Below are 144,179 nucleotides of genomic sequence, written 5' to 3' on the forward strand. Positions count from 1 at the left end.
ATTGTTTCATGAAAGTCAAGAGATGAAATTCAAGTTATTTTCTTCTTTTTTCTAGACTATTCTTTTAGCTAACCGAGTATTTATTAAACAGCTCTAAACAAGTTACAGTTTTGTCTCATCATAGAATATCCTATTTGTGGTGTGTATTATTAGATATGTGCAGCTTGTTTACATTTCACAAAAAAGTCATGTACATGTAGCCTGTATTTTTTGTTGTTGACATACTTGTTTTTTTATAGATATTAAGAGTGTAAAAAAAAGTTGACTGTTTTACCTCTATCTTTGACATTTTTAACCTATAATTTTTAATCATGTCAATATCATGGAATTTACTACGACTTTCAAACAAGTGAGAGGTTAGGCTAACTATATTACCGCCTTTACTCCAACATTTCCTAAAAATAAAAATACTTCTGCCAAGTCATTTATACCACAGTTGGTTGTTGTCCCATTCATTTGATGTGTTAGAACTTTTGATTTTGTCATTTGAAAAGTGACTTTTCGTTTTGAATTTTATTGAAGTTTTTCGTTATTTTACTCTATTTTTGTATGTAAAAACAATTGTCGCTAATGCACTAATGTTACAAGTTTACTAGTAGTTCCTAAGTTAATAGTCCAATGGTCTTACATTGATTTACTCTAGATTTATTCTGTGCAAATAATGAGAAGACAGATGGTGTGCTTATTTCATTAAGTATGAACATGTCGTCTCTCGGTTCAAGAGCAAAACCAAATATAGCACCTAAATAATTACCATTTTTAGAAAAAAAACTTAAACGCAATAAATAATGTTTGCCCTTTTAAAAACCTTGTCATGCTTTGTTATTTAGATTCTTTTACAGATATTAGCAACAGAACATCGGATTCTGAATAAATCTGTCCCATCCTAGAATGTTCCACCTCGCTACCATAAAAACATTGTACACAAACTTGAATGACCCTTTTTAACTGATTAATGAATCTCACTGTGTACATAAAATAGCAATAACATACTTGGATCCATATAAACCTTTTAGTCAGTCATGCAAAGGATGGGTATATAATCTTGTAAATACATACAATTCACATTAAAGTGTACTATGTATAATCATTAAACTGTTTAGGAGCACGCTCTTGTGAATTACCGATTGTTTATTTATTAATTATATGACTAAGTAAAGAAACAATATACATTGTAGCTAGCAATGTCCATGCAATAGCATGGATTTCATAGTACGACCAGTACATGTAGACTGTAGCTAAGTACAATGTTAGTATTTTATTGGTATACGACAGATTTTATAATTAAAATTGCAAACCAATAATATAACAATTTGGAGATCTTAAAATTCATTAAAGACCTTTTAAATAAAGCACGTATGTTTACATTGTTATATTTGGAGTAAAGGTATAAGAAAATCGGAATACTTCCTGGAAGCGAAAAGGAAGAAGGATATTGTTTTAGCCAGAAATTAATTTCAGATCTGGAATTAGATTTCCGGTCAAGGATACCCAATCAATATTTTCTTTCATTAAAGCAATCAATCTTTGTTGAGATCGTTCTTGGAGTAGATTATACTAATTGTAACCGATGATTGCTTATTTTGTACTATCAAATTGGTAAGCGAACCTTTGTCTTTTTGTAAACGTAATAAAAAAAACAACTGTTTTTGTCTATGTTTTTATCAATCACTTAATTTTAAACGCATAGTCGGAAATAAAACATCACTTCGAATTATATGCGTCCAAAGCGCTTTTCTGGATTTTCTTTCATCAGGAAAGCTGAAAGCCGAGGAAGTTTGACAACCAAAATAGTAACAAAAATATCCAAATACAACTATGGTTAACTATGCCTGATGGAGTTTAAACCGTAGTTTGTCTACGTTCTCTTAATCAAACATATAGTATCTGATATTCGTCAGTAAAACACATTGCTAATATCTTGTTTTAAATTATTTAAGGTTATTTATTCGTGTTCACAATATTGACCATAATATAAAAAAGAAGATGTGGTATGATTGCCAATGAGACAACTGTCCACAAGAGACCAAAATGACACAGACATTAACGACTATAGGTCATCGTACGGCCTTCAACAATGAGCAAAGGCCATACTGCATAGTTAGCTATAAAAGGCCCCGATAATACAATGTAAAACAATTCAAACGAGAAAACTAACGGCCTTATCTATATAAAAAAATAACGGAAAACAAATATGTAACATATAAACAAACGACAACCACTAAATTACAGACTCCTGAATTTGGACAGGTACATACATAAATTATGTGGCGAGGTTAAACATGTTAGCGGGATAAGTTTTGTTTTGAAGTTGATGGCCAAATTCATTCGGTTGACTTGCTAACAAAGGTAAGCTACTTGGACTTTTCATTCCATCAAGCGGAATGCTTTAAAATGTTTCGGTTTTTTTAATTGCATTAAATACGTCTGCAGCAAAATTTAGGCGAAATGAGAGTCAGTCAATTTGGTGCTTTGCGTTAACAGTGCCTTGTACACTTTTTGGTTCGTAGGTGATACAGATATTGTGTAGGGCAAGCAAAATATCCTGTCGAATATATATTATTTTTCTGTGAATGTCGATTACAATACCAAGCATCCGAATTCAACCACTTTCAAAAGATACATTATGATGGTTAAAATGGTTAAGTTGTTTTTTGCCTTATGAAATGCATGAATTATTTGCAACTAGTCATTAACATCAATAATCTACAACAATCAATCTGAAATTTCAAAAAAAAAGAGAATCAAAGAACTTATAAGAGAGAAAAATAAATATGCAAATAGTGTTGATTTCATCACCAGATGCATTCATATACATATTTATATTGCAGTGGACTAGGAACCTTCGTCTGTGCACATTACGCAGCTGGATATCTAGAAGAACTTCTTGTTTCTTGTTGAAGCTTGTAGACGACAGAACACGTGCTTGGAGGAAGGACACATCAATATCAGGGCTCTCGGTCATAAACTTTACTCAGTATTCCGAGTACAAAAAAAGTGCTGGAAACACAAAATCCAGTATTTTGATTGGTTGATTCTTGAGACTGAGTACAAACATCGTGCTCGAAAGTTTTATGACCGCAAGGCCAGGACAATAACATGCTTGTTACAACTGCATTGTTGGCGGCGGTGTTTTCCGTGACTTGCGGTATCCTGCATAAACCATGATAACGGGATGACACCCTGACCATAATATTATCATTGCCTCATTTTGATTATCACTTGTTATATGATAGATCAGTCAATCAATTTGACAATGCAAGATATAACCGCGCACGAATTATCAATGGTATTCGGGTTTTTAAACCATCGAGCATCACTGAGGAGACTAATTATCGCCAAACATAATGCATAAGATAACTAAGACAAACCATTATACAAATTATTTCAAAAACGATTAATGTTTAAAGCATTAAAATATTGAATATACAAGAGATACTCAGATAATTTAGCAAAAAGTAAAATAACTAAATAACGAACTCCGAGGAAAATTCGTTACGGAAAGTCCGAAATCAAATGGCAAAATCAAAAGCTCAAAAGAATCAAACGAATATATAAAAACTGTTATATTCAAAACATGTTTATAATGTGGGCCATTTATTCACTTTACACAAATTGTAATACGATAAAACTCCTTTTTGTATTCTTTGCAGGAATGAATTGGTCGAGTTAACACACGGAATATATGTATATTAAGAAATGCTATCAGAGTTGTCACTTTACTTCAAGAAAATCTAATCTGCGTAAAAAAGAAAATGGTTAATAAAAGACTTCCAAAGCCAAATGTCATGACATTTATGTCAGTTTACACGCAAAAGACGTCAATTGTATATCGTAAAATGAAGCGAATTATTATGAATAAAAATGTCTCTTTCGTCATATCGTGTTCTTGGTGGTATTTATGATTTCAACAATCTATTCCTTGAAGCATTAGTTTTGTGACATGGGAAGATATGGCTGAGGACTAATTACATAGTATTATTACACAATTAGGGACTGTAGACTGATACAGACACCGTTAAAATTACATTAACTCAACAAAACACGGACACATATATCTGTAATTGAATATCATGGAATGCATAAATGCATTTTTGTTCTTCTAAGAGATTGTTTAATTTGATTGATTCTGGTAAAGAAGATAATTATACGGTTGTATGAATGTTGAATGTCGGCAATATATACCTTTAAGGGCATTATAGACAGACAAGGGGTAATGAAAATGTTGAAAGAAAAAAAATACCATGTTATAAGTTGTTAACATTTTATTATTGATAACGTAATAACAGCAATCATCAGCAGTAGTATAGAACAAAAGTGCAGATAAACCGTCGCATTGTAATGTTTGTCTACCGTGCGAAAAGAGAACATTACTGTCATTAATAAACATTTAGCCTGGTAAGAACGAATATTACTGTATATATTGTCTAAGTATTACAGATCGTTACAAACAGTTTGATATAATACCGTATCATATTGAGATGCAAAGTTCAGATTTTATTTTCTTCTACTTTATGGAAACTTGTTCATTCGATTTTATGTTAGACGTGTGATCGGATTGCTTAATAACATTGATGTCGAGTTTAATACCCAATGCACCGATTATCGAATCATCCTTTTGGATAACCTTGGTCAAGCGTTCTGGTGTACTATAAATCTATTAGATTAAAAAAATGTTTAAACTGAAGAAGAAAAGAAATTGCTAAAACTGCCACTTAATGTTAACCATATTCATGATTTTTACATCAATGTTTGATAATAATAAAAGCTCACATTTAGTATTGGAAGTTACGATGTCTTTAAAATCTTCAGATGCTGCGTTCGTATTTTATATTTCATTAAAAAAAATATAGCAGTAACTTACAAACAATGTCCGCATCCAAGGCCATTCATCGTCATGTGTTTCAACTCGGTACACTCTAAGGATGGGGATCCACAGTGGTGTTCAATCACTGCGCAATATATGAGGGAGGGTTTCAAGCTATAACTATCTTTCTGTTCTCTGTTGCTTTTCCTTTGTCTGTATAGCTGGTTGTCTATGTCGGCCTTTGTCTCATACTACAGACAACATTCACCATACAGCCTATGCAGGTAAGCCTCTGAAGCCAACCTTAACAAAAAAGCTTTACGTCAGCCATTTTCTACCTCTGAACGAAATAAACATTCCATCATACTTTGTCCTCTTTCCGTCAGATTTATAATTACCAATTTCTTACTGGCTGAAGAAACCAGAAAATCAGTTCGGGTCTTATGCTAGATTTTACTATATTAGGACACTGCAGCTGCTTCTGTCCTAGATCTACTCCTAGCTGTCCAACGCGTGGATGGTTTTAAACTTTATGATGTGCTTTGTTCACTTTACTCACATACGTTTTTTTTCATAAAATGCCCTGTATTAATTCAGGAAAATTATAGTTCGTTTCTCTGTGTGTTACGTTTCGGTGTTGTGTCTCTGTTGTGTCTTAGTTTTTAACCCGGATTTTTTTTCCTCTATAGATTTATGAATTTTGAACAGCGTACTGTTACCTTATTTTTCAATTTTTGATACTATGCTTTATTGCTTTACTTTTCAAGAACTACACTTTTTTTTTTTCCAACTTTAAATATTTTATTTCACTACTGGTTGTGAACAATGTCCCTTAGCGCTACAACAATGACGCTAAGGTTCCTCCCTGTGTTGTTAATTTGCTTATTAAACCAGGGGATTTGATTAGCAAAATATATCTTATATTTATATCATGTGTTAGTTGCATTTTACAAAGTATTTATACGAGCACACACGAGCGTACTGTTGCCTTTATTTAACCCCCTCCTTCTCACACTGGATATCAATAGATTAGTATTTATGTGTTTTGCTTCTTTTCTCTATCACCTTAGCACGGAGAACTTGTTTGTATAGCTAGTAACATAAACCTGTGCAGATGTGTAGGTGTTGGTAACACATCATACACTTAACTTAGAAAGAACTGTATTTGGAATTGAAGATATCACCATATATCCGACCATGCAAGGAACTATTGTTAAACTTCCCATATTGACCAGGTTTTTAGCGTCCTGGAACACTCAACCAAATAGGCTTTATTGCAGTATAGCTTTCTTTAGTCGAGTTGTTTGCCTTTCCTTGCCCTATTTATTTAGAGTTATAACTTATTACATGATGTGAAATAACAAGTAGATTGTGTATGTACACAAAAGGTACTGTTCGGATTAGGTTTCTTACGTCTAAAGGATAATAATGTAAATTATCATGTCGTCCCATTAATCTTAACTTAAAGGATAACCATCTAACAACTTTACTACATACGTTCGTCAACAAGTAAACAGTTTTTATATATGTATAACACCATAATTTGAGTTGCTTTATATTTTCCATTTTGGTAAGAGACTTTCTGTTTTGAATTTCCTTGGAGATTGATATTTTTGATATTTTACTTAATATATACTTCGTCTCAAATTTAGCCCAAAATAGTTAGATCTTCAATTTTAGCAATTTTCTGTTATTCCCTCAGTGTATTTTAAATCTCTGCTTCTTTAATACTATTCGAATGAATGGTTAAGTAACACCAACGAAATCAGACTCTCTTCAAACTCATTTCAATCAAACAAAATATAATGGTACATTGCAGTGTGATTACTAAATTTGTAAGCTTCTTTTTCATCCTTTTTTTTCCTTCTGTGTTTCGGATATACAAACAAGTGTTTTTCTATTTCTAGCAATTGTAAACCTCAGTTTTACTAAACACTTCATGTTTCCAATTATGATATAAAAGAAATTGAAATAAGTTTTCCGTCGACTTTGCTCTTGTATCACTTGTATCAAACAAAATAATTTAATAAAAAAAAATGCGATTTTATAATCATATAGACATTTTACTGAATGCAGGAGTCCTCTATGGGAAATTAAGTTGAGCAATAAAGTAGATAATATTTTTATAGGTCTCAAATGAACATTTTGTTTTCTTGTAATTTCATTTATAACAAAAAAATTGGTAATAAATTATAATTATGACAGCTATGTTTACATGTTAACACACGAAAGCCGTTATTCACCTTTTAGTAAAATGAGACATGCGATTTATGCTACAATATACTATTTGATGTAACATTTGTTTTTTAAGTGTCACAGTTAAATGGTAAATGATCTAGTTCATTATTCATTTTCAACTTGAAAACTGTCATATAAACTGTTTCGTTGATTATTAATCATTATAAAACAATGTAAATTGAAAAATGAACTTTTTACATAGTTAGTTATAGAATTTCGAAAAATAATCAATGAATGTACAGCGTGGAATTTAAACATTTAAAAGTAACTTCGTCTATGTCCTACTTTAAACTGAATTTCAGGAGCGTATTTTGTTTTGATGCGAAGCAGGCTGCTAGACTTTATTGGTTAAACCAAGTAAACAAATGAACATCTATACTACCAAATCTAAAGGCCGGTTTTTTCTGTTTACATAATAAACGTATAACCGAAGAAAGCTACAAGTCAAACTTATATAAGGGTATATATACTTAATAGGGTATTCGACCTGTTTACTGTTTATAAAGCTTTTTTGTAATTTTATATTAATATGGAACTTGTCTATATACCAGCTTTGATTATTTGGAATATCTTCTAATTTTCACTTACTATATTTGAATAAACTTCAAGATTTACCTGTATTATTAAAACCGTTTTTTTTTCAAAAGTGATAATTTTCGAAGGGTTAAATATTTCGCAGTGGTGTCTTGCCATGACTTTGTTTGGACTTGTTTCTTTGCTTTTTTGGCCTTAAATGTTAGTCTCTAATATTTTATTAAATGTGCATTACATTCAGATATCGCAGATCAAATTTATTCGTTCACAGTGTATCAGTTTACGTTTTTTTTTTTAAGTTAAGCCTGCCAGTTGGTATTTTATCGCATGTTTTTCTATGTTGTGATGTTATGCTATTTTTTCAGAAAAAGTGAGAAGGTTTGGTACCATTAAAACGTTTAATCCCGCTGCAAATGTTTTTACCTGTCCTAAGTCAGGAATTTGATGTACAGTAGTTGTCGTTTGTTTATGTAATGTATACGTGTTTCTCGTTTTTCGTCGTTTTTTTATATAGATTCAACCGTTGGTTTTCCCGTTTGCATGGTTTTATACTAGTCATTTTGGGGCCCTCTATAGCTTGTTGTTCGGTGTCAACCAAGGCTCCATTATATGTCACATAAAAAGTAAAAACACAAAAATTCTGAACTCCGAGGAAAATTCAAAAAGGAAAATCAAAAATCAAAAGGCAAAATCACAAGTCCAAACACATCAAACGAATGGATAACAACTGTCATATTCCTGACTTGCAATTGGTACAGGCATTTTCTAATGTAGAAAATGGTGGATTGAACCTGGTTTTATAGCTAGCTAAACCTCTCACTTGTATGACAGTCGCATCAAATTCCATTACATTGTCAACGATGTATGAACAAAACAAACATACTCAAAGAGTAAAAATGTCAAAAAAGGGGTACAGCAGTCAATATTGTGTTATCATCTTAATATCACTATAAAAACAACAAATGTAACGAAGAATCACAAAAAGGCATACATCAAATTTAACATACTCATTTTGCTTTTCTTGTACCACTTAATTTATGTATTAAAAGTCTACCCGTAAAGGAAAGAAGGTTTTCATTGCTGGTGTAAAAATGCTTGCTGGTGTAAAAATGCGCGTTTGAAATTCGTACAGGTAGACATAAAAATAATTTTGTCGGTCAAAGTATGGAGGCATACATACTTGGATCACTATAAAAACAACAAATGTAACGAAGAAGCACAAAAAGGCATACATCAAATTTAATATACTCATTTTGCTTTTCTTATACTTCTTAATTAATCTATATAAAGTCTACCCGTAAAGGATAGAAGGTTTTATTGCTGGTGTAAAATTGCGCGTTTGAAATTCGCACAGGTAGACATAAAAATAATTTTGTCGTTCAAAGTATGAAGACATACATACATGCATAGTCACGTAAAGTTGATATAACCAACAACAGACTCAACAGTAAATGTAATAATAATAAATAAATAATGTGTGGTTCAAAGTATGACGGGATACATACGTACAGTATCACGTCAAATGTATAACATAAAAAACAGACTTAACAGAAAAAGTATTATAGTTGAATAAAATAATTTTGTCATTCATAGTATGTCAAGATCCATAAGTAAGAGTAATTTAAGTAAATGAAATAATTTTGTCGTTCAAAGTATGATGTTTTTATATTACCACAGAGTCAATTCAAAAGAATATCTCAAACATTGACTTAACAGTACAAGTAATATTAATAAAGACTAATAAAATAATTCTATAACCCGTTATTAAGATGATAACCAACGTCAGTAGGCAAAATCTATACTTCAAGACCATTTTGTATTATTTGTGAAGTTGATACGGAATATTTATCAACGAGCTCTGGTATCTTCCGATAAACTTATTTAGAAAAAGGACGAGACGTTCTTTGACATACCCCTGGTTCATCAACTTTCTGCTCAGACACTGGTGACGTTTTACAAAGTCTGAATAGGAGCTGCAAGCTCTTGAATACCTAATCAGTTGGGAAATGTATATTCCATATGCAGGTGAAGTTGGTATATTACTACTAAGGTGGGGGAAATTGATAATTTCAAAATTAAAGTCGTCTCGTTTGTCATAGATTCTGGTACTGAGATGACTGTGTATGTCAAATTCGAGGTATAAGTCTAAAAATGAGGCGGAGGAAGCCGTGTCTGTGGTCTCTTTAATTTCTTGTTCTGGTGGGTATATTAATGGAACCCAATCAGAAAAATTCGGATTGTTAATGGAAAGAACATCATCAATATATCTGAAAGTGAAATTAAATAACCTGGCTTCTTTGATCTTCTTGTTTTTAACAAGTGTCTGAAGGAACTCCGATTCATATGAAAATAAGAACAGATCGGCAAGGTGAGGCGCACAGTTCGTTCCCATAGGAATGCCGTTACATATTACCTTATCTGTACTTTCCCCATCTGTCAGATGATTTCTCTATTCCAGGCAATTTTGATTTCCAGATAATTAATAATACTAGTAATTGACAAGTTCCAGGTCAACGGCTTCAAACAGAAAGATTTTTAAAGCAGACAAAACTGTGCAATCAGTAGGACTTTATCAGATGACAATACCGATACTAAAAATCCAAGCTGAAATAAGGCTTACAAATAATTAGACACTTTAATTCAGTCACGGACCCGCGATATTGCAGGTGCGTTCTAGGATTATACAAATAAACATCAGTACAAGGTTGACTATAGATTATTGATTAAGTGATGAATACTTTATGTTAATCAAGAAATAGTACATGCATATTCAGGACAAAACATATTACATGTAAAATGAAGATTATCTTTTATACATAAAACTGACGAATCTGTAACCCTCGAGTTTATTGATAGGTTCAGGTTGTTTTACTGTGTATATAATGTTTTGTTGACGTCGAAAATAAATATGAAAGCTCATACGGTAATACTCTATTACACTAACTCTTAAATATCTTTTACTTCGCTACACATACCGATAAGAATAACTAACCTGGAGTGGTGCCAAAACACATGACATGCTGTACAAAGTGTGAGCTAACTACCACAGGACTGTTCTTGGGGTCAAATTGAAAAAAAAACATATTCAAATGTAAATTCAAAGGTGAAAAGGAAAAGTATTTCATGAGTATCACAAATTGGTCATTTGTTTAACGAAAAAACTATTTTAAACATGTGTAACTAAGAACTTCCTGGAAAATGAAGATATTAATCTATATTGGACCCGCTTTGGATGTAATACAAGTGTAAACATCTCCAGTAAGGGTATCTATAATTAGGTCAATTGATGAGGATAATAAAAATGTAATACTGATGTTTGATTGGTTAACATTTAAGTTAACAAAGTAATACTATCCGGTCATTACAGATGAGGACGACTTTGACAATGAATCAGCTTTTAATTTTATTTATGAGAGAAACGACCAGCACTGTTAAAAGGTAACAAAATATCATGACCTCTCTTTGTATACTTTAAAGATAGCTTATACTCATAAAGGCGACAAAGAAGTTTTTTAATAAAAGTTGAATTTACAAAGATACATTATTCTTCAAGTTAGACATAAGCAATCCGGAAACTAATAATAGAAAACAATTTAAATGTACCGCAAGATACTAGTTTTATAGTAAAAGGACAATTAAAACCATTTTCTCTTCCGCAAAAGAGAACTATAGACATTTTTGATTTGATCGTCAATATGCATTCGCAATGTTTAATATTATTAACTAACTGTACTAGAATAAAAACGTGTGTCAAGAACAATGTTTGAGTACATGATCATTTCTTGCATTATCAGAATAATAGTAAAAGAATCGACTGTAAGATCGCCTGAGATCTCCCTAGTTTAGATTGGGTTCGTGTTGTTTATTCTTTAGTTTTCTATGTTGTGTCATGTGTACTATTGTATGTCTGTTTGTCCTTTTCATTTTTAGCCATGATGTTGTCAGTTTATTTTCGATTTATGAGTTTGCTGTCTCTCTGGTATCTTTCGTCCCTCTTTTAAGTGGATACATTGGTAAAAAGACAGTTTGCTAATCTACCTCATCAACATTTTGATGAACTCTTGGTCTGTTTATTTTTCGCCACTTCATATAGGTAATGCGCACGATAGACAATTTGAATTTTGTTAGATCACTACAACTTACATACATTACAGATATATAAAAAAAATTGTGTCTGCATACACTCAAATAAACGATGGTGACCAATAACTAAAAATCTGTGCGACTGATATCTATTCAATTAGTTTGTTCTTTTGAACTCAACATGAGACTGTTAGAGGTAACTGAATAACAATAACATAACAAAACGAAAATGCGAACTGTATATCAGTATTATCATATGTCCTTTTGATTTTGAAATACTTCTTTAAAAAGGCATCATCGAAACTAAGTTCTTAAGTTTGGACAGACAATCTGTCTTTTTTCAATGCTAAAGATAAAACCAGATCATGTATGTTTGAGCCTTCCTTGTTTAAAATGGCTTTATTTTTTCAATATGAGTACTGAGAAGATAGTTAACAACGAGGTTATAAAACACATATTCACATAAATTGTAACTTAGTACATTAGAAAGCATTTGTTTATAGTATCCTTAGTATACCAAAGGTAGAAAGAAACATAATTATACTTGTACCTGACGTGTACTCAAAACGTTTGACACAAAAATTCAAAGCTTCCTTTGTTTGTTTTAGTATTTTCGTCAACACGTCTTCGGATATTCACATAGCAGCACTTTTATTATTTTATGTAAATGCAAATCTAATATATGTTGTAGTAATTAGAATTAATTTTACTGATTACATTTGATAACGTAGAATTACAGGAAATTAAGCATTTAATTTACTAGTATATTTATTGATAAATATTTTGTTCTTATGCCATGGTACGATACATATCTTTGTTCTGGTAATACGTATATCATTAAGAGAGTATATTATATCATAATGACTATTCAGCCACGGTTCTCGTTTGAATTATATTGAATGTTGTCAAGTCAGGGTTACATTAAGCTTACTATACAGAAGGGATTTGCTCATTTGTGAAAGTCATCCGATGATCTATTTGTGTTTAACGTATTAACGTTGTTGATTCAAATTTTAAAAGCTGTTGCTGTCTTGACTTTTATAAGCCAAAACAAATATCTAAGATCATTTCAAAAACGACAGTTCAGTTGAATTTTGATCAACTTACGTCATTATCAATAAGCTTTGAAATGTTCTTAGTATGTAATTTTTTTAATGAATTGTATGATGCCAGTTTTACAATGTTCTATTGAAGAATGCCTTATAATACATATTTCAGTTTCTTGCCTTTTAATCTCAACAAAACCGAATCAATGTATAAAAGAATATCACACCAAACAAGAATTGATTTTATGTCTCGACAGATTTTTTCAGCATCTGATATGACGTAAGGGTTACGGTATGCTCATTTATTTGGATGCCTTTACATGTGTTTGACATTGCTCCTTTAATCCTGTCTGAAATTAGAACGATGTAATTTGTAAAACTTCCGAAGACATGCTCAAGATTTATCTCATTTCAATACCAACCAAATATCAAATGTATATACGTTTTGCGTAGCATTTGAATTCGTTGGTAACCTCGTGATCTTTGATCACGATTAGATTCCAGTAGACGAATGCGATTTCAATAAATGTTTTCGCTTGTCATTCATTTGAGCACTGACAAATTAAAAACACACATCAGCTTTCATCACAGAGAGACAAACCTAGTGAGTACGCACAACCATGTCTTTATAGAATCTGGTGTTTAATAAATATCTCGAGAAAATAAACGAAGTAATTTTTTTGAAAAGCTAAATAATAGTCATTCATAATATAAATAAAAACGTCAACGCGATATCTTATGATGCCAAATCGTTCGGTTTATGCATTAAATAATTTTTTTGTCATTCTAACACACGAATTTATAAAAGTACGATCAGACTGATTTGTCAGTGTACTGTATGCTATTTTTATTTTCAAAATAACTTCCATGAATATCAACTTATCATGTTTGGCTACCTGACAGCGAGTCAGAAAACATCGACAATATTTCAACAACAAAAACGACAAAAAATGATGTCATGTTATTGATGCCTCTCTTTATAAGAATAAGCTAGTTTACCAGTACAAATTATTGATATTCTAATCAAAGATTGAAATATTTTATAGATTAACCTCATCAGAAGGTTTCTATTGAGCTTTATAATGCTGGTGTCAGACATGCGAGTGTAAAGAGCAACGAGAGAAAATATGTCAATTAAGATATCTAATTTTGAGACATCGATACATAGATATATTTTCAGGGTTGATACTAGACACCATCCCAATCAAATTAACTCAGAATAAGTAGGACATTTTTCACTAATTGTAGTTCTCCAATAATTTAAAGGCGTTTAGGATCTGTCGAAGAGAGTGAAATTTGATTAAATCACTTTTCATCACAATATAACGCAAATAATTTCGTGAGTTTGTCATTCATTATGAGGAGACGATGAAATTGTGTTGCTTAATAGAAATAATATATGTATTGAGCTCAAATCTATGTTATTCAAAACCTCCTTTAGTTTTTTCGCTCTCTAATTGATGTCATAATAATGTGGTTGCTTACACGATGGAAAAGAGTGGCTCGATTATGACAATCGCGATATCATGTGCGATGAAAAGTCTTGTTTTCCTGTTCAATTCCATCACAATAATACAACAGGAATCAATTCTGGTTTTCGTATTTTGAAATCCCACGATTATTCTAAAATACTAATCGAAATTTTAACTGTCGCTTCTGCTGAAAACTAGTTGCATGTAGGTATTTTATCAATTATATTTTCCTAATTTCGGAAAGACGGTGATTTTGTTTTACGTTTTAATAACTGAGAAAACATTCCAATGAATAAGTAAGTCCATTACTTAAAGTAAGTTACACTGATCTTAATATTAAAAAGAAGTAATTATAAAAAAGGAACTATTATAATAAGATGTAATGATGTCATAAACCTGTAAGAAGTAGATATTGAATTCTTTAACTTTAATAAATCTGAACAAATATAATGCTAACACTGTGGCGTTGTCTTTTACATATCGATTTTACGTCAAGATCGATGTCTTACGAAATGATGTAATCAATCAAAGTATTGGCAATATCATGTCATCATAGTGTTTATACTGTATGCCTAGTCTATGCTCTGATGTTGGCATTGTTCACATCGTGATGTTGACAATGTCGTGACAACTTCATGTGTATATCATATACAGAGCCTACCACTCATCTTTACATTATTCACATCGTCGACATGGCAATGTTATAAGAATAAGATGATGTGGTATTATTGTCAATGTTTACCACTAGGGACCCAATGGTGTAAAAGTTAATATCTGTAATAGGTTACCGTACTGTATTCAATGATATATAGTACATACTTTTTGTCTATAACTTATTGTTCAAATGTTCGACTTCGCAAAGTGCACAATACTTTTATAACATCGGGTTTTTTTTTTATTATAGACCGAGTCTTAATCATCGTGTTGAACTTGTAGCATGGAAAGTACACTTTGTTCAGGTGGAACATTTCTAACATGTTTGCACGGTAAAGAATTGAAAGAGAGGATCAGACCATCATTAACAATATTTGATGATATATGAATAAGGTGTCCAAACCAGACTTCTGAATTGTAAAAGAGGGACGAAAGATACCAAAGTGACAGTCAAACTCATAAATCTATAATAAACTATCAACGCCATGGCTAAAAATGAAAAAGACAAACAGACAAACAATAGTACACATGACACAACATAGAACATCTTCTGAATTGTGAGATAGACTATCACATTATATAATTATGTAAATGAAAAAATAATGATCGAGATACTGATGAACAAAAAGTAAAATAACAAAAACACCAAACTACTAGAAAATCAAAAACGGAAAATCCCTAATCAAGTGTCACAATCAAAAGCTGAAACACATCAAACGAATGTATAACAATTGTCATATACATGACTTGGTTCAGGCATTTTCATATGTAGAAAAATGTGTATGAAACCTGGTTTTATTCATTTTAGTTTGGATCAACGATATATTTGGTTTACAGTTTGATTCAGAAGAAACATCGACAAAGCAAGATAATTCAATTAATTATCTTATTACCACCACAATTTAATTTTAATCAGTATTGTAAGTTTCATTGTTATTAATAAATGTTATACATGTTATATAAGTCTTACAAATCTAATCTTGAATTATATCCTAATTCTTCTTATTCTTGGGAAATCGTTTTAGAAATTCAAATGTGATGTCACTTTGTGCGTTGAACTGGCTTTGGCTATCTCGGCTGTGTATTTTTATGTGCTGGTATTTAGGTTGTTTTGTGTAATGTATCCTTTTTTATTCTGGAGTTAGTCCCCACTTCGGTTTCATCATGCATATCTATTATACAGTCGTTTATAAAGTTTACTGTTTGCGAAAGCATGAATTATTCTAAATAATAAGGATGTTTTATCCCAGGCAGAAAATCCTAACCGTATTGGTCACAACTTTTTGGAACTTTTGGTCCTCAGTGCTCTTCAACCTTTTACTTGTTTTAGATTTTGAACTTTCTTCATCTGAGCGTCACTGGTTATTCCTGTGTGGACGAAACTCACGTCTGGTGTATAAAATTATAAACCTGGTAACTTTTGTTATCTATTATTCGTGTGTTTCTCTGTCTTATATTTTCTCCCATTTACTCGTATTGTAGTCCTGTCATGTTCTGTTGTCATTTTAATGTTATATTTAACATTGTAATTAAATCGGGTGTTTTGGCATGCCACAAAACCAGGTTCAACACCCCATTTTTTTTTTAAATGTCCTGTACAAAGTCAGAAAAATGGCCCTTGTTATTTTTAGTTCGTTTCCGTGTGTGTTACAATTTATTGTTGTGTCGTAGTTCTCTTATATTTGATGCGTTTCCATCAGTTTGTAACCCGAATTTTATATTTCGTAATCGATTAATGAATTTTGAACAGTGGTATACTACTGTTGCCTTTATTTATAAATGGCTAAACCTTTCACGTGTATGACAGTCGCAAAAAATACATCATATTGACATATTATATTATTATATATTATATAAACAAACAGACATAATAGAGGTAAACATGTCAATAAAAAGAGGTGCAGCAGTCATCATTAGTTGTAAACCTAGTCACTATAAAAACAAACATATATGAAAATAAAGGCAACAGAAGTATACCACTGTTCAAAATTCATAAATCGATAGAGAAAAAAACAAATCCGGATTACAAACTAAAACTGATGGAAACGTATCAAATATAAGAGAACTACGACACAACACCGAAACGTAACACACACAGAAACGAACTATAACTACGAAACACAAAAAGGTATTACTTTTTGTGTTATGAGCGATAATTCACTGTAAATATTAAATAACAAAAATATAAATATCCAAAGCAAATTCAAAACTGTAAGTCCATCTTTCAAAACGGGAAGTCCCTAAGAAAAGGTAAATTCAAAAGCTCAGACACATCAAACGAATTAAAACCAACTTTCATATTACTGACTTGGCAGAGACAGTTACTGGTTCTAGCTACAATGTTGACACCATATCGTTATTTAATTTTACTTATCGCAATGCCGACATTTTCTGATTACCTTTGTTCTCTGGGCATGGATGGTCATTCGTTGCATAGTGTCGACTGATATGCTAAACTCTGTCTTTGTAAATATGACCCATTCAACTTGTTTATGAGAAAGTTATTGTCTGGTCTATGTACAAATGAAAATATCAAATTCTGTTTTATTTTGAAAAATATGTTTGACGATCTAACATGTTGTGTAGAATTCTGAGATACCAATTCACCAGTGTATATCATAAAGCAATAGACACGTTCGGGGGATAAAAACCGGAATCTTGATAGCTAAGCATATCGATTGTACAAGAGCTTACAATTTGTCTGATTCAATCATCAAATTAATTACATATAAAAACGAAAATTACATTTTCCTCAAGAGATTTGTATCTTCTACCTTAAAAAAAGTGTTCGCTAAAACTACAAATGAACAGGGATTAATTACTAATACATGACGTAAAGTTCGGTTAATTGAATGTAAAAAAATATATATTTGTTTTGCTTGAAATGATGACAGATGACAGACGACAACAGATCATAACGAAAAAACCAAACATATGCATTTGTAAGTTTTCGCTCATTAGCAAAGTGGCCTTGAAGAGACAGTTTTTGTTTTAAATTACATGCGACTATGTTGTGCGAAAGGTAACTTACATATAGGTTGTTTACATCAAAAATGTACATTCTTTTCTGGAGTTAAATATAAAATTAAAAATTGAAATTGGGAATGTGTCAAAGAGAAAACAACCCGACCATAGAAAAAAGCAACAGCAGAAGGTCACCAACAGGTCTTCAATGTAGCGGGAAATTCCCGCATCCGGAGGCGTCCTTCAGCTGGCCCCTAAACAAATATATACTAGTTTAGTGATAATGAACGCCATACTTATGAATTTTCAAATTGAACACAAGAAACTAAAATTAAAATAATACAAGACTAACAAAGGCCAGGGGCTCCTGACTTGGGACAGGCGCAAAAATACGGCGGGGTTAAACATGTTTGTGAGATTTCAACCCTCCCCCTATACCTCTAGCCAATGTAGAAAAGTAAACGCATAACAATACGCACATTAAAACTCAGTTCAAGAGAAGTCCGAGTCTGATGTCAGAAGATGAAACCAAAGAAAATAAACAAAATGACAATAATACATTAATAATAACAGACTACTAGCAGTTAACTGACATGCCAGCTCCAGACCTCAATTAAACTGACCGAAAGATTATGATTTCATCATATGAACATCAGGCACAATCCTTCCCGTTAGGGGTTTAGTATCATACCATCCTAACATATATGAGAAGAACATAACCCGGGTCATGCCAACAACTGTTTTTTTAATAAATGTGTTTAGTTCCGATGCAAAAACCCTATAAGTGAATCAGTATTAACGCCAAAATATGCAATCTTTAATGACCTAACAACAGTATCGTAACTATATCCCTTCTTAATAAGTCTATTCAAAGGTTTTGTTAGTTTCTGAGGTGAATACTGACACATTTGTGCTTTATAAAGAATATTTCCATAAAAAATTTGATGTGAAAGAAGTCTGCATGTTGAGCTATATTTACAAATGTTGTCCCTATACCGATAATAAAATTAAGTAAATGTTTTGACTAGTTTGTGATATCGAAAACCCTGGTGTAATAATTTTTCAGTTATACTTAAATTTCTATCGTTAAAATCTAAAATATTGTTACATACACGAGCGAATCGTACAAGTTGAGATGTATAAACACCGTAAGATGGTGACAAGGGAACGTCACCATCTAAAAATGGATAATTAACGATAGGAAATGAAAAATCATCTCTTTTATCGTAAATTTTAGTATTCAGCTTTCCGTTAGTGATATAGATATCAAGATCGAGGAAAGGGCAGTGGTCATTGTTAGTATTAGCTTTATTTAAAGTAAGTTCAGCAGGATACATTTCTTTAGTATACATACTGAAGTCGTCATTATTGAGAGCCAAAATATCATCCAAATATCTAAACGTATTATTAAATTTGTTTATCAGATGTTGTCTCGATGGGTCTTTGCTTATTTTTGTCATAAATTGTAACTCAAAGCAATATAAAAACAGGTCCGCAATAAGTGGTGCACAGTTAGTCCCCATTGGAATTCTGATAACCTGACGATATACGGAATCCCCAAAGCGAACAAAAATGTTATCTGGTAAAACATTCAAGGGCATATATAGTATCAAAGCATGTCCAATTGACATATTGTTTGTTTATTGAAACTAAAAACTTTTAATTGTATCAAGTGTGCTGGTAAGAAGAATAGACAATAAACTATATTGTTTCAGGTTGTTCATTTTGTGGAGTTTTTGTCTACAGGTTTCTCGACGTTGCACATCCATTGTTCTTTTTTCCTTCGTTTTACACCGACGTACGTACATATGAATTGGTGTTCGTGGTATTAACATATTGGTGGATAATAACCCATTTGGGATATACTACCAGAAAAAGAAAATGTTTTTGTTGGAATCAAATCAAAATTTTACAAAGTGCAAATGCAAATTTTTCGGAATACCTGGCTGTTTGTGAGTTTTATTCTTGTGAAGATGTTATTTGCCAATGAGTGAAGCAACTTATTTTTTTTCCCGATTTCATACCATTACAACCGTACAACGAACTAGGTGCCGTCATGAAGTTTTAAAAATAATTCATATACATGTATGCTCCTAAAGTCAATGCATTTTATGAATCATTACCAAAATTATTTGATAGCTTTTTTTCATTCTTCATGAGAAATTATGTATGATGTCTGTCTCGTACGATTTAATGAACACGTCTGCATGAATTTTACAACAGAGAACACAGTTAGTTGCTAAAGTAGTGAAATTTTAGCGGGATTAATTCGTTTAGCTCGGGTTTAAATTTTCTGTTGTAAACTGCTGATGTTCCTTATCTCGTTTTTGTTTACCAAACTTTTGTCGGGTCCATCCTCAACTAGTGCGTTTGTCATCTGATACATGTATCTTACAACTCTTTCATTTTGTATGTACATTTTAAAATAGTTTGTTCTTTTTGTATGTACATTATATAAATAACACATAGCTGAGAGGATGATAGAGCAGATGGTTATCCCGAGAAAACGCGGCGAAAGTTTAATGGCATTTCAAATATAAAACAAAATATCAAATTGCTAGCAATGCGGACACAGTCATACGTCTGTATAACATTGCATTTACATTGGATATTATTAACTGTGCAATTAAATGGCTGTGTTGTGTCATGTATAAACGAGCAAATCTATCGTATCATGTGTCTAGGAATGGATGAAAGTTTAATGGCATTTCAAATATAAAACAAAATATCAAATTGCTAGCAATGCGGACACAGTCATACGTCTGTATTATATTGCATTCACATGTGATATTATGAACTGTGCAATTAAATGGCTGTGTTGTGTCATGTATAAACGAGCAAATCTACCGTATCATGTGTCTAGGAATGGCAGTATCAAAGGAACAACCATTTCATTACTCCCTGGCGTATATTAAAAAAAGATTTAATTTACAACCGTCTACCATTCTAGGAATAAACTCAATCTCTAAAGACAATAAATTGTTTAATTGTAATGAAAACTAAAACTATTGCTGTCAGACTTTGCTTAACAATGTTTTATGTGATTAAAGCGATAGATATTTATGTGCTGTCGATTTATTTAATAAAATTGCTCAGTTCCTTCACTTTATTCTTTTTGTAATCCAATCAAAGTTTTGTTTATAAACTTCGCAACTTTATTGTCTGTTTCAAGGCACAAATTTGTGACAAAAAAGTTTACACAGAGACAATTTGTATGTCAGTTTATTTAGGCTTTAAGCTTGTTATTCCTAATTCAAATCACACCAGAGTAAGATAAACCATTTCCGGCACTTTTTTGTCTTTAATTCTAGGAAAAAAATATTAAATTTGATTATTGCTCTTCGCATTCTTTAATATATTCTTATAATACATCATTGGTAAAATAAATTATGACTCAATAATATATTTCATTATTTTCATCATTTGTTTGACACAATCGACTACTTACTGTTTAACACTATGAAAAGTCTGAGTTATGGAATAAAACGTAAAGCCAAGTTAATTTTGTCCTCAAAAAATATAATTAAGTTAAACTTTTTGACCTTATAAAACTAGAGTTATGTTATATATTTCCAATATCAAATTAAGAATAATAAATTTTCTATATGACTTAACTTAAATCAAAAGGGCTTGAATCATTCCATTATTTTCTTCTGCTTGGCAGCAATTACCAAACCAATACCTATATCAGACGAAACCAGAGGTTGCTTTATCCCTCTTATAGAATGTTCATTTATAGCTGCTACAATTAGAATAAAACACTTTTTACGTACAAACTAGATTGATTTCAAGTAAGCTGCCATGACATATTCAAGCAGGACAATTTATGAATATGAAGACACATTGAAGGTATGTCTATATATATAACGAATCAAGACTTTGCAGGCGATCAGCCCATTGCATATTAGAACGAAATTCAAAACAGCGTGGCTGTGGCTATTGGTTGACAGATTAAATTCATTCATTGACTGGGACAATTTACGTGAACGTTTGTCTGTAACGATCACTGTTCACGACGTACCTACGATAGACATTTAAACTGTGGGGTCACCAGAGGTTTCTAAACGCCTTTAATTATAAAATAATTCGAAAAATTAATCAGGAATAATCGTGTTATTACTGATTAATTTTTCGAATTACTTTATTTAGGTGTTGAGAACCTTTGGTGACCCCATAGTTTAAGAGTCTTTTAAAAGTGCAAAGTGAGCAGAGGTCGTTACATACAAACGTTCACCTAAATTGTCCTAGTCAATGAATGAATTTACTGTGTCAATCAATGGCCACAGCCACACTATTTTGAATTTCATTCTATATGTCACGCGCATTGATAGACTTGAATCAGCGTTTGCTATTTCATGCTGACAGTGGTATCAAATTAAAGCATGTAATGCATGAAGGTAGTGATTGATATTCAATGTTAATATAGTTGCTTATGTAAGTACCATGTAAACCTTGACTTTTGCTTAAGAGAGTATAATGATTTATCAAGGAATTGAAATATATACTTTTTTGTACACGTAGTATATGTAGTCAGTTTAGATATATCAGATGTAAATGTAACGTATTGGAATTCAAAAAATGTGATGTAGAATACAATCATCTACATCCATTTATAGCTAAAGTTTACCCTTGAAATCTTTCTTTTTTTTTTATCTAAATAGACTTATGATAAGTAATGGTAAATATCACATTGTGCAATCAAAAAGGCTACCATGTTCGGGTGTTCAACTTCAAATTAGCAATTTTTCGTTTGTCACTAGACTTTAATATTCCGTTGGTTTTCTTCATTGTAATTCTGAACATGTTTGTTCTTGGCATTCATTACACACTGTTTTTGGGGTGTTTTGTTATGTGTATGACAGACGTTGTTGCATTAAATCTTCTGGACAGAAAAGCCAACCTTACAAAAAAGAGTGAAGGAGTTGTCCAAATGATGTAAGCTACTATTATGTGTGTCAACTAGGATCAAAGACGGTGGTTAGTTGACGAAAAACCATAATTAAACCCTGAACATGTCCATATACCTGGCCTAAATTACATTAGCGTAGAACTACGTCATATCTCATTTGCTTTAATTTTTGTTTAATGAACTGGTTTTTTTATCGGGTAGATATTTATTTCTGTCTTTAATATGCATTCACAACTTTGAACATTTGTTAATTTGCTGTCTTGTTAACATAAGCTCTACATCTTTTTGACTTTTATTCGTAGTCATCAAATAACATAGCTGCATATAACTGCACGCTACACAAGTAGTTGAGTAATGCGGCTATACTTGATAAACTATTTTTGAACCTATTAACACAAAAAGTTCAGTAACCCATATAATAATGGTGTTGTTATCATTGGGATCAAACATTAAGCTATCGAAACACACTGTTTTTATTCATATTACCATTAATAATTAACGTTTGCCATGCTGTAATGAAAATGTAGCTCATTGGTACTGTAAAATAGTTTTATTCGTGTCTTAAGGTATGAATATTATTTTGTACATATTCTTGTTTTCATTAATTCATAAGATCATGCACGGTACATACCATAAGTCTTCAATTGGTGTTTATACTTAATACGCATATCGTTCTTTGGAGGCCAAGTATTATTTATTGTTGGAAAAATACAAAGCACCTAACCCGAAAATGACTTCACTATCGTTTTCAATAGATATAGGAAGATCAGTGTTGTGTGAGTGCCGATGAGACAACTCTCCATACAAATAACAATTTATAAAAGTAAACCATAATAGGTCAACGTACAGCCTTCAACGCGGAACCTTGGCTCACACCAAACAGAAGGGAGAGGTCCGTTTGCGCCAAAAATGCGTCCTTTTGCGCCACAACTTTTTTTCTCAAATGCTACGTTTGCGCCACATGTTTTAAAATTAGATGGTATCATTTGCGCCAAAAATAAAACATACGATTGCGCCAATTTAAAGAAAAAAATACTTCCTTACTCTTTTATTCGGACTTGGAACCGGCAGTGTAACACGGCACATGTTTCCTTTTCTGAAACATATATTTTTCTTACTGCTGCTGCATGGGTACTTCCCAATTTAATGTATGTAGTAGCTTTTAACTTCTTTTTATTGTCCAAAAACACAAACATTAAAGGATGAAATCCATAAAATAGTTAATATTAGTTCATAATAATAAAAAAGTCCATACGCATCAACATATGTGGCTAAAACATAAAGAGCAAACACTTCTATTTTCTATATTGGCATATCTTTGTTAATCAAAGCAATACGTTTTATTCTCTCTCTGTACATTGACTATCTCGTGCTGCTTAAGTCATTTAATTCTCTTCAGAAACTCGTCTTTATGGTGAAATATCTCCTAACATGTGATATCTTTTGAGGCAAAAATAAGAATAAAGATATAGTAATCATTAATATTTATGATAGATATATGTACAGGTAAATTGGCGCAAATGAGTTCCGAATATTGGCGCAATTGATACATTTTAAAAATAAAATTTGGCGCAAATGATACCCATTAAAAACAGTAATTGGCGCAAAAGGACTGCTGCCAAACAGAAAGCTATAAAGGGCCCCAAAATTGCTAGTGTAAAACCCTTCAAACGGGAAATTTGGTGTCATTACTGAAGCTATTTTTACTCATTCTTTCTAACTTTTCGTAGTTTTCTTATTCCAGTCAAAATGTGCTTCCTTCAAGCTTGCTATCTTCTCATTAAAGTTTCTTATTTATTTCAATGATTATTCAATATCGTCTACTAAAACTATTTCTTAAGAACGTCTGATTTGATATGTTGTAATTGACAATCAAATTGGCTTCAAACAAAAACGGAAAAATAAAATGAGCATCGAAGGTCATGATACCAAATTGTAACGACCGAAACCAAATGAAAAGAACAGACACATCTACAAAGTAATTAAAATACGAAACGATTCAAGAAAAACAACAATAGTCAAATGTTGATCAAATGTGACAAACTGCTCTTTCAGTAAATTCATTCTTAGAATACCTACATAGATATACAACAATGTATATGGTAATGTCCTTTAAAGCACATATACACCATATTAGCTAAATTAACTCAATGTTCGTGTTCAAGGTTAAATCGCTAAAGGCCATTCGAACAAATTACTGTAGATGTGGTTCAAGGTTTTTATGTCCATGTTAGCTATATTTTCTTAATCTATTAATGGTTCCCATATACATTGTAAATGTTACATTATATTTCCTTAAAAGCTGTTACACATTTTCGTTGTCTAAATGCATATCCATATTTAAAAGAAAAGTGGCGTTAAAAGCATAGCAGGGAGGAAATATCCAACAGAAAAAGTTATTGACCGAATAATTACCTAATGTACAATAAATCAGCTTAAGATAATGGACAAACATTTTGTTACCCTGAGGTAGACATTGGAAATTTCCTTATTATCAAATAAGTATTAAATTAGAAATATTAAATTCCTTTTATTATTTGCCCAACCTAGGGGCACCTTGTTTTTCGGTTTTTCGTCCGTTCGTTCGTTTGTACGTCCGCATACCTAGCTTCAGGTTACAGTTTTGTGCTATGGTGATTTTTGATGACATTGACGTTCAATCAACTTGAAACTTAGTATAAATGTTCCCTATGATATGATCGTACTAACTGTAATGTCACAGTCCACTCAACATAAAATTGATGATGCAAATTGGGCATGATCCTGTTTATAATCTTGTTCCGGTCAAATCTTCTGATTCACGGAGGATAGTTAAGTGCCTGCTAGTAGTCATCTCGCTTTCGTTTGAGTTGAAATAAAGATGTGTCTGACAAACTGAATTTGCATAATAACGGTCGTACATGTACACCACAGCTACCTATCATTGCTATATCCTAAAAAAAAATTATTACAGGAAATAAACGTTCGGTCAATTTAATATAATTTTCCCAAACAGTTAAGGCAGCAACCATTTGATTTTCTGGGGGGGGGGGGGGGGGGGGCTATGTTTTTTTTTCTGTACAAACTTTTATTTTTGCCTTCGGCGAAGAACAATCTATTTTTTCAGCGACGAACCGAAAACAAATTTTTTCTTTCAATTTTAGCATTACATATAGTGGCAGCTGAGGGTGAAACAAACATTTTTTTTTTCTCAGGGTCCAAAACAAATTATTTTGTTCACCAAAAACTGGAAAAAAACTTTTTTTTCCAAAAAAAAACATAGCCCCCCCCCCCCCCCCCCGAAAATCAAATGGTTGCTGCCTAAGAGAAAGGGTTCTTTACTTTGCCGAGAACGTTCAGCACTTCCTCAGCACTTGAAGTTGAGATCTCACTATGTTGTTGTTATTGTTGTTGTTGTTGTTGTAGGTAGGCCGTGTTGACCAATACTACAAATGTGCACAATGTCTTCTCCATATATTGTCTATGTTCTGGTTCCTATAACAATTATATTGCTAAATGTGTTCTTTAAATCCAAGACACAAAGTTAATTTAACCACCACTTAATTTAAAAACGCAACAAAAATCTCGTGATATCTATATGAAATGCTTCAAATAGTATTGATACATAGATGTCTTATATATATGAGCACCTTAATTAACTAAACTAGACTTCACATCTTCCTATATCTGTTAAATCTAAAATTTTAGACTAAATAACGTCAATAGTAGTTTTCATTTTACCATATTATGAAGAGAATACGCAAATAGTTTTATCGCTATTTTGTGCATTTTTCCTTTGATCTTTTTTTGTGATAATTTTTCATATCATGCTACTCGCTTGAGATGGAAAATTATCGTTAGAAACTAAGAAGGCACGTGGCGTTGCTAAGGAAATTGACATGAAATTGACATCTTCGTCATAGGTAAAATAGCAATAAACAGATTATCAATCATTGGTCATCTCAACTCGATTGCATTTCTCTCTTTCGCCTTTTCGGCTCAAGCGAGAAAATCAGTTTCGTTGAGATGATCAACGATAATTTATAAATATCATACAACTTGATTTTAAATGCACCGACATATAAATGCAAATATACGTCATGTAGGACTGGCCATTTCTTGTCTTCCAACATACTATAGACATGTTAAACATCAAAACAGTTTGCGTCTACTGTAAAACATAATATTTTATTTCATATCCACATACGAATCATATCAATATATTGGAATAAAAACTTTGTTGATTATATTTGTTAAGAGAGAACATACTTGGCTCGTATACCTACAGGATTTCTATCAACTGAAGGTTTAATGAAACAGCAACACGAAATGACCCTGACTGTTATGTCCTAGAGTCTTGTCGACAGTTTGGATGATTAGAAGATTTACAACTACTAGAATTGACCCTTTTATGTCCTAGAACTTTGTCGACAGTTTCGGTCATTATGAAAATAGTACTGAAGAGTTACGTGTACTTTTTCTGTGTCTGCTTTATCAAGTTATGTTGTTAGCTACATCTGTACGGTGAAGAAGTTCTGTCCAAGAATCGTACATTAAAAATACGACAAGTAGATCAACTGGCATGGAGATATGAGATATCTTTTTAAGGGGTACGAATTTTAATTCGGAGAAAATATAGAACCTTATATATAATTTTTTTAAAGTTTAAATCCCATGGTGTTTGATATGAAAACAATTCTGTAAGATTTATATGAAACTTTTTGGTGTTCGTTCGTTTGTTGGTCTTCAGCAAACTACATTGTTACGTAAATCAAAATATTATTGTTCTTCAAAATTCGAATTTAAACTTTTACAACCTTTGTTGGATATATTTCGTGTATGCTGGTACTATTTTTTTTAAATATAAAATATACGATATGCACTTATCTACAGAGCCCCTTTATTTGTATGCAGGCGGTTAATTCACCTGGTCCAGTTTGAAAAGTCGGGTACTTTAAAACTGATGCACACAACTTTGAAACTGGTGCTCATGACTTTTAAAAAGGTGCGCACTTCTTTCAAATTGGTTCGCATAAGTTTGCAAGTCTTGAGACCACTTTTAAAGTTTGTCCTATTGTCATTTTGAGGATAAAATGTCACTTTTCAATGAAAACAATTTCCTTCTTGAAATTTGCATTCATTAATTATAGAAATAATTATCGTTAAAAAAAAGAGGGACGAAGGATACCAGAGGGACCAACCTCTGGTATCCTTAATAGAGCCAACAGTTTAGTTGTGATTTTTAAAACTCGAAAGCCATTAGGAAACTAGAAAATCCTTTGGTAACAAAAAGGGGAGGATTGAACAAGTATAGCACGTCACATTTATCATCAATAGGCAAGTAGTTAATTTGATGTATGCCATTATCTTTTTTTAAGATGGTACTCTTTAGTGAGGGAATTAGGTTTGTTAAATTTATTCACAGCTTCTGAATTTTACACACTCAGGTAAATTGTATATGGAGACGGCTTGTTAAACCAATACTGAAATATATCACGTCATAGAACATTCATGCAAAATTTCGAAGAGAAGCGTGAACATTTCACGAATTCACAGTGTTCGAGTTTTATGTTTCGAATTTGTTACATGGGACAACGCTAAGTATCATATGTTCTAGATGGGTTGTACAACAAATTCATCTAACGTATTCGAATTTTCCTGGGAATTTATGTTTAACATTTGTCATTAAGGGGCGCTTTATAGCTGACTATGTAGTATGTGTTTAGCTCATTGTTGAAGGCCATACGATGTTATTTTAACGTTCTGTGTAATGTACTCTCTGTTGCTGAGCTGTCTCCTTGTCAATCATACCACATCTTACTATTATATACAATGTGTCTCAAACTTCTTTTTTTTGTCCTATTGAATACTGACTGACCTTTGTGGTTACCCAGCATAAAAGTAATGAATTCTTATTTTTCTCCCATTTTATAATCTTTTTTATTAATCGAACCTTCATTTATTGCTGTTTCCAATAATATGTATTGGGTTAGGAATTTTCATGTTTTAATGAACTCATCTAGCGAGTAAATATCCATTTTGCATATTCCATAGTGAAACATGTATCACGTCAAGTTTATTTCACAATTACATTAGCAGAACCACGGATTGAATTAAGTGATTGTACAGAAATGTTCGCGCAGGATCTAATCAGTTGATAGTATACACCTCTGATCAGCCAATTAAAGCTTTGTAAAGTTGTAAATTAATTCTATTACTTTCATGTCCTCTGGGGCTTTTTTTCTAATTGAAAAGGCTTGAGAATAATTAATCATTCTTGTAATTTTACCGAGACTCAACTCTTACATTAGTTAATTTGGTTATTTATTCAAAAGCACCATTTGTGTTGCTGTTCCCATTCACTATCAAATTTATATTACACGTTATAATTTGCATGTGTACATATTTTTCCAGTAAAACAATTTATATATGGTATAATGTTATAAGATATGAAATAAGCCATGTAAAACATACAAAGTGAATTAACTTAGGAATAAACTATTTTTCCCACTTATTGCCGCTAAATACACACATCCTTCACAGCTAACTTGGCATTAAATTCTGGCAACTTCAGTTTGATATGGCATCGTATATGTTTGTAAGAAGCTGTAACGTGCCGGGTGGACAGAGAAATAGTAGTGTTAATATCTCTATTTTCGGTTCCGTCTGACCGTCAATAAAATTTTGTGAATATGAATCCTACATGTATACACAGCTACTTTCTACTTTTGGATAGGTACTATTTCTGTATTTTGTAGTACTGGAAATCTACTTTTAATATTCAGTACTATTTTGTTACTCTAGAATTATTGTAATATTTAGGTACCTGTATTTTACAGTACTTTATTTGTACTTGAAATTTAGGTACTACAGATTATTGGTTACTACCTTTACATTTTTACCATTTTGATTTTTTTTCTATTTCAAATCTCTAAAAGTTTTGATTTTCAAACATGGACTATTGTATTATTTCTGTACCAAAATATTTTGTACAAATCAAGTACTGTAAAATACAATTTCCTAAATACTACAATAGTTTTAAAGTAAAGAAATAGTACTAAATATTAAAAGTTAATTTCCAGTACTGCATTTTTTAGTACAGAAATAGTACCTATACAAAAGTAGAAGTGTATGGGACTATATTTTTTTCAAACTCGGTAGTATTGTTTGGTTTGTCATTATACGTAAAGAGGTTTATCATGCACATACAAATATTCTTTAATTCCTTTTTGATTTAACAATGTTTACAAAAGTAATTTTTGATCTATTTGAGCAATTTGTCATTGTGTCTGTTTCAATGGGACTTGATTTTCGATTGCTCCCTTGGAATGTGTTCTCTTATTTTCCTATGGTATTTTTAAATCAGAGAAATTGTGGCAATAGACCACTTTCGAGTTCATCCGTCACCGGAAAAAACTCGTCAATTATACGCGCCTTTATCACCGTCATTTTTGCGTTTAGGGGCGTCGTCACTTCCTTCCAATGTTGAGCGAGTGGTTGGAAAACTATAATTCTATATTGTACGAATTATTCGGCAAATTGAATTCTCAAAATTGACAATCAACACTGCTATCATTAGGGAATAGTCAGTAAGTACCTACAGAGCAACCATTATTTCTAGTTTATCCTGCACAAAGACGATCACTAAGACGCTTGATGAACGTAAATAGTGCAGGGATACAGGCGAGCCCCTCTATCTGGTAAGTGACGTCATAAAGGCGTGCATAATTGACGAGTTTTTGCCGGTGACGGATGAACTCGAAAGTGGTCTATTCTCCAAATATAGAGTCTATGAAAGATAACTCGGAAATTTTGTGAGATAACTTTGTTTAGTTAATATCTAAATTAAGATTGAACACAGTGGTAGTAAAAAAGGGAAGAAAAAAGTTCGATCTTCAGTTTTCCTTTTTTGTTCTTTATTTGTTGGTTGTCTTGATTTACACACCGTTTAAGTCGCATTTGCATGTTCATATGTATAATCCATTTTACTTCAATACTTTAAATACATAATTACTCACAATTTGAATATAGAAGGATATCGGATAATTTTCTCTCCTAAAAATGCACGAATGCCTAAACTGTCAATCGTTTCACTGGAGAAACTATAATTATTATACCTTTTTTATGACCCTTTTGGTCGTTCGTATTTTCAGATTGACACATTTCTACATACTTTTACATAACTCGAGTCAGTCTAACAAAACTACTTAAGACTAAGATTGATCGTAAGTCAAGAAAAATTCAGTTTACTTACGATCAATCTAAGCTTTAAGTGCTAAGTTTATTTGTGAAATCGACTCCTGTCTTTGAAATATTTGGGTTTCAAGTCAGTTGTGTATAATAAATATAAAATATTATCATGAAAAAGGATGGCAAGGCAAAACATCTGGTTTCCGTCAATATAATTTCAATGAGTATGTGGCACATTGCCGATACGCATATTTAAATAAGCACGATCAATGCAAAGCTATATGACAATATCAATAAATCGTTCATGAATACATACTTTCAAAAAATGACCAATTGAATTGATATATTGAGTCTATGCTATGAATTATTATTGTCAACTGCATAAGAGAAAAAAATACAGGCAACTGTAGAACAAAACCAGTCTAAGACATGAACTATCAGTCCTGTATGTTGTAGTATAAACCATACCTTCTTCTCCAATCTGGGCATGTCGGCTTTAAGTGTTGCTATTTTAAACTTGCTATTCAAACTTTATATTATTTTCTAGATGCATTGTATTGTCTAATAATATGTCAAAGACTGCTATATTATGAGTGATCACGGAACGTTTATTTGCAATTCTGCATATTATTTAAACTAGTCTTATAAGCAGAATTTGTTTGTTAGCTTTTTGGTCATGAATGTTTGTCTCTAATATTTTATTAACTTTGCATTTGTATTCAGATATCGCAGATCAAATTTATTCGTTCATTGTGTAATCATACGTTTTTTTGATTGAGTTAAGTCTGTCAATCGATATTTTATCGTATGTTTTTCTATGTTGTGATGTTATGCTATTGTTTCAGAAAAAGGGAGAAGGTTTGGATCCATTAAAACGTTTAATCCCGCTGCAAATGTTTGCACCTGTCCTAAGTCAGGAATCGGATGTACAGTAGTTGTCGTTTGTTTATGTAATATATACGTGTTTCTCGTTTCTCGTTTTGTTTATATAGAATAGAGCGTTGGTTTACCCGTTTGAATAGTTTTACACTAGTAATTTTGGGGCCCTTTATAGCTTGTTGTTCGGTGTGAGCCAAGGCTCCGTGTTGAAGGCCGTACTTTAATCTATAATGGTTTTACTTTTTAAATTGTTATTTGGATGGAGAGTTGTCTCATTGACACTCACACCACATCTTCCTATATCTATTATAAGCAGTTTGTTTTGCCATAGATACAAATATAAGAGACTTAATCCCAATCTGACGTTGCACAGCAGTCAACCACTCTACTGGATGCCTGGCATTTGTAACTGGTATATTTTGTGACTTTTGTGAAAAAATGCAAGTCGTATATAATTAAATATTTTAATATTCTTAAAAGATGGTATAATTACTTTTGTAACTTTATATTATATCAGTTTATTTTATGTAACAATTCAACAATACTCAAATATAGATTTGTTTCATTTTCCCAGAATGATGAGAATATATAACTCGGACTAACAATAAAATACAAAATGTATTGAAATTCTATAGATTGTATTTTAATATGGATTTTGATAAACGATGTTTTGATTGTGAACAAACTTTAAGCATTATTACACTGAGTGTTAATTGAAATACCAAACATAAGGTACTAGAAACCTTTTTTGTCTCTTTCCTTTTAAAAAAAATACAAAAATGTTCCTTCAATACATTCTTTAAGAATTTGGATACATGCAGTCTAGCGACGACTTTTTCAGTCTAAAAAATATAACATTAAAAAAATGGATCAATAGTTACAGTTAGCAGGTCTTGGTGACATCAAACTATGATCAGTTTATTAATTATGCTATTTTGTACACAAAATGAGGCTCCATTTGTTGTGGAAGGATGAATTGCCTGATTCCATATATCCATGAATAGATATTTGACAAAGTGCACCAAAGTTATACTATTAAACAAACATCAAAAATAGAATTACCACCAAACATGTGAAATACATGTAGCTACATCGGAATTAATATGTGGAAGATTTCACTTGTTATGAACAAAATATATATATAAATTTTAAGCAAATTCTTTCCTGAGTTTTCGTAGATGTATTATGTACTGAAGTCAGTGATGTCTATTGAAATATACTAAAGCTTTCCGTTAGAAAAGGAATTACTGGTTATAATTTAAAGTACAAATACGTGTAAATATTAACATTTACTAATGTCATTATTTGTATTTTTGACAACTTCATCATAGCTAGGAGGTGGTGCATCAGGTAAATTACTGTTGGACTGAGGTATAGGTTGCCCGTCTGGTTCTATAGGAATGTTTTGTAAACTTATTGTCTCTGCTGTAATAAATGAAAAGTTATGTTTCAGAAAATAACACACATTCATATAACAAAGTCTGTTTTTTCAACGGCAGACGACTATTGGCAGAGTTTTCAGTTTAATCTTACACCTTTTGGGAATTATTTGATACGATGAAAGAAAATATTCAGAATTTGGTAGCTCTACGGGGGAAAAGGTGATATTTATAAATATATATGCTTGTGTTCTCATGCTCAAGCTTTTTCAGCAATCCTTTTTTTTTTCTTTGACCGTGATCTTCGAATGCATCTTCGAGTTATATTGAGAAGAACATGGTTATGTTAATGTTGAATGTTGATTTTCGTGCCAAATTTGTTTTCAATAATTGCAATGCCCATGTTTTATCTACCGAGAAACAGTCTCTATGATTTTTGGTCCTGGAGAACCGTGTAATCATTCCAAACATTCACGTTAGATTATCCATACATCGATGGTTTACTAATTAAGTGTGTGTGTGGGGGGGGGGGGGGGAGAGAGGGGGTCACTGGTGGATTGTGGAGCTGAGACTAGTTATAATTTAATACATATCGAACACTTGAGTCCTAGCAGGGTTTGCGCTGGGGTTAATGTTTCTGATCTTCTGTTTTATATATTAATATTATATATAAGAACTGTAACTGAAAGTTGTTCGTTTTATGTCATGGTTCTTTTGTCATAATGTTTTGTCTGATTTTGTTCGGGTTTTTTTAATTGTGTCTTCTCTACCTTTATATTTCTCCTTGTAAAAATAATTTCTGGCAAATTGAAATGCAATTATTTAGATAGTGCTTATCGAATTTAAATGACGCTTCTTCAGGATGCTGGTATTTTTAAAAAATAAGAAAAACATAATACATTGAAATCCTACGGATTTTAGTATTTCATATGTATTTTTCAAGCAAATTGAGACTGAGGATTACTGCATGTGGTCATGTCCATGGCAACATCAAACATTCGGAGTTTAGTATGACATCCATTTTCTCTGAACTAGTATACATTTTTTGTTTAGAGGCCAGCTTAAGCTTAGAGAGAAAAGTGTTCTTTGATACTTAATTATACGCCAGTTTACTCACCACTTGAGTTATCACTTAGTTGTGTTTCGTCTACATTTAAGCGAACAGAATGTTCCGAGTCTCTCCGTACTTCTGGATCACGTCTCTGCCTTGAGTTATTTCCCTTTATTTTGTCTATAACACTCATGAGCATAGAACGACATTGCTCCCGTGCACGTTGGTTACTGAGTATACAGAACACAACAATCACAACAATTGCCACTGGACTAATATCTTCTATTACACTAAGTATTTGGTCCCAAATTTCTCCAACTATAATCAAATATAAACATTCAATTCTAACAGCCAAAAAAAAAACTACATAAATAAGAACACTTAATTTTGAGGTACTGTAACAGTTTGAGAACTCGACAAATATTGATGACGTAAAAAAAAGAGTACATCACACCTTTAAGATTAATGGATGCCCATTAGTTTGTCTGAGAACCATGCGGAATTCGAGAATGTAATATTGTCTGGCTATTGCTAAGTCAGCTTTATATTTACTTCGTGTTTCATATTTTGTACCCAATTATAATCTTTTATGTTGCATTTTGTAGGAAAATATTCGGTTTCATTTGACATGATTCTTTCCCCGTTACAAAGCCAAAATGTTAATTTCTATCATGCAGACATGTCTATGTATTTTAAAATGACAAATTTTAAGTTGTAATAAAAAGTATCCAAACGTGTTCTAACAACATGAAAAAATAGTGAAATGAAATCGTTAAAGGTTTAACAAATAACATCAATCTTTACCTACTTAATATTTTCTATCCGCATGTTAACAAGCTACATACTAGCTAGAGCTTCACAAGAAACCTACTGGCAGTTTTGAAATACAATGAAAATAACACACAAAAGCAATTGAATGTACTAAGACGCTTTTCCAGATAGCGCAATATGACATATGCAAAAACTTGTGCAGTTTGCAATACTTCATAAAAGTTGTTCTCAATACCACGTGTACAACTGAGTTACAATTATTGTAGTGGTAAAACTGGGGGAATTGTTTTGTAATTTGAAGTGGTTTAATATAACTAGTACAAGAGTTTTTTTATATATAATTCCACTAACATTTGAAGTTAAAAAACTTTCACTAACTGTCAAAAGTTGGTTCTTTGAGTGAAACAAGTACACTGACCCTATGACCATAAATATATAAAGTTTCTTGATTATATTTTAATATACAGTTAGTAATATCAATACAATATGTCTTGTGTATATTATTGGTCCAATTCATTTTTAATCTCACTGTGAGAGTATATATAAACATACCTTTTTGATCTACAAACGTTTGTGATGTTATTTTCAATTTCAGATTCCACGTGGACACTTGGTAATTCTTTGATACGACAAGCTTAAACATCATATCCTTAGCTTTATTAACACATTTGCTTTCAATTCCCATATCTGAACTATCGTAAACCTGTATACATAATATAACATATTTTAAAATATTACATTGAATTTGAACAAGACAATATGTCACATTGGACACCATGTCCCACCCGCACTATCATCATTTCATGTTCAGTGATATACATGTATGTAAAAAATAGGATCATAAATTTTCAAAAGTTCTCATCATACTGAATCTGTTTCTCTACCAAACGCAAAATAAGAAGGCAAAAAATAATTGGCATTGGGTCGAATAAGTTTTCCGGGTTTTCATATCGATATTTAAAAGGTAATTCAACATTAAGAAGCAAGCTTCTGTTATTTTAATCATTTCGATAAAGCAGATGTTTCTATCTATTCTGTTGCAGTCGTATACATGTAGCATAGGGTTATTTGAATACTTATACAGTGAGTTCTAAAGCGGTGGAGGATATTTTAACGCATTGATATGACATTTTAGCGGATTGATATGACATTTTAGAGAACAAAATCTGACGTTTAAATAGCGCAATAGAATAACCAATTTTAATGAAAGCTTTTAAACTCATTTGTTTTATTACAGGACTATCAGTTCTAAACAATGTATATTCCTTCATTTTACGTATAGATGTGTCCAAACAAGTAGTTAGAAATTGTTTTGTGTATTTAAGAGTTTAAAAATTTCACAAAAATTTCGCAAAAAAGGATAATATTTATGACGTAATCTCTTCGTTTCACTTTTTTTTTAAAACATGTATACTTACCCATTTCTCGGTACCATTAGAAACAACTAATTCTACATCGAATGATGGTAAGTCATATTGTTCAGTCTCAAAACAAACTTTATAATTAGTAGACCATTGTCCGTTGTCGCCACCAGTAAAGTTAAAAGTACATATTTTGGGATCTGTTTTTCCTAACCAAGTTAGGGTATATTCTTTATCCAATGGTATTCTTCTTGCGTATTCATCACAATTGTAAGAATTAAATGATACTAAAGTAAAGACAAAATAAAGAAATTAATGAAATAAGGAATGAAAGCGTTTTATTTTACAGACCTTCAGCTTGATGTCGTACAAATGTACGTAAAGTGTGAATATGATAAGCAAATAAAGCATTTAAAATTCGACCTAGTTTTTAACTTGTAAGTTTATAAATTACTTAAGAATTGGCTATCTCTTGTTTGTTCGCTGATCGGGTTGGGTCGTGTGATCTTCATGGAAGATATTAATTCATATAGCACCGTGTCTTTTTCATAAATATATACATGTTCATCCATTTTTATCTCCGTGATACAGCCTTTTGCGTTGATGCGACCTACCGCCATTATTAAAGAATGAATCGATAATTGTCCGTATACCCCCATTGTTGCTTTGATCTACCTTCTCAAAAAAATTGCCATATTGAATCACAATAATTCTAGTTCATTGTTAATACATTGAACAATATAAAGAAGAGAAGTATGACAAAAGTAGAAGTGTCATATCAAAAAGTTTTCCGAAAACAACTCGGCTACTGCAAAACAAATGTCTTACAAAGCCATGTTATATTTAAGATATTTGAATGACATGGAAATCTGCAACTGCATGGCATTTCAATATTTTTAAGAAAAATATAAGAAGAGCATCCCAAATCAAAAGGTACTCTAAACGGTTGAAAAAAATGACAAAGCTATACCGACATAATCTTATATACAGATTGATTCTACGTTGTTAAAGATGTCCTTCAATCCATACATCAACATAATTATCATATAAAAAGCAATGTTTTATCGAATTGCGTCTTGTGCAACAATGTGCATTTGAAGCTGATATTGTATTCATTTCTGAAACAAGGTCAGTTATGCCAAACAAAACAAATTAGTGAAGATTTTACATTTAGTTTAAAAAAAATAAATCAAAACAATAAATTCCCTGTTATCCAAGACGCCAATAGTAACTGTACTTACGATCGACTGTATAACAAGTGACTGTTCTACTTAATATCAGGCATATTGTCACAGTAAGTATATCCACGTATATTGTCATCTTCATGGTGGTTATTTTATTTAAACATCAGCTATGCACTAAAACAAAGAGGTGTTTGTGATCAGTTGGATCCATACATGTAACACTTTGTCTTTAATTCGATCTCATAATTATCGCATTACATTTAAACCACAGTGACTGTTCCAATCTCTCCAAAACTGTGAACGATGTCATTGTCCAATTTTAGTTACGATTGTTCTGTATTAGTTTTGAATATGAAATAGAAGATGTTGCATGATTGGCAGTGAAAAAATTCCCCACAAGGAGACCAATTGACATAGAAATTAACAAACCACAGGTCACATTACGGCCTTCAACAATGAACAAAGCCCGCACGACATAGTCAGCTTTAAAAAGCCCCGGAATGGACTGTTTCGTTGAACTGTTTTCATTTAGATTGTCCTGTTTCTTATTGAAGAATCACTTAAGATCTCTTAGTTTGTCCCTAATAATCTTTTTTTAAAGTTAGAAAAGTCTTTAAAAAATATTTCTGTTTGAAATGGTGAGTTCAAAAATAAAGAGTAAATAACGGAATAAGTGTAGTCAGGAAAACCCTGTACAACAGAGAATTTGAGAGATTAGAATAAGCAAGAAATAAGATAGTCCCTCCTTTCATAGATGTGAAAATAACTGGAATACATGCAAGTATGCATGCATTAATATTCAAGAGTAACTGTTTGTTGTAATTTTAGTCAGCGTAACATTACTGTAAACCCGATCCCCAACTGGCTCTCTTGTATTAATTTAAATGATATTTGTCGTAAACTTGCTTTCGTTGGATTGATCTTTTAAAAAAAAATCGATGTATTACATATCAGTCAATGTAAACATTAAATTTTCCTTGGACATTGGTTATTTCATGAATTTTTGAAATTTTGCCTTTGAAAGACGTATTCAGGCTCTTTTTGTGTTAGCTTGAACATAAATAACTTGAAGATCTTCACTTTTTATTTATCGTGTAAATAAAACTTTAGTGTAAAATTTAAAGAAAAAAAAAATGATAAATGTATATACAGTGTACTGCTGGACATCGACGCCCACACGCGATTTATAGTTTAAATTTGTTTATAATAATCATGATAATTATTGAAAAATATGGTATATTTGTAAAATCACTTACTGTTTTGAAATTGTGTATGATACATTATGTCATACTGACACTAACTTTTATAGACACTCTATAATCATTGATCCATTGTCAATGGTTTTAATTGATTGGTATGTGAACTGTGTAACCACCCATTCATTTGTGTACATACACAAACCAGGGTGTGTGAGTGGATCATTGATTGTCACATTTAAATATTAACTGAGGATTAAATTTAGTCTACATTTAAATACCTATATCTCAGAAATATTGTGTATTTAAATTCAGGAGAATTAGTATAGAAGTTCGCTCATTTCTAAATTTAACTATTTTTATTCTATCTAATTTTTTATTCTTATAAAATATTAAAATTCTTTTTCTTCAGAGAATAGCGATTTTTTTCAGAATTGAGATTTGTCACTTAAAATGAAAAAAAAAAAGTATTTGATAATATTCGTTCACCCGAAGCTCTTTTCTAGATTTACATTAACTAGAAATGTTCAAGCATAAACATTTAAAAGCCATAGATGTATAGTCTTTATAAATAAGATGACATGTTAGGAACTATTTGACCGAATCATTAGATAGCCAATTTCATCTAAGTTCAATCTTACCAGAGGAAGTTGGAACCTAAGTGGTCAGATAGTTTATCAAAGGGAAACTTTGAAACAAGATTCTCTAGACGTGCCATTTCCGCAGCACCGACGACTGAACTGATGATAGTACCCTCTTATACTAGCAGTCGAACCAGTGCTTATGAACAAAGTTAACTCTTTCATCATTTTTTTTATATTATTTTGTATTTACTTTTAAAAAAAGTTATATATCATGACATTTGAATAGCAGGCAGTCTTCATGTAAAGTGATAAAATGATACTATCAGTAGTGGTTTCTTTTTCTGAGATCAATGATTCTCAAGTTAAGTCGTTCGCTGAAAGAGAGTCACCGATTTTCTGCCGATTGATCAATTTTTTTAGTTTATTTGATTAGATTTTAATGAACTTGTTTAATGGATTCTGTTCACGATTGATATCTTTTATAATTACATTACATGTATGTTTCATTATAATTCGCAATTTTCAGACACTTAAATTCAATATCGAATTCTATATCCGTATAAAATACAACTGCCTGAGTTTTACAAAGCCGGTGTTATATAGTCATTCTTCCCCCATGCCAGTTTTTCCCCCGGGGGAAAGACTGGCATGGGCCAATCTTTCCCCCGGGGAAATTTTGGATCGTTGTGATTCTTCCCCTGCGGAAAGTTGACAATACGTATACATATAGTAACTTTTCCCCCATGCCAATCTTTCCCCCATCATAGATTTCACTATGTTTATATAGAGTCTGGAAATTAAACATAACAGTGTTAGAATTAGATTTATTTATTAATATACAAATTTGTTGTTCATTTACATTTACACAAATCTTTCTACAGCCAATGAATCAACTATCCACAAAAGACAAAAATGACACCAACATTGACAACTATAGGTCACAGTACGGCCTGTCTATGAGTCAACAAGTCTGTCTCTCTATTCAATAGTCTTTATATGTGACCTCTAGTCTTTTTACATTTTTAAATGACTGTCTATATGTCCACATGCAAGGAAAAAACTACTGACTGGTCAGAAGTGGTTAAAGTACTAGTAATTGTATTTATTTGGTCAATGATACCAAGGGTCCACTAAAGAGAATGGATGTGATCAAAATGTGCTTCGTGTGAATATATATATATATATGTATATAGATATACGAAAATGTGATATGAGTGACAATGAGACAACTCTCCATCCAAATAACAATTTATAAAAGTAAACCACAATAGGCCTTCAATACGGAGCCCTGGCTCACACCGAACAAAAAGCTATAAAGGGCCCCAAAATTACTAGTGTAAAACCATTCAAACGGGAAAAACAACTGTCTATTAAAGTTATATAAAAAACGAGAAACGAGAAACACGTATTTTAAAATTACATAAACAAACGACAACTATACTGTTCATAAGATTCGTTACTTATAACAGGTGCATACATTTGCAGAGGGCCGTTAAAAGTTTTAATGGTGCCAAACCTTCTCCCTTTTTCTGAAACAATGTTATCCATCACAACATTGAAAAACACATATAAATACATATCAAATGTATATTCACACGATGAAGCTTTGGTAACTATAAACTGAGAAAAAAGTTACTATCATTTAAAAAATCTTATCGTGACGTCGCCGACGTTATATTACAAGGCGGAAAATTGAGCTTATCATGCTACTCACGGGGGAAAAATTGGCATGATCCTAGTTTTCCCCTTACAACGCTGAAGGGGAAAAGTTGGATCATGCCAATTTTTCCAGGGGGAAATATTGGATCGATCCAGTATTTCCCCCCCGGAAATTTTGGCATGGGGGAAGAATGGCTATAGGACACCGGCGTTTCATTGGTATGGAATACAATTAGTTACGGTGCAGCAGTATGGAGAGATAAGTCATTCTCGTGTATAAATGCAGTTCAAAACAAAGCAATTCGGTTTTTTTTCATGGAAAGTGGTCGTTATACCCCAAAAGTTGCAGTTAGTAATGAAGATTTAAGATGGACATCACCGTTTGTGAAACAATGACGGGTAAATATAAACTTTTAGAATTGGTCACGATATATGGATGAGAGTACTAGACTAAACAAGAAAATAAGCAATTGGGTAGAGCAGAATTTCAGACGTCATCGAGTGTGCAAAAAGTCAAACTTAAGAATTTAAAGTCAATTCGAATCATGAGGGATAGCGAACTTGTTTAATGACGCCAATATTGATAAGCAGCAAGTTAATAATGCGACACATGTAGAAGTTATGTTCGAATTCTGACATAAATGGAATAAATATTTGCATAAAGACACTACTAGACGAAATAGACCAGGAGGTAACAAACTACGTGCATATAGAACATTGAAACAGGATGTAAATACAGAACTTTACCTTGACAAACTTATCATACCATCGCACAGAAGAGCTTATTCTTAGTTTCGCTGTGGTGGTGCCCCAGTCCCATTTCGGATGGAGACAGGACGCTACGAGAGTCTTCCAATAGACTAAAGAACTTGTTTTGTTTATGACGATAAAATTGAAACGGAGAAGCATGTTTTGACCGAATGTTCGTTGTACGACGATCTTAGAGACGACCTGAAAAAAATTTAAACTGTGAAAACGCATATTTTAGTTTATTGCCGAATTCCTAGAAACTTTAATTTATTTTAGCGAGTGACAATATATATGTGATACAAAATTGTGCCAAAACCTGCAAGCTTATTTTAGACCGAAGAAGACGTTTTTATACCGATAAAAGATGTAAATATGATTTAACTTTTGTTTTATACAAGCTTTCAAAAAAATTGTAAATACTAGATATAGGAAAATATGGTGTGAGTGCCAATGAGGCAACTCTCCATCCAAATAACAATTTATAAAAGTAAATCATAATAGGTCAATGTACGGTCTTCAACACGTTGCCTTGGCTCACACCGAACAACTAGCTATAAAAGGCCCAAAAATTACTAGTGTAAAACCATTCAAATGGGAAAACCAACGGTCTAATCTATATAATAAAAAACGAGAAACGAGAAACACGTATAAATTACATTAACAAACGACAACTACTGTACATCAGATTCCTGACTTAGGACAGGTGCAAACATTTGTAGCGGGATTCAACGTTTTAATGGTGCCAAACCTTCTCCCTTTTTATGAAACAATAGCATAACATCACACACGATAAAATATCAATTGGCAGGCTTAACTCAATCAAAAAACGTAATTTAACACACTAGGAACGAATAAATTTGATCTGTTCTTTTTTAATCCGTCCCTCATATTTCTCTTTAGAATGGCATTAATAATTTTTTAAAGGTTTACTTTTATAATGTGAAATGTATATACTGTATAATGATGGGGAGACGTGAATAACTTATCCTTGCTCATATATCTGTGTAACACCATACTTTGATATACAAGAATTTGAGGAACCATCGATCACTTAACATTTTTACCGTAAAACACCAAAAACCTAAAATTATAACAGTACATGTACATGTTCATGTATATGTTTGGAAATAACAAGCTGTTTTCTGTAGATTATGTAATGCGATATTAAGGTTATTTTCACAGTATATACGTATCGTCTTTCATGTGTTCAGTCCATTGCTGTGTTGTTGATTATCTTTTATAACTTTAGATATAAACAGCATCGTCCTTAATCTGAGCAAATTGTTAGAACTGTTTCACTTTTCAGAAAAATAGTCAATTAACATACACAGAGAACTTCTACAAAAACTAGATAAAAACAACTTGCAGGAAGACAAACGTTTGGGTGGTAATTATGAAATGTAATACATTAGTAATACATGTAGTACATTTGTATATATGTATCCTTGGCCTACTGGACATTTAATAATAAATGTCATTTTTTTCATTAGGATTTTTAACAGCGTCGTCGTAACTAGGAGGTGCATCATGTCTATTGTCTTGCCAAGGTGTAGCAAGCCCATTTGGCACTATAGGACTATTTCGTAATACTGCTGCCTCGAGCTCTGTTGAAATAAACAAAGCTAATTGACATATAAAATAAATAACACACATACACAATTTATTAAAAATACATAGAAAATAATAAGAAAAAAAACAAACATCATCGCTAAATAATTGCATCGAAATTTGATGAGACTGTCGTACGAGTGTGAGGTTTAGCGCTATTAAACCAGGTTCAATCCACACCATTTTCTACATTTGAAAATGCCGGTACCAAATCAGAAACCTGGAATATGACAGTTGTTGTCCATTCGTTTGATGTGCTTTGTCATTTGATTTTGCCATGTGATTAGGGACTTCCCGATTTAATTTTCCTCGGAGTTCAGTATTTTTGTGATTTTACTTTTTAGTTTGTTCTGCAATCACTACATATACATGTAAACGGTTTCAAACAATATAAATAATAGTAAGTATCATGCACATTGCTTTCAAATAGGGTTCTCGCCTTTAAGTTTACATTGCATTGTATGTAAAGAAATGAGAAACATATAACATGATAATATTGTGAATTGAATTATTTCCCTTTGTCCAAGTGGAATACACAGAAACTTTATACAGCATGCACTACTTACTACAACTTGTATATTTCTTAATAAAACTATTATATCAACAATGATGGATATTAAACTCGGATGATTTTTGTGTATTGAACTATATATACATTTCTTAACATGGATACATACAAGATCTTAAAAAAAACAGCATCTCACTTCCAGACATTGTTGTGTGTGTACTCACAAAACATCGGTAACAAATAAAATGTCCGCTCAAACCTAGGACCTCGGTCTCAAAATTTAACTTAGAATTCGGAGTAAAAAAATTGTGTTCGATGCCAAATCCTTTATTTTTATTAGTTGATTTCTGATTCTGAATACAATAATCGTGCTCTAAAGTGTTATTGCTGCAATGTCAGTTAGTACTCAAGCCCACTTAAACTTGCACTGAGTTGAGAGTATTTTTCTCCGTATAGCAGGCCTGCTGTGACTTTTAGATGATGAATAGCAACAAAAGCGCTTTTCCGTTGCCTTTTGTGTAATTTGCTTTATGTACAGAAAATTGAGAAAGGAAATAGGGAATGTGTCAAATGGGGAATGTGCCAAGGATACAACAACCCGATCATAGAAAAAACAACAGCAGAAGGTCACCAACAGGTCTTCAATGTAGCGAGAAATTCCCGCACTCGGAGGCGTCCTTCAGCTGGCCCCTAAACAAATATATACTAGTTCAGTGATAATGAATACCGATTTTAAATACCCTGTTTTGCTTTTATTTAATGAATGGCTATTATTTATTTTGATTTTATTGAACCATAAAACTAATTTTTGACTCTTCACATTGAATAATCCGCGAAGCGGATTATGTAAAATGTGAAGAGTCAAAAATTAGTTTTATGGTTCAATAAAATCAAAATAAATCAATGCCATTTATTATAAATAAATTTCTATCAAAAATAGACGTCCGACGGCTGTTTTGCCAGACAAGCTGAGATAGTCCGAGATTAGTACTCTGACTTCCGACGACTGTTTTGCCAGACAAGCTGGGCCCCATCTTGTCTGGCAAAACAGCCGTCGGGCGATTAGCCCCAGCTTGTCTGGCAAAACAGCCGTCGGACGTCAGAGTAATCTCGGACTAGTCAGTGACTGCAGGGATTACAATGCAATGTATGCTATCTTTATCTTCAATAAAAATGAACATAGGATTACAGCATGCGAAATACTCTAGGTTGAGGGAAAAATACCGTGAAAATCAAAAGCTAGATGAATAGCAGGTAAAAAAATATAAATGTATTAAATAACACCCTTCAAATATTCACAGGACATTAGGATATCATTGTTTATATTTTAAAAACGTCTTATATTTGCTTTAAGCAAAACACCTCAAAAACCTTGAAACTGATTATTTTTATGTCTACATTTTTTCATTAATATTGAGATATAACAGGCTGTATAAATAACATTCTTAGCGAAAGATACCAAGCAATACAGACAAACAACACGCAATATGGCAAGTTATATTAAATAGAAGTTTATAAAGGTGCTTATTTATTGCAAATTTTTTGTTCATGGTTGGGTATTTAGCATTAAAGATATATTCATGATTAAGCCAGTTTACTTACCACTAGGGCTAGGGCTATAATTTTGTCGAGTTTCGTCTACATGTAAAGGAACAGAATGCTCAGAGTTATTTCTTATGGAGTCACGTCTCGGTCTGACAGTATTTCCCATAATTTTGTCTTTAACCCATGTAAGTGCAGAACAACATTTTTCTCGTGCACGTTTATTGCTGACGACACAAAGCAGAATAATCAAAACAATTGCCAATGGAAGCATATCTTTAATCGCATTTCCTACTTGGTCCCAAATGTCTGCCACTACAATGAAAAATAGTATAACGATTTGTTTGACGGTCAAATAAAAAAGAAAGTGTCCATGCTTTACTTGCTTGGAAAATAACCTCCATAACAGGACTTGTATTTCAATCAGATTGAAGAAAAGAAACACCCTAACACTATACATGTTTTGCATTTTTGTCAACATTATTTGGAAGAGTTTGTTGTGCTGTAAAAGGATTTCTTACAGTTATGCAAAATTATCGACAATATTTACGAAAAGCCTTTTAAATCAAATCAAATGAAGTAAGAAGACATACTATATTATAAGCAGATTTTAGGTAAATGAAAAAACAATGTATAATAAAATTAAAAACAAAGCTTAAAAACACAAACACTTCTCATCTGAATATAAACAGGCCTTACTAATGCCATTAACTTAGAAACTTGCCGCTGTTACTGTGAGGACTAGGATTATAGATGTAAAAAACATCAAAGACTTGAAACTTGCAGACAATCTATGAAAAGCACGAACATTCGCAATCAAATACAAAAAGGACAAACTGTACACTCTCAATTCATCACTCAAAACTATGTGTTGGACAATTTAGATGGTACATGTAGCTTAATATTGTCGCTTTTTTCTCCCTCCTGCATTTAGTATTTTACCAATTCTTTTCCCAACTAAACATAAACATACCATTTACTTTAACTTCTGATGTAATCTTCAATCTAAGTTTTGATGACGACTCCTGGTAATCCTTTGCTACGACAAGCTTAAACATCATATCCCGAGCTTTGGCAACACATGTACGGGTAATTTCGTCATCTGAACTATCGTAAGTCTGTAATGAATAACTTATTAATGTTTCTATAGTGTACCTAAATATAAAATGAAGATCTTTCAAATACATTAAATATCGTATCTAAATATAAAATGAAGATCTTTTAAATACGTTAAAAGAATGTCATTTGTTAACATATCACTATGCCATGTATGCTGGACATTTATAAAATATAGAATTCTTACAGCGAAATATTGGACTTTTTACCCCCAAAAAGTAATATTCTTTCGTGTAAAAGCTGAAATGTCTCGCTAGTTTTACTTATTCAATTCATGTTGAAAGTCTGCAATATGAAGGTTTACTGAAACCATCGCAGAAAACTTAAATTTATCACTGAATCATGAAAATGAGGTCAATGTTATGTTATTTGTACACCACCTAACCAGACAGACTTTCCATACACTAAACATAACTGAACTATATAATTGCTTTTATCCTGAAATTGCCTAACTAAACAGATACAGCCCTACAGATATCGCTATGCTGTATCTGTATACTATACAGATATCGCTTTAAAGCTCCGCCCACTGCCGGACTAAGTTTTTTGTGTTGCTGTTTACGAATGTTGTAAAAACCTGCGTGACCTCAGAATGTGCATTGAAGTCGCATTCCAATGACGTTTTGTTTGACCGTAACTAACGATTACTTTTATACATTCTGTGTGTTTTCAATCATGTTGTTAGTGCAATAACTCGTACACTTCTGTTTCAAATTAGACAATGGTTTGTTATTTGTTTTAAATGTAATTATTTAGTTGTTATGTTAAAATAGATAACTATTCATCTTGAGCGATGTATTATTGATGACCATGCGAGATTCTTTTTTTTTGCGAACCCGTCTTCAACTGAATGTGTGATTTTAGTTTTACTACGCGGGTAAAATATTAAATCAAGAGATTTAAATCGAAAATGAATGCCTAACAATGTGAGCTTTCGTGTCTTTCAAAGCACTAACAATTAACAGAATTAATTGCAGGATAAAGACAACAACTGTCTAGTGTCTTTATATATAAGCTGTATTTGTACTCGGCTCGTAACAGGAGTAATAACTCGCTAAATATCGCATTACACATGTTTCTTATTATCGTACAAATACAGCTGATATTTAAAGACACTAAACCGTTATTGTCTACATGTTATCTGATAAAACTAAGCATAGTCCATGGAACCATGAAACCGTGTTTAAGGTAAGCAGAGGCCTGCATGACGGACATGTTCAACTTACAATCATTCCAGACACTAGATTTAGTTGCCCGAATGCTCAAACAAAGTTTCTGAGATACAGACTTGACCAAGTAACATAACAATTGACCACTGTCCCGTTAACCCATCTCATTACATGACATGACGGACGTAGATTATTAGTTAAATGCAAGTCTTCTGTATATTGAAATATCAAAGCAAATTATGAATTTTATTGGAATTCCATTGTACATAATCTACCTACCCATCGCCTGGAAGCATTTGTAACAACCAGTTCTACATCAAATGATGGAAAGTCAAATTCTTCAGACTCAAAACAAACTGTATAGTCTAAAAAATGTTCGTCTTCACCACCCGTAAAGTTAAATGGACATATTTTTATATCTGTTTTTCCTGACCAAGTCAAAATGTAAATTTTCTCTTCAGGGAGCCTTCTTGCGTATTCATCACAGTTGTGAGAATTGAATGAAACTACAAGAAGAGTAAAAAAGAAACTAATAAATTAAAGATGATTCTAACGATATACACAATAGGAATCAGTCTAAATACTGTTTGTTGTTTGTAAGTAAACGTTTTAGTAGTTTATATCAATATAACATATACATGTATGTAGATAATAACAATAATCAAAGATTTAAATACTGTGTATATAGGTTGTAGATACTTAAATGAAAAAAAACTCTCTGATTTTTAATTGCGAATATACAAAGTTATTCTATCAGTAAAAAGCAGAAAACTAATAGAATGAACATAACTGTTGATCGACATGTTACCTACTTAGCAAAAATACTAACCCGCAACAAAAGTTAAAAATAAGAAAAGCAAAGATAGATAAAAAAATAAACCCAGCCGAACTGGTTGGTTGAACTCGCATGTTCGAAATGGTAAATAGTTCCTGCTCAACTAGCCGTACCTGATATGTTTCTCGTGACTAAGTCTTGACTTAAAATTGTTTGAAGCAAAACAGAAGAAAATCCGTAAATTACTGAAGTCTAGCTCTGGTAAGCATTTAGAAAACGCATAGGGCTGATGTTCGAAACAACTATAGTAAAAAGGGAATTTTGAAAGCGGGGATGCTACAAGACAAACTTAGTAATTTTAACGGCCTTTGCTATGTTGTTCAGATTAACATATACGCATTGACCAGTTTAAACATAAATGTTCCACACCTGAATTTTACGAACGCCATCACATTGCCATGGCGGTGTCAGTTTATGTTCGATCTATGAGTTTGACTGTCCCTCTAGTATTGTTCGCCCCTCTTTCCAAGAACTGTGTTACAAAGCCAGTTAGAACATAAAGTTCAAAATAACAACAATAAAAAAAAATGTTTTAATATACGGGAAATTTAAAACTAAATATACGAAACGGAGATAAATATAGATGATGCACCAACAAATAATAAATTATCTTAAGTAATGTGCACTTTAAATCGTATAAAGTATCATATGTGGAAACTGAAATTACAGATAAAGTTTGAAATATGCGAAATTATCTAATATAGATACAAAAATCTCACATCATTGAAATCTTACACTGTTTCTAAATAGTTGAAGTAACAGCGTGCAGGTGTGAAATAGCCATTGAAAACAGAGATTCGGGACAAAACATTAAATTATTTAATAGAGGTAACCTGATATCGTATAGCCTATATAATCATTATTATGAAGCATCAAATTGCAAATAGAGGATTTTAGTTTTCCCTCAAAGCGTTTGTATAGTCCTACTTTTATCTAACATTAGCACACTTAAAAAACGATTTGAAATCTAGTAGAGTATTATATTACACCTATTTGTAAGAACATCTTATTAAGCACACTCATTGTAATCCAAACTATAAACCCGAAGCTTAGCTTCACACCCTCTACAATGATAATATATGATAGTAGGTTAACATTTGTTTTTACATTATTTACATATGTCAAAGATATAAACACCTGTAAGTGTGCCATGTTCGTACATGTTAAAGCATACACAACTTTAACATGTTTCAGTCTTTATGAAATTGGTTTATGTTTGAGTACTACTTGATGCATTTTGATTACTTTTACATTGAAATAGCTGTAAGCTTTTCAGTATGTTGTAAATGTTGCCAGAAATAACACAATTTAAATGTGTTAGTGAAAATTGAGGTTATTTTAATCAAACAAAGGAATACAATACCAAACCAATATCTGTTGGCCTATATGACACAACTCGTAGTTCAGAAGCAACAACAATTGCTTTCTGGAGATGACTGCGAGTATTCTACGATGAGTGTATTTTTTTCCCTTTGTCAATGTGTTTGTATCTCACAACCTTTTTACTGAGTTTTGTTGTTGTTGCAATGCTGTACTGTTACGCCACTGTCTAATGCTACGTTGAAGGTTGAACGCTCATAAACATTTTCATCATCGTAACATTCTGTCTAAAATTAGAAACCTGTATACAAGTGGTTGTTATTGATTGTAGTCAGTGACACAGGTCAGTTTACTTGTCTTTATGGATAGTTTTGTAAGGGTTGGCATAATGAAAATAAGAAGGAGTGGTATGTTTAACACTGAGACAACTACCAACCACAGACCACATAAAGTAGATTTGATCAATTGAAGGTAGCTCTTTAAACATGGTCAAAATACATACCCAGCATAGCAAGCAGGGGCGGATGCAGGAATTTTCGAAAGGGGGGTGTGCTAACCCAGGGCAAAGTGGGGGTGCAAAACATATGTCCCGATACAAATGCATTGATCGGCAAAAATAAAGGGGGGGTGCGCACCCCCGGAACTCCCCCTCTGGATCCGCCACTGGCAAGCTTCAAAGGACGCATATAAGTGAGAGACAAAGCAAACGAGAAACCCAATATAACAACACATCCTTCTTTTGTATATTTTGAAGATTTTTTTTCAGTTTGTCAGAAGATGAAATGAATTAAAAAATATTCTAACGAACAATAACACTGGTAATGTTATGTTTTAATCGTTATTTTGAAGATTTTAATAAATGTTAAAGTCACATACATGTTTAATCTGATTTCAAAATATAAAACACTCTTGACCTTTATATTTGTCTGTCTTATAACGAGTAAGTATTGTTAAAGAGTTTGTCCCTAAAAACTATAAATTACAAGATTTTATTAAAAGAAAACTATATTAACCGAACATGAATTGAAAAAGAATCAATTTACTTTTATGTTCTACTCGCAAATGAAGAAAAGAATACTCTTGGTTAAAACGACGTACATTTTTGTACATTATCATCATGTTAAAATCATTGTCATTTAAGCAGAACATAATATACTTCAAATGAATTTACTTTTTTTATTCAAACTGCCTTTTCACGAATAATATATAAAGTTAGTACTGTTTTAAAATCTTAATCATTTTGTTGCTATAGATCTGTATTCCTACTAATCTGTAACGTAATAGCATTGTCATCATCTAAGCACAATAAAAGGACAGTCACGACAATCATTGCTTGTACCACGTCAGAATGTGTTTTGTGTAATTATTGTTTTAATTAGCTACCTTTTTAGAATAAATCGAGACATGGGTGTGGTAAGGAGAGATATAATTTTAAAGAAAAAAAACTTAGGTTTATATAATGATATTGATTAAATTTAAACTGCATGAAATTTGATAGACAAATATTCAAAATATCGAACCGTAGTTCTATTAAATGTTTAGAAGTATACTTTTTAACTTTTTGAAATTATTTAATAGTTTAGTCTACTATTATTATACCGACAATGAGCACATACAATGAAAAATATGTAATTATAACCAGCCACACCTTTTAAGTAGAAACTTTTTTGAGTGTGTAACATGTAGCGGGAATGATTACCCCTTCTAACCTTGAAAAAGTAGACAATGATACCAGTTATTACAAAGCTTTTATAATTAAAAAAAAACATTTATAGACGATAGAATTTATACCACTCACGTTCCTACACATTTTATTATATACCCTCTTTTTTCATTTCCACTACCTTATTCATTTAACATTTGTATCCAAAAAATGAAATGTTTGTCAATGTTTTATTCTTAAACGAACCTCAACTAAACTTATTTTTAATTTTATTATACTTGACTTCATGTAAGTTCTAAATATGAAGGGAGGGGGTATACAAAAAAAACTCTTTTATTTGGGGGGGGGGGGATTTTGAAATCAGAATATGTAAATAAATAATTGTTTCCCCAAGGACAAGAAAGTCCACAAACTACATTAAAAGCTGGCTTCTGTTCTTCACGAACCCCACTAGTGAATTTAGAAAATCTCATGTATGCAGCACAATCAGCAGATCCTGCTCAAGATGTGAAACCAATCATGTAGGTGATTATGAATAAAGGATGAACTTATACTAATATTAAAGTTACTTTTTCTTGACATCTCCTAATCGCTTACTAGCTCATGTTGGTATGCCTAGAAACCATATGTACCCTTCAGATTATCGGTGATATTTTTTATTGAATTTAATTAATTGTGATTGCGTTTGCAATTATGTGGTACATGTACATGTATATTAACTTCTGATCGTTGAATGAACAGATGTACCTACATAACTTTAGCTAAGTATACTTCAAAATGGGTTTTAAATCGATATTTTTCCGTTTGTAGATTATTTTGAGTAACTCAACAACTGTTATATCTTGACGTATATCACTGGTGAGTAGTCCTTGCATGTCAGAATCGCATATTTTAGGTTAGATTCATTGTATAGAAACCTCCATTCAGGTTTTCTTTTAAGTTGAAATCTTAAATATGCAAAATGTTTAATGTTACTAGTACTCCTTAAGATATGATTCGGATGAATTCTATGACTATGTATTAGCTAAGTATACTTCAAATTGGGGTTTCAGTAGAAAATCTTTCCGTGTATTTATTATTTTGGAGAACCCCACAACTGTTATAACTTGACGTATATATCACTAATGAGAGGTACCGGTCTGTCAGGATCAAATATTTAATGTAAGATGCATTGTATTAAACACGTTCCTTGAAGTCTTTCAGTCTTTTCAAAAAGCAACATTTTAAATGTTACTAGTACTCCTTAAGATATGTTTCGATTGTATTCTACGACTTTGGCGTTCATTGGCTTTTTAGAATTTGTCTGGTATTAGTTTAAAATACCAACGGAATGGAAGACAACACTTTGATAAAGTACTGCAAAACTCGTGAATAACAAGTATTTGTAAGCATTGACGTATTATATTGATTAAACATAAATATTAATTTGCTTATTAAAGAGTCAAATGTGTCCTTGGTTATATATTTTCCTCTGTGTTCATTGATTTTTTTTTATAATAAACATGTTCATGTACTTTCGAATAAAACAACAAAAAAACCCCAACAAATGCAATCAACTCACTTATCATATCTTCCATCTTCATTTTCAAGACCAACCAGAATGCCTAAAATACAAGATCTAGATCTTGAGACATAATTAATTGATACATGAACACCGTTTGTGTGTGTGTGTGTGGTTTTTTTTTAATTTACCCAAGATATTGTCCATTTTTCTACATATGGTTTTCATGTACCTTGGTATCTTTACCCTCTGTTACAAAGCTAAAATTCATGAACCGGGAGCAATTGAAATTTGAACTCCGAAAACCAGCATTGTGTTGTAAAGGAAAGTAAAACATATTTATTGATGCATAAATTGTTAAACAATGTTCTATACCTCTTTCATAATTTTGAATTACCTATTCAAACAAGAATGAATGAAACATGTCTACAGACATGCTGCTATGCTTCCATTATAAAACATTTTTTATAATTTTGAAACAAAAACAAACTTTTCGTCCATCTCATACACATACCAGAAGAAAATTTAAAGGCTTTACCGACTTTCTAATGTCTTATTGCAAATTTAGGATACTCAAAAGAGGGACGAAAGATACCAGAGGGAGAGTCAATTTCATAGATTGAAAATAAACTGAAACGCCATTGCTAAAAATAAAAAGACAAACAGACAAATAATAGTACAGAATACACAACATAGACAACTAAAGACTTAGCAACACAAACCCAACAAAACTGACCTCAGGTGCTCCAGAAGGGTAGGCAGATCCTGCTCTACATGTGGCACCCGTGGTATCGTTAATGCTATCTCAAATCTGGTAAATAGTCTAACTCGGTAGGTCACATTCGTGAAAAAGAAAAGCTATTTTTGTTACGACATAAGGAACATATCCGATATTATCTGTGAAACGAATATTCCATAACGGTCAACCAACTCGTGAAGGCGTCCGTAAACTTTACAACGATATGATTTCAACTTCACCATTTAGAACTCTTGGTTTAATAGCTTCCTTGTGAGTAGCAATCCTCTATCAAGGAAATCATGATAGAAAATACAAGCCCGGGAATATCGTAGCAATTGTGAGATATATACTCCGTATGCATGCGCTGCTGGAATCTTGCTACATAGAAATAGAAAATTCACAGTTAAACGACGATTACAAATTTCTTGTTAACAAAACTTTTGAATTTTTCGAAAAACTAAGGATTTTCTTACCCCCAGGAGTAGATTACCTAAGCCGTATTTGGCACAACTTTTTGGAATTTTAGGTCCACAATGCTCTCAAACTTTGTATTTGTTTGGCTTTTAACTATTTTGATCTGAGCGTCACTGATGAGTCTTATGTAGACGAAACGCGCGTCTGGCGTATTAAATTATAATCCTGGTACCTTTGATAACTATTTACTTCTTTTACTAAACTATCAGCTTAAAATGAGGTCGACACCAATGCCGAAAGATCATCACTGACAACTACTAAAAAACTCAAATCTGTTTCAAGTAACATATATGCTAAAAATGCAAATATTTTGGTGATGGATATGCTAATTGGAAATAACACTTTGCCAGGATTATGACTTTTGTTTTCCATTCGTTTGATGTGTTTGAGCTTTTTATTTTGTCATTTGTTTAGAGAACTTTCTAATTTGAATTTTCCTAGAAGTTCAGAATTTTTGGTTATTATGTTCATTTGAGTCTTGCGTACTAACACAAAGAATAGCAGTAGGGAAATTAGGTCAGTATAGTGAAACTATGAAGGACAAAGGATATATATATATATATATATATATAAGTATATATATATATATAATCATAACCCATAAATCTAAGAAAGACAACAAAATTTATCAAAAATAATATACGAAAAGACAAGCAAAAGTAGACAAAACACTGCACTTGAGAAACACACTTCGTCAATGCCGAAAACCGATGTATGCTAAGATAAACTTACCACTCAAGAATAGAATGATGACGGTTGACCAATAAAGTCAGTACAAATAAATAACAGTAGTATACGGCTGTTAAAAAATTAAACCGATATATAAAAGGAAAACAACAAAACAACAGAAATACTGAAGTGCAACAAAAAAACAAACGCCAATGCAACGTACATTGGAACTGTAAAAGCCACAATGCCAACATGTTGTTGTTTTTCGGAATTAACACAGGTACTCAAAACAAGGTTTGGAATGATGATATATTTCTGCACAAGATTGAAATTTGACAATACAAAAATAAAACAACATTAACCATGTAAACCGCCGACGAGCAGAAACACACCCGAAAAAACCGATTCACATATATCTTTAATTGTGATTTGCTGTTCAGTTTTCTAAGTGACTGAGTGAGAGGGGAGTGCAAAGACACACATATTCTATAAATGGTTTATGTAAGCTGAATTTCAAGGTTAAGCGAATCCTTAAAGTACTGTAACGATAGATATATAAATAAATAAATACAGAACTAGATTGAGTTCGTTACGTGTCATTCAGCAGGACATAAACCATTCACCACGGTTACACCATTATTATGGAAATCCTAATGTGCATTTGATATTTGAGTTTGATATTGAAAACAAACACTGCAATCAATTACAGAACATTAAAACTTAATGGCCATAAGCCATGTAGCGAATTATTACAGTAAACGTCTCAAGTTATTCCTATTTACATTTTTATTGCAGATGAGGACTTACCGATTATATAGGTGAAATTTTCCAAAGAAAATTGAGCTATCAAGATATATTATGATAATTGGATTCATAAACACATACTCATGAATGTATCTATTTACTTCGCATTCAATAATGATATCGTATTTAATAAGATATTTTATACTACGTTACTTTTAACATGACATTACAAATATAAAATTCAACCACACTACCCTTTAATTCTTATGTTTATCCATTAGTTATATTTAAGCACTTGAAAAGCCGATTCTTTGTATTATCAAATACATGAAATTGAAAACCGAAACTGTTTAAAGAATAGTCAGCGTTCATTTTCTCCATGTTGTATAGCATGAAAGTATACCACTTTCAAAAACTTAAGTATTATCTGAGCGGTTAACATATACATATACATTGTCTTTGATATAACATGTACTAGTAAAAGGAATGCATTATTATAAGTGATACACCGATAGTTCGCATACCTGAACTCTTTTCAAAGAAAGCCTTGCAAGATTGGATTGTATCCGGTATATAAGAAAATCATCTCATAGCCCACAACCGTGGTCAAAACTGGCAATTGGTAAAATTTAGAAATGATCAGAATAAAGTAAAATAACATCAAGCGTAAATAATTACCATGTTCCAAATAACCTGAGAACGATAAGGCAATTTTTATGAATCGTTGAACTTTATATTGGTAATATTTGGCTATGGCTTACGAAAAATTTATCTGACAACTATTTTGATGTCTCAGACATTTATACAAAAAATAATAAATACCAAAAAGTCAAAAGTTAAAATTGAGCATAACCCATTAACCCATGTCCCATGATAATGCAATGGGGTAAAATATAACAATATTGTAACTACCACAATGTTTTTGCTCTTAATTATGTTTTTTTTAAATTTTGGTTCCTCTATTTATGCTAATTTGATGAAACATTAGCTCTCGAATGTGTCATATCATCGAAAAGACATACTCTGCGTGTGCAAGTAAGATTGACTATTGCTTCAAAAGCAGACAAAATACGCCTTCACCGCTTATGTGATTAAGTTTATGGTCGAATGAGTTTATCAGTATTGATGAAGTTGTGTTTCCAATTGACTTGAATATCCCCATGTCATTTTTGGCTTTTTGATAACAAATTTCCTAATGATGTCATCAAGGAAAAAATGTCACAGCAACTCTCTATCAAAGAAACCATAATTGCAAAAACAAGCCCTAAAATATTGTATCAACTGGGTGGTATATACACATGTATGCAGGTGTTGCTTGAATGTTGTAACGTAGAAATTGAAAGTTCACAATTAGAAAGCTGAAATCATCTCTTTTGTCGTAAAGTTTTGTATTCAACCTACCTTCATTATCCAGTTTCAGATTATGTCAAGAAATGAGGCAGACATAATTGTATCAATTTTATCCTTTATAAATAAAGGCAAAAGAAGTATACTGATGTTCAAAAGTCATAAATCGATGGAGAGAAAACAAATTCGGGTTTCAAACTAAAACCGAGACAAACACATCATTTATAAGAGGAAATCAACGACAGAACACAGGAGCGCAACAAAAAAAAACAAAGAACAATGCAACATTCATAGAAACAAAAAATTAGATAACAACTGCCATCTTCCTGACTTGGTAAGGACATTTCAAGATTAAATGGTGAGTTGAACCTGGTTTTGGTGCTAGCCAAATATCTGCACTTGATGGCAATGTTAAATACACTGCTAAAATGACAACACTAGATGACAGGAAAAGAGTAAAACAAATGCAGAAACACCTAAAATGACAGGAAAATACATGAATAAATTATATAATACTGTGGATTCATTACTATTTGTTGGATACATATTTTCATGGGTTTCGTGGGTACGGTGAACCAAGATTTCAAATGTTCAAGGAATTTCATATTTTCAATAGGCTTTGAATGCAGAGATTTGCAAAACCACTAAACCAAATTTCCACGAATAGGCAAGGTTTCAGCAATCCATGAAAATTGATACCAACGAAAATAAATGAATCCACAGTAGTACATGTCGACATATTAACCATAGAATAATAACGAATAATTGAAATAATTTAGGACAGTACACAAAATCAGCTTAAAAGAATAACGAAGTGTGTGTCTGTAACACGAATTGATCAACGCATCAAGATGTTTGATTAGATAGACGTGTTCAACATTGTTCACGAATTTGAATTATTCATTGCAAGACCATAATTTTTTTAATGCAGAAAATTAAGTTAAAGGGGACGTCTAGCTTCTTTGCTTTCTATCAAAGAACTTTCTCAGCCTCATATGAGTAATGCAGAAACAAGGATTCAAGAAGAGGAACACAGATGGATCCAAAACTAATAATATGGTGGCTAAAAACTGCCGTTTTAATCACGTTTAAAGTATAATCCTGGTATGTATTACACTTATGTGTATAAAATATATACTAGTATTGAATTTTACAAATGTAGGCGTGAATTTATATTTTTTCTCAAATTTGAAATTAATTGATAAAAATAATGCAATACGCCTTTATAAAGGAAATCCGGTAGATCTTATTGGTAGCTCGTCTACAAGTAGTTCTATTACCAAATGATTTCCAAACCCCCTGATTTCACATTATTCTATTGGTTAAGAAACTGCTTTATGTAGCAATACTTTTTTAACTTAACTTTAAATATTTTTTATGAACAGCTGACTAGGTAAGAGATGTATATTTCGAATCGAGTGATATCATATTATACACCAAATTTATTATGTATATACGTGCTTCGGTAGTATGACCAAATTGACAAACCATAATTGATTTAATTAAAGAGGCAATCAGGAAAATAAGTATTACAAACTTTTAAGTTTAATGATAATGAAAGAGAAAGTTGTCATACAAAAATGTGGTCACTAAATATGCCGTGCGTATTTGTATAATCAAATTATGCAATGATTAATTTCTTATTAAAAATGTACTCAAGTAACGAATTCGTTGATACTCGTTTTGATAAGTTTCCATCGCATTCTTAGAAAATTTATTCTGAGATAAATAGCTTTGATTTTGAATTTCTTTTATAAATTCTGTATTGTTTTGAAGAAAGCACAAATGATTTTATTAATGATTCTTGCATCATTAGCTTTTTTACTACGTGAATGTAAATATTTTTTACATTTGCACCATTCTAATTGCTAAATAAGTCAAGCGGAATGATACAGATTGATATAACTATATTTGGTTTTTCGTCAAGACTACCTTTGATAGTAAATGAATCCTTCTTTACACCCAATGACTGTCTGATATTAACACCTTTCACAGGAATTACCCATTTTAAGAACAGCTATTTCCAATACAATCTTTTAACAATGTTTTATCTTCTATATCAGATTCTGTATTGTTGTCATTGAAATCTGCTCAATTTCTTAAGAATCATCATGCTAACAATATTTTTTAGATTTTTCGAAATATCTCAAAATATCTTAAATTTTTCAATATACAAATGAAACACTAAGGAAAGAACATGTTTAAGAAAGTATTTTCTTTTTTTTGGGAAAGTTGTTTGGTTACTCCTTTTGGATTTTTGCTTTGTTTTTGTTTCCATTGAATTGTCATAATCGATAATTGATATTTCAAAATCTGCAAACTTTTTTGTCTTAAAACTGATGTATTCTGTTCAGTTTGAAACGTTTTATATAACTGTACACTCAGATCATTGGTGTTGATCACGAGTTAAATCTCAGTTCAATTTTAGAAGCCGGGTACCTTTTTTATGACAGGAGTTGCTCGGGCTTCATCAGCCACAGAGATTTTGATTATCAGCAGGGTTTATGATTACTATTCTTAGTAAGGCAGATAAGCTCTTTGTTTCAAATATTAAATGTTTTACTAGTTGATGGATGGTGTAATTATGTACTCTGTGGTTTGAGTTTTTCTCTCTCTGTTTACCATATGTAACACCACAGTTTGGGAATCGTGGTATCATTTTATTTTCTTTTTTTTTAATCTTTTTTAAGCATTCTTTTAAATATTTATCAATTGAAACCTTTGATAACAGATGTGTATTGTAATTTCGAAAGTTAAACCATATGATATTTTAATTTATGAGAATGATCTATGCTTGCGTAGTTACATAAAGACACAACTGGTCTCGCCAGATTCACTGTGGTTACCTTAGTTTCTGTTTGCAACTTTGATTTTTTGCTTATTGATCAATTTGCGAGGATTAAAAATAGGTAAACTAATGTCGCCCAAATGAATAGTGGATGTTGTATTGTAAATAAATAATAAGTTATGATATTGACTAATAGTATATTAATACTTTGATGAAAATGTCGTCTAAAAACGGATGAAACATGAATCTTTGTTTTTAAAACCTCCTCTTCGATATCGACTAGGAAAGGAATCGGATATGACATTGCACAATTTATAGAACATATGACTGAAAAGATGCATTCACAATTAAAGCACTTACCACTTTATGGCTGTATAATTTAACCTATACAATAATTTGAGTTTTGTTTATGTTTTAGTTGTAAGTATTATTTAAAATTGAATAACATAATTCTTCAAGTTTAAATTAAATGTCTACTTCATGTCTATAGTAGTTAATTTTCTTTTAACATTGATTACTTTTGTTGTCACCTTTGTAAATATTATATAAAACAATTTATTAAGAATGGTATGGTATATTAAGTACACAATACTGGTAAATCAATTATTGCATTTTGGATTTCTGGATGAATGTAAGTATCTTATACTACATGTACTATTTGTGCTGGTTCTTTAAAAGTTTTACAATTTTTTTATTTTTACCATTTTTTTTATTTGTATTAATTTTGTTTATGCTAATATCCTTTGCGTTGGAAATCATTTACCTTTGATATTATTTGGAACTCAAATAATGTTAACTGATGGTTTCGATGTTAAAGTATTCTTCCTTTGGTCGCATATTACGGACTATTGTCACAAGATGATTGAACAATACAAAATATATTTTTTTCACAAATGGCGACAAATATGTTATAACCGTTATCACCATATTTCTTTCTCTAAATGGGATAATAGACTTATCACACGGGAAGTACACATATTTCAGGGGAACTACACATATAAGCAACACGACGGATGCAACATATGGGGCAGAATCTGCATACACTATCAGAGCACATTAAATTGCCCAATTTGTGGTGGGGTTGAACAAAAAACGATATGTCACAAATATTTCTGTATCATATTTTGGATTGAATGAATGAATGAATACTTTATTTGCAAGAAGCATATACATGCTATGGCAAACGAAAATATATACAATATATGACAAACAAAAAACAGCTGAGAACAGTAGTTACAGAGTATACAATACTATTATGACAATATATGCGATCTAATTTTCCAAGCTGCATTTAAATAGTTACATATTTTTACTGTCAGAGATTTAGAATGAGCTTGTAATAAATTATCTACCTTGTGCCGATTTGGCCAGGAACAGTAGAATAAAGGTAAAAATTCTATACGCACAGATCTATACGCTGGACATGATAAAACAAAAAGATACTCGTCCTCTAAAACATCCATATTACAACACATACAAATTCTGTTTTCTCTTTGAGTATTTAGATAACGACCAACTTCAACATTTAATTTGACTGTGGTGCTACGTAGTTTTGTTAATATAGATACATTACAATGAAAATCTAAGTATTTTTCAAAACCAAATTCTAGTTGATATCGTTTATAAATACAAAGTTTATTACATTCTTTTAAAGCTGTATTCCAGCTTTGTAAAAATTGATCTTTAATACGTGTTTTTATACAATCAAATGATAATTTACTAGTATCTTGTGAAATCCATACATCATAAAATCCAAGGTTACATAACAATGTTTTTACGTCAGACGCCCAATTAATTTTACCATTATTTGCATCTTTGTACAAAAGTTTATAAACTTCATATACAATATGACGTTTATTTAGTTACAATATGAATCCAATATTTCAGGATTTTATATTTTCTCAAAATATGCAATGGCAAGTGCCCAAGTTCACCATATACAAAAATTGTAGGGACTTTTTTACTAAGTTTCAAAATAAATCTACAAAATCTATTATATATAAGCTCTATATCACCAGCACGATGAAAACCCCATATTTCAGACCCATAACTTAAAACGGATCCAACCATACTATCGAATAGAAAAATTTGTTGTTCAGTAGTCACATATATTTGTTTCAATGAATTTATTAGTGAAGATAAAGCTCTTGATCCTTGTTGAGATAAACGCTTTTGAGTTTGTAAAAATTTTCCATTATAGTGGAGCAATACACCGAGGTATACATAGGAGTTCACAATTTCTTATTCTCTGTCTTTGTAATAAAAACGGTTTACCACAGGCCTCCATCCATTTCGAAAAACAACAACTTTTGTCTTCTCCGTGTTTACTTCAATGTTCCATTTATTACAATATAGTAGTAATTTATTCAGTAAATGTTGCAACACATTCGTTGATTTTCCAAAAAGTACAGTATCATCAGCAAATAAGATCAAATATATTAAAAATCCATTTAGAGACACGATGTCTTTATCTGTTTCAATGGAAATATCTTAAATAATGTCGTTAATAAAAAACAAAAACAGCAAAGGCGATAAAGGTTCCCCTTGTTTAACACCAAGAAAATTGTCAAACGCATCTGACAGCACTCCTCCAGATCGTACACGAAGACGCACTGATGAATATAAAGTTTTTATAATAGAAACAAATTTGTTACTAATTCCATTATTTAGCAGTTTGTATATCAAAGTTCTTCTGTGTAGCTTATCAAAAGCCTTGCGAAAGTCCACGAAGGCACAAAAAAGTTGAAGCTTTTGTACTAAAACATGTGATATAATTCCATGTAGTTTGAAAATGGCGTCAACAGTTGAACGACCAGGACGAAATCCAAACTGATTGTCTATTAATTTCTCTTCGTCTTCCGACCACGACAGCAAACGTTCCGATAATATGCTAGTAAATATCTTAGAAAGAATGCTCACCAATACAATCGGCCTGAAATTGTTAGGGTCCGACAAATCACCGCTTTTGGGTACAGGGATAACTATACATTCGGTCCAATTATCTGGATATATTCCATTGTCAATCATAGAGTTGAAAAGAATTTTAAAAATAGCCGCAAAGAAATTCGCAGCTAACATTTCACCAATTATATCATCGTTTCCCGAGCTTTTGCCAGTTTTAAGTTTCTGTATAGCTTTTATAATTCCATCTTCTGTAATTTCTGAATCGAGAAAATCAATACTTATTTCACCAAAGTCGGTATTGTTTAATAAATGTAAAACTTCATCGCAAAGTTCTGGTGGGATCGATCCCAAAATATTTTCGAAATCTCATTATTTTCAACTAAACATTTTGATCTGTTTTTCGGTTTTACAGCGGACCAAAACTTTCTAGGTTCCCTTTTTGCAATATTACAAAGTTCGATTCCTTTTCTTTTCTTGAAGTTAAACTGTGCATTACGTTTGACTTTATTAAATTGACCGGGTTTTGTTTTAATGGAACGTGTCACAGTATGGTAACCTTTTTTAGATTAGCAAACTACTTTGAATCTTACGAGAAAAGTATATAACAGTAGACGTTTAGCTTTTTGAAACTTTCTTCTTTCATGATATGTCATTTGCACGTTAATGTCATGCTTATATAGCTCGGCAGTAAATAAATAAAGGCAACATCAGTATACCGCTATTCGAAAGCCATAAATCAATTGAGACAAAAACAAATCCGAGTTACAAACTAAAACCAAGGGAAACACATCAACTATAAGAATAAAAATAACGATACAAGAGAAACATTGAAGTGAACTAAAACAAATAAATTAAAATTTAGATAAATGCTAACAAAATGCCTACCTGTTTTTAAAAGTCGTTAATTTTCTATATTGGTTTTGTTTTGGATCATGTTGAATTTTCTAGCAAATAAATCAAATATGCCAACAAAAATATATAGTATATATTAAAGCGAGACACGACACTTTTTTAAAAGCAAACATAATTATTATGTTTGCAATTCTGTGTATTTTAACATTGTTTCAAATGGGGCTAGATTATTTTTTTCTACCTTGCAAATGGAGTATATTTATTCGAACACTTTACTGATTTTAAGATTAGTTAAAAACGGCTGGTCTAACATGTCGGGCAGATTCTGACAGTTGACAGTTGAACCCTGAAACATATCAGATAAGTCCAGTGGGAGCCAAGACTCCGTGTTGAAGACCTTTCTTTGACCTTTATATGTTTTTATTTTACAAAATGTGACTTGGATGGATAAAGATGTCTCATGAGCACTCATACCTCATCTTTTTCAATCTATTTGAAAGTTCATTCCCTTCCGGGTATTTCCGGGGTTAGATTGGTACATCTTAAAGAAGTTTTGTAAGTTTTTATTCAAAACTAACTAGTGTAATTTTCAGATGATGTCTGTTTACAAAACTTTGATTTTTTCCTAAAAACTAAGAATTTCTTATACCAGGCATAGATTGCCTTGGCCGTATTTGTCATAATTTTTTGAAATTTTGGATCCTCAATGCTCTTCAACTTTGTACTTGTTTGGCTTTATAAATATTTTGATATGAGCGTCACTGATGAGTCTTATGTAGACGAAACGCGTACTAAATTATAATCCTGGTACCTTTGATAACTATTTACACCACTGGGTTGATGCCACTGCTGGTGAACCTTTCCGTCCCCGAGGGTATCACCAGCCTAGTAGTCAACACTTCGGTGTTGACATAAATATCAATAATGTGGTTATTTTAATAACTTTCCTGTTTACAAAACTTTGGGAAATTGCATTGTCAATATTTACAGAAATGCAACCCAGAAGAGCAATCATAGTTCCTATACAAACCGTTGTTGGTATATTTTTCAGTACTTTGGTGTTAAAGGTGTTCACATTTCAAACATGTATATAGATTAAATTAATTTAAATTCTATAAAGGAAATGTATACAACTTGATTTAATTGGTTTCATGTAATTACTTCAAGTAGATTAGTGCCCATACGTGTGAAGTGTTCAGACATTTTTTTACAACCAAGATTCACTGTAATCTAGTAATTATTTAAAAAAAGGGAAAAAATATTTAACCAAGACGTACATGTATACATAAATCTAACTAATTACAAAATTATGTAATTATACGTTATATTGTTTGGTATTGTAATATTGGGTTATCTTAGTGCAAGTATATTAAAATTGATTAAGTAATTACGAACAATCATTAAAGATTAAAACATTTTTTATTAAGAAAACTGGCTCCACCTTTATGTCAAATCCTTAAGATAATAATTGATTACGTCATTTTTAATAATAATATACGTTCATTCATAGTGATAGGTCATGTAGTATAAACAATATTTTTTCATCAACAGTTACCCAATTATAATTATATGGTTATGGTAACACAAAATTTTGTGTAGGGTCTTCAGTAACTTGATGTCATTTTATAATAAATTATGATAAATGCTGCATTTGTAATTGCATTTACTTTCATGGTATTAACCATTTATAAGAATTAGGTTTGTCATTCAATTCTCGAATAAGACCCTGTATCCGTTCCAACTATTCTAGAAGAATTTCATGTTTGTTCTTAATGTACACAAATTCTACGACAGATATAGCCAAACGCTTTGTGGAGTCCGTCGTCCGTAACATTACTTTTTCATCTCTCAAGTCTCGTCTGTAGTGAAGTTAAATATTTTGATATACATTTTCCATTGTTTAAACCCATGACATAACAGAGAGAAACTTTATAATCGGATAATATTTCCTGTGATCGTGTTTTGAAGACTGATATTTTATTTATTGTTTTCTAGTAGAACCAGATAAAGAAATAACACTTTTGTTTGAATTTGCACGAGTAGCTAGATTTGTTTATTCATAACCACAAATATTATGTTATTGATAATGTAACAGTCCGGGCGTCGCCTAGCGTTTTATGAACACATATTTGGTAGATCAGGATGGTCAAAGTCAAGCCTTTTCGTGTCACCTTTTTTTGTTTTTTGTCTCTTAAATATACACATGGAAAAAAGTATTGCAACACCTTGATTTTTTAAAACTTGAAAAATCAGCCTATTTTTTGGATGAAATATAATAAAATATGTGTATAATATTATTGAAACATAGTTTATGATAACATTGGCATTGAAACGAACAAAAAATGTTTGAAAAAAAATGATTTATATAACCACAATTTTAATACCAAAATGAAGTTTTTTTTTGTACCAAAAAATGCATCTTACAACTTTTACTGTAGTCGAACTTTACAATGTCAGACATTTCAAAATTAATCCTTAGATGACTGTTCATATCATGGTTGATCGTTAAACGCCAAAGAATCAGTACTTTGTGCGCAGCCTCCATTCAAACGGATAACCGCATCTAAACGTCTTCTGATTCCTGCCATAAATCGACTAATTTGTTGCTAAGGGAGCAGCAACCATTTCTGATGAAGGGCATTGTTTATTTCATGATGTGTTTGAACTGGGGGACCTTTCGAGCACTTTCCACCCAATAGTGTCCCAAATATGCTCGATACGGTTGAAATCCGGGCTACATTCGTGCTAAGGAAGGTGATCCGAATTCCTTTTGAACATTGGATCTCCCTTCACGATGCTAATTTCCAACTTTTGCGAGCTCTGCACTACATTGGATACGGAAAACTGTGTGTCTGTTCGTTAGCAAAGGTCTCTAAAATGGTCTTATTGCACGATAACCAGTAGCGATGAGTCGATCTCGAACAGTTCCTGTTAAAAGGCTTCTGTATGGCCTCTTTTTATGATTGTCTTGTATGCAATGGGTTTCCTTCTGACCAATCTTCATTATGCTTGATTTTCCTTAGCAAGTGGTATGAGGGCTCTTCATTATCTCGGAATGTCTTTAACAGCGTTTATTGCCTGATTTATTCTCAAAACGACTTATAGTGAAATGGTGATGACCAATAATACGTGAAGTTTTTACAGCGACATCCCTGCTTCCCTTATGCTGATAATCTGCAATCTTGCTGCAGTTTAGAGTTGTCCAGGACCCATTATAAGGTGTCAATCACATAATTTTTAAAATTTGGTTATTTAAAGGGTTGAAAACAATGATGATAAAAACAACTGTTTTGCTGTTTACGGGTACAGTAGCTGCATGTGCAGATAAAAAATTATCGAGTCGATATTTATTGATTAAACTCAGGTGATACTTAAATAATGTTTAACTAGTTTAACTTTACCAAATTATATCCCAAAAAAATGAAAAGTGTTTTTTTAATTTCAATTTCAATTTGGTGTTGCAATACTTTTTTCCATGTGTATAAATCTTTATATATTATCTTTTATCATAATAATAATCTGCCACTTTCTTCCGAAACAGTTTGTGAAAAGTAAGATTATGACGGTTGATTTGCCATCAGTCCGTTGATTGATATAATTAAGCTTTTGATTTGTAAGGTTAACTGTTATATTATAGTTCCTTTCCGTGTGTTTTACATTTGAGTGTTTATATTGTGTCGTGTTCTCCTCGTATATTCGATGTGTTTTATCAGTTTTAGTTTTTAACCCAGATTTGTTTTTTCTTCAATCTATTTTTAAATTTCGAACAGCGGTATGCTATTGTTGCCTTTACTTATGGACTTCCTCTTGTTGTCTTTATATTTATCTTGAAGTTTGGTATTATTGTTCATACAATGTGTCTTCAACACAGTGAGAACATAACGAAAACGGAGGTGGGCAAGTCCTTATCTAAAATGTGTACCAGTTTAGTGGAAATCTTTACTCCGAAACATATAAATGAACTAAAATATAAAACGAAACATACAAGACTAGGCTTTTTCAATTTGAAAGAACAAATTCTACTTACAAATTGTGTTAAAGATCTTAAACATTTTAGTCTAAGCTTCGATAAGTCTGAAGTGAATTTCATGATCACTGTTAAATCGAATAAAGATTAAAAACAAAATAAAAATTAAAAACAAGCCATATGAAAACAAGAAGTTCCCTTTTAACGTGTCGATTTATCTTAGACTGATATAGTATAGACAGACTTATGTGTCGGGAATCTATTTTTAAAGAATGAACAATACTTATGGTAATCTAATGCGGACTTCCTTTTTTAATTTCAACAACATCCTTAATACTTTTAACATCGGATAACGAAATGCGTGGGTCATAAGAGATACTTCTGTACACAGGGGGCACAGCGAGGTGTTTATTTTACAACAAACATCCGACCTATAAGAGTAACCTTACACCTTTCATATGCCTATTATGTCCAAACTAACATATAGTTTTATAGCACGAAGTTGTTGAATATCGTTTCCTTTTCCTCATTTAAAAATCGTCATAAATTGACACATCCTTTCGGTCTCAAATTAAAAAATGCATTAAATAATCAGCCCAGATCTATAGTTCCTATCCTACTTTTATGTCTATAAATAGAAAGGAAAGTATACCATTACTACTCCACCTTCTTTAATGAATTAAATCTAAAACAGTAACTTTAAATGCATACATTTTATAAATACTTAAATGTATTAAATTATACCGCCTCAGATGACAAATATACAATCATGAAAATATAAAGGTCAGATAATCACACCCAGAGGTATTTTTACTTTTAACTTAGTGTATGATTAATGACTGTCTTTAGGTTTTTCATTTCGCACTGAATGTAATTTGATATTATTTAGGCGTCCGGATATATAAGTCTTAGAGTACATGTATAAAGCGAAATTAAAAACATCCCACGAAAATGCAAAATGGAAAGTCTATAATTAAATGGCAAAATCAAAAGCTCAAACACATTACACAAATACTGCATATTCCTGTCTTGGTATTTTCATTTTCGTAAGTAGGATATGGCGCATTGAACCTGGTTTTAACGCTAGCTAAACCTCTCACTTAAAATTTGCATTATATTGACAACAATTATGAATATATGGACAAAACAAACAGACATAACAGGTAAAAATGTCATATACGCGACGTCTGTCTTTGCTTCAAATTGTAACAAGAATTGCAAGATTGATAACCCGTTAAAATCTAAACTTCCTAACAATCCTTTATTTTAGAAGTAAACAATCTATTTAACTACCTTCCTTACTTATGTATTGTAATAACAAGTCGTAAGCGGTTCGCTACATGCTCTGTGTAGAGTAAGCGCTGCATATATGGCATGTTCGTGCAATAAAAGACTTGATATTATTTGCCATTCATATGGTGGATTAGTATACACACTTTAGCTTCAGTTTGGAATGACTTTATTTCCTTCAATAAAATGCCTTCAATTTATGTCAAAATAAAATTGTGAAAGGAAATGGGGAATGTGTCAAAGCGACAACAACCCAACTATAGAGCAGACAACAGCCGAAGGTCACCAAAGGGTCTTCAATGTAGCGAAAAACTCCCGCACCCGTCCTTCAACTGACCCATTGAAAAATATGTGTACTAGTACGGTGATAATGGACGTCATACTAAACTCCAAATTTACACAAGAATTAAGAAATTATTCCTTCATGTCATGCTCTATTCTCATTTTAACATGGGTAGGCATTATATTTGTCGATATTTTACACTGAGCGTTAGCGAGATGTAAAATGTGGTCAAATGTAATGCATACCCATGTTAAAATAAGCATAGAACATGACATGAAGGAATTATTTCGATTCTAATAGGACAAATATAGTATTTTTATAGGTCGAAGCTTACGATTTAAGAGTTTGACTGTCCCTTTGGTATCTTTGGTCCCTCTCTTCTTTTACGAAATTGCCGTAAAAATGTTTGGCTGTTACCGTTTCCTCCTGTGCATTGCATTTCATATTTGACAAGTTTAAAAACTACGAGCAGGGTAAATATATGTTGTTTCATAAAAATATCTAATAAAAGTTTATGTAAACTGCCTAAATGTATATATTTTAAATGATAACGATGGAAAATAACGTTAATATAAACAGTAAGTTGGTGCGCATATGTCAAACATATTTTGTGATCATTAGAACACGGCTTTGTTTATAAAGCGTAATAAGGACGTCGTATTAAAAATTTAAATTGGGACAGGCGCAAAATTCGGCGGGGTTAAACATGTTTATAAGATCTCAACCCTTTCCTATTCCTCTAGCCAATGTAGAAAAGTGAACGCATAACAATACGCACATTAAAATTCAGTTCAAGAGAAGTGCGAGTCCGATGTCAGAAGATGTAACAAAAGAAAATAAATTAAATGACAATAATAAGTAAAAAACAACAGACTACTATCAGTTAAATGACATGCCGGCTCCAGACCTCAATTAAACTGATTGAAAGAATATGTTTTCATCATATAAATATCAGGCACAATTCCCTTCGTTAGGGGTTTACAATCATACTATCATAAAATATATGAGAAGAACATAATCCGTGTCATGCCAACAACTGGTTTTTTTTTTAATAAATGTGTTTAGTTCCGATGCATAGACCCTATAAGTGAATCAATATTTAAGCCAACATATGCAATCATTAATGACCTGAAAACATTATCGCACCTATACCCCCTCTTAATAATTCTGTTTAAAGGTTTTGTAAACTTTTGAGGTGAATACTGATATTTTTGTGCTTTGTAAAGAATATTACCATAAAATATTGGATGTGAAATACCTGAACGTATAAGATGTCTGCATGTTGAGTTATATTTACGAATTATTTTCGTATACCGATGATAAAATTTAGTAAATGTTTTGACTAGTTTGTGATATCGACACTGTTTTCAATGAGAAAATTGCCATCTTTTCGTATGCTTAAACATCAATATTAATGATATTTGTAAAGTACTGGAATTTGTTTATAATCTATTTTTATCAATAGACTTACAAACCATATAACCTTTCATGAATGAAAATCAAGTCCTGACATTTGTACGAGCTTTAATCAATGAACTCTCTCTAGACATATACAAACATGAACGTTTTCTCAAAAGGTAAGCTTCCATTATTTTACGAGCCCTGCTGAGATCAATGTCGCTACCTTCATTGACGGTCATGCTGTCTAATACTTAATAGGTTATCTTGATCTTAGGGTGCATATATTTTTTACATGAATGTGTTTATACTTTACATAGAGGTGATATGTTTTCGGATAAATCAAACCACAATCTTATTGATTTTATCGTTAAACGGTAGGTAGGTGCAAAATACTTCATAAATATCAAGATTTTATTGTTTTTGACTAAGTACTAAAATGTCAAGATATTGGTGACATGCTCCGAAACAGAAAATCCAGTCAGTTAACTTTTATGAATAAAGTTTGCTCCAAGTGCTTGGAATTTATCTCAGAAAAAGAAAACTGCATCATTCACAAATTACAGTTTAAGTCCACATACATTATTGTTCGGGCATGTATATCGTATCAGACATAGTTAGGATTTTTATTAGAATCACACTGAGCTGCAATCAAACACGTTGTCAAATTAAGTTCTACGTTGTGTTTCGTCCGTTACTGTATAGACATGAAATAGTGATGCAAATTTTACTCAAAATTATGATTTTCTCTTGTCTGTTTGTATTTTTTTGCTTGTTTTATTTTTATTGTTTTTTGTTGATTATTGTTTTTTCATTCACAACCTTGATATTATTACTTAAATATGAAGTCCAAGCACTGAACATTGACCAGGCCATATTAAAATATGATCTAGTATGAAATACAAATGTACAGTTAGATTTTTAGAAATATGTATTGTAATAGTTATAGTATTAAAGCACCCTTTATGAGTACTTGTGTGAATGTGTATGTGTGAATAATCATGTTAATATGTTGAATATTCCTGTTGTATTGAGCAATATGGTTTTTTTAAATACTAAGGCTTTTCTACCTGTAGAAATACATTACCTTCGCTGCATTTGTCAACACTTTTAGGATTTTTCCCCTCAATGCTTTCGACTTTGCACTTTGTTTTGCGCTTTTACAACTGTCTGATTCTAGCGTAACTGATGAGTCGTTTTTGTAGACGTAACGCGCATCTGGTGCGAAAATATAATTTCAAAACTGGTAACTCTGATGAGATTATTTATCGGCAAATCAGCCATACTAAAAACATAATAATTATATTTGTGCGGATAATACGAATAAAAAGAAAACCTTTGTTATTATTTTTGACCAGTGTAAATGTAATAAACTGATGAAAACAGACACCATACACAAGGACCTAAGGTATAATTGCAAACATAACAACAATAAACCAAAGTCCATATTTAGGCAAATAAAGGTCGGATTGTTTTATAATAAAATAAATTCTTATTTCTAGCATAGAGTGTTAACTCGTAGCTTCTTTTCAAAAAGGCCTATAGATGGCTTTGTGACTGAGTTGATGTCTTTTTGGTTTATTTGTCAAGTGTGTAAAGAGATGAAACATAACAGTAAGACAAGAAAAACTAACAATATTGGACAATATAACAGTCCACACTTGCAACAAACAACCTATACCTCCTAAAAAACAGAGAAGTATTATTTAGAAATAAAGACAACCCATTTGTTTATGAATCTTTATCATAAAGGTGTGATTCTCCCTTCTCTTTCCTGAAGGTTTTTTGTGTAACGTTTTCATTTTGGTGTTGATTCTTTTATATTTTTTTTCCGTTTTATATCTTTGGATTGTTGTTTAGTTTGTCTTTTGTATTAAGGTTTCCATTGGTGTCTAATTGTGTTTTGTTATTTTTTATTACGCCCTTTAAAGGATGATGCTCATTTCTTATGTTATTTATAGGCTAAAAAAGAGGTACGAAAGATACCAAAAGGACAGTCAAACTCATAAATTGAAAATTAACTGACAACGCCATGGCTAAATGTGAGTCAAGATACGATGCCGACTTAACTGAAGGGATCATGCTTTCCCTCTGTCCTGAATTTAATATCCGAGAAAAGGGAATACTTTATTCTGACAATTTCAAGACTTTTCGTTTAATAAAAAAGATAATTAGAACACCTATTGTGTTACATCTAATTTCTGTCCATATCAATTCCTGTTGTATTTCATTCGTGTAGTTATCTACTATTGAGTTAAGACGTTTTATCAGGCTGTCATGTAGTACATATTATAGTCACAGTACCCATTATCACATTGAGAATGGTATACACTGATACAACCATTAGTAATCCAATATATCTTTCAAAAGTTCTGCCAAAAAAGTTAAAAGGTGCATCGCTTATGCAAATATAACCAAAAGAACGATAAAGACATCAAATGTATATATGACAGTTGTGAAATAGATGGGAAGAAAATTTAATTTAGTAGAAATAATGTGATGTTGAAGTACGCATTGAGGCATAACCCTACCAACCAGGTGTTATGAAGTAAATTTAATGGTATATAATACGCTCTAACAATATAACCTGACAAAAGTATGGGTACTATACAAGGAGATAATTGATATTTGATTTTGTGGAAGGTAAGCAATAGATTATATCGACTGATAGTATTCTGTAAGCAATTATAATAGACCACAGACGTTGTGCCAAAAGGATGTAATGGGCTTTGTCGTTATAGATAAATTTATGGTAGCATTCAATAAGTCTGGTTTCAAATTCGTTTAAACTGTTATCTTAATTGAAGCTTAACTACTTAACGGAGAGGATGTCGCGATAATAGGCAATGTTAAAATAGTACATATAAACACTGTGTTTTAAATCGGCACTAATATTATTTTCTTACATTGGGCGAAGTTGACTTTGTATATGACACATTCGTTGTAAGTGGACACGGGTGTTTTCTCATATCGCTTTAGTTATAAGGAACCTCTTTCAATATTTATTGTGACTCGAATAGAATAAACATTGCAAGCGACAGTTGTTAAAAAAATGAAATCACATATTAACCAAAATAATTGCGTGTAACATTCCATAAAGGCGAAGACTGAAAATGATGTATGTTCTCTCTTAAGGTAAGATAGTAAATCTATTTATTGTCTAATAAGAACACATTTTAGTTTTTAACAAAATGTCAACATGGTTAATCTTTATTGCTCCTGAAGTAAAAAATTTGAAAAACTTTTTTTTCCACAATTCGTCAAATTTGTTACCTAACATATAATTGCTTATTTCCTTTTCATATAAATGTCTTCACAATAAATGTACTTGAAACTAATTTATATTAATTTGCTCTTTTAAGTTGACATTGACCGATTAACAGTAAATTTTGTAAATGTTAACTGGCATGGTACGTAGAAGTCAACGAGAAATAGTTAATGATGAAGTATCAGTTCGAATTTGAAATATAAACAATGATTTGGCAAAAGAAATTTAAAATCGTTTTATCGAATGTGATATCATTTCCTTATTTTGAGTCTCTGGTAAAATAATGATTTACAAAGACAACAAGTGTAATTGCAAAACTTGTAGAAACAAAAACTGAACCGTAAAGGTAACGATTTCTTGTTCTTCATTTAATACTTGAATTAAGCTATGCTATGTTGTTATTGTATAAATATCAATGTTTTTCAAACACAATCATGACCATACCCACTCATTTTGACTTTTTCAAGTTAAGTATCTTTGTGTAATCAAACACATATTTTGCATATAAAACTCTTACAATGAGAATATATGATGGGTCGTTTCATGAAAGTATTCGTTGTTTGGAGGGGAAGGAACATATACACATTACAATCATGTTAGTGATAATATTCAATCAATGAAATAGAATATCGTTTTCTTATTTCTTGTTAGTTTTAAATTCCTGGCCTGGAAATGGTTATGTTTTGAACAATTCTGGTAACGGTAAATACGAAAAAACGCTTCGTACGCATAATATTTATCAAGTAGTGTTTTCACTTACAAGCCAAGGTCACAAAATATGAGAACAAATATCTACAGAAAATAATTGAAATTACAGCTTGAGGAACGACATGTTAATTAATATCTGTTACTCTTTTGGGAATTTTCCGGCATATTAGAATGATATTTCATAACCAGCGATATGAGTACTCGTAGTTTAGTTTAAACATATTTATTTATAGTGGATTGGGAAACAAGTTTTGCAACTTACTCGTAATGACTCGGTTATATTCGTCGTAAATCATTATGAATAAAGGCAACAGTAGTATACCGATGTTGAAAAGTCGTAAATCGATTGAGAGAAAATAAATCCGTGTTTCAAACTAAAACCGAGGGAAACACATCAACAATAATAGTAAAACAACGAAATAATAGAACACAGAAGATTCATCAGAAGCTAACCATTTTTTATTTATCCTAAATTTCGCTCGTTGATGAGTCAATTTTAGGATCTAGAAGCTGCATTTCTTGATATAATATACTGATCGGCGAATGTTTCAGTGTTAATGTCGCTAATGATTTGAGACACATAGTGTGTGTACTCGTGGTTTAGAAAGAAATAAAATATGTAATCCAAACACATTCATTCAAATACATTGACCAGACGTTTTTGTTTATGCATGTCAGATAGTGGCCGTGCTTGCACATGGCTTAGTATACACACCGGATACGTAACTTGAATTTGTTATTTGCATGTAACCTATCTTACGTTTTGAAATTTTTTTATTATCTTCAAAATTTGACGTACAACTTGTTTCAATCAATGATAAGGGACAAACATGCACTTACCACACCGAAAATAATAAACAAATGATAATAGAAAAAAGCAAAAGACATCATCGCATACAAATATTAAAGCGATTGGAAATTAAAAAGAGAAAGCACAAAAAGCACAAAGCAAGAAGTCTAGCCACCATACAATCAATCAAAAACCAAATAAAACTAAACAAAGAGTAAGGAACAATGCTACAATGATTTTACTAACCGGAAAATGCTTTCGGTTTTAAAAAAACCCTTTAACGATAATTAAATGTTCTATTTCAATGGGTATGATACAACGTGGAATATGTAGATCAATATTCCAGATGTACCTCCAGAAAACAAATACGCATCTGATTTGGGAGGAAAGCATAAAGTGAAACAATTTTTTCATAATTATAACTTTTTGGAAAATTTGTACTAGATTAAAAACACGAAACTGTACATTTTCAATCTCAATTTTGTGGTTATCATCTTAATGAGCACTCGCTGTCGATTGTGTTTTTGTTGGCTTACTTTTAGTTTTGTTTATCGAGTTTTGGAAGTTTTTTATCTTTTATTTCATCGTATATTGGCCATGATGTTGTCGGGATCTCATGACACGAGTTTGGTATCGTCCTCCTCTTTTTTTTTTTAAATAAAGACATCAGCTGTAGTTTTTACTGAAAAGATTCAACTAGATACCGATCAATCGACAAGAAAAAAGACTATTAAAGAGGCGGATTTCAAATCCACCAAAAATACAAAAAAATAATCATCTGAAAAAAAATAATAATACAGCATAAAATAATGACGATACATTTGATGAAATAACGGACCTTATCAAAGGGTGGAGTTGATCCATTCACAGTACGTGAGTATTTCCGTGGTTTTTGACTGAATATGTGTTCCTTAATCTTTAGTTTTCTATGTAGTGTTTTAGGACCGTTGTTTTTTTATTTGTTCCCTTTTTTCTATTGACTGTAGTTTTTCGTCTAGTTTTATGTGCCGTTCTACAGTGCTAAAGATGGCTATTATAATGCACTTTTGTTCCAAATCGAAGTATTGCCGATATAACATCATAGCAAATATAGTCATACTCTTTTTAAATAACAAAATTTCTTGCGATTGGCCAAATATATGTATATAGGATAGTACAATGATTGAAAAAAAAAATCCAGACGCGCGTTTTGTCTACAAAATACTCATCAGTGACGTTCGAATAAAAAAGAGAGTAAACAACCTAAATATATTAATAATTTGAGAAGCAAATACAGAGGAATAAAAAAAAATCCATTAACTTGTTTTAAAACTGGTCACCTTATCTTCAGCTTTATTTAAGCAATAACAGTTATTCGCGCCATACCTTTTTCTTTTATTCATACCAGAAGTATGAAAAATCTATATATTCTCCCAACGCATATGGCTAATCAAATTCTATAAGCTCTTTATTCAATTCAAAAGTAGCAGGGCCTTACGGTTATATGAATTATAATTTTATTTGGATATCCCAGCTTCGATTGGGGAAACTCTTTTGGTACTTGCGCATGTTTCACAGGTATATTAAGATTTTTTTGTTCCATATTAAGGGAATAGAATTCTTAAATAAATAGCGGAATATACGTATTGTATTAGTGATTGGTAACAAACAGTAAAACACATAACATTCGGTACATACAGCGCAACCGTGATATTGAACAATCAGCTCCCGACTTCCTTCTATATTCAGATAAAAAGATAATAGTTGGTATTGTAAAAAGTGAAACAGAGCAGAATGAATAATAATTTGAAGGTCAATACATGCATGACCATCAAAATATTATCCTAAATAATGATTATCATTCAGCTACACAAAACGATCATAATAGGGCATGCAAAATTGTCGCCATATTAAGAAAGCTTTGTTAAAATAATCATAGGATGCATACATAATTAACTTCAAATATTAAACCACGAACAGCGCTACAAAGAAGTGGTTTGAATGTAATGTCTTAAGTTGCATGTACACATTTAAAATTTTCAATCAAAGGTAATTTGTTTCTAAATGAGTGGTTATTGAAATTTGATTTTGTGTTTAATGAAGTACTACGTATAATGCTCAGCGACTGTGTAAACCTCAAACAAGAACTTCTTATGTTAGAATGCATTCAATTTGGATATACTAATATAAGTCAATGACCTTCACCGGATTAAATGATACAATTTCGGTTCATTCATAAACACAAGTATCTCATAGAGTAAATATATCACGTAATCTAGTTAAATTTTACATAAATATTGAAACAAATTGCTACTTTAAATATACTGATCGTTTGACTTGTCTTTACACTGTTGAATACAACTGCAACTGTGGTAATGGGGAGCTAATATTTGCACGTTTGATTGATTCAATGTTGTTTGCTTAAATACGAATATATTTTGTGCATATTGAGAACACGTCTAAAAAGTAGCTCATGTCTATGTTAAAGGTACTGATAGTGGAATCAATTATTTTTGGAGTGTAAAAAACTTTTTTGGTGTTTTTGATGTTCTTTTCGAAAGCAAAAAGAAATTATCAAGGGTAGCAGTGAGTAAAATTTTGCTGGTCTTTTGGATGGAATTAAAAACATCTTCACTAAACGAAGGGCGAAAAATACAAGAACAATAGTGAAACTCATAGTTGGAAAAGAAACTGATAAAGCCATGGCTAATAATGAAAAAAACAGACAAATAATAGTACGCAATAAACAACATAGAAAACTTAAGACTGAGCAACACGAACCCCACAAAACTTGGAGTGCTCTCATGTGCCCCTGAAGTTAAGCAGATCGTGCTCCACATACGACACCCGTCGTGTTGCTCATGTTATTACAAATCCGGTAAATAGTCGAATTCGGTAGGTCACATTCATGAAAAAGGGAAGAGGATTGTAGTAACGACATGCGTAACTTATCCGATGTCATCTGTTAATCGTTTACTCCATACTAATATTGAGCATGAACTGTGATTAAACATACGGCATTACAGGAATGAGTTGGCTATTTTAAAATGTGTCACAGTTAGTGTCCATGTTCATAGTTTTTATCAGAGTTTCTGTCCCAGAGTTGTCATTGCTATTCAGAGCATCCTCTCGTTGTGTGAACAGGTTCATCCAACAGTGTAAGTAACAAGAAACCATTCAATCAGGCGCTTGTTACACAACCTTACAAGTAATCACTTCTCCATGGTGACGGATCATTAACATGTGTTCCTAGTCAGGCAGTTTTTAACTCATTTGTTGTTTTTCGTTGCTGTCTGCCATAGTTTTTGTTTATAATTGTTATATGATACATTAGACCGTTGCTTCTTTAGTTTGATAAGTTTTACATATTGTTATGCCTTTTATAGCTTTCTATATATATGGAATAACCGTTTCACAGATGATATCTGACATGTTCCGTATGTCGTAACTACAATACCCTTTCCTTTTCACGAATGTGACCTACCGAATAAGACTACCGGATGTGTAATAACATAAGCAACACGACGGGTGCCACATGTGGAACAGGATCTGCTTACCCTACCGGAGCACCTGAGATCACTCCCAGTTTTTGGTGAGGTTCGTGTTGCTTAGTCTTTAGTTTTCTCTGTTGTGTCTTCTGTACTATTATTTTTCTGTTTGTCTTTTTCTTTTTTAGCCATGGCGTTATCACTTTATTTTCAATCTATGAGTTTCACTGTCTCTCGTATATCTTTTGCCCCTCTTTTAAAGTCATAATAAAAGAGTGACCGGTGGAAAATAATGTTATTCCAATTCTTGAACTAATGCATACAAACATCATAAACTTAGTCTTCTGTGCAAGATTTTTAAATTGTTTTTGCATAAATTTCGTTTAATCGTCATTTTTTTTAAACGGTCAGTGTTGTTTTAAAAATATGGCAGGTAAATAAAGTTCGTGTTTTGAAGTCAAAGTTTAACGATTGTCACCTGTTTGTCAACAATCAACAAGAAGGCATGGATATTGAGCACGTGTTTAAAATGTACAAGCAGATAATTATAGTTTATTTTAAGAACATCGATGCGTATTGCGATCATCCGGTTTTCACAAGATGGGGTCACACTAAAGTCACTTTGCATACAGAACATATGTCGGGGAATTGCTTCCTGGAAGGAAGCAAGTAAAATAGAGTAATTAACCTTCTTCTAAATATGAACAAATTAAAGAATTTTCCTTAGAAAAAAATATATGTACATAAGTTTTAATATTTATAATGAAAAGTATCCATTGAGTTATAAAAAAAACATATGCATTACTTTTTTTAATTTGAGGTTTCTTATGACTTTAAAGGTGTAAAAAACTCAGGATTTTTTTTAGATAAGATTCTGATCGAAGCTAGTAAATAGGTAGTAATGCCACAAAATTCATTGATTCAATGGACAAAACTGTACGACTTTTTTTTTTTTTAATTTAGCAACAAAAGATATGGATACTTGTCTTGGTTACTTTGATTCTAGGGTCATTTTCTGAAAGAAAAATCTCCATTTAAATCTGATTGTTTTTAAAAAAATATTCATTACACGAATTTGAATATTAATACAGATTATTCAAATATTAAATTCAATTTTCTGCATTGCATGGGGTAATATATTGGAACACTTCGGAGATGTGTGAAAGCTAATTAATATTGCAATTCTTCATCGAGGGTCAATCAATCATCAAATGTGCAGATTATATTTTCTGATTGATTCTGATAGATTACATGATGGACCTCATACGGTCCCACAAACAAGCTCAGTTTTAATGGCGTTCATTCACGCAGGTGTTTGAATGAGCGACACAGAGGACCATATTAAACAATGGTGGTTGTGTGTATCAAAACGTTTTGCAGATTTTTATCTTAGATTTGATCGTTATCAATAGTTCTCACATATATCAGAAGTTTGATTGACAAAATCTACATTTATGGATCAATACATTAAATATGTTGTCGGTTATAAATTTAAAAGGTATGAGCGTATTTCATTATTTGAATATTTCATTCACATCTGACTGTAATGGCCAAATTACTATGATATAATTGCGCTAAATTACATGTATGATGTGAATTAGACATATACAGTAGCAGGGTAAGACAGTTTTAATTACTCTTTAATACACACAAAATTATTAATGTATAAAACTGCTGAAATACATTATGATATCAAAATTGTTCTTATATGTATACACTTTCCTATTTATGTTATAAAAGAGCTGTCAATGTCTGCAAAAGTTTATTTGAATTTAATTTAAATATTCTCAAACTATTTTTTTCCAGCTTTAAAGAATGAGAATATTGTTTACTGACTACACAGTAATAATAGCTGAGTTCATTATTGCTTACATACTGAGGAACATCATTTTCGGTAAGACCGTTAGTTATGTATTATGTTTTAGTAAATGATAGTGTTGTATAAGAGTGTTGGTGAAGAAAATTATTACTATGCGGTATAGGGTTTCTACTCATTGCTAAAAGCCGCTAAGTGACCCTCATTTGTAAACTTCTACGGAGATTTTTCTCATTGGAAACCATACTCCCTCCTATCTTTAAAGTAGAAATGTATCATCATTGTATCCCTCAAATTCAGGATAATATTATGGAGTTCAAGATTTAAATATATAAACATATGATTCATGAAAACTCCTTAGTTTCCTTAGTTAAGACAGTGACTTTTATATTGATAGAGTACCAAGACTATCTTTAAAAATGTGTTCTGTGGTTACATGTACTTCTGACAAAAGTACCAAGACTATCTTTAAAAATGTGTTCTGTGGTTACATGTACTTCTGACAAAAGTACCAAGACTATCTTTAAAAATGTGTTCTGTGGTTACATGTACTTCTGACAAAAGTACCAAGACTATCTTTAAAAATGTGTTCTGTGGTTACATGTACTTCTGACAAAAGTACCAAGACTATCTTTAAAAATGTGTTCTGTGGTTACATGTACTTCTGACAAAAGTACCAAGGCTATCTTTAAAATGTGTTCTTAGGTTATATCTGACAAAAGCATAATAAAAAAAAAATATGTATAAGTATATTTCGGAACTTCTGAAGTAAATAGAAGAATCAGGTCATTAACCCTTGAACTTTATAACGAACAGGATCAGGATATAGACGATACATTACACGCTTTTGATGGTGGTACATGTATTTCCTTTCTATAATTGACATCCATATCTACATTTGTAAAATAGTACAAATGAATCTGTCTTAACCAAGTTTAAAAGATATTTGTGTGTAAAATATGACGTTTAACATTGATATAAAACTCAAATGATATTGGTACTAAAAATATTCTGTATTGAAAACCGTGTTTTCTAATGCCAAAACAAATCTATAGCTTCAGTGCTAAACACATAACAGACATCGCCATAAGCGAAAGAACGAAAATGCATGTAGGAAAAACGAAGTGGACTGAGCAACACATTGTACTTTTCAGCTGTACTTGTGTATACGTATGTTACAATTTGATAAAATAACATATACAGTCATATTTTTATTTGTCAATTTTGAAATCAATTCCTGAAGTTAGACCATATTCTTTGCGCTGCTGATGAAGATTCGGATGATAACCATGCCCTGTTTACGTTTCTTCTACAAATGTTAGATGCACATATGTATTACTGTATTACATTAATGAAAGACATGTAAATGCCGTTAAACAAGTGATGGGACTAAACAGAAAAATAAAATAATTTAAAAAAAAAATAGTTTAAAGATGAAATTCTACGTAACGCCAACATTACATGATTTAGAGGTCTCGCATTATATTAAAGGGGCACTAGCTGTCAAATTCATTGTAACCGATTTGACTCAAATTCTCATATTTGGTTTATAACAATGTAAAACATTTATCCAAACTATCAAAAGTCTAAAATAAACAGTTTATAGAGCATGGGGTAGATAATATATAGGTTCGTTTCGTGTGTATTTTAGTCCAGACGCCATCTAATTAACTATCGATTTGACCTCAGATGACCATATAAGCGATGTAAACAAAAATAAAGATACGAATAGATTAAACCAACACGTGCAATTGCATTTTTATAGGTCTGTTTGATTTTATTTTATAGATTTAAAATAGATGTTTCTCATTGTTTTTAACCATATAAGAATGATTTTATGTGCATCGAATTAGTAATCAAATGATTTACCGTAGTTTCACTTTCATTGTTTACATTCTTGTTCTTTAAATAACCAGTACACGTACAATGCATGCGTTGTCAATCTCTAGCTAGGGGTTAACTTGAAGTTCACATGAATACCGGTTAGAATGATGATGACGTTTTCACTTGCAAGTGAATCAGTCAAAAATTATGTTTAATCGCTTATTTCAACAAAATTAAAGGAAATTGATTGCTAAAAGCCAATTATTATTTCATTATTCCAATTTGATTAATGATTGATCTAAAATAAATCATACTTTATTTTTTTATATATATCGTAGCTAGTGCCCCTTTAAATGGTCTCCAGTCAGCTAATAATTAAAATGATAAATTTAATAAATCATTTATTAAAGCAACATGTTTGATATCATGTACTTATTTTTACTAAATGATTGAATCTAAAAAATAACGACAGTGAGTAATAAACATATTGATACATTTAAAGAATTATAATAATATAAAAAAAAAAATAGAATGTTAATAATTGGAAAATGTGGAGCAGTTAAGTGAGATTTGTTTTAGTGCCCGTTGTCATTCCCAAACCCAAAATTGGTATAAAGAAATAGAAGGAAATACTTGTAACTCTTGCGCGATATGCTTAAATCGGAAACCATCTACTTTCGTAATTTATATAATTTTTAAATTTTTAAGTGTTTTTATTTGATTCATCAAATAGTGGAAGTATAAAGAATAGCTTAAGTGTTTTCATTTTCTGTTGCAGTTGAGGGCCAGACCTGTAGTGCTGTTGAACGAAATTTTACTGCTAGCACAACAGAAATGATATCTCTGACCTCTCCAGGATATAATGGTGGATCTGGAACATACCAAAAGTAAATATCAATATCAAATATATAAAACATTCAACTTATCAACACAGAAATATGCTAATAATGTGATTTAAAGTATATATTAAAAATTCAGCTAAACAGACGACATGTCAACAAGACTTGTCTTAATATTTCTAAACAACTGGGAAATGACACACAGAATTGAAACACCAGAAGATTGCAATAGGCAAATTTTTAGTTTTAGTTTTGTGTATTTGGCCTGCTGTTACATTTATGGGGAAAGGCATCAATTGCGAGATCGGGCATTTTGTTCGGGGATAAATATACTGTAGCTGCCTCATGTAAAATGTTCATTATGACCTATTTTATGGAACATAAATATAAATTCAGGAGTATTATCGTACATTTTTAGGAATACTACAATTCGAAAAAGGGAGATTTAAGTGTATTATATTATAAATTTTAAAAAATCACTTTTAAAGATTCTCAATATTTCATTATCTTATTTAATATTAGAGGATGTTCCAAATTTATTTTAGTGATATGGATTGTTGGTGGATAATAGATTCCGGATCTGACGATTTACAGTTATTGATATTTCTTACATATGACATATCTTGTCCCGGGGATACTATAGCATTATATAATGGTAGGTTATGTGTATATTTTGATATAATTATATAAGCAGAAATGATTTTGAAAGGGGCGCAATTCTGACCAAAAAGGGGAGATAAAACTTGAACAAATCGTGGCTGAGAAACATTTTAATTACGCCCGGGCCCTCTACGTCCAATCTGGGGTCCGACAAACAATGTATGTTATAAACATTTTGTAACAAATGTAAAAAGATATATAATTCCACAAAGATTTAATCTGAAAATGAGTTAATTGAACACGTTATATATAACTTTTCTGTCGATGATTGCGGGGACAGTCAAATTAAATTTTACGTGGTGGATACTCGTGGTTTTGTTCTTTTCGCCATAATTACAAAAAACTAACACAATCATTGAAACGATAAATCAAGCGTACTATTACGTATAATGTATAAGGTTGGTGTCTACATTTGTAAGAAAGGCACCTCTTGACTGACCTCTTAAGTTCTAGATGAACAATAGGTTAAAGTTCAAATCAAAGGAGATGTTACCATTGTCGTTAACCCAATTTATTTGAAAAAAACTGAGGGTGCATGACTCGATACAAAGCAATTATATACCTTGTAAATTATTCCTCTCTTTTCATGACAAATACAAGTTAGCGTGACGTTTAGTACGAACCGTTTGTTTGAACATTCATATTTATAATTGCATCAAGATTTAAATGATGGTATAGATTTTAACTACAAAAGTTCAATGGGAATTAGACAATTGGTATTCATATCATATATATTTAAGTTACTTTAATAACCGTATTTATTGTGCTCGCTTAAAAATAAATTCTGTACATCTATATTGTAACAGTATCATTTGTTTCCAACCATGTCATACAACCAACATTTGGGTTACATTTTTTGCTTTTTTCATTATGCACAAACTGAAAAAAGATGCAAATTATGCAATAAATGTATAGCACTGTCATTTATATTTGACCATTAGTAGGTTACATGACAATATGTAGATAGTCCACTGAACAAAACTGTAGCACTAGCCTGTCAAAACTGAGATTGTGAGATCGAGTCCCGCATGTGGAACTCCAATCATAATTGAGTAGGATTGTCAGATTCAATGCTTAATATAAATGTTCATCCGTTTGAACACAATAGATTTTTTTATAGACAATACATAGCTCTACTAAACTTCGGTTTTGATAATTGGGAGTTCTGTCTTGCATTCATGTGTTTTGTTGTTTTATAGAATTTTATAGATTATTGTGCATTCTAAAAGTTTTTCGATATTTGAAGACTGTAGGTACATAACGACAAGAGTTTTGAGTAGTTAAGCTGCTAGGTCAAGGTAACGCATTACGGTTAAAATTGAAAACGTTCTTTTTCAAATATTAGAACAAAGGAGCTATACAGACTAAAGTGCATGAGTAGAAAATATATTTTTATTTTACAAACTGAAAAGTTTTAAAGAAATTAAACATTAAAGTTCAAGGCCTAATACGAAACTGCAAATGTTGAGTACATAACCCCTTTTTATCAGATGAAAAAGTATGTTTTAATGCAAAATGTTCAATGTTCAAAAATGTTTTTGAGTGCTGAGTGGTAAATGCTCCAAGTAGTTTAATCACTGCACAAAACTGTTTTGCAAGCCCGTCAACACTGGGTTGAGAGTTACTCCAATTGTTATTGATTCGGATTCATTTGTCATGCTTCCTACAAAATGTCAATGGTTCTCTCCGTGCATGCCAGTCTCCTCCAACAATAAAAACTGGTCGCCTAAATATCAGTGTTGAAAGTGACGTTAAATGTCAATCAATCAAGCAATCGAAATTATATTTTGCTGCTTTAGAAATTAATGATTATACAACGTACTTCTTTCTATTTACAGCTGAGGACCAAACTTCCACGTTATTTGCATCGTGTGGTGCACCATCATCGGCTGTTCATTACTCCACAACACAGCGTTATTTACGTGTAGAGATGCGCTCAGATTCATCTACAGTTAAATCTGGTTTCAAATTAGAATATTTAGCTGCTAAAAATCATGGTAAAGACACATTACACTTCTCTTAATGGCATTTGTTTGGTATTTCTTTGTTTATTATATAAGCTCTTCGTGTTTGATTTATTATGGAATTTAAATATTTTATTTTCCAGCATCACTGAACTTCAAGATACACGGATTATCGAAATGCGTATCATGCGGTGCCAAAGAACGAGTACGGACCCGTCGGTTTTTAAAGCTGTTACTTGAAATAGTCACGTTGTTATAAATTAATCGGCCAATGACATATATGAACATGTTGAGACATAGTTTTGTAATATTCTTTTTTCTTCTGATTCATTCATGATAGTGTTCGAAGATTGAGGTGTGTTACAGAGTTCTGTGCACATTTGGTTTTTTTACATAAAAAAAAAAAGAATGTACATTTCGAATTAAACGATATCCGAAAATTTCAGGAATGAATATACAACTTCAGATACATAAATCTAAAGAATAAACCAGACTTTATCAAACATTTATATTCCTAGATGATCAGTTTGCAAAATAATGACAAATATAATTATCTTGATTGCATAATTGAAGTGTACTTAGAAAGAAGTTTGTAGATGACAAGCTACAATTGTTTTCTAAAATACTTGAAAAATCCACTAGTTCATTTCGTAGCTTCTATATTTGTATAACTTAATTTCAGAGGGAAAAGGTTGTCAGAACCGAGAAGATATAATCTTAACTGAAAATTTTCAGTTTTTATCTAGTCCTAGTTTTCCAGAAAAATATCCAAGGTTAGTATTTTTAATAAATGGTTAAGAATTTCCTCAATTATAAATCTTAAGTATAATTAGATGTTCTTTCATATATATAAAAAAGAAGAACAAAATACTGTATATTGAAATTGAACGGTTGGTAATTCCATTCTTTCCTTGACACCCGTCATTATATACTATGCGTGGAGATAGGGAGATGTGGTGTGAGTGATAATGAGACAACTCTCCATGGTTTGTTTTCAAAAAGAGGTAGGCAGTGTTCCACGCCTGTTAGTGCTATACAGTACTTATTCTAAGAATGTCAAATTATGGCCTAACTCTATAGCATAAAGACCGAAAAACGCAACAAACTACCTGTGTCTTTTAATTATTCCCCACCTTGAACAGAAGAGGCCTGAGGGGTATTATGTTTTCTGGTCTGTGCGACCGTTTGTTCGTTCGTCTGTTCGTCCGTTCGTTTGTCCCGCTTCAGGTTTAAGTTTTTGGTCAAGGTAGTTTTTGGTGAAGTTGAAGTCCAATCAACTTAAAACTTAGTACACATGTTGACTTTGATATGATCTTTTTTTTTAAATTTTAATGCTATAAGTAAATAAATTAGAGTTTTTACCCTAATTTCACGGTCCACTTAACATAGAAAATGACAGTGCGAGTGGGGCATCCGTGTACTATGGACACATTCTTGTTAGGCTATTTATTAATACCGATATTATTGAAGTGCTTTTCAATGTTAATTGCAATTGTCTGTTATACCTATAGATTATTTAAACATTCTTTCGTTTGAATGTCCCTTTGTTATCTTTCACCTCTTTTTTTTTTTTTAACTTTCTCAATTGTGTTAAAAAAGACATAATTATTTCATAAGGCTATGAATACACACTGTCTAACTTTTTTATTTTAGTTCCAGCAATTGTCGATGGAATTTGTTATACGAATTTGGTGCAATAGAAATAAATGTTATACTTGGAGATATCGAAGATGGAACGTCGTGCGATTATGACAAATATCAGATATACGATGGTAGGTTTTATATAACTGTTATAATTATTATATTCAACAAATATCACGTACAACATTAAATGGTGATAAACTCAACATAGTACAGTACATGCAGAAAGTTTTACCCTGCCATCTGGCATCTATTGTATCAAAAACATATATACAAATCAATAATTTCTAAAAATAAGTCTCCTGGTATCCTGCTATTATGGTGAAGGAATGGTAAAATTACTGTTTATGTCACAGTTTATTATGATGTCCTCATCGCAGTCCGCGTTTTAGTCATTCCGATTTCTGTTAAAGAGTCAAAGACAACCGTTGGAATTTAAAAAAAAAGATAAACACACATCACCGTTCATAAATTGAAGGATAAACGTGATATATATTCATAGTAGAAAATATAAAATTCATTTGTATTGTGTGCGAAACACAAGACATGCTAGACTCGGCGGGCCTTAACGAGTCTAGCTTTTCTTCTTGTTTCATTTTGGTCGAACCAATGACATTAGTATTTGTCGACCATGCACACATTTCTACTTCAAGCTCATCATCTACATCCTACAATTCCTTAATTTGACGACATATTAATATTATTTAAAAAGCATTGTCAACATTTCAGTTTTAACAAATAACAAATATCAATATTTTGACTATTTTCCTATTATGTCTGTTTTTCTCACGCATCGTTGTAAATATAATCGAATTTGATGCAACTGTCATACAAGTGAGAGGTTTAGCGATATAAAATTTAAACCAGGTTTAATCCACCATTTTCTACATTTCAAAATGACTGTACCAAAACAGGAATATGACAGTTGTTGTCCATTCGTTTGCTAAGTTTTTTCATATGATTTTGCCATTTGATTAGGGAATTTCCGTTTTGTATTTTCCTCGGAGTTCAGTATTTTTGTGATTTACTTTTTCAGTGTGAAAGCTTAATCAAAGTTGTTTCATTTCAGGCGAACATCGATGTGATTATAACAGAATGTCAGTTGTATGTGATGAATATCCCGATACAACACCTTACAACTACACATCTAATAGTACATCAGTTGTTGTAGCATTTGAAAGTGATGGTTCTGTCAATAGACGAGGATTTTTGTTGAGGTATAGAGGGATACCTAATCCAACTACCACTACAATGACGTCATCAAATACAACTGAGAGTAATTCAAACGGTGAGTACTTTTGCTCATTGTTGAAAGTCGTACGGTGACCTACAGTTGTAACTGTGTCATTTGGTCTCTTGTCGAGAGTTGTCTCACTGGCAATCATACTACATCTTTTTTACATATCTCCTTTTTTATATCTTACTTGTTATTTGTCAACTGAAATGCGTATACAAAGAGAGATAACTCAAACTCAAATTTTAGAATATTAGTTTCCAACACAAGTACGGCCTGCGTAATATTTTTTTTTATTGCTGTATTAGAGGTCTTTCTTTTTTTTTCCTTAACTATATTTTTATTTTGTTTATTACACTTACAATTGTCTAATTGCTTGTGTTTTGATTCTTTCAGATTTTATAATTACTGCTGAAATTTTGTTAGGTCTAGTGTTTGGATCTCTAGGACTTATATCATTCACTATAATAACAACAGTATGCATTGTGATGAAACTTAGAGTGCCTTTAGAAAAGACTATTTCAACAACTCCAATCAAATCTGTAAAATCAAAACCAACTATTCAGACAATCAGTAGATATAATAACAATACGCATACTAAGCCAGCAATATTGAATAACAAGACGGTAACAAATGGTGTTCCCAGGAGAATAGCAGCTTGGTAGCTTTACGACTCTCCTCTAAACCAGCAATATTGAATAACAAGGCGGTAACAAATGGTGTTCCCAGGAGAATAGCAGCTTGGTAGCTTTACGACTCTCCTCTAAACCAGCAATATTGAATAACAAGGCGGTAACAAATGGTGTTCCCAGGAGAATAGCAGCTTGGTAGCTTTACGACTCTCCTCTAAAAAATAATCAAAAGCATTTGGTTTAATATAAATGAATGCGTAATAAGATATAGTGTGATGTAAAGGCGTTAGAAAACACTCGACCGACTGTTACCTGTTACCTAATCTGTAATGTCTGCCTCTGTCAGGCGCACCACCATACGGTGTAAATTGGGTGTTGCTATATACAGGGGCTCAATCACACCTTAACTACATGCTTTATTAAGGGTTTCATCATGAAATTTATGTTAACTGGGTATATACAAATAATGACCATAAATGGGAAGTTATTACATTCCAGGTGATTAAAAAATTGGTCATATTTAAAATAACAATCAAAGATTCGACCGTACTCTATATTGCTTATATTGCTTTTTGAAGCTTGCAACAAGTTTTATAGCAAATTTTCAAACATTCTTAGACGACAGTAGTGTACTTCGTTAATGTTTTGTTAAATGATTTGAAAATTAATATTAAAATTTTGGTAATATTTTACACAATATACCGTTGATGTATTACTTGTATTTTTGTACTGTATTGAATTGTCATCTTTGTATTTTTATATGTGTTGTTATATCAATTCCTATTTATTTATTTATGTACATTGTAAATTTTTCAAGTTTGTTATTAAAGAATTTTTCATACTATAATATCTTGTCAGACTAGACATAGAAGCGATGCATTCGGATACATGTATATCGAAAACTGGTTTTCTTATAGTAAATAGTTATCAAAGGTACCAGGATTAAAATTTAGTACGCCAGATGCACGTTTCGTAGATACATACGACTCATCAGTAAACTTTGTTCGTTTTTTTTTTTTTTTGGTAATGGCGTTGTCAGTCTGTCTTCGGCTTATTATGTGTTTTGATATCCCTTTAGTATCTGCCACCTCTCTCTCTCTCTTTTTGGATGTGCTTTTTCTGGTTATTTTTATGCCCCACCTACGATAGTAGAGGGGCATTATGTTTTCTGGTCTGTTCGTCCGTTCGTCCGTTCGTCCATTCGTCCGTCTGTCCCGCTTCAGGTTAAAGTTTTTGGTCAAGGTAGTTTTTGATGAAGTTGCAGTTCAATCGACTTCACACTTGGTACACATGTTCCCTGTGCTATGATCTTTCTAATTTTAATGCCAAGTTAGAGATTTTACCCCAATTTCACGGTCCACTATCATAGAAATGATAGTGCGAGTGGAACATTCGTGTACTGAGGACACATTCTTGTTAGCTCTTGTTTTCCGATACACGAATGCATTACAGAACAAATATTAATGTTCACGCAGTTGGTATGCCTTTTACTCCCGTAATAGATATTAAATGATAATAAAATAAATTGCAAATCATAATTCTTGAAGACTACTTATCGGGGCCTTTTATAGCTGACTATATGCGGTATGGGCTTTGCTCATTGTTGAAGGCCGGACGGTGACCTATAATTGTTAATGTTTGTGTCATTTTGGTCTTTTGTGGATAGTTGACTTATTGGCAATCATACCACATCTCCTTTTTTATATCAATATAAAAAATCAGCAACAAATCCAGTACAAAAAATGATAGAGGCTCTAATAAGTCTGTGTCGCTAATCTTGGTTTATATGCATATTCAACAAAGGATACTCTCCAACATTAATTATAGACGAGAATAGAAATCATGACACAAACCTGTTTGTTGATCATTTAGACTGATTACTTTCTCTCTGGCTTTCTTAGTTTTTGCTTTTTAACAAAGAATATGAGTTAAAACAATCCTCATTTAAGGAGAATCACTCATATAAAGAGTGACAGTCGAATAACTATATCAATAACATGTGACTTGGTAGTAGTACTTAACTTGCTAACCATTTTGGTGATTTAAGAGTCTCTATCTATTACATTTATCTGATGTGAGGCAATATGCAAACAGGAATGGTAAAAATCGTTATAAATGGTTAATTACTCCAATAAAGAGCGCTATACTGATTTCCTCTATATTTGTCTCATTGTAGTTTTTGACTTGCTGATAATTTTTGCTCATTCAAGTTTTTCTCTTTTTATCTATCTTTTAAAATATAAGGCAAAAACGCAAAAAAATAGTAAAAATAGTAAACAAAGGGAAAACAATCTAATAAGGTGTCGACGAACGATTTCGAACATGCAGACTTATTTGTAGAACTTGTCTTGATGATAGTTTTTTGCAATTAACGTAACTCTCTTTCTCTTATAGTTGATATAAGATAATAAGCAAAAATGTAAAAAAGGTAAAATTTGTCATTGAAGGGCAATAGCACCTATAAGAAGTCGCCTGACAGCTTTACCGTATATAGACAATTGGAATGACCCTTGTTAGACTTTCTTTATTTATAACAGTTTTTATAGTAGCACACAAAATTTGCATTCTACCCCTATGTCCTACTTTTAGTCATAGCTTGGCCATCGTCGGACACGTTTTTAAATTATACACACCGGTAATGATTGTGGCTAAGTTTGGTTCATTTTGGCACTGTGGTTTCAGAGGAGACGGACGACAGACGACGACGACGCATGACAGCAAGAGATGACATTTTTTATGTTTACAAATCAGTTATTTTCATAAATCACGAAAAAAGGTTACCAAACTTTTCCTCTCAGGACAATCACTAATATGAAGAGTCTATTAACTCGTACGATTGCAAAATTCTACTCAGTTGTATACTTTGTCTTAGTGATAATTTTTGCTATTTTATTTTTTTTCTTCAAAAATCTCTATTTTTCTTTTATAAGTTTCCAAGATAACAGTTCAAAACATAAAACATTGGTTAAAACCTTTATCAAAAAACAATAAGGTAACCATTCCAAGAAAGGTCGTCAGATGATTTAAACCAATATGTTGACTTGTTTGTCAATCTGGTCTTGCTGATCATATTTGCTGTAAAAGTTTCTGTCTTAGAGTATAAATTAAAGCTTTTAAGACAACAGACACAATTCAAAATAATTAGTTAAATGTGTATTTTAAGGCAATACCTTCAATTGGACATCAGCCGACAGTTGGAATGGTAAGAACTGAAACTATAAAATTACAGAAAAAATACCGAAATCTAGGGGAAATTATTTACGAAAAGTCCCTTATCAAATGGAAAATCAATCAAAAGCCCAAACACGTCAAACGGAATGAATTTTAAAACTGTCACAAACTCATCATAGATATCAGGATTAAATTTTGTATTTATGCCAGACGTGCGTTTCGTCTACTTTAAGACTCATCAGTGACGTTCGAATCAAAAAAGTTAAAAAGGCCAAGTTAAGTACGAATTTGGAGAGCATTGAGGTCCAAATTCTTAAAAGTTTTGCCCAATACGTTTTTAACTTTGTACAGTTATTTTTGTTGAAGAAAATTGAAAATTAAATCTAGTTTTATAGGTAACTAATAAAACCTCTAATTTGTATGACATTCATAAATAATTCCATTATATTGATAACAATGTGTGAGCAAAACAGTAGGTATAAAAGGTTAAAATTGGGATACAGCAGTCGACATTGTGTTATACTCTTAATTGACATAATGTCAACACAGAAAACACAATGGAATTTAGACACTTTAGAAACAAAGCATAGAAGCAAAAATGAAAGATTAGAATACAAAAAAGACCACAACAGAATAACGCACTGGCTGGATGAATGAATATCGAGCCAAACGAAAAGAACATTACCAGCAATTGAATAAAGATTTAAAATTTACAAAGCCAAGAAAAAGGATACTATGACACGTAATAAAAATGATAAACAACGTCACGCAGTACCTAATATCTGTATTTGGAGACCATCATGTAAAACTTGTGAAGTTGATACGGAGTATCTATCAACATGGTCTTGTTTCATCCTATGTTTTTTTTTTAAGAAAAAGGACAAATCTTTCTTTGACAAAACACTGATTCAAGAACTTTCTGCTCAGACACTGGTGACGTTTTATAAAATATGAGAAGCAGCTGCAGGATCTTGAAATCGAATGAGTTTGGAGACCTATATCTCATATGCAAGTGAAGTTAGTATATTGCTGTTAAGAAGGAGGGAATACATTATATATGATTTTAAAATTTAATATCTCGTTTCTGATTTGGTCAAATTCGAGGTATCAGTTTATCAATTAGGCAGAGGAAGCCATGCCTATTGTTTCCTTAATTTCTAGTTTTGGAGGAGTCAGAGTAGTTTGGATTGCAAATGGAAAGAACATCTTGAATGCATGTGACATTAAATGATCTAGCTTCTTTGATCATTTTGTTTTAACAATTGTCGGAGGTGCTCATATGATAAAACAACAAATGGTTGACAATGATAGGCGCACAGTTCGTTCCTATAGAAATTCCGACTATTTGTTGAAATGGCCTACCTGAAAATGCTACAAATATGTTGTCAATAAGAAACTCCAGCAAACTGGTCACTTGTTCCTATGTGTAGCATAGTTCATGGTAAATATGTAGATCTCAACATTGTGAACAGTTTTCCTCCTGTCATATTTCCGCTATGTATATATCGGTATTCAAGTTAGTAGACACAACTTGCATTTTATCTTTATGTTCTAATTTTAGCCATGACGGCTCTGTTGGTTGGCGGGCAAAGTCATCGAAAATATTTTTTAAAATCTGGATAAATAATAATTTTATTTAAATTTGATTACATTTTGGTTGATAGTTTCAGAGGAGAAGATATTGATAAAATTAAACGACGACGGATGCCAAAGTAGAAGATAGCATATCGATACCTTTTCATAAGCATACCTCATATAAATGTTTTTTACATAAAGTTTAGTTAGTTAACGGTATCAAAACAATTTAAAATTTACCAACTAATTACGGATTATTGTCCTTGTAAATGCGTTGAACTGTAGCACAAGTTGGGTTTTTTTCATTGAAGACTTTACTTTAATGTTTTAGCAAGTTACAGTACGCTTGTTTTATCGTTTAGTTCAACAACTCTAAAAGTAAAACTCGAAATTTATTATACTAAAGTATTCAATTCATGTTTTGGTCTTTGATTATTCGTATGTATTTTTGACTCCTCATAGACTGGAAGTCCATCATTAGCTCTTGTTATTTCATCCTGCCAATGGTAAACGTTTTGAAATATACTCAGTCCACACAACACTACTCCAATAGATAAAATAACGGCAGCTGTGATTGCCGGAGTCGTTCTCATTTTCATAAGTACATAACACATCATTGCTGAAACAGATAGAACATTATTTAAACCAGAGTGGTCTCGCTTAGAAGCAATATAAACATGTAGCTATGATATAGTCAGTTCACACTATAAATAAATAGCATGTTGATAATTGGGTACTGATTTCAATTTGCCATGTCTTTTCGTGCATTTTGACCGTACGAATGTTTTTGTTTTGCATTATATCAGTGGTATCGGACATAACTGATAAAGGCCTGAAACACTTGTCAAACTATTTAGAATAATTCAGGACGTGTTAAACAGCATAATTTTTTATGACCATATTTTAACTGGTGAAATGTGTAATAATTACATTACTTGAATATATTGTTGTTGAGATTAGTTTCTGTGATGTTTTGGGAATAATTACTGAACACACCGTCGGCGTCTGGATTATCGTTTAATTTTTTGGCTTATATCTAACATTCATGAATTAATGGGTCAATAATGTATGTCTATTCGTTATATTATAAAACATATTCGATACTATTCAAATTTTTAGTTCTGTAAATACGCATTTCTTCAGTCTAAATGGCCGATCGGACTAGATCACTGGACACATTGCAGGTGGTGTTGTTCCCAACAGCACGAGTATGAATCCCGGCGAAGGAAGAATATAATTTTCTTCTGCACATTTGCAACCGGTACATTTGCAGATTTAACATTGTTGAGCTGATATTGAGGGTAGTTATGTGTCTTTATATATGTATATAATAGTTCAGTAACGATATTAAACTTACTAATCAGAAAAGCTGGGACGGATATAAAGAAACCTAAAATGGCAACAAAACGACTACTGGAACAATCTGTTAAATATTTAGCTGCCCTGAAAAGAGATGTAGATTTTAGTTTTGATCATTTTATGAGAGATATCGGACATTCGATCGATGATGCTCGGTAATACATTTCAAACGCAATATGATAAAATACGATACTAAAATTATGTTTACTGAAATTTTAAATACAATATTTCTTTTCTGAAATAACTATTTGTGCAATACTTTTAGTTAAATTTATTTACACCATTTTGTAAAGACATTTTTTAGGAACGTGTGTTGTTTGTAGATATCAGTTTTAAGTGTCGTACGTATGACTTCCCAGTCTTCTACTCTGCCACGTCCGGTCTGTAATTTTGTTACTTGTTTTTCAGCTTTTTCTCGATCTGATGAGTTAAGCCCTTTTCAACTGATTTTCATATACTGCTGCTCTCAATGAAGCTATTAAACCAAAAGTTACAAATGGTGAAGTTGAAATCATCCCTTCGTAAATTTTACGGACGTTATCAAGACTGGCCATTATGTAATATTCGTCGCACAGTTGATATCGGATATATTCCTAATGTCGTAACTACAGTCCCGTTCAATTTCACAAATGTAACCGAACAATCTATTTACCGGGTTTGTAATAACATGAGCAACACGACGGGTACCACACGTGGAGTAGGATCTGCTTACCCTTTCAGAGCACTTAGATCACCCCCAGTTTTAGTGGGGTTCTTGTTGCTTATTATTTAGCTTTCTATGTTGTGTCTTGTGTACTATTGTTTGTCCGTTTATCTTTTTCATAGCCATGTCGTCGTCAGTTTATTTTCGATCTATGAGTTTGAATGTCCCTCTGGTATCGTTTGTCCATCTTGTATAAGTGTACTGTGGTTTACACTGCTGTCTAATGTGAGGGGAAGAGTTTGACGCCTACTAAAGTACTAGAACATGTTTAATTCCGCCACATTCTGTATGTTCCTACCTCGAGTCGATAACATGTAATTCAGTGTTTGTCGTTGGTTGATGTATATCAATACATATTTGCATTTCGTTTATTAATTCTTTTTAACATGAATATATATATATAGTCCGGCGGCTACAAGCATATTTCAGACAAATTGTGCACATCCTGTTACAAGCATAAAATTTGGCAAAGACCTTCCTCAACTATTACTCTTTCATTTCAGATAGGGAGGCATTTGAAAAAAATGTCTCACTTCCGGTAAAATCCAAAATGGCGGACGTCATACTTAAATCAGCCCAATATCGAAGGCTAGCGTGTAAAAATGTGTTATTATCATGCTACTATCATAATAATTGGTACAGACCTTTGTTTTTTTACAACTTTTGGATAAATTAAATAGATAAGATGTCTTCAGAAACCCCACTTCCGGTTAAAATCCAACATGGCGGACATTGTACTTAAATAAGCTTATTTTTTAGGGAGGGTAATTGAAATGTGTTTTAACGTATTGCTACTATCATTACATTGTGAAGGATTCTTTCTTTGGTGCTTCTGATAAATACAATGTATAAGACATATGTCTTCAAAATTCTTACTTCTTTAAATATCCAAAAATGGCGGACATAGAAATATCATTTTTTTATTCAAAGTTTCAACTTTTTTCAAAATGTAAAGAAAATGATTTTTTTTTGTGCTGGTCATTAAACTTTTAGCTTAAAGTTATCCCCAAAACCACTTATTCTAGCATGTTGTAAATGCTTAGATATAAGGTTGACACTTCCGGTAAAAATATGACGTAAATTTCAAAGATGAGTCCTCAATCTATTTCTTCGATGTAGAGTTTTGGATAGATTGATTAAAACGAAATAAAATCACCATTATACTAAAAAATATTTAAAGTTACTACTATTTGGCCAAGAATACATTTTTATTCACAGTCACCATGACATGCACACATCGCAGTGCACGGGATACCCGATTTTCAACATTAAAATAACCGCGGTATCCTTTCTTACATCCACAATGTACAAGCTTATGACAAAATGATGAGGTCTCAAAAAGAGTTTTTAAAAAGCTATCCTCTTTGTCCTCACCTTGAGTGGGTAGCATAAGAGCCAATTCCAATCTCGTCTCACTAAACACCTACTTCAGTATACTGCATGATTTACATGCTGGAAAAGACATGACCAAGTTGAGAGACAGCATCAAAAAGCCTTCCCTTTTGCGCAAATAGTTATTTTCTTGCTTCGTTAACAATGTTATACCCATCTGTTTGTGCGATATTACAGTAAAACCCCGGTGATTTAGTCTGATTAAATCACTCATTGCCTAGTGCATTTGAAAGGCCATTGATAGATATTCATCCAAAGTCTTTTGCCCTCCCAAACACAATTCATAGTTCGTCTACCCCTATGTGACAGAATAGCGAAACAGTAATGACAGCATCATCATTAACGAATGTTCGAATCATGACTCGTTTAAGTTCGTGTTTGACTGCATCAGACACATGCACCATGATTTTAGTGTCTGTCTCTAAATGTGAACTTGGTGCTGAACTTGAAATACTTCACATGGTGGATAAAATAGAATATCCTGACCATTTGTTGCTATAACTACCATACGCATCCAAGACTTCATCCACTCGTATTTCAGTTTCAATGTATTTTATTAAGGTAAGGACATAATACCCAATCAGCATACTCGTTAGGCCGCAATTCACAATCGGATAGCTGGTTTCCAACATTTACAAAGACTGCGGTATTGTTTCTCACATCGTTAAATTCCAAAAACACATATTTTCTTGCCTTGTTAACCAAATCTGTTTCTATTTTTTTTCGATCTTACAATAAAACCACGTATCGTTATCAATGACATCAAATCCATATTGTGATGTTGGCTTGTCAATCATCATTCTAAATGCTATAGTCACATCTTCAAACTCCATTAATGTCACCAGCGCAGTTCCTTTTTCCAGCAAACGTGTTATCTTTTAATGCCTAGTGCATTTGAAAGGTCATTGATTGATATATATCTAATACTTTTTCCCTTCCAAATGCAAACCAAAGTTTGTCTGCCCCTATGTCACGGAATAGCGAAACAGCAATGACATCAGTATCTGTTTGAGTCATGACTCATTTAAGTCTGTGTTTCACCGCATCAGACACATCGATCTTGATTCTAGTGTCAGCCTCTTCGTGTAAACATGGTGCTAAACTTGAAACATCATCAAGTGTTGGATAACACTGAACATCCTGAGCATTTGTTGCTTCAACAACCTTGTACTCAAAATTGTATTGAGCAAGCTGCTGTGAATGAAAACTTAAAAGTTCTTTCTTACTGTCGTCATCTCTCAGAAAACTTTGCCAATTTTGAGGATGTTTTTTTATCCTGGATTCGTCAGTGTATTCCCTTTCCCCTAAATGTTGCTCTTGCTTCTTTTAGCAGCTTTCAAACTACCAGTATTGCCTATGTTCACATCCGACACTACATCCACTGCTGTTACAGTTAAAAGTGTTTCCGAACGAAGATGATGATTGGGTATTATGTCCTTACCTTAATAAAATACCTTGCAACTGTAACAAGAGTGGATGAAGTCTTTGGTGAGTATGGTAGTTGTAGCAACACATGCTCAGGATATTCTATCTTATCCACCACGTGATGTATTTTAAGTGTAGCACCATGTTCACATAACGAGACTGACACTTAAATCATGGTGCATGTGTCTGATGCAGTGAAACACGAACTTCAACGAGTCATGATTAACAGTCACTGATGATGCTGTCAATACTATTTCGCTATTCCGTGACATAGGGGCAGACAAACTATGGATTGTGTTTTGGGAGGCAAAAATCTTTGGATTAATATCTATCAATGGCCTTTCAAATGCATTAGGCAATGAGTGATCACACACACACTTATTTCTGACCCATACCTTTACCGGTTGTGATACGGTTCTCTCTTTGCTTTAAAAGGAAAAAAAAGACTGTGCGGGAGACATTGATGGTATTAGAAGATGTGACTTTAACATAAAGAATGATGATTGATCAGCCTAACTCACCGGGGTTTTACTGTAAGATCGCACAATTTTATCAGATGGAGCTAACATGATTAACGAAGCAAGAAAGTCAATTTTTGCACAAAATGTCAATTTTTGCACAAAATGAGGCTATTCCCACGACTTGGCCTCGTCTTTTCGAGCATGTAAAACGTGCAATATACTAATAAAGGTGTTTAGTGAGACGAGTTTGGGATTGACTCTTATGCTACCTAGTCTAGTCATTAATGGATCGCGAAGGGACAAAGAGGGTTCCTTTTAAAAAAAAAAAAATCTGAGACCTCATCATTTTTTCAGAAAGGATGCCGCGGTCATTTTTAATGTGGAAAACCGGGTATTCCGTGCACTGTGATGTGAGCATGTCATGGTGACTGTGAATAAACATGTATTCTTTGCCAAATAGTAGTAATTTTAAATATTTTTTAATACTATAGTGATTTCGTTTTGTTTTAATCAATCTATCCAAAACTCTACATCGAAGAAATAGATTGAGGACTCATCTTTGAAATTTAAGTCATATTTTTACCGGAAGTGTCAACTTTATATCTAAACATTTACAATATGCTAGAATAAGTGGTTTTGGGGATAACTTAAAGTCAAAAGTTTAATGACCAAGACAACATAAAATGATTTTCTTTACATTTTGAAAAAAGTTGAAATTTGAATAAAAAAAAGATATTTCTATGTCCCCCATTTTGGTTATTACCGGAAGTAAGGGTTTTTAAGACATATGTCTTGTACATTCTAGCCATCAGAAGCACCAAAGAAAGTTTCCTACACAATGTAATGATAGTAGCAATACGTTTAATCACATTTCAATTACCCTCCCTAAAAAATGAGCTTATTTAAGTATAATGTCCGCCATGTGGGATTTTAACCGGAAGTGGGGTTTCTGAAGAGATCTTATCTATTTAATTTATCCATAAGTAGTAAAAAACAAAAGTCTGTACTAAATATTATGATAGTAGCATGATAATAACACATTTTTACACGCTAGCCTTCGATATTGGGCTGATTTAAGTATGACGTCCGCCATTTTGGATTTTACCGGAAGTGAGACATTTTTTTCAAATGCCTCCCTATCTGAAATAAAACAGTAATAGTTGAGGAAGGTCTTTGCCAAATTTCATGCTTGTAACAGGATGTGCACAATTTTTCACAAAGCCGCCGGACTAATATGCCGTCTGGATTTTCCTGAGTTTTGAAGGCCATACAGTGACCTATAATTTTTGAGTGCTTTTTCATATGATACAAATATAAAACTAGAAATTACTTAAACCAATATAAACACAATTGTAATTACCTTTCCTTCCCATTTTGGACAGTGAGTATTTTAGATGCAAAGAAAAATTGCATACAACAAATCATCATAGAACACATATCAAGCGCGAACACAAACGTCGCAAAAGCTGACGTCACTTCCAGGAGATCAGCATATGATTTGGATGATGATAAAAGTGAAGTGTTTTTAGGATGACCGACATCATTTTCAGTAATATTGAGTATAACCTGTAGTGTTAAACCGCACAGCACCAAATTGGCAATGCAGAGAATTCCAAGACTGTTTATCATTTTATGAATATAGGAAAAACTTTGATTATTTTTGATGTCCTCGACTTCAATATTACTGAATCGATCTTTTGAGATATCGCCACTCCTTTTAGATGCAAAGCTAGGGGGTTCACTCATTTCATCCGTAGCAGTCAATAACAGACCGGGAAGACGATTACGGCTGTCATCTCCACTTTTCTCTTCATTCTTTTGTATCACGACCTCGAGGAGGTCTCGATTTCTACGACTGTCTGATCGAATGATTTCCTCCATTTGAACACTTTGTTTATGATTGGCCTAGCATTACATGCCGTTTATCGTCTTACATTTTATGTGTTGATATTTAAACTGTTTCACATCGACTATACCTCATCTGAAAATAAATTTACAACAATATTAGATTTCTGTTTTTTCTTACTACACCGATGTATTACTTACATATTCTAATCAATTTTGGGGCATCAGATTCCAAATGATCTCAGAAGTTTATCTCAATCACAAGCACGTTAACACTGAGGTTTTGAGTTTTGGCATTCACCGTAGGAAAGATCATTCGGCTGCGATCTTATTGGACTTGGATTGTAAGTTGTACTGTCAAAGTCTTGAGTGCTGTGAGAGATTTATAAGAAAATATATACCCTGACAGGTCCGGTCGGTGTTTTTGTTGTGTGTTATCTGCTTTGAATCGATCTGATGAGTGAAATCTCTGTTCTCGGTAATTGATTGGTCAAAAATTGGTTGATATGACGTCAAATATTTTTGGTTTCTTCTATATTTTTCTATTGTGATGTCACTAAATAAAGACGACCATGTCTGAAGCATATAAAGAACACATTTTCCTGAAAATCTTTGGAAAGGGAGGATAAAAATTATTCTAGAGCACCAATATAGCTTGTGTATTAGATATTCCTCCGCTTTCAACTAATTTAACTGTCTCGAGTGTACTTCTAGAAATATCCTAACACATGTGTTGTAGTGGTAGAATCTTTATATTGTTTTATTATTCATATTTATGATATACTGTCGGTTTCAATTATCAGGTGGATATGATTTGCATTGTTTAATATTACAATAGTTTGCTCAAAGTACACGAATAACGCAAAAAATCTAAAAGAAAACTTAAACCTTGGGCTGCTGACACAAAGGTTTTTTTTCTTTCTTTCGAAGGAAAGCATAAAATTATGACAGCCGTGGTGTAGTGGTTAGTGCATCGGACTACTAACACAAAGGTTCCTGGTTCGATTCCCGTTTGGGATGAAAATTTCAGGAACTCAATTGTCGGCTCTCCCTTAACACCATTTGCGAGTATGGTCTTGAGGAAACGATGATAGTCCGTCGGAAGGGGACTATAAATGGCTGACCCGTGTTAAGAGAGAGACATATCTCTTGCACGTTAAAGACACCCTTGTAGATTTCGAAAAAGAGTAGGCTAATGCCGCTACAAGGCAGCACTCGCACCCGCAAAGTGGAAAGGGATTAATATAAGTTGCAAAACTTGTTTCCCAATCCACTCTAAATAAATATGTTTAAACTAAAGCATATGACAAAATCAAATGACTCGTTTTTTAACCAATGGAAGGTTCTCATGTGTATATAATGTGAGGATCGTTTGTCTAGATTTCCTTAAAAATAGCAAGTTTTAAAAAACATATGTACCTTAATGATTTATTAGTACATTTGTGACAGGTGCTATTCATTAATTTGATGTGTTTGAGCTTTTGATTTTGCCTTTTAATTAGGGACTTTACTTTTTAAATTTTCCTCGAAGTTTAGTATTTTTGTAAATTAACTTTTTCTTATAACATACCCTTATATGCCTCCAGGAAGTCTTCATCCCAACATTTATAATATTAAGTAACGTAGATAAATTTTAATGGTGATATTCCATTAGCTCTCTTCTATATTGCTTATGATTATTATCTATCTAAATTGATTGCTTAGCTTTAGTGATGACATAATCCGTATTTAAAAGTACTATATAAATGCTTAATGTTTCAGGATTTTTCTACAGATAAAAAAATATATATTCTACCTTGTTATTATTTTCATTGTTTACCAATACTATGTTATCTGTATTTTAGTCCCCCTCCCCCTGATACTAATATTGATCATTTAAAGGCATATTTTGAAATTATTTTACTCTCGTCGACAATTTTTTATATTAACGTTTCGTCCACAGTGTCTACGGGATTATGAATGAGTTTAGTAGTAGAGACGGTCGATTAAACTAAATTATATGAAGGAATAAACTTGAACTAATGAAACAGTAATTAGCTGTCGAGATTCTTAAATTGAGAGAGAGAGAGAGAGAGAGAGAGAGAGAGAGAGAGAGAGAGATATTATAAAAAAACACAATTCTTTTGTTAGTTGCAATAACATCATGTGTAAAATAAAATATGTTGCTGAACTATCTCGTCATTGTGTCATTGTGCTATAGTAAATTGTTGTATTCTTGTCTTTCATTTTGCCAATATGCTTTTATTACATTGATTTTCAATATGTGACATGGAATGTCAAACAGATTTTTTAAATCCCAAACTACGTTGCAAGAAGTCTATGTGTCTGTTTGTGCTTTTTGTTAAATATGTGTTAAACATTGTTTTCATGTTGTCTGTAAGATCATAACACAATGCTGGCTCCTGTACCCCGAACTTTTTCATTTTTACCTATCATTTTTGTTTGTTTTGTTTACACATCGTTGTCAATATAATAGAAATTTATGAGACTGTCATACAAGTGAGAGGTTTAGCTAGCTATAAAACCAGGTTCAATCTACCATCATCTACATAAGAAAATGCTTGTACAAGTCAGGAATGTGACAGTTGTAATCCATTCGTTTGATGTGTTTGAGCTTTAGATGAGGGACTTACCGTTATGAATGTTCCTCAGAGTTCGGTAAATTTATTATTTAACTTTTTTTTATACTGAACAGTCCATCATGTAACAAATTTGGTTTTGGTATTTATGGTATATTTAAAGTCTTTTGTGTGAGACTTTTTAGTTATCAAAAGGAAATAAAAACTTCGCTATTGATTTGTTTTGTAGTATTATTCATATATACTTGTTTATGTATTTCCCTGTCAACAATAAAGTTTGATAAACATGTCGTTTGTCAATAAGACTTTGTTTGAAATAATTTGTCTTTTATTTTATCATCGTTGTCGTCTCCTATTGTCTTTTTCTATAAAAACTGTCTGACGACTTCTTTTATTAGTTATTGTCCCTGAAAGACTATTTTTACATATTGCATTGTGTTTAAGTTATTGCATATTAGTTTTACAATAATTATTTATAACAGATAAAGATACACTTTTAATAGTAAAATGACCAGTCAGTCATCAGTAAAAACACTACCGAAATCTTCAGATTTTCAGAAGACTCCTTCCTGGAGATTTTTACCTTTAACAAAGATTTATACCAATGTTATGGGTTAAGTGCCAGTGTTTATAATCAGATACATGTACTAGTAGATCGAGACTTAAATATAAAGCAAAATTATCTGCATGTCGAGATCTATGTTTGGGCAAAACTAAGAAATATATAGAGAGCTCGAGTTTGCCATAACAAGAAATTAATCAGCAATGCAAATTCAACAAAAAAATACAGATTTTTGTCATAGATTCTATTCTAGTTCTCTTTGTTGGAGAGTTCACCGTTAAATATCCACAACGGTAAAGATATAAATAACAAAGGCTCTTTCGAGCTTCCAGTCTAGTAAAGTTGTCTCATCCGCAATTTCACCACATCTCCTATTTAGACCTTATACATGTATATTACATGACACATTAAAACGACGTCTCACAAAAATACTAAATGTGTAGATATAATAATCGTTTGGTGTTTTTTAAAGGCAAACAATAATCAGCCAAGTTCTTTTTTTGCTCTAACTGTCCGTTGTCTTAATATTACCCAATGTGTTTACTCAAATCCGCAATAATGATAAAAATCTTGAATATAAAATAGATAACGAACTCGATGATCCCACGATAAAAGAATATATATACTTTCATTATACATACATGCACCTACTTTTTAATCCACTTATAAATTGAATGTTGATCTTAGGACGGTAGAAGATAAACATTAGTTTTTTGCACCCTTTTCTTTCCTGCAAAAGATAAGATATCATTAGTTTAATATATCAGATTCCGTTATTATATTGATTTTCAATATGTGACATGAAATGTCAAAGAGATTTTACATCCCAATCTACTTTTCGAGAAGAAATACGAAAGCTCATTAAATGAAATGAATTAGATGTATCAGGATGTATGAAACATGTGGGAGGTCAATAAAATAAAAGAAAGTGGGAATAGTTATCAAAGGTACCAGGATTATAATTTTGTACGCCAGACGCGCCTTTCGTCTTCATAAGACTCATGAGTGACGCTCATATAAAAATATTTATAAAGCCAAACAAGTTAAAAGTTGAAGAGCAATGAGGGTTTAAAATTTCCAAAAAGTTCTGATAAATACGGCTTAGGTAATCTATGCCTAGGATAAGAAATCCTTACTTTTTCGAAATATTCAAAGTTTTATAAACAGGAAATTTATAAAAAAAAAAATTACCACATTATTGATATTCATATCAACACCGAAAGTTAACTACTGGGCTGATGATACCCTCGGGGACGAAACGTCCATCAGCAGTGGCATCTACCCAGTTTTGTAAATAGTTATCAAAAATTTAGTACGCCATACCATTTGAGATTTGAATTGTGCTAAATATTTCTTGCAAAAAATACAAGGGCTGACTTAGGTAAAGAAACGGGAAAGGTTAACTCTATACTTCTCTCTTCCGACATCAAACACATCCTAATTTGTGTGTGTGTGTGGGGGGGGGGGGGGGGGGGAGAGACGTCCGATTGGTTTTTTAAAATGTACGCAGCCAACTTCGGTACAAATTGGGATGTTAAATCCGATACCCTAGTAGAACAAATGTCGTCGAATGTCCTGTATTGAGTGGCATGAGCTCTGCACGTCAAAGAACACTCGATGATGTTGGTTTTTTTTCAAGCATGGTAGTAATGTGTCAGTAAATTACTTTCAAGAGTGAAGGAAGATAGACAGTAATAGTTCTACAATGCGGTTGTGGACACTTCAATTTGAAATTTAAAACTCTTCAAATTTGTGATTATTTTTTTGTTATAATTAAGATATCCAAAATATGATCATGATTTCGAGGTTTACATGGAACTTGAAATTGTGTCCTTTGGACCAAGCGTTAATGTTAATATCAAAATGTCGTAAAATATTCATAGCCCTTGTAATTTAATGCATAATACTCTCGCATACAATTCTAAGATTCTTTTTAACCGGATTTTTGTGACAAAAATGTCGGTTATTGATTCGGGGATGTACGGCGGGCAGACGGACGGGCGGGCGGGCGGTCGGCAATCAAATGTTGTCCGTGCATTAACTTATGGACCGTTCAACCAAAGCTTTTAAAATGTTAATCTGTTGTTACTGACAACTAAATGAAGGTCAAGTTCAATAATGACGATTTTGACTTTTATCGTTCAGGAGTTATGGTTCTTGAAAGATTGAAAAATGGTTTTTCCAGTCGTGTCCGTGCATTTTCTCATGAACTATTCAACCAAAGCTTTTGAAATTTTATATGTTGTTACTGATGACAAAAAAGGTCAAGTTCAACAATGACGATTTTGACTTTTACCGTTCAGGAGTTATGGTTCTTGAACGATCGTAAAATGGCGTTTCCATTTACGTTGTTACATTTACTCATGAACCATTCAATCTAAGCTTTTCAAATTTTAATATGTTGATTCTGATGACAAAATGGAGGTCAAATTTGATACTGACGATTTTTACTTTCACCATTCATCAGTAATTGTTCTTGTGATATTGCCAGGACACAAATAAATGTTAATAAATCCGGTTTGCTGTCGTTGTGACAGCCTCTTGTTGAGAATTTCTATGAAACTTTTGTCTTACTTTGTATACAACCCAAATGTGACTGGGAATATAAATATGGTCACAATTTGGTTTTCTTTCGATCGGCATGCAATAAAACCATTTCTAAAGTTGGGTATTCGTTTGGATGTGAAGGATGTACAAGTACGCAGACACATCCGGTATGAACGGAGATGTTAAATTCGATGTCTCGAGTAAAGATAGTATCACGCTTTCTGCATGATAGGAACTATTGCAATAACTTTTTGGGCGGTCTGTATGAAGCCTGTTGCATGGTTTCTGTCCCTATTCAATATAATACTCTCATTTCCTGTGACAGTCCATAACTCCTAGACTGACTATATTACGAGACCTCATACCTATATTGTGCTTAGAGATGCGTTAAATTTTGTAGTTTGCTCTCTTCCTTCAGCAATAATGAAACATTTGCCACAAGTAGCCAACAATCAATCAATAATTTGTACACAAATAAGATTACTGACACTACATACTTTGACGTGTAATGGTATATGTAAGTTCTGTTTCAGGGGTTTCAATCGTTTTGGTTCTTTAATAGTTCTTATTTATAGGGTTCTTTTTAGAACTATCACTTTAGCTTTTGTACTTTGTTATTTTGAGATTTTGGCAGTGACACCACATACAGTCTTACTATACAAATCCTTGATACAGTTAAGCAATAGTAATGGTAGCATTTGATTTTTTTTTTTAATAATTGTAAATATTCAAAGCATGATTTTTTTCAAACCAGAATAATAATATTATAGTAAGGCCCATAGTCATGTCATGTTGTATCGTTATCAACAAAAATGAAGCATAATTTGTTTCAGATACATGTATAAATGAGAATTTTCCTTGATTCCTCATCTAAACTTTAATATTTAAATTGTAATAATTTCACATAGCGACAATTGAACCCATATATTATCAGACTTAAAAACATCCCAAGAGAACTACAATGATTGTGAAAGATATGTAAATAAAATTAAAATTGAGAAGAGAAATGGGGAATTTGTATACTTAGTAATCAATATTATAATGTCTTTCTTTTTGTGTGATATCATTTGATTTACTTATCTAGAAGACAACGTTTCGTCATTTCAAGTTCTTGATCCAAGCCCATTATTTGCCGTAGCCTCATCCTGAACTTGCTAAACATATTGGAGTATATTTGTTTTATAAAAAATCATCATAGAGTTGTACACTCATGCCACATTTTCTAATTTATAGCTGAGGGCGGTATACCTTCATCAGCTAGGCTCATGCTACTCATACAAGTGCAATATGTATTAAAGTAAATATACACATATGTATTATAGTAAATATAGTCCTAAGTCAGGAATCTGATGTACAGTAGTTGTCGTTTGTTTATGTAATTTATACGTGTTTCTCGTTTTTTTATATAGATTAGACCGTTGGTTTTCACGTTTGAATGGTTTCACACTAGTAATTTGGGGGCCCTTTATAGCGATAGCTTGTTGTTCTATGTGAGCCAAGGCTCCGTGTTGAAGGCCGTACATTGCCCTATAATGGTTTACTTTTTAAATTGTTATTTGGATGGAGAGTTGTCTCCGGCATTGGCATTCACACCACATCTTCCTATATCTACTTTGCATTTGTCTGTCAAGTTCGTTTAATGTAAATTAAATCATATAAAGTTGTTCTCCTTTACATGTATGCGTTCTATTAGTTATTGCTTGACCCTTATGGATGTAATTTTGTAATAAAGATAAAATTATGTAATATTCAAATCATTTACATTGACGAATAGAAGGAAACAAAATGACTTAAGCGTACAAGTATGTGAGGATTGTCAAATAAGATAAAAGTTTAAAACTTCAGAAAAATAGCACGAAAATATACTTTGCTATAAATTCAGAAAATAACCGGAAATCCATCGTCAATTTTGAGAAAACCTTATTGATTAAAGATATCTCAAATTGTGCATGCTTATTGTTAAACAGGAATCTTAGACATTTCAAATTCACCAAAAATAAATCTCACCAAAATTCTTTAGACAAATATTTTTAATGGATCTTGATTAAAAGATAACAACAATAACAGTGTAAAATAGATATAGAATTTAATACATAAATAATTTGTAAGTTGTCATTTACCTGTAAAATGCCTCAGTTGATAACACCGCCATGTACAGTTAAATCGATGGCGTTATAAGTGGTCGATAGTGCACGGTTTAATTGTCAATTTTTGTCATAAAAGCAAAATATTCTACCATAAAGGATAATACGATTAAATTTTCCGCCATTAAATGAATTTTAATAAATATGTCTTTTGTTTTTATCTAACTAAATACTATTTATAAAATAAGGAAAAACGTACTTACTGTGTATTAATTCCTGTTCAGACGGCACTGCTCACAGATATCGTTTGTTTCTGAACAGTTCATCCAAAATAATCGCATAAAATTTTCTTAATTGATTGAAATCTTAATTTAAAATTCAACATCAAAACACCTGTTAATTATATAACGGTATCACCACAAGAATGTCTGATATATAGTTGACACATACCTCGTGCACCTTAATACCTAGTTATTATTATATTGTATTTTTAGTCAACATAAATCGATTTCTAAATGTGAATAGTGTGCAACAATTATTATCTTGGTTTCAGGTTGATATTACCTTTAGCGTCTTAAATGATTCTTTTAATACTTGTTCAAGCGTAACGAATGTGCATACATATCAAAAGATGTCATCTGTGTCTGTACAAATTTTATTATCGCATCTCTATTGATAAATATTTCATTTAAAATTTGTTTATTACTTTGTATAATATTTTGCATTAGCTATTCATTCTATCGTATCATGTTATATAACATTCTGTAATTTCATGCGATGTTCTCAGTTAACGAGCAGGGTATTATAGAATTTTAATTTATAGTCTGAAAATGTACATTCTTTTTAATTCGTGCATATTTCGTGGGATGACAGAAAACGTTATAAGTCTTCCTGAAGCATAGAAAACATAAGAGGATTGAAAACAGGCGTGTTTGCAAGTCAGTTCACAAACGGAAGTCCTTGCAGCTGAAGTAGACATTTCTTAATACTTTAATCCCTCATGTTGATAGAGAATATACTATTTTAAACTAAAACTTGGTTTCGATATTAGTTCCCGCTATACCTTTCAAAAATCAGCTGTCTGTCAACTGATGACGTAGGGGGTTATCAAGGACTTTTCACACAAGTAAAAGTATCAATAGAATTAAGACACGCATGTGCTTGCATTGATCTTTTTACATGTTTTACAAATGAAGAAATTGTGTTTATGCATATTGTTACTGTTGTACACGTCAGTATCGTTCTACAAACAGTCAGTACTTGAGATGAAACTAGCTGATGATTCAATATAAACTTATAAGAAGATTTGGTATGAATGGCAATGCAACAATTAACCACCAAAGACCAAATGGTGTAAATTGTTAACATGTAGCAACTGCATGCCACGTAACGACCATCAAGAAGCGATTATACATAAATGTAATTGTAACATGATACGACATTTTACCTTTGAAGTTTTTATGTGATAATCTGCTTAACAGTTCGGTTTCTGAAGAAAAAAAACACGGTTTAATATAAAGACTGATATGGTATTCCATTAAAAAGAATAATGACGTACTTTTTTTTTGCAACTTCATGGGATAGGCGAAGCTTGGGCTATGGTATAATCTGAATTTTTTTATGTTAAACTATGATTTAAAATCCGCCTCTTTGTTATGCCTCCATGTGATTGACAGTTTAGTGAATGCATGAGGACAAGACTTTCGTTTGTTTTACAATTAGGATTTCTACTTTCTGGGAATTTCGTCACTGACTTCATACGTTTTAACGAAATTTTTAGACACACCTCTAATGACTCGGCCAGTGTTTCATAAAAAAAACACAGAGAAAGCATCTGGACCATGCTTTTCGTTTCAGGGGGGGGGGGGGGGGGCTGTTTATACCTTAGCCGGATAATTTTTGCCAATGCATTTAACAAATGCAATAAAATTTATTTGCAATAAAACAAATTGGGAGGGGGAAGGGAATAATTCATTCCGGAGCACCTGGGTCGAGATAATGCAATGCCCTTGGTGGCATCAATGAGCCTTAGGATTTAACAATCTATAATACTAAAATTACGAGGTCCAATTTGTCAGCCGTCATCACGTAAAAACGACGAATCAAAGAATTCAACATTATATATAACTAATATAGTACAAAGGTGTAGATTAAAAATTACACCACTCCAGGCCCTTTTGTTTTCCAATTAATTAATATTGCCAATAATTAAGAAGTTCCGGGTCGATGCCGATACCGATACCAATAGTATATTCACCTGTTACCTATTACCTTATCTGTACGTTCCGCATCTGACAGGCGCACCAACAAACGGTATATTCAGGATTAATATGCATATGTCATAATCACAGGGTTGACACTACTAAATTGTCAAATTGTTACAGGTCTATTGTAGTATTTTAATCAGTAAGACTTTCTAAGATAACAATAAGAATACTAAAAATGTGGACTAAAAAATAAGGCGTATAGGTACAGTTTTCAATTTGTTAGCGGGCATGACGTAAAACAGCGAATCAAAGAATTCAACTTTATTTATGATTAATATAGGACAATGGTGTTGATTAATTCCAGACCCTTTCGTTTTCCAAATAATTAATATTGCCAATAATTGATAAGTTCAAGTTCGACGGGTTCAAACAGAAAGATTTGAAAGCAGAAAAAACTGTGTATCTTATAATCGGCATGACTTTATCAGATGACAATACTAATACTGAAATAAGGCTTGCGCATAGTTATATACTTTAATTCAGTCACGGACCCGCGATATCACGGGTGTGTTCTAGTATCTATAAAATCTACGTCTTCAAATTTCACGGTTATTCTAATGGACATGTAACACATCAAGTGACAACAACAAGTGCCAAGGTTATAGGTTATTCGAATTCATATTCTAAGTACCAACGGTTGATCCAGTACATAGTTTCAAAAGTCTCGAATATGTTTCAGTGAATTTGTAAAATCAGTAATGCTTGCGTCACACTGTCCCGATTTTTATATACGATGGACACCCGAATGCGAAAATTGTACGTTCGCACGAAGTTGGTCCCGATCTCTTTAAAATACCAAAGAGTGACCGTATTAGCAAGTACGACGAATAACGAAGTCTATACGATGGTGCCGAAATTATATACGATAGCAAAAGATGGACATACGAAGGTTAACCAAAGACTGGTATTTAAGCTTCCTATCTCAGCCGAAGCCTACACGATGGATCACGCAGGCTACACGATGGATTACGAAGGCTACACGATGGATTACGATTATGACGCGATGGCCATACGAAGTCTAAAAGACGTCATGTATAGCTTACGATGCATTTAAATTATATGCAATATAATACAAGTATACAAACGATCTAAAATGCGTTCTACCTGTTTTGAACTTTTTTATGATACGAACAGAATTTCGAGAACATATCGTTTCTGTACAAGTCTGACATGCATGGCGGGAAATCGATCTTTTCGTCTAATTCTTATAAAACTTAGTTTAGTATCCCCTCACCTAACACATGCAAGTTGCGTGTAGATAAAATTGTTATGGACACTCTAGAACCAAAATGATCAAAACTTGGTATGGTGTTACTTGTTAAGAATATCTTAAGCGCTATTGACTTTAAAGTTCAAAGGTCAAGATCACAGTGGCAGTTGTAATACAAGGCAATATCACCCTTGTGGACACTCTAAAACCAATATGCTTCAAAAGATTTTAACCACATTTGGTAAAGTGTTCTTCCTTGTAATGATCTGACATTTTTTACGTTCAAGGCCAAAGGTCAAGGTCATGCAGATGGACATGTTTTTTTCTCATTGAAATAGCATAATACACAGGAAATTGGTTGCTCGTTTTTTTACCTGCTGGTTCTAAAGACAATATTAAAGGTATTTCCAGCTACTGAATGTTTTGGTTGATTTCTAAAAAAATAGTTTATGTATCGAATATGCATATTCAATTTATCATTTTCTGCACGTGTCATATACAAATAAAGTGTTCATAGTTGTCCCCAATATGTTACATACGAGGGGATGCCACGCTCGGCATTGCCTTGTTTGAACTGTAAAATGTGTGCACTAGTCTGAATAATCACCCTTAATTATGCCCATGTTTACTGATCTACCTTAAAGGTAAGGTAATGGGTTCGTTGATCCCTTTTATTCAAAAAGAGCTCTTTCAAAGAGAATATCATAATCATATATATAGACAAAAGGAAGGATGATGGGAAAGCAACAAATGCGGCAAAATATGACATATAGAAAACAAAATGGTTATGGAGTAAACATTCGTGAGACAACAACTCAGACGATACATAAAAAATCAGAATAATGAAGAAAAAGTTGGTTTCCCTATATGCGTGTACCTGCATTGTTGGTGTACGAGGCGCGTTTATGATTTTCATTATGTTGATGTGAAAAAATGGACAAAATAATATTTTACTTGTAACAGTAAATCCTGCGCCTGTAATAGCTGCTCTTCTTGTTCCATTTGAATCAATAGAAATAACGCTGTCGCCTTTCTTGTTCTCATAGGATCATATGATATGAGCTCCATGTTTTGAGAACGTCTTTCTTAAGTGTCGTTTTAGACTGACCAGTGCATATCGTGCATTGCACTTTAAATACATTTTAGCGCGAAAACTTCCATTTAGCTGAATGTATTGCCGTCGTAGTTCCATCTTGTCGCCTTCGTACTTTTATTCGATGGCAACACGACGGGATTACGAGGTCTCCATGAAGTCGTGTTGCCATCTTAAGACCTTCGGGTAGATTCGTGATTCATTCGTGTAGATATCGTAATTTTAAAACTGCCCGATGGAAACGATGGAAACACGAATGCAATACGATGTCCAAAGATGCATTCCCGGTGACATTACGATGGTGAGGATGGTGATACGAACTCAATACGAACCCTCAACATCGGACGCACCTTCGGGGATTTTTTAACATGTTAAAAAATTTAGAACCGTTCCCGAAGTTGTCTCCGAAGGCTAGAAAATGTGGCCGATGGTTCTACGATGGTTAACGATGGCACTACGAATAGCCCGATCTGGATACGATCAGTCCCGATTTTGAAAATTTCCATAATCGTGTTGCAATCGGCGAAAAATCGGGACAGTGTGACGCGGGCATTAGGTGCGTCCCGTAACATTCGGGACAACTCAGCCGATTTTGTCTAGTCGGATTACAATCGTGGCTATGTCGTGACAGATTCTGCTGTATCGGATCGAATTCCGAACAATGTCTTGTGTATTCTGGACGGTGTCTTGTGGAACGGGAATGATCTGGAGTAATTTGTCATAGTTGTTTTTCTGCCGATTGAGTCCAGATTGCCTCCAGATCTTGTCGATTGCGAACCGTTTTTTGCCGAAACCGTTCCGAAACAGTCCCGTTATTAATACGAAATGTATCAATGATACCCACGTCAGACTCCCGACAATTACAGAATACAATACGACTGAGACCAGACAAAGCCGTTTGCAATGCGATAGAGCGGACCGTGATAGGATTACGTTCCGACAGTACCTGATCATCCCGAATATGCCGACAGTTTTCTAACGGATATCTTCCGTCAGCGTCGGTTCACTGTCTGGTCACTGTCTTATCTCTGTCGGATTACGTTCGGTAGAGTCGGGACGAAGTCGTGACATACTCGGTCGAATTTTACCTGGCGGAAAATACAAATCGGGTTACAAGCGGATTCAGAACGGGATTATCGGGACTAGTTCGCTTGGAAACGGTTGAATATCGTCGCTTCCTGAACACTATCTGATTGCTGTCGTGATCAAATTATTTTTTTTTACAAATTTTGATTTCATGCGGGGTTCACACATTGCCGATTATTGCTCCCGATTGAGATCAGACAGCAATACGACACGAAAAGTGAAAAAATCGGATTAGTATCCTCAATTATCTGGAATGTCCTATCATTGTCTGAACGCAGTCGTTTTAGTTCGTAACAGATTCCTACGGATCTGGAAGGGTCCGAATAGTTCGGCAAAGCATCCCGACAGTTAGGTGCGTCCCGTAACATTCGGGACAACTCAGCCGATTTTGTCTAGTCGGATTACAATCGTGGCTATGGCGTGACAGATTCTGCTGTATCGGATCGAATTCCGAACAATGTCTTGTGTATTCTGGACGGTGTCTTGTGGAACGGGAATGATCTGGAGTAATTTGTCATAGTTGTTTTTCTGCCGATTGAGTCCAGATTGCATCCAGATCTTGTCGATTGCGAACCGTTTTTTGCCGAAACCGTTCCGAAACAGTCCCGTTATTAATACGAAATTCGTCAATGATACCCACGTCAGAGTCCCGACAATTACAGAATACAATACGACTGAGACCAGACAAAGCCGTTTGCAATGCGATAGAGCGGACTATGATAGGATTACGTTCCGACAGTACTTGATCATCCCGAATATGCCGACAGTTTTCGAACGGATAACTTCCGTCAGCGTCGGTTCACTGTCCGGTCACTGTCTGATCTCAGTCGGATAACATTCGGTAGAGTCGGGACGCAGTCGTGACAGACTCGGTCGAATTTTACCTGGCGAAAATACAAATCGGATTAGAAGCGGATTCAGAACGGTATTATCGGGACTAATTCGCTTAAAAACGGTTGAATATCGGTGCTTCCTGAATACTATCTGATTGTTGTCGTGATCAAATTATTTTTTTTTACAAATTTTAATTTAAGTTTGAATTTCCATCCACGATTCGCAGGATCTTGATCAGACTTTTAATAAATTTTAATCGGGAATGGTCCTATCAAGAACGGTAGTAAAAATCGTGAATGTGTGACCCCAGCTTAATAAGCAGATCTGATACCGTATAGCGGGTTATTTTCGCGGGGTGCAAATTTTCGCTTATTTTCGCGGACAGAACTCAATCGCCAAAATAAATTCCACCAAATTAAAGGTGTACATACAAAGGTATTAATAAAAGTTTTTAATCCGCCAAAATAATAACCGCCAAAATATTTCATATACCTTTTTCAATGAAAATCGCGAAATTTTCCACCCGCGAAAAAAACCCGCTATACGGTAAGTGATTTGATTCAGGAAATTTATGAAATAGTCAGTCTATTTGATTAAATTAAACATTGGAAAACAGACATAAGACCTCAACATAAAACTGAACTTGTTCATTTAATTTGATGCAAGGTGTGAACTAAAAAGCAAGAAATTGTGAAACATATTACTGAAAGATCAGAAAAGATACCAAGCAGGCTTACATCAGAAGTGGCTGGTTTTTTATTTGCTGTTTCTCATATTTGTTTTTCGTTTATAATTTTGTTCTTACGGTTACAACACACTATCTCGTGTTATGTTGGCGCAAAAAAAAGTTCACCTGTCACAATTTGTATGTGCCTGTCCCAAGTCAAGAGCCTTTAATTCATTGGTTGTAGTGTGTTGTTTTGTAACATATTTGTTTTTCGTTCGTTATTTTGTTCATAACAGGCCGTTAGTTTTTCTCGTTTGGATTGTTTTGCATTTGTCATTTCGGGGTTACTATAGAGAGCTGTCTCATTGGGAATCTTATACATGATTTGACATGTGTTATCATTTCTACAGTCATAATTATAAATCTACTGTTTGAAATACTAATAAAATTGAGAATGGAAATGGGGAATTTTCGGTTCTCAATGCTCTTCAACTGCGTACATTATTTGGCTTTTTTATTCGAGCGTCGCTAATGAGTCTTTTGTAGAGGAACATGCGTTTGGGGCGAAAAAACAAAATTATAATCCTGGTATCTATGATTAGTTTATACTCATCTTCTTTCCATATCGTATTACTGCTGTAATGTTTTATACGGATTTCGAATGTTGATCGCGGGAAATAAATGAGAACCCCAAAATATAATGGCCATCTTTCACGAAAGGATTGAAAAGGATAATGCCTGGCTACGGAACATAAAATTTTAACCAGACAATGCACAAGGAATACATTTGAGGTGTCGGGTTTACCTTTATAAAACTTTTAGATGTTTCTAATGAAAACTGTTAAGTAAGATTCAATTTGTGAAGACTGAGAATTTTTTAATGTTACGAAAAAAAGTGAACTGCAGAGTAATTTTTTTATAATATATGTTATCCAAGTAATTTACAATTTTGTAAAAATAATTTATTTGTATTATGATATTTACGTTTCTAAAAGTTTGAATATTATTTAATAAAACATTATCTAACCTTCAGTCAGGGTCTTTTCATTCTAGTTATTTTGTTGAATTACTGGCTTTTCGTCAAGTAATTACGCACAATCCAAGAAGTTCTACTACTGTAAAAGTACTTTAATTCGTGGGTATCAATTTTCGTGGTTTGATCAATATTAATATGTTCGTGGGTTTTTAAATTCGTGGATTTTAGTTTTCTAATAAAAAAAAATAATTGAAAAATTAAAGCCTTTAGAAACTAAGGTTACAAATAGTCTTGATTGAAGAAAATTGCAAAGTAAACATTGACCCGTGTAAATCGTAATGATAACACTTATTAACCCATGATAAAGTGATCAATAGATTAAAGACCATCAAATGTGTTAATTAGCCCATAAACATGTCACCTAAACAAAACAGTAACATATACAAAGGCTTTTAACATATCTTGAATTGTCAAATAATTCTTATCAAAATCAAGCCCAGCATGAAATTATTATTTCCCATATGTACGAGAACTATGAGGATATAAAATGAACACTTTATCCTACTGGCATGGCATATCAATACCGGAAATCTAACTTTCGTCGATCAAAAATATTTTTTATTAGAATAAAAAAATCAAAAGTTGTACAGTTTAGGTTATTAAAGATTAAATGGGTATAATCCTGCATGCGGTTGTAGTTCTGTGACTGCTATTAAAGTATTCTCAGATTTGGCGTTAATCAATATTTCTCTAGGTTATACCAATAGTCAAACCTACCGATGGGGATCTTTCCATGACTTAATTTGGACAATGTTTGTTTTATTTCGTTGGACACTTAAATTCGTGGATAAAGTCATCCACAAAAACCACGAAAATTGGTACCCCACGAATAAAAGTGCTTTCACAGTATGTTGAACAATGAAAAAATAGGTGTGTTTGTCGAAAAGTTAAGAAATTATATAAAAGCAGATGTCATCCAAACTCAATATGAAAAAAATAATAAATTGTAGTCTGTATATCTGTCTTTTATTCCCCAGGCACTGTAGAATAGTGAAAATAAGTAGTCTTCCTAAAATAATATATTTAAACAATCGCATTTCTATCAAAGGTTTTACAATTATGTACGTCAGACGCACGTTTTGAAAAAGTTTAAAAGGCCATAAAAGTAAGAAGCTGAAAGCATTGAAGACCCACTTTTCCGAATTTTTCCCAACTATTATAGCTAAAGTCATCTATAATAATTCCCACTGTATACAAAATGCTTAGTATACTATTTTGAATTTGTTATAAGGAAATTCATTTCTGATATGGAGTTTTAACTTTTTCGTAAAATAGCATTGCTTTAAGTTATTTTACTAAATTATTAAATCTTTTTAAAGGGATTATACGAAATTTCTAAATTTCCAGTAAAATATATACGAAGTGTCCCTTCGAAGTTTAAATTGATTTCCGAATTGTCCCTATCATTTTTCTGATATGTATTTTTTACTATTTTAGAACATGTAGGTACCACTTGACACGTGCTGCAAGAAATATCATTAATCATAAGATTAGTTCGTCGACAAACAACTAATTTGTCTGCGATTTTCCCACAATGCATCTCGTTTACAAAAGAAAATATTTCAGGCTACTCAATAAAAGAAATATTTTTTTAATTCGCACTTTCCGAAGGCTGGCTCTCTTGTATATTTAGATTTTAGACTAAGGACAATGTCAATAATAACACTTCACATACTGACCCATTGCCCTCTAAAGCAACAAGGAAATTTTCTAATCTACATACAGTCAGTAAGAAGTTTATTGTTTATTGATTTTTGTTATTGTCAAACAGACGAAAAGTTCCAAACTTTAGAGAAACAAACAATTAAACACAAGCCATGAACATTCCGTCCTTTTTGGAAAAGATAAACAAATGGGTTTGTTTGCTTGCCATTTCATGAAGTCTGAGGGAGGGAAAGTTTGGAAACAACAATTCACAAGATTAGTGTACGGAATCAGTAACACGGGTATATAGCAACTAAAAAATGACGAATTGTCAACATTCACGATTTTCTCATTTAACAAACTAAAACTGGAATGAAGTTTCAAACACTCACTCATTTTTACATGAAATTAATAATTTCCCATGAATTTTAACAGTATAGAGATGATATTGTACATGTACAAGATCATTTTCTTTAGAAAACAGCTTTACGAGTTCAAATTTTGTCCATTTGTTCGTCAAACTATCATGTATTTTAAATGATATATCGACATCAACAACAAAATGATAATTGATGTAAAAAAATATTCTTGCCTGGTAAATGTTATTTAGCGACATATCAACTCAGACAAATTATGCATGGTTCATCAAATATTTACGATAACTTTGAAACAAACTCCCCCCTCGGTTGCACGTTCGGATTATAAGAACGATAACAGTTAGACTGCATGATAAAATATTTAATGAAGTCTGTCACATACTTAAAATCTGTTTAATTTTGAAAATACGCAACCCGTAAAATTTACAATAAAATATATACGCATGTTTATATATATAATATATATCATTTTTCTTTTCATTTTGGTTCTACCATATATGAGTGCAAGTGACATGAAAAAGAAGGAGTGAAAGTAATTTGATTTGAAGTCTGACAATTTGATTTCAATTGCAATTATTAATATATCTAATCACGTTTCACAACACGAAGGCTATATATAACATTTAGGTTTGTTGATAGCAAAAGATAGACAACACATAACAATATAAGTAAAAGTAAAAGACCATGTAGTCTAGATATCGTTTAACTACTTTTAATCCAAAACCCTGCCAATCCTGTATTTAATATAGAACTTCATTTAATGGTGTTTGTGTGTATCTTTTCTCAAAGTACTTCAAAAGAGAATCTAAGTATTTAAAATAAATATCGTTGTCTTTGAAAAAGATGGGCTGGGCTTTTTAAATTGATTAAAGGATAATTAAGACATCTATGAACAAATTTTTATAAGATTTCGTTTAATCTTTTATTTGTTTAGCTCTATCTAGCTATATTTTGTTGCAAATTCATTTATACATCACCATTTCGGGCCATTCGAACGTCATTGGGGGTAAACAACTAACGTGCAAACATAGGATACAAACATTGGAAAACATGGATGAGTTATCAATTCTGAATCCGCCAATCGCTTTTAAACAACACCTCAAAATTTACTTTTCTTGACGGTCAAACAAGTACTCCGCCTCTGTAACCTATAAATTCCATTTATATCACAATTTGTAGTAGACAGGATAACGCCATCGACATTGTAACATAGAAAAATGGCACAATTTATCAAATTTCTATTTCTGTTCGGACTTCTTTGTGTTGATGCACAGTATATTCCCCTCGGTGTTAGTAAGAAACAACCAACTTGTAAATATGAATTTACAGTTCCAGATGCAAAGGGAGCATGTTCCGCTACATCAACAGCCCTAGAGCAGAAAATAGACAATGTTAAACAAGATTTGGACAGAACTCGTCTCCAATATGTTTCTCAGAATAGTATTGTGCAAGGAACTTTATCTCAGTTACAGACAGACACTAAAATGTATGTTTCAAAAGTGAATGATTTGAACGGAGAGCTTCAGAAAATTAAAGGACAAGGTGTTAATCCTGGACAGAGTAGCGGAGCAGTTAACCAGTTAATTCATGACACAAAAGACTTGCTGACCAAGGCTGTGAGTGACGTTAACGGGAGAATATTTAATTTATCATTGGAATTTCAGCGAAATGCAATAGAGGAGTCAAAAGTTAACTCTGCAATTCAAAACCAAATCAACAAACAAGCTGTACAGTTAGCAACGGCTGAACAGAAACTTCTTAATTTGGAAAATATGATTAAAAATTATAAACCACCAACTTCCGGATCCCAGCCACAACCATCTTCAGGTCCATCTAGTGCCCAAATTACCACTCTGGAGAAGAAATACCAGCAACTGGAAAATGATTTGAAATCTGTTGACACGCTACAACAACAACAGTTTACAGGACTCTCTGACAAGACCAATAGGATAATGTCGCAGTTACTGAACCAGTCCCATGACATTGATGTCGTTGCACAAGCTACCAACCAATCTGTCGCCAGACTGACCGCTGCAGAGAAAATGATTCAAAGTACCAAACAAGACTTTGATAACTTCAAGAAGGCAACAGATCCCCAGATAAAGATCCTTTCACAGGAAGCAAGCGGACTACTTAGTAATCTTACCAGTATTGAGAAACAGCTACAGCAGCTTGGCATTAGGCTACTCAATGGAATGGTCAGCTCTATGAAGATGAAGGGAGATGTAACAAAAGTAAAGACACAAGCTGATAACCTGTTACAAGAAATAACTAAGCTGACTAGCCAGGTTCGTTTTTCTTTTCATTTACATTTTATAATCAAATACCTGTACACAATAACCTGCATACGAATATTTCCTTCATGACACATATATAAAGCAGCTTACCTTTTGATAAATAAAGCTGATACATTAATTTTTTTTTTCATAACATAAAGAGTATTCTAAGCATTTAAAATCAATCAAAATTGTAACCAAAAAAGTAATTCGATGCGATGGCTAGAATTACAGTCACTTCTTGGTGATATTGTCTCTTTCCACACGTTTGGTGGTTTTTTTTTTTTATTCCTCTCATTAATTAAATAGTAAAAAGATGTTCGTTCAACTACGACACAAATAAGCAACCTTGTTCTCCATAAAATTAAAATAAATCTTATTTTTTTTACCAAAACATTACTTGTTAGCTGTGTTTTAACACAATTTTGCAGATAATTGTTTAAGTTTATACATAATTTCTGTCTTCGTCTCTGTATCGGTACCGTATTGTTATACCGTTTGTAATAGCACTAAAATATACAAAAATATCATTAAATTTTATTCGTGAAGTTTTTTTAATAAATATGTATTTTCTGTATTACTAAATGGACAATGTACAATACGTTTCACTTGTTAACCTTGTAATGTTTTTTTTCAGATTTCCGCTCAAGCAGGGGAATTGTTGATAGTGAAATCTGACCTTTCCGGACTGCAAGCACCAGGTTCCGGTGGTGGAACCATCAACACAGTACAGCTCGTCAGTACCATCAAAGCACAAACACAAGCAGATATACAGAAAGCACAAAAAGATGTCAAACAAGTCCAAAACATGGTTACTACTCTTCTTACCCAAGTTGCGATGCTCTCGTCAAAGGTGAACAAAATGTGCCCACCAACAACGCCAAGCGGTTAAGTTATTTATAACAAACAATATATACAATATTCGAACAATATACATAATTACTGCTATGATGAATTGTGAGAATAATTCAGGCTTGTTCTCAAAGCTAAAGTGCTTACTTAAACAGATTATTGTTGTTTTTTTGTTAATAAATTCTTTCAAAGAATGGGTTTTAAACGATAGCTGTTGCAATGCTAATGAAAGCTAGAAAGTAGTATTCGCTTTTACGAATTGAGTTTTTATTATGCCCCATCTACGATAGTAGAGGGGCATTATGTTTTCTGGTCTGTGCGTCCGTTCGTCCGTCTGTTCGTTCGTCCGTTCGTTGTCCGTCTGTTCGTTCGTCCGTCTGTCCCGCTTCAGGTTAAAGTTTATGGTCAAGGTAGTTTTTGATGAAGTTGAAGTCCAAACAACTTCAAACTTAGTACAGATGTTCCCTATGATATGATTTTTCTAATTTTAATGTCAAATTAGTGTTTTTCCTCCAATTTTACGGTCCACTGAACATGGAAAATGATAGTGCGAGTGGGGCATTAGTGTACTGAGGACACATTCTTGTTTAATATACATTAAGCAAAATATAATGTTTGTAAGCGTAACTAAACATTATATCATGCATGATTTCAAGCGGTATAATATTTCGGAGTGGCTTACCCAATTGTTTGGTAATTTGTTCTAGTAAGACATTTTCTGGTTGTGACTTTATGGTTCATTCTATTATTTGTTACCGCTTGCAGTGTGTTGGTAGAATTTTATTTGATATTTTTTATGGTTATGCGTAATTTATCGTGTCGGGTCTAAAATCTTAGTTAGTCTGATTTACTATGTACTAGTTACCACATACCTGCGTTAATCCCTGTTAAATCGACAGGGGGCCATGAATGAAGATGACGAGGAAGACAACACCGAAATATATGTCATCATGTACATTATTTAAAGAAGTCTTGTCTCCCATCATCAACATCTATTTATAGATCTCCGGTAAGGAATATACTTAGCCTAACATATATGGCATAACTGACTAAGACATACACCATGTATCATGTGACAACGTTGTGCTAAAAGCATACACCTGGTATAAAAATCAGGTTTTCCCTGAAATGATATTTAGTGTATGTAAAGAACGCGCCTTTTTCTGTTTTAACTAAACAAGATAACAAAAGGAAAGATGGATTGAAAAACAAACCACTTACCTATAATGGTTTACTTTTTAAATTATTATTTGGATGGAGAGTTGTCTCATTGGCACTCACACCACATCTTCCTATATCTATCTATCCACTAACTTCTATACTGATTACATGAATCATATTTAAGTCTATCCCAAATCAGGAACCTCGTAAATGGTTAACCTTCGTTGTATCTTAATTTGTTTGTCATTTAGGGAATTTTATTTCGATGGTAGATGTTTGAAGGTTGTCTGATTATTGTTCATCTTCGTATCAGGTAAAAAAGAATAACAAAAATATCGAACTCCGATGTTAACTCAATAAGGGAAAGTCCAGAAAAACTGACAATATCAGACTTCGAAAAACTTATTCTCATATTGCTGACTTGGTACATGCATTTTTCGAGGAAAACAGTTAGTTAAATCTGTTTATGAAGCTAGTCAAACCTCCCATTTGTATTATGCACTTCACCAGAGGTCCAACTAGACAGGTACCCTACGACTAAAATATATATATATAATGTATACCCATTATTTCAAGAAGAACTGATCTACTTTTTTTCAAAACATCATGACAATTAACCTCTACATTGGAAGCCATCGTAGGCTAAATTGACTATAGAATTGATAACATTTATCAAGTATCTAACCTCAAGTATATAAAAAGGACAGGTGGTTTAGTCTCAGATATAACAGTTATATGTTAAAAAGTTAAAAGAGGGACGAAAGATACCAGAGGGACAGTCAAACTCATAGATTGAAAATAAACTGACAACGCCATGGCTAAAAATGAAAATGACAAACAGACAAACAATAGTACACATGACAAAACATAGAAAACTAAAGAATAAGCAACACAAACCCAACCAAAAACTGGGAGTGATCTCAGGTGATCTCAGGTGCTGAAGTGACAGAAAAAATGGTATTTATTTATTTGAATGATTGATTAATGGCTATTTGTTTGACGACAAGTGGTTAATATTTCATGCACATTAAAGGACCAATTCAAAGTTGCTATTTTTTTCCGAGGGCAAACAATTTGCCATATCATCCTTACAAATGAGTGTTACTAAATTCATTATTCTGAATAATCCGTCAGTGCTGTTGTTTGCATTTTTAATTGGAAGTAATAACACGTTACTATGACTTCAGACAAAAAAAGGTACACATTCATCAGAAAACAAACAAGAGTGAACCCAGTGACATATTGTTTTTGTTAACATTCAATTAATAAATTTGAAACTTTAAGTGTCTTTGAAATAATAATTTGCTAGCTTTACATTATCAATCTCTGATTGGTCTGCAAAGAGGGGGGGGGGGGGGGGCTTAACAAAAGTGTCATCCTCTGAGCCATGGGATAGAGTAAAATATTTCCATCGTATTAACCATTCAAATCTAGCATTTTAACGTGAGGTATAATTGTAACAAAATAGCGAAACGGAAGCAAAAATCGTATATATCTTGAGCAGTGCGTGATACGTTTTGAGATTGGGTTTTAGGAAAGTTTTAAAAGTTGCAAAAATGTTTTTTTTTCTAATTGTTGAACAATGTTAAACAACCAATATAAAGAAGAAGATGTGGTATGATTGCCTATGAGACAACTCTACACAAGAGACCAAATGACACAGAATTAACAACTATAAGTCACCGTATGACCTTCAACAATAGCCACAGCCTATACCGCATAGTCAGCTATAAAAGGCCCAGTTATGACAATGTAAAACAATTCAAACGAGAAAACTCACGGCATCATTTATGTACAAAAAAAGACCAAGAAACAAATATTTAACACATAAAGAAATGACAACCACTGAGTTACACACATGCTCCTAACTTAGGACAGACACAAACAAACGGAATGTGGCGGGTTTAATCATGTTAGTGTGATCCCAATTCTCCCTCAACCTGGGTCAGTGGTGTAACAGTACAACATAAGATCGAACAATTAAAATCAGTTGAAAAAGGTTTAACTTATCAGATACTAGTAGATACTAATACAAATACATATAACAAAAACACCGAGTGAACAATCAGCCTTTGTTTTTACTTTTTTATATGAAAATAACTGTTTCAGTACATTTTTAATGTGTTTAATTTATTCGCAGAGTACAGCAAAACTGAGAAAAAAATCAAAAAACAATCACACAAACACACAGACCAACACAAAAAACACATTAACTAATAAAACCATTAAGTTTGATTTGATTTGATTTTTGGTGTTTTAACGCCACTTTTAAGCACCGCATGAAAAAGCTTTTTCGTTGCGGCCATTTTTTTTATTGGTGGAGGAAGCCAGAATGCCCGGAGAAACTTACATTTCTAGACAATTAAGATTGGAGTCGAATGCACCCACACGAGCGGGGTTTCAACTCACAACCTCAGTGTTGACGGTGGCGATCCTTGATTTGGAAATGCTGGAGCGATTTGTTTGACATTATCCCAAAATGAAATTATTTATACAAAACGTATACGTCATCTGCATTTAACATAACTTTGTTACATTAAAAAAATTGAGATTGGAAATGGGGAATGTGTCAAAGAGACAACAACCCGACCAAATAAAAAAACAACAGCAGAAGGTCACCAACAGGTCTTCAATGTAGCGAGAAATTCCTGCACCCGGAGGCGTCCTTTAGCTGGTCCATAAACAAATATATACTAGTTCAGTGATAATGAACGCCATACTTATTTCCAAATTGTACACAAGAAACTAAAACTAAAATAATACAAGACTAACAAAGGCCAGAGGCTCCTGACTTGGGACAGGCGCAAAAGTGCGGCGGGGTTAAACATGTTTGTGAGATCTCAACCCTCCCCCTATACCTCTAGCCAATGTAGAAAGTAAACGCATAACAATACGCACATTAAAATTCAGTTCAAGAGAAGTCCGAGTCTGATGTCAGAAGATGTAACCAAAGAAAATAAACAAAATGACAATAATACATAAATAACAACAGACTACTAGCAGTTAACTGACATGCCAGCTCCAGACTTCAATTAAACTGACTGAAAGATTATGATTTCATCACGTGTACATCAGACACAATCCGTCCCGTTAGGGGTTTAGTATCATACCATCATAACATATATGAAAAGAACATAAACCGTGTCATGCCAACAACTGTTTTTTTTAATAAATGTGTTTAGTTCCGATGCAAAGACCCTATAAGTGAATCAATATTAACGCCAAAATATGCAATATTTAATGACCTGACAACAGTATCGTAACTATATCCCTTCTTAATAAGTCTATTCAAAGGTTTTGTTAGTTTCTGAGGTGAAAACTGACACCTGCTTTATAAAGAATATTTCCATAAAAAATGGATGTGAAATACCTGATCTTTATTCAATCTTTATTTAAAACCAATAAGCAATTCTTAATGAGATATCTAATGCTTCTTTGGCAAAAGTTTGAATCAGAATTATTTCAAACGGTCGATCATGAAATAATTATAATGTAAATAGGCGTAAAGCATCCAATACTTCTAAATCTTTGATTGATTCTTTTAAATCAGTTCTCAAATGTAAAACACTATATGGGTAAACAACTCTACTGTTATTGCCCGTATGCTGTTCTCAAGATGTCTTCTTAAAACTGTTGTCGTAGGGTTTGCTGTCTTATTGACGTATATTCTATATAATCTTTCATTCATTCTTGTCGGATCAATTATATAATGCTATGTCAGATTAACGGGCAGTATTTAAGATACTGTGACAGTCTGATCGTGAAATAAAAAACCTTACACATTTGGCATTCGTTAATTTATCTGAAAAACATAACTGCCAAGCAAAACCCTCGACAATTCAAAGCATTTTTATTTTTTTATTTTCACTCAAAAAAACAAATCAAATACAAACAATACATAAGAAAATAAACATAGAGGCTTCAAACAAAAGTGTTCACTATAATGTCAGACTGTCTGCTGTTATAGTAAATGTTAGTTTTTTTTATTGTGTATACTTGTATTGAAATCTTGTATCTTTTTGATATTAATAATACATGTAACTATAAAAAACAAATGGGAGTACGTTCTTATTCAAAATATAAGCGAGGATAATGTGGTATGATGCCAATGAGACAACTGTCAACCAGAGTTCCAATGACAACGATTTACACAATTATAAATAATCATAAGAAGAAGTGGCAAAGAGACATGATAACAACTATAGGTACTTAGTACATGAAACCGTACGGTCCTCAACAATGAGTTAAACCCATACCACATAGCCCCCAAATGATAAATGTAAAACAATTCAAACGAGAAAACTAACGGCCTGATCTATTTACAAAGTAATAAATGAAGGGGGAAAATGATGTACAGCAACAAGCAACAAAACTGAATAACAGCCTCCTGGATAGGGACATGCACGTACAGAATGTGGCGGGGTTAAACTAGTTAGCTGCCACATAACAAGGGACATGTCACAACAAAAACACACTATATAAAACACAAATTAAAGAAAAACAACTTTGATAAAGACCAACAAATAACAACCACTCTATTACTGGCTCCTCATTTGAGACAGGCACATATTAAATGCATCAATTCCTCCATAACGTGCTATATGTAATAATATATTTCTTAGGAATTAAATTTATATGTTGACTTTCTATTAAAAGATAGCAATACCAATTAATCAATCATTCTAATATGACGTGCTTCTTTCGCCTTGTAAATAAACTATGCTCCGAAATCCAATAAAAATTGTTTGTACATGCGTATATTGACTACTGCAGAAAAAATCATTTTATCAATTGGCATGCATTTAATATATTTCATAAACTTAAATCATTATCAAACTTTTAAATGATGCACATGTTGTTATAATACGACTACACTGAATGCGTTACAATTCGCACGGACATATTTGACCTAGATACGACAACGTGCATGCTGGTTGTACAAATCCCCTCTCTCTGAAAAAACACATTGTCAGTCGTCTGATTGTTCACAAGCAAAAACGGGAGGTTCAGGAAAGAGCCTGTACAAACGGTCTACACTTATACACATCGGACATAGAAATACTCTAATTGCCGTAATCAGAATAGAAATATTTGGTGCAAGCTATTATACTTTTTTTGTAGTTTTAACAGCGGTAGACATTATGTTCGTGGTATTTTAGCCCTCGCTATCGCTCTGGCAAAAATAATCAACAATACAATACCAACCCATGTTAAAACTTCAATAAAGTAATAGCTTGTATCAATTATTTCTTAAATAAAAAAGATAGTGAAACCAATGGTTGACTAGGACTTCAAGAATTCTGTGCAAAAATGTATTTTTTTTTATAGAACTGAAATACAACAATTATTTCCTACTTTCCTCATTGAATTTACCGCCATAAATTCCAGTCAAACAGATAAGTTTTGATTTATTTTTAATTATTTCATGTTTTAAACAAAATCCATGAAATATTTTGAAGTTAAGGAAATTATCTTGTGTGAGAAGATTTGCTTAAGCGTAACATATAGTGGTTTCCTAGCGACTTGATCTTTATATTATAGCTCATAATTAAGAAGAATCACAAAATAAATCTGAGAGGCTAATTTCTTTCCTTAAGAAACGATTATATTTTATAATTTTATAATCAAATAATATTGAATGTATTGGTCTTTCGTTTTCCTTTTAACCAATAATGATACCAGCAACTTAACATATTATGTAAAACTATGCAATGTTGTAATTTTTATTCTTTTGTGATATCTTAATAAAATCTTTTGAATTGTCAAGTTAAAACATTTAATTGTTGAATGTCTTGTCTTTCGATGACAATCTCGATTCGCTCTTTTGATGAAACCTTCGAATACTTTAAAAATCTGAAAGATTTTTTTTTTACATATAATGTCTTCTACACTGGGTTATTATAAGTCTTCATGCACTGGCTGAGGAATATCAGCATGAGCATCAGGAATTTATGAACACTGTGTACACGGCAGTTGCATTTCATTATCTACTTTTCTTAGAATCATATTCAAAACAGTGTGGTCCTGGCCATTGATTGACGACCTAAATTATCCCATTGACTGGTACAGATTAGGTGAACGTTTGTCTGTAACGACCATTGCTCACTTCTTACTTATTATAGAATTTAAACTGTGGGGTCACCAAAGGTTCTTAACGCCTTTAATAATAAAATTATTCGAAAAATTATTCAGGAATAACCTTTATGTTTTGATTTATATTATTAATACAAATCAACACATCGTATTATTCCGGATTCGTTTTTCGAATTGCTTTATTTAGGTGTTGAGAACCTTTGGTGAGCCCACAGATTCAGTGTCTTTAACAAGTACATAGTGAGCAGTGATTGTTACCGACAAACGTTCACCTAATCTGTCCCAGTCAATGGGATAATTTAGGTCGTCAATCAATGGCCAGGACCACACTGTTTTGAATATGATTCTATTTACCTTCGGTGATTAATATCATAATATGTATTTGGGATTCTAATAATTCATATTAAGAGGCGTTTTTGAAAGAAAAAAAAAATTCTGTATTGTCATTATGTTTGTGTATGTGTTGCTTTGTTTGAGTGTAATATATTGTACCTTGCTTACCTATTGCCCAATTCAATTCAATTTATTTGAATAAAATATGGTTTGCACTGAAATAATCATAATTCATATTTTTGAAAGTATCTTTGGGACATTTAACTTCGTTTGAGCATTTGCAACGAAATGAACACAAATAAATGATAATACAACAACTGTATATGAAATTATCTATACCGAAGGAAATAAACTCATCATAGATACCAGGACTAAATTTTAAATATACGCCAGAAACGATCGATATTGCTTACATTTTATACATGGCCAGTTAGATTGTACTTTTGTTTGAATTTTAAATCTCTGCACTGTTATTCTTATGTGTACAAAAACATAAAATAAAACAACGACAGAACCCGGATTCATATCTGAATATCATTGGTTCCGCGCAAAAACCATTACGCAGTGTCGGACAACACAGAAAGTTCTCTCTTGGCTATTTGTCTCAGGGTTATTTGCATCTAATGGTTGTATCAATCCATATTTGAGTTTTCTTCCTTGAGTTATTTTTTATGGTACTTTTTTCTCTATAGAGGTTTGTGCGGCTGTTTTGAATGCGTGCCACAATGACTAAATTAACGCTTCAAACTTTGATGATTTTTTTTAAAAGTTGTTATGAAGTTTCGAAGGTCTTCTTTAACTTCATGTATTTCAGCTGTTTTCCATAGAAATATTTTTCTATTGACTGGTAAAGGTTGAAGGGGTTTACAAGCCATAGCTAGGATGACGATGTCATGGTCGCTGTTTCCTGTTGATGGTAAAGAAATGCATCTTAATTTAAATAATATGTGAGAAGTTAGTAATAAATCTTAGGTGTTCTCTTTGTGTTTTGGAAAGTCCACAATTTGTTCTAGCCCGTTGTCAGCTACAAGTTCTAAAAAGCCTGGTTGGTTCTTGTAGGATACTGTCGATGGCCTATATTTTGTTTTGACCAGTTAATATCTGGTGTGTTTTCCTATGTTGTGATGTTATGCTATTGTTTCAGAAAAAAGGGAGACGGTTTGGATCCATTAAAACGTTTAATCCCGCTGCAAATGTTTGCACCTGTCCTAAGTCAGGAATCTGATGTACAGTGGTTTGGTTTTCCCGTTTGAATGGTTTTACACTAGTAATTTTGGGGCCCTTTATAGCTTGTTGTTCGGTGTGAGCCAAGGCTTCGTGTTGAAGGCCGTACTTTAATCTATAATGGTTTACTTTTTAAATTGTGATTTGGATGGAGAGTTGTCTCATTGGCACTCACACCACATCTTCCTAAATCTATATATTTTGAAATCGCCTCCAATGAGGAATATATGTATTTTTATGTTTCGCTCTGATCTTATTTATATCGTCTTACATTTTATTCAGGTAAGTGTCGTCTGAATCATCTTGTGGTCGATAAAATGCACTTTTAAGGATATAATTTCTTTTTTTCCTTTTAAGTTTAAAATAGTTCTATGTCTGTGTTTTTATGATGTTACCCAGCTGTAATGTTTGTTTAGCTGCTACCATTTCCCACTCCGTCTTTTGATTGATTTAAACGATTTCAATTGATATTTGATAGTGTGTCTTTTTATGTTGTGATGTGTGATGTTACACTATACTTGTTTTCAGTGAAGCTCAACTTGAAGTCAGAAACTTGATGTTCAGTATAGTTGTCTTTTGTTGAAGTGGTTCATACGTGTTTCTCGATTTTATATTATAGATTATAATACCGTTGGTTTTCCGGTTTGAATGGTTTTAAACTAGACATTTTGGGGGTCCTTTATAGCTTACTGTTCGGTGTGAGACGTTTTGTATACAAACTTTTACTTACAATACCTATGAATCGTAGTTAAATATTCATGCTGTTAGCCATAGAGAAATTAAACGTATTACAATGTGAAAACGATACATATTTTACATGTACTTCTTATGTTTTTTTTACATCGTGTTGACCTTGAGGTCATTCCGATGTATTGCTATCGCCTAAATTTCCATTATATAAATTTGTTTTGGGTTTGTAACCGCTATATAAACATGATAAATGTGCGCACATACATGTAAACGAGTGCAAAATAACATTCCTCATCGTTTGATATATAGATACATCTCTTCAATGAATACTGATAAAAAAATTAATAATATGAAAATGTTTTATAGTTAAATATATATATAAGTAAAAAAATATTGATAATATCAATGCACACGTACCGACAAATGGTTTTAAAGCATGCGAACGAAATATCAAAGAAAGTTTTGCGACAATACCAGCAAGGATTGGTAGCTCTGTAATTGTTTTTGCGGGAAAATATCTTTTAGAAAAATCAAATTTTTACAGAAAAGTGTCCACCATGCACTTGCATTGCACTATTATTAGAATAGTAGAATAAAATGATAAACAAATGGATGGAAATTATATATTCATGTAACTGTTATTTTAATATAATATATAACAACAAATCAGTCAACATATACTTATTTGTATTGAAGTGTATACTGATGATTTGTATCACTACAATATTATAGTTATTACGGTGAAGTTGAACTTCCTGTCATTTATTCATCATCCACGCACGAACTTGACTCAGAAAAAAATGTGTCTCTGTCATTAACCTCAGTTTCAGGTAAGGAGATATGGGATTGTTTTTCTGAGACAAGTGCTTTTGACCCTCCACAATAATTTGTGGTCGCCCGATAGTCAGTACTTCAGTACTTTGATTTATTCTTCATTTTTTTTAAATCCTAACCGACGTGCAATAATGACAGAAAGCTGTGCATACATTTTCAATTTTAGAAGAAAGTTGAAATTAAAACTTTTTAATATACTGTAAATTTAAAGATTATTTTTTAAAGTATATGTATGATATGCTTTTTATTAATTTCATCTATAAAATAAAACAAAAAAATGGAAAGTAAGGAAAGTAATTGATATCAGGTGTACAATAAAATGTGTAGTTTATTTGCATATTTGAAAATGTTATTGCATATGAAAATTATTTCCGTCATGCGAATTAACATGTTTGATTTGTCAATTCTTTTACATAAAAGAAGACTTACGGAAAAGCACGTGACGTTTGTCTCCAACTTTATTTCTGAAATGTCTAAACAACGAAATGATGAACAAATAAATTTTCAACATTGAAAATTACTCTTATTTTAATTTTGTTTGTACAATTTAGATTACTTTGAGAAGAGAGACAAATTAAACGAAATGGTCTTGTCATAAACACGGAAGGACGATCAAAGAGATGACACTTAATGTTTGCAAAACTGTCTCCTCTTATCTGTTTCTTATGTATGTGTATTCTTCTTAATAAGGACAAATGTATCAGTACTCTCCCCTCTTGTCTGCTTTGGAAATAAAATAGCAATTGAATACTAAATGCTACATTTGATAGTGTACAGACGCTTAAAGTGTTCTTATTTAGTATTTACATTATTAATATAATGTTTCATTTATAGTGTATTAATTAGTTAACAAGATTAAAGTATCATTCAAGTTAAACACACACACACACACACACACACACACACAAAATTGACTTGTTTAATTTCCTTATGCAGGTCCTATGATTAAAATGTTACAATATAAATCTGTATTTCTTCAATAGATGTTGATTGTCAGATTTATGTTTTTACATTTTCAATTCTGCTATTAATGATGAATATATATTTATTTTTCTTTGTCGCTTAAAATGTATCATTCGTGAACTACTTTTTACACTTATGTCTATAATGAAGGAATGTAATCAAACCAACAGATAAAGACTTATTATTAATAGTTATCAAAGGTACCAGGATTATAATTTAATACGCCAGACGCGCGTTTCGTCTACATAAGACTCATCAGTGACGCTCAGATCAAAACATTTAAAAAGCCAAACAAATACAAAGTTGAAGAGCATTGAGGACCCAAAATTCCAAAAAGTTGTGCCAATACGACTAAGGTAATCTACTCCTGGGCGTAAGAAAATCCTTAGATTTTCGAAAAATTCAAAGTTTTGTATTAAAAGTGTTCAGTAAGGAATATCAAGAAATCAGTTTGAGATTACCAATAATGGAGCAGAGGCATTCTTAAAGAATAACAATGAACTGTGTTACGCATCCCCTCCTTCCACGAGTTTCTTTTTGACAAAATAGTGAAGCTTCAAGCTTCTAAATGATAAAATACAGTACCCATGCAGCAGCAGTTAAAAGAGGACGTTTCAGTAAAGGAAATATTTGCTGTTCAAAAGTATCAAAATATACAGGAGAACACAGCCGCAGATACTTTGTGCGTGCAATGATTAACAAATTCTAGCCTTAACTGTATACATGTATATATGTTGTCCGACTGTACATAGTTTTTTTCAAAGTATACTATTAAATGACTTAAAATGAAGAAAGAGGAAAGTTATTTCCTATTGATTGGCGCAATCGTATATTTTATTTTTGCGCAAATGATACTATGTAATTTTAAACTAATTAAAGTGGCGAAAACGTAGCATTAGAGGAAAGAGTTGTGGTGCAAAAAGACTTATTAAATTTTTTTGCACAAACTGGTTTCTTCCCTTCAATCGAACTAAATATTGAAAAAGGATCTTAATCGAAAGGATTTAATGTTTCGGTTATTTGGTGCTGTGGTGTTACTCAGTAAATTAAAAAATTTAATAATTTCGAAGTTTTATTTTTGCGAAAAATAAACACAATAATTTAAACTCGCATTTTGAAATATTTGATATGAATTTAAGAGGATTTTTCTAAAAACTCGTAAAAATGACAAAATTACATGAATATCAATAATATGGTCATTTTATAAATTTCCTGTTTACCAAATTTTTATTTTTCGAAAAACTAAGGATTTTCTTATCCCAGGCATAGATTACCTTAGCCGTATTTGGCACAACTTTTTGGAATTTTGGATCCTCAATGCTCTTCAACTTTGTACTTGTTTGGCTTTATAAATATTTTGATATGAGCGTCACTGATGAGTCTTTTGTAGAAGAAACGCGCGTCTGGTGTACTAAATTATAATCCTGGTACTGTAAACCGGGACATTTTTGCGCCGTCTTTATTTCGCGATTTACTTACACGATCCTAATTTGCACCGTTTTGAATTCGCGATTTCCCAGTGGCCTAGATAAATATTTTTATAAATGATTTGGAAAGTGAATAGATTTACTTATATCTTAAAGCAAATGATAAAATAAATCAGAAATCTTTTGTTTTCGGTTCATTAATGTTAAAGTAGATTAAAAGTTTGGCATGTTTCAATGCTCGTAAAAACACCTACACAATAATAGAAAAGTAAACCTAATTAGTAATAAATTAAAATAAAAAGCTATCAGAATTAATGCTAATTAATCGATCTTTTGATATGATCAATCTTTGTAGTAGATTCAACGAGGTGATCCCTTTATTACTGATTGACAGATGTCATTAACATAATTGTACCTTTGATAAATATTAACACCACTGGGTCGATGTCGCTGCTAGTGGACGTTTCGTCCCCGAGGGTATCACCAGCCCAGTAGTCAACACTTCAGAGTTGTAATGACATGAATATCAATAATGTGGTCATTTTTATAAATTTTCTGTTTACCAAACTTTTAATTTTTCGAAAAACTAAGGATTTTCTTATCCCAGGCATAGATTAACTTAGTCGTATTTGGCACAACTTTTTTTGGAATTTTAGATCCTCAATGCTCTTCAACTTTGTACTTGTTTGGCTTTATAAATATTTTGAAATGAGCGTCACTGATGAGTCTTTTGTAGACGAAACGCGCGTCTGGCGTACTAAATTTTAATCATGGTACCTTTGATAAATATTTACCATAGTTAATGCACGCAATAATTTCTGAAATTGACAGTATGTTTTGTTTTTATATTCCTATTTTAAAAATCTTTAATTTTGAAAATTTAAAACTTTATAATGAATCCAAAGTGGTCCTTTGACTAGAATCATTTACTTTGACAGAAATATGGCAAATTTGTACGATCTCATAATCATGTACATGTTCACTACAAACATAAGTTGTGGTGAACACTCGGAATACAACGCTACATCAGTATACCAGATAGAGATGTACATGTAATGTGGTACCGCTAGTTTTTCTGACGTGTCCGAATCTGAATGATTGATTTATTATTGAGTGATTTTGACATTCTGAAAAAAGCAGAGTATATGTATGATATGTATTTTATTTATTCCATATATAAAACAAAAAATAACTAGTAAAGAAACTATTGATATCAGGTGTAATGTGTATTTTATACGCATTTTTCAAATTGTTATTTTATACGTAAATGCATCTCAATCATACGAATGCAGTTTGTTTGGTCAATTATTTTTTCGTCGTTTTTTTTTTTACATTAAGAAGAATTGTGGAATGCACGTGACATTCGTCCGACATTGACAATTACTGTTATTTTAATTGTGTTTGTACAATTTAATTTACTTTGAGAAGAGAGCATATTAAACGAAATGGTCTTGGCATAAACACGGAAGGAAGATCAAAGAGATGCTACTTAGTATTTACAAAACTGCCTCCTTTCTGTTTAATAAATGTGTTTAATGTTCTTAATAATGACAAATGTATCAGCACTCTCCCTTCCTATCTGCTCTGGAAATAGAATAGCAAGTGAATACTAAATCATGCTACATTTGATAGTGTACAGCCGCTCAAAGTGTTCTTATTAAGTATTTATATTATTGATATGATCTTTCATTTGTAGTGTATTGATCAACAAGCAGGACAAAAGTATCATTCAAATTGACCCCTCTCCCAACACACAAAATTGTTTAACTTCTTTATGCAGTACCTTTCATTTATATAAATTTTAATTTCTTCAAAAGATGTTGATTATCATATTTATAATTTAACATTATCTATTATGATGGTGAATGATCTTTTGCAATAAATAATTTATACCTTTTACATTTGTGCCGAAAGTAAAACTGGTAGTCTACATACATGTATTGTATGTAACCAAACTAAATATTGTAAAAGGATCTTAATATATAAAAAAAATATTGTTCGATTATATGGTACTTTTATTTTTTTTATTCCTGTTTTAAAAATCATTAATTTTGATAAAATAATCGTGGATCGTTGACTAGAATCATAAACTTTGACAGAAAGGAAAATATTGCAAAATCTGTACTTTCTAATGATCATTTACACTACAAACATTAGATGTGGTGGACCCTCGGAATACAACGCTATATCAGTATACGACATAAAGATTCATATTTGGTATCGCTAGTTTTTCGGACGTTCTCTAATGTGAATGATTGATTTATTAATGAGTGCTTTTAATATTATGGTAAAAAAAAATCAGATTTTTTTTCTGTATAATATGTATTTTAGTATTAACATCTCTAAAGCAAAATATTAAAAAAAAGTAGTGAAACTGATTGATATCAGGTATACATCATATATTTTTTTTGCATTTTTCAAAATGTTATTTTATATGTAAATGTATCTCAACCGTGTGAATGCAGTTTGATTGGTCAATTATTTATCGTCGTTTTATTTACATAAAAGCAGAATTGTGGAAAGGCACGTGACATTCGTCCGACATTAACAATTACTCTTATTTTAATTTTGTTTGTACAATTTAATTTACTTTGAGAAAAGAGACAAACGAAATGGTCTTGTCATAAACACGGAAGGACGATCAAAGAGATGATACTTAATATTTACAAAACAGTCTCTTCTTATCTGTTTCATATGTATGTGTAATGTTCTTAATAATGACAAATGTATCAGCACTCCCCCCTCTAATCTGCTTTGGAAATAAGATAGCAAGTGAATTCTAAATCCTACATTTTGAACATTTGATAGTCTACAAAGGCTTAAAGAAAGTATACTTCAATGTTTTTTAAGTATTTATATTTATTTTTCGTTTTTAGTATTTTCAATGTTGATTATCATCAGATTTATGATTTGCTCTGTAAATCATACTGTTTCAATCCTGTTGGATAATGAGCTTTACAAAAATATCATACATTGTACCCTTTATTGTCGGAGGTAATCTTTGTAGTTTTTCAAAATGTTGTATATTTATATTATACTTTAACCAAACCAATTATTATAAAATGATCCTTTTTTTTTGTAATTTTTTTATGTTTCGGTTATATAGTGCTGTTGTATTGTATATATATTTTTTTTTATTTTTATTTGATTCTTTAATTCTGAAAATTTAATAAAACTGTATACTTAACCCAACGCGGATCTTGACTAGAATCATAAACTTTGATAGAAAGGAAAATAATACTTTCTCATGATTAACAAAAAAAAAATAGGTGTAGTGGACCCTCGAATTACAACGTTATCAGTATACCACATTATGATGTATATTTGGTACCACGAGTTTTCTGGACGCTCCCTAATGTAAATGATCGATTAATTAATTAGTTTTTATCACTTTGCCATTTAGCAGCTACATTTCTTTGTGGCTAGTTGTAATGGAAATGTTTTCTTGTTTAAATAAACAAGAATGTCTGTATTGAAAATAAAACAAATAGCAAATTTTACGTTAAAATATTTTCATAGCTTTGTTTAATTTTCTCGCACTCAGATAAAATACAACACGTTGAGCATATGGCTAGCATAAACAAAAAAGACAGAAATGCGCACGTATTGTAGTCAAAATATCGAGGAACAAAACCAAAGGGTACGGTGATCTATAGTTGAAAATTCTATATCATTTGGTCTCTTTTGGCTTCAACTTTCAATTGCAATCATAACAAGCATGTTTATTTTTATAACGGTTCAAATTAGTAGATGTAATACAGTTTGAAGTGATTGCATTTGGGTTTTGTTAACCTCTATGGACTATTTGTAAACAACAAGCTATGTTGTTTTAACATCATGGTCATCGTACATAATTATAAGGTTGCTATAGTTTGAGACTAGAAAGTTTTCGTAAATTTTCGACGTCCAACGGATGCCTAGTGACGGAAAAAAGCTGGCTCTGGTCCTTTGGGCCGGGTGATCTAAAACTAAAGATCAATACTAGTGATGTTCATTAAACAATTATTATTATTAAGATATTGAGCAACGAATTGTAAAATATAAGTAAATGTGCTTCCCCTCAGGCAAAGGAATCGTTTAGGTTAATTAAAATACACTCAACCTGAATAACATTGGTTATAAATGCAAAGATCACCATATTTTAAGGGATTTTTTTGTATAAAAAAAGGCGAAAAGTGGCTTGTTTTCACAAAATATAACGACCCTTACACAACAAGGAAATTATGCAATAAATATGTTTTGGCCAGTTGCAAATAAATTGTTGAGTTTTTCTAAAATTTCAAATTAAGCTTCTTATTTGGAAACAGGGAAGGGGAAACCACTTATAATGATACAAATGTTTGGTTGTTTGTCTTGCAAATACCACATTTATAATTTGTGCAGGTAGAAAACATGTCAGATTAACAAAACTTCTGACATTTGGTTCTGATATATTGAAGAATTTCCCTTTGTATAAAGAAAATATTTCAAGGACTTTTGGTTATGGGAAAGTAAAAAATAGACTTCTACAATATGATTCTTATAATACTCAATTTGTATGAGATTTACATTCTTTGCATTGATTCTATAAATTAATAAATGAATATAAGTGTTTTATTTAAAATTATAAATATGAAAACTTTAGGTCAAATGTCATTTTTATCTTAAAATCTGAAAGCCACATTCCAAACTAAACGACAAATTGAAAGAGTTGGTATTGCTTTGCTTCATAAAAAAGAATGGCCAACGTAGATACAAGTTTCTTGTCTTAGGAAGGAATAAATTCTACTTTGTAACGGATCACTCTGATTCAAACAAAATATTCTCTGAAACTGATATTATGCATATGCTTGATTTTTTGATTGACAACATATTTGTTACGTTCGGAGGACGTGTTTTTCAACAGACTGTCGGTATTCCAATGGGAACAAACTGTGCCCCTCTACTTGCCGACTTATTTTTTTATTATTATGAGGCTGACTTCATGTAGGAACTTCTTAGGAACAAAGATAAGAAGTTAGCAATATCCTTTAACTCTACTTTCCGCTATATCGATTATGTTCTTTCACTAAATAATTCAAAATTTGGTGACTATGTGGAATGCATCTATACCATTGAACTAGAAATAAAGGATACTACAGATACAGTTAAGTCGGCTTCATATGTTGACTTACATCTAGAAATTGACAATGAGGGTCAGTTGAAAACAAAACTTTACGACAAACGAGATGATTTCAGCTTTTCAATTGTGAACGTTCCATTTCTAAGTAGCAACATTCCATCAGCACCTGCATACGGGGTATGTATCTCCAAATTGATACGATATTCCCGTGCTTGCATTTCCTATCATGATTTTCTTGATAGAGGGTTGCTGCTCACAATGAAGCTATTAAACCAAGAGTTCAAATGGTGAAGTTGAAATCATCCCTTCGTAAATTTTTCGGACGCGATCACGAGTTGGTTGACCGTAATGGAATAACCGTTTCACAAATGATATCGGATATGTTCCTTACGTCGTAACTACAATCCCCTTCCCATTCATGAATGTGACCTACCGAATGAGACTGTTTACTAGATTTGATATCACATAAGCAACACGACTGGTGCCACATGTGGATCAGGGTCTGCTTACCCTTCCGAAGCACCTGAGATCAGACACCCCTAGTTTTTGGTGGGGTTTTTGGTTTTCTATGTTGTGTCATGTGTACTATTGGTCTATTTGTCTTTTTCATTTTTAGCAATGGCGTTGTTAGTTTGTTTTAGATTAATGAGTTTGACTGTCACTTTGGTATCTTTCGTCCCTCTCTTATATACTATTGGTGGGTTGAAATACAATATTAAACAAACAGTTTCTGTCATAATATATAATGGTGAATTCAAAGTGCATCCAAAATTCACCTACAGACAGGAAGCACAAAAACCAAGAGCATAACAACCGAAGATACATAGTTATGTCCGATGAGCTATAATCAATAAGGACAATAGAAATAAAAATCAATAAAAGCAGTAAGATTAGCCTTAGCAGAAAGAGTTGGAACCTTAGTACTAAGGTACAAATAAACTCCTCAAAGATACCAGAACTAAATTTAGTATACGCCAGACGCGCGTTTTGTCTACAAAAGACTCCTTACGATGTGTAATAGTTCTTTCTGCACATGTGTTGGAACTTAATATCTTATTGATACAATGGATTTTGATAGAAATCTTAAAAGAAATTGTATCTACTTGATCTTTATGTGACAAATAATTTATTTTTATATGATGACGTATTGTAAATCATATCAGCATTACTAACAGAGCATCAATCCACTTAGAGTCTTGATTATGCAAAAATCAATTGAATATTAAAAAAAATCATTCCCAAATTTTTAAGAAAAAAGTAAAATATAGTAATGAAAAACGAAAAAAAACCACGTACTTGATATTAATTTAAAAACATGAACAAGAAAGTGGTATTTTGTTTTGAAAATTAAATACTAGTATGCTGGCCATAAAATTGGTGCATTCGATTAAGAGCATTTTTTTTTACATCGCGATGACCGTTAGGGCATTCTGATGTATTGCTCTCGTTTAGATTTCCATTATGTAACTTTCGTTCAGGGTTTGTAACCTATCTATAAACATGATAAATACGCAGAAATTAAGTAATGCAAAGTAACATTTCTTATCGGTTATTATAAATATATCTCTTCAATGAATACCGATAAAAAAAATTGTTTAGAACACAAATTATTAATATGAAAATGTTTTGTCGTTTGATTTATATGTATAAGTAAAACAATCATTGATATTATCTATGCACTCGTACCGAAAATTATGCTAACACCTGTGGAAGAATATACCAAGAGCGTTTTGCGGCAAGCCCCGCAAGCACCGGCAACTCTGTTTGGAAGTTTGTTTTGACGGGAAAATATTAATGCTTACTCATATCCAATCTTTTCAGAATAGTGCCCACCATGCACTTGCAATGCACTTTTATTAGAAAAGAAGAATTAAATGATGTACAAATGGATGAAAATTATATATACATGTAACTGTGTGATTTGTATCACTACAATGTAATAGTTTCCTGTGATTTGTTCATCAACGCACGAACTTGTCTCAGAAAAAAATATATACCTCTTTATTAACCGCAGGTTCAGGTATAGAGACGTGATTTTGTTCTGAGACAAGTTCTGTTGACCATCTACGAGAACTTGCGATCATCCGATGTTCAGTACTTCAGTACTTTGATTAACCATTTAACGATAGCATCCAATCCCCAAAATATGAAAGCAAAGGGTTCATAAATACTAAAATATTTTTCTATGAAGTGTTGTTTTACAACAGAGTGACATGTAAAATATAGTCAATTCGACCTACGGTCAATTTTTGCCAGAGTTGGAACCTTCGGTTTTATTTTATTTTCAAATTCATAAACGCAAAATTTAATTAAGATGTACAACCTGTCAGTACCAAAATCCCTGAACACATGATGAATTAGTTTATAGTATAATGAAGTATTCAAAATTAAGAACATAATTAAATCGTCAGTTATGCCTTATTGTATGTGTGTAATTATTAACTAGTTACTTTGTTCTTCCTCTGGTTTAAAAGTTCCAACGGAACATATAAAAAAAGCTAGAAAGTTCCTTTTTGCAAAATTAGTCAAAACCGGAACTAACAAAATATCCCAAAAGTTCCAACGGAACTTATCAGTCAGTCGCAAAGTTCCATTTCGGGAATTGATGCAAGATAAAGCATATTATCTTTAAGACTTTTCAAAGGGGAACAAAGATACTAGACACAAAAGTCAAACGGAACTGACCAACAAGTCACAAAGTTCCTCTTTGTTAATTAAGTCTATAACGGAACTAAATCTACATCTACATTCAGAGAATTGACTAACAAATATCATCATTGACTACAAGACACTAGCCACAAATGGCAAACAGAACTTACTATCAAAAAGCTACAAAGTTCCTCCTTTATCGGCGAAATAGCCCAAATTGGAAATAGCAACTAGCTTTAAACGGAACTTATAAACTAGTCACACAGTTCCCGTTTATATAGGTGTTGTTCCAAGCAATAACAAAACTAACATACCATAACCTGATTTTCATAACTTATATTTTATAATAATGTCGAATCAGAATCCCATATTTAGATAGTGTAATTTATAAAGGATTTATTCAAATAGTCAGAAAGTTCCCCACAATTTTGAGAGAAAAAAAACTTGAACAACGTAAGAACATTAAAAATGAAAGTGAATAAATTTTTTTTATATATGATTTTTTTTTCTTCATATTATTACAACAAAAAAAATATGCTTAATACTGTTAGTTATATATAGAAACATGATTACGGTTATTATGACATGCTGGAATAAGTTGACTAGCTGATCTGTTCAAGAACGATATAACGAGTTGTTTTGTTCCGCCAGAACTATTCGACTAGCTACACTGTTCCGGGACTTTCGCAACTTTTCGACTGCACTCTGAATAAAACAACTAGTTGGAAAGTTCCATCGCAAGGGAATATTATAACTAGTTGAAAATTTCCACCGGAACAAAGTAACTGACGGAACATAATAGCTGTTAAATGTACAATGTATTCATAAAACTATTTTTGGTAAACTTCAAATATCAAAATGAGTTTTTTTTTTAAAACACCTATTTTTTTAATGTATTCTATATCATACAAATGTTTTGCTTAGAAAAAGGTCTTACATGTAGCATTTTAATTTTTCTATATTAACTAATTTCTAAACCAGTAGTGTCATTTTCTTCTTAGGATAAAAATATAATGATAGACAATATATGGAACATCCTACATAATTACTAATTACGGAAAAACGGAAGTTTCAAACATACTAATGACATGTGTTCAAAAAACAACTAAGTTCTCTTCTGTCTACATTCGTAAGCTGATTGTTTGCTTACATTCCTATCATCAAAGTTTTTCTGCTTTTAGTACTCGATACGAAGACGTAAAAGTTACCACAATTCCTGTCATACAAACAATTAATAAGTGTTTTATCAAATATTTATCAGGATTACATATCCTATTCAGTGATTATCGTCAAATAGAAGCCTGGTTGATAAGACTACCTACACATCTTATAAACATTCAGCTTTGACCAGTTCAATTATGTTATCAAACTTGGTTCTTAGAGAAGATTGAAAAGCACGTGGACAAGTT

The 144,179-nt window shown here is 32.2% G+C and overlaps 4 protein-coding genes across 11 annotated transcripts; 2 read left to right on the plus strand and 2 right to left on the minus strand.

The window, feature by feature from the left end:
• Positions 1-32,282: 32,282 nt before the first annotated feature.
• LOC134715112 (uncharacterized) lies at positions 32,283-48,145 on the minus strand. Of its 3 annotated transcripts, none has more exons than XM_063577035.1 (6): positions 47,913-48,145; positions 37,559-37,675; positions 36,375-36,604; positions 35,509-35,659; positions 34,252-34,503; positions 32,283-33,180 (listed from the first exon to the last, which is right to left on the minus strand). In XM_063577035.1, exons 2-6 carry the CDS (start codon positions 37,641-37,643, stop codon positions 33,038-33,040), a joined length of 861 nt encoding a protein of 286 aa, XP_063433105.1. In that variant the 5' UTR covers positions 37,644-37,675; positions 47,913-48,145; the 3' UTR covers positions 32,283-33,037. The 3 variants fall into 3 exon arrangements, with proteins under 3 accessions (XP_063433105.1, XP_063433104.1, XP_063433103.1); XM_063577034.1 differs by lacking the exon at positions 47,913-48,145 and adding an exon at positions 38,758-39,022 and having other exon boundaries at positions 37,559-37,835; XM_063577033.1 differs by lacking the exon at positions 47,913-48,145 and adding an exon at positions 38,758-39,016 and having other exon boundaries at positions 32,286-33,180.
• Positions 48,146-60,293: 12,148 nt separating this feature from the next.
• LOC134715113 (deleted in malignant brain tumors 1 protein-like) lies at positions 60,294-90,067 on the plus strand. 4 transcript variants are annotated; one of them, XM_063577040.1, is made up of 9 exons: positions 60,294-60,344; positions 80,447-80,534; positions 83,059-83,167; positions 83,665-83,774; positions 85,618-85,776; positions 86,426-86,516; positions 87,397-87,515; positions 88,454-88,672; positions 89,015-90,067. In XM_063577040.1, the coding sequence occupies exons 2-9, from the start codon at positions 80,456-80,458 to the stop codon at positions 89,281-89,283; spliced, it is 1,155 nt and encodes a 384-aa protein (XP_063433110.1). In that variant the 5' UTR covers positions 60,294-60,344; positions 80,447-80,455; the 3' UTR covers positions 89,284-90,067. The 4 variants fall into 4 exon arrangements, with proteins under 4 accessions (XP_063433110.1, XP_063433107.1, XP_063433106.1 ...); XM_063577037.1 differs by lacking the exon at positions 60,294-60,344 and adding an exon at positions 72,947-73,050; XM_063577036.1 differs by lacking the exon at positions 60,294-60,344 and adding an exon at positions 73,192-73,542.
• A 4,302-nt stretch (positions 90,068-94,369) lies between these two features.
• LOC134715114 (uncharacterized) lies at positions 94,370-109,500 on the minus strand. Of its 3 annotated transcripts, none has more exons than XM_063577041.1 (5): positions 109,217-109,500; positions 104,974-105,052; positions 100,697-101,317; positions 95,354-95,439; positions 94,370-94,615 (listed from the first exon to the last, which is right to left on the minus strand). In XM_063577041.1, the coding sequence occupies exons 3-5, from the start codon at positions 101,215-101,217 to the stop codon at positions 94,392-94,394; spliced, it is 831 nt and encodes a 276-aa protein (XP_063433111.1). In that variant the 5' UTR covers positions 101,218-101,317; positions 104,974-105,052; positions 109,217-109,500; the 3' UTR covers positions 94,370-94,391. The 3 variants fall into 3 exon arrangements, with proteins under 3 accessions (XP_063433111.1, XP_063433112.1, XP_063433113.1); XM_063577042.1 differs by having other exon boundaries at positions 109,213-109,500; XM_063577043.1 differs by lacking the exon at positions 109,217-109,500 and adding an exon at positions 108,990-109,055.
• A 10,811-nt stretch (positions 109,501-120,311) lies between these two features.
• Positions 120,312-122,447, plus strand: LOC134715115 (uncharacterized). Its single transcript, XM_063577044.1, has 2 exons — positions 120,312-121,455; positions 122,081-122,447. The coding sequence occupies exons 1-2, from the start codon at positions 120,385-120,387 to the stop codon at positions 122,333-122,335; spliced, it is 1,326 nt and encodes a 441-aa protein (XP_063433114.1). The 5' UTR covers positions 120,312-120,384; the 3' UTR covers positions 122,336-122,447.
• The last annotated feature ends 21,732 nt before the right edge of the window (positions 122,448-144,179 follow it).

Source organism: Mytilus trossulus, chromosome 4, assembly GCF_036588685.1.
Source record: "Mytilus trossulus isolate FHL-02 chromosome 4, PNRI_Mtr1.1.1.hap1, whole genome shotgun sequence".
In the NCBI taxonomy this organism is placed as follows: domain Eukaryota; kingdom Metazoa; phylum Mollusca; class Bivalvia; order Mytilida; family Mytilidae; genus Mytilus; species Mytilus trossulus.

Coding starts and splice junctions, on each gene's coding strand:
- LOC134715113 (XM_063577040.1), top strand. CDS start 80,456: ATGAGAATATTGTTTACTGACTACACAGTAATAATAGCTGAGTTCATT. Junction 80,535..83,058: donor ACTGAGGAACATCATTTTCG/GTAAGACCGTTA, acceptor TTTCTGTTGCAG/TTGAGGGCCAGACCTGTAGT. Junction 85,777..86,425: donor TTTAGCTGCTAAAAATCATG/GTAAAGACACAT, acceptor ACTTAATTTCAG/AGGGAAAAGGTTGTCAGAAC.
- LOC134715112 (XM_063577035.1), bottom strand. CDS start 37,643: ATGAAGATGACAATATACGTGGATATACTTACTGTGACAATATGCCTG. Junction 35,660..36,374: donor CTAATGGTACCGAGAAATGG/GTAAGTATACAT, acceptor TTATGTATACAG/GTTTACGATAGTTCAGATAT. Junction 34,504..35,508: donor AACGTTTGTAGATCAAAAAG/GTATGTTTATAT, acceptor ATTTGATTATAG/TTGGAGAAATTTGGGACCAA.
- LOC134715115 (XM_063577044.1), top strand. CDS start 120,385: ATGGCACAATTTATCAAATTTCTATTTCTGTTCGGACTTCTTTGTGTT. Junction 121,456..122,080: donor TAACTAAGCTGACTAGCCAG/GTTCGTTTTTCT, acceptor GTTTTTTTTCAG/ATTTCCGCTCAAGCAGGGGA.
- LOC134715114 (XM_063577041.1), bottom strand. CDS start 101,217: ATGGAGGAAATCATTCGATCAGACAGTCGTAGAAATCGAGACCTCCTC. Junction 95,440..100,696: donor GTCCAAAATGGGAAGGAAAG/GTAATTACAATT, acceptor ATCTCTTTTCAG/GGCAGCTAAATATTTAACAG. Junction 94,616..95,353: donor CGTCCCAGCTTTTCTGATTA/GTAAGTTTAATA, acceptor TATCTGTTTCAG/CAATGATGTGTTATGTACTT.